At 37.1% G+C, this 116,927-nt stretch overlaps 1 protein-coding gene across 3 annotated transcripts; it reads left to right on the plus strand.

The window, feature by feature from the left end:
• Nucleotides 1-15,814: 15,814 nt before the first annotated feature.
• On the plus strand, nucleotides 15,815-116,388 carry ldlrad3 (low density lipoprotein receptor class A domain containing 3). Of its 3 annotated transcripts, XM_028003203.1 has the most exons (6): nucleotides 15,818-16,174; nucleotides 52,952-53,098; nucleotides 71,109-71,231; nucleotides 73,157-73,291; nucleotides 113,710-114,097; nucleotides 114,693-116,388. In XM_028003203.1, the coding sequence occupies exons 1-6, from the start codon at nucleotides 16,123-16,125 to the stop codon at nucleotides 114,895-114,897; spliced, it is 1,050 nt and encodes a 349-aa protein (XP_027859004.1). In that variant the 5' UTR covers nucleotides 15,818-16,122; the 3' UTR covers nucleotides 114,898-116,388. The 3 variants fall into 3 exon arrangements, with proteins under 3 accessions (XP_027859014.1, XP_027859023.1, XP_027859004.1); XM_028003213.1 differs by lacking the exon at nucleotides 71,109-71,231 and having other exon boundaries at nucleotides 15,815-16,174; XM_028003222.1 differs by lacking the exon at nucleotides 52,952-53,098 and having other exon boundaries at nucleotides 15,817-16,174.
• Nucleotides 116,389-116,927: the final 539 nt, after the last annotated feature.

Consider the following 116,927-nt stretch of genomic DNA (forward strand, 5'->3'; position numbering starts at 1 on the left):
CATCGAAGCAGCTCAGGCTAAATTATCTTGTGCATTTCCAGTTGATGCTTCATAAACACTTTGAAAAGCAAGTAACATTGCATGGAAGCATCAATGTAGTCATGAACACAATGATTTATTTTCCAGCAGTTGCATGTGTAAAACAGTTAATGTACGATGAATATTGCAATATGTTTGTCCCTGTTTACAGGGCTGTGAAAAATATTTGCTCCGCTAAGGCCAACCCACAGCACTTGCATCTGACGCTCCGATTCAATTTTTACGTGACGTACGGTTCCACCTCAATGGTCCGTACAGTAGTGAAAAAAGTGGGTATGCACTATATGTGATGCTTAGTGGTGCTGCAATAGAGAGGTCACCAAAACAATGGTGGAGAAATGAATCCTAGCTTAGAACACGCTGGGATGCTTTTTTTTATTTTTTATTGTGTTATCACAGGAAACTAAAGCTGGGACAGAAAACAAAGAGGGGCAGGGATGTGTAGGGATGAAAAACGCTTTTGAAAGTGATTGATGGACAGTAGTTAAGTCATGCCAGTCTATCAAGAGGAGGCCTGTAAATTTTGAGGTTGGCTTAAGTTACTAGTAAAATGACAGATCTCTGTGTGCTGTAGTTAATTTGTCCACATGCACCTCAGAAAATATAGAGCTGTGCCCCTGTGTCCGTCTACAGACCACCAGACTCACAGGAGTGAGTTTTTACGCAGACGTATTTACTAGAAATCCTGCAAGTATTAACACAAGCCAGCTGCTCAAACAAGCTCAGACAAGATTATGGTTTTACTCTTTAATTGTTTCTGTACCTTTGAGCCCCAATTATGGGTACACTTTTGTGAGTAAAAGATTTTTGTTTGTATTTTTCCGCAAAACCGGATGCATTTCATGTTGTCACAACGTTTCATTCAATTTTCCGTTGGGTCAGATGCCAAATCAGATCTGGTGTTTCTTCGCATTTAAAGATTTATTATTTATTGTTTTTTTTTTCTTTCCAGGCATACTTAATGGTTTTGACAATCAAATATTGTCAGGTTCCATAAACAGATAGAACAGATAGAGATTTTTCAAGTGAGTATTTAATTTCTTAAGGCTTTCTAAACCTAACTCTGCCTATGTGAAAAAGTAATTACCTTATTTTGTTGTTCCAGATTAATGCACGACTTAAAGACTTGTATAATCAAGAAATCACTTAAACAGCTGCTAAATGACATATCATATGCTAGAAGATTTTAAAAAAGCTAATTATATTATGCCCTGATCTACAATAAAAAGTTAACAGATGAGGAAAAATTACATCACAGTCAAAAGCTTCTTAAAAAGTAATATAGGCTCTACAACAACTCTTTGGATGGCATGACCTCCGATGCTCAAAAACCCTCAGATGTGGTGGAATTAAAACAATTAAGCAAAGAATAATGGTCTGAAATTTCTCCACTGTAAAAGAATGCAAACAGGCCCAAGTTTGGAAGGCGTTACATATCACTTTAGGTAATTTCCCCCACAAATCATGACAGAAATCATAATTTGAAATTTACTCAGGATATTTTTTGCTTGATATTAAAATTTGTTTTATGATCTGAAACATTTAGGTGTAAAAACACAGAAAAAATAGGGCATCTTTAAGAGGAGAAATACATTTTCACATCTCTGTATGTTTTATCAGAACTAAGTATAATAAATAAAGTATACAGTCATTTACTTGGAAACAAAACCTCTTTCTTTGTACACAGTCACAATTCAATAATTATCAAAGTATAATCCCATACAGCAGCAGCATGCAGCATTGTTAATCTGCTTTATTCAACCGTGATTCATTCTTACAAAACTCACAGCTCTGCTTAATAGTGGATTATTACACACCACAAAAGTCTTTACTCTGCTAGTATATCACCTTCTATACTGAATTGCACAACTGGTATTAAAAGTGTTAAAATAACTTCTATGCTTTTACAATAGCATGCAGTGCCTTTGAACAATTTTTGTATTCCTTCAGCTATTTTTCTCATTAAATCTACAATCTTAAATTTATTTCATTTGAATTGCATGTAATAATTCAACAAAAAAGTTGTTTGCAACTCTGTAATAGAAGTAAAAGGAATTTTCCTTTAGGAATAAATGTTATAAAATCAGGCTGGTCACTTGCCTTCGGTGAGTCTATACTCTATGGAAGCACTGCTTTCCTGCAAGTAGAGCTGCAAGTCGTTCGGGTATGCAACTACCAATTTGGCACATAGAAACTGAAATCTTGACACATTTTTCTTCACTAAACAGCTCAAGCTTAGCCAGACTGAAGTGAAAGTGTCCATGAAGATTGAATGTTAGGGGTGCCGGTGCCACTGATTATGATTTGGAGAGGGTAATGTATTTAATATTATATACAATGTGAAATGATGATGGATGGATGGATGGATGGATGGATGGATGGATGGATGGATGGATGGATGGATGGATGGAACACTGGGTTTAGTCAAATTTTGTATTTATCATACAATATAACAGTACAGATAAAAGCTCAACACTGACAGAATAATAGATCCACCCAAAACAGCAGAGTATTTATGTATTCTGATCCACAGTGCAACTCATTTACATATACAGTATAAGTAGAGCAGCTTGACAACTGACTATATTGAGTTGGCCATCATATTACCCCAGGGTCTCAGCGTTATCTGTTCAATTTATTTGTTTCTCTTTACTCTGATGCAATGAGATTAAATGCTGAATTTGTAGACCCACATGCATGCAAATAGCAGAGCTAAATGCCAGCTGCTGCAAAAATAGGTTTCTCTGAAATTGGGCCCTAGAATCAGTGCCTTCCATTCATCGCGACATCCTTGAAAAGACAGGATACTTTGCAGAGGTAATGAGCCTAGATAAATCAAGGGTAGTATTTGGTGAGGAGAAAGGAATATCTGAGGATTTATTTTTTTTTGTATGTCAAAAATGAGGCAGTTTGATTTATTGTCCAAGAAAGGATTGTTCTGTAAAATATGCAAACTTAGTCTTAATTTCAGTGCACGGATTAAATTAAATGCAGCGTATTTGTGTCTGTTTTGGTGTGGCAAAACACCTTTCACTGACTCGGTTTCAGCAAAATTTCACATCCCTTTAAAACAGGAGAAACACAGAAGAATCCTAAGAGAAAATCTGAACTGCTAGTGGAGCCAGAGAACTTTGATATGATCAAAGTTTCATCAAAAAGCTGAGAAAAGTGATTTAGTGTTAGGAAGTTTTTATTTTTTCACTATTGTTAAGAGCTTGTAAGGACTAACTAATCTTCTGAAGCATGGATTTAAAAGAGGGTTTCCCACAATTGTGGCTTTAAAAAAAAGTGTTATCGTCAGTAGGCAGTTGGCTATTGTTCGTAGAGATTTAGTGAGAAGTCACTTGTACAAAAAGGTGTAGTAATTGTCTAGGCTTTTTATGATTATGGCAGTAGAAATGCCATCTATAATCACAAAAACAAATCAGTTCCCTTGTTTGGTCAAGGCATGAAGATTTATTTATTTTTTTTCTTCAGATGGCAATGTGATTATAGACAAAGAACAACAAAAGCTTGTATTGAGACAAGAGCCCAATTGGCCCAGGATCACATGGACTTCAGGAGTATTGTGCAATAGTATCCCATGCCATTTCACTGTTCCTAATTTTTTATACTTTACGAGCACAAGCTGCTGTGTATTTTATTGGGATATGTGTGACAGACCAACACAAGATAATTATGAAGTAGAATAAAAATGAAGCATGACTTTCAGTACGTTTGTCATCTGCAGTATATTGAAATGTTTTAAATAGTATCAATTGGTCTAAAAATGCACAGAGAAATAAGTAAACAAATATCAGCATCAATAAAAATTAGCACTGTCGAAGGGATGTTTTCCATTTAGTTCTTCTGTGATAATCTGTATCATTGTCTGTCCTTGTATTTCCCTCCCTCTCAGTGTTTCTTCTGCTGACTCCCCATGGTGACTTCTTAATCAAGATGACAAGCAGCTTGAAACCACATCCTAATTGGATCCCCGAATGGTAAGATGTGAACTGAACATGCAGACATTCATGTCTGCTGAATCAGCCTCAATAAAAGATGTTACCTGAATTTCTTAATATATATTTTTTAAATGGACAGCTAAATTTGAATGGTTGTCTAGAATTGTATATATAGCGCGATCTTTAACTTCTACGTTGCACTTCTTGCATTTAAATTTGCATTTCAGTGTAGCTGCATGTGATAAAAAAAAAAACCCTAGACACTTGCAGATGCGCAGATCTGTCAATGACCTCTACATCATAGGAGGAAACACTTCTCTTTCTATTGTGTAGGTTCATGCTTGTTTTCCACTTTGTGTGCAAAAAAGTCAAAGAAAATGGAAAAAAGGTAAAGTTCACATAAATCACTTAGAAACAGAGGCTTTTATATCTATGAAAGTTGTAAAATTAGCCACATTTACAGTTTATACCACAATGGTATACATTTATTCAGATGGCTCTTCTCCAACAGTTTCATTCAGAGAATGTTCTTAAATTTTTAGAAAGTCTCAACGCTTGCCACAGAGACTGAGGCCCCTTTGTTTGGCAGTGCAGAGTGAAAATCTTGAATTTTTTTTTATTAGGCTTCTTAACTGGAGCAGCAAATTGGCAGAATATATATTTCCATCACTTGCTTTGTGGTTTTGCTTCTCTTTTATGAAGCATAGCGTATGCAGTCTCAAGGGGAGATATGTTCCTGCAGGAAGAGACAGAACTACTTTGCAGGTGGAAAGAAACATAATAAATAATGTTTCAACTGAGAAGCATTTTGAAAAAGAGAGCACAATCAGTAAACAAGCCATTTGGCAGATTCTGCACCTGCTGGTGAAAACTACTGGAGATAGGAAATATCTTTCAATGTGTACATAGAGCTCAGTATGCAACTAGCAAACATGCAACTTGGAATTATGTAAATATAACTTAAAGGGCTGGAGGCAATTTTGCGGGAGGTAAAGGGGTAGAAACATTATCTCAAACTCTAATAGTTGTACATTTTCATTTGCCGCCTAGGAATGTGAATTATGACAGAACTGACACTGTGGAGATGGAATAAAGGGAAATTAAATGTGGTACAAACTGAATTCCAGTATCTGATGCAGGGAGGCAACTTAAAAGTGAAAAAGTTGAGAAAGCTCTCAGACGATATTCAGTATTAAATTCTGCATGATACTCACAGAAGCAGAAAGGGATTAAAGGTATTTATGCTTTTGTCTCATGTCCACAAGAGCCTGAAAGCCCATCGTTCTTCGATCTCATTGTCTCTCCAAAAGTGACTAACATCCATTAGTGGCGGCAGGCCGGGTATTGAGATGAATGTGTTCCAATTTTCACCGCCCCTCTGAGTGCCCTGCTAAATCTTGCAGCATAGTGGGACTGTGAAGTGAGAGCTGTCGCTGTCCCAATCCAATGATTGCCTAAATGTCTCTCAGCCTAAATCTATACGCTGTGGGTTGAAAACTTAAAAAAGCAACCTTTGAATGTGCTAGTGCGGCTCCTTAAAAATAGGTACATTGACAAGGTTTATTCTTTTTTCTTGTTCTTTACTCCTCCTCTCACTTGTGCACAGTTACATAAGTCCATCTCCAACATGTAAGCACTTCAAATGTGTCCTCTCTCTGCCATCACAATGGGCTTTATAGCAAACAACTGTGTAAAAATATGGCAAGAGTCTTTTTTTTTTTTATCTCCAGACGCTGAGATCCCAACACAATAGCACAGAGGAAAGTGAATAACAATTTCTATTTATCAGCGATGCACTGGAGTCACAGTTCACTATATACAGAACCCTTTCCTTGTGAAAGCTTTTTGTTTATCTCAGCAGGGATACAAAAAAGCTCCTCATTTATCCTATTGGAAATTTCAAAGGAAATTATTAAAATATTTGCCTGAAGTTATGATATATTATTGTATGTCCTGCTGGAAGGTGGCAGCTTGCTGCCGCAATTTACATTTTTTTTTTTTCAGACATTCCTTTATTGACTTTCTCATATTTTCTTTCTAGGTTTTGGTGCTGTGCATCCTGAAGGACTTTTGTTGTTACTGTTTTACTTTCGTCATCTTGTTATAATTTGTAACCATAGCAATGAGACAGGTGTGTCACAAGAATGAGCAGCTGATTGACATCTCTAGAGCTCAAGTAATACTCCAAATGCGACCCTTAATCCCTGAGGAGTTAACCACGAGATGTCACAGATGTAGAGCAGGGTCAAAGCAAAGAGAGAGAAAGAGGAAGTTCAAAAATGAGATCTCCCCCTCTTGCTTTGTTTAGTTCTTTTTAACTTAAAAAAGGAGCAAAACACAATACATTATTTTACCAGTTTGTGAAAGCTGCATGCGACACATGCACTGAATGCCTTTTATATGTATTGGTTTACTGACAGTGCTTCACTCCTTTTTTGAGGATTATGAATAATCATAGTTCGTCCAACTCCACAGTCATATATCTTCCCTTCAAACACTGGTGGGAAATTCCCAACAGCCTGTACACATAGCTGTATTAGCTACAGGGCGACTTCAGGAATACTCCAAAGGGCACGGAAATGTGCAAGCAGGATTCGTTAAGGAGCTTTCTTTTAGACTGTTACTAAAATTGTTTATGCACTTTGTGGGTAAGCTCCAGGATTCAAGTCTGTACATAAGTCAAATTGCTTTTCAAGAATTTTTTACCCCTGAAAAAAATTATGTGTGAAAGTCAAGTTAAGACACCTTGGGGTTTTTTTGTTTGTTTTTTTTCTTCTCTCGATTCTCTGTTGGGTGGCATTCTGACAGAATGCTTGGAATGTTGAAGTTATTATTTTTGTTTTAGTGTAAAGGTTTCGTGTTGTTGAACCTGCAATAAGGTGGATGATTAAGGAATTCCCTCCAAGTGAAGTCATTAGTTTGTGATATGTGTGCACGCCATAAATCTTGCTTTCAAGAAGTTCAAATCGAAGTAGGAGAGGTTAGTGAACTTCAAAATGAAAGCATTACAAAGCCAAACCAAAGTAAACCTCCTGTCAGACAATGCAAGTGTTCTTCACTTACGTTGAAGAACACTTACGTATTCTTCAACGTCTCCTTTAGGTATTGTAGAGGAGATGCTCTCCAGCACCATCACTGTTTGTATTTAAATGCCACAGCAAAATTTGGATTTTGCTCAGCCCCTGCTATGAGATTCACAATGAATTAAATTCACTTTATATATATATGCTGCCTTAAAAACACTAATGAACTTTCTCACATTTTGTCACATTAAAACCTCAGACTTAATTGTATTATCTTGGAATTGTGTGTCATACACTAACACAAAATATAGAGAGCAAACAAATTTAGAAATTAGCTCATCATCATTATTATTATTATTATTATTATTATTATTTGTCAACAAGTGTGTAATTTAATCTCAGAATAAATGAACAGGTATTGCACAGCTATGAACTACCAAGACATGGCCGTACATATAAACTGACATGAGCAGAGGGAGAATTAGCAGGTAACTCTGAAGAGGAGTTGCAGAGATGAAAGGACAACTGTTAGTGATTCACTTCACAAATTTGAATCTTTATGGAACTGTGACCAAAAGGAAAGTGTGCCACAGCTGACAGGGAAAACAGCAGATGGAAAAGAAGGTGCTCTTGTTTGATGGGAGCGAAATGGAAGGTTTCAGGTTATATGCAAAGTGCTGTGTGTGATAGAAGGCTAACACTGCACAACACACTGAACACACTATGCTGACGGAGAAATACGGGTTCCGGCATCGCCTTGCAGTGGGAATATTTTTCTTCGGTAGGGAGAGAGAAGCAGGTCAGAGCTGATGGGAAACTGGATTGAACTAAACACTGGGCAGTCCTGGAGGAAAACCCAGAGGTTCCAAGGTTCTTGATACTGGTGGGAGATTCACTTTTCAACAGTAAACATACAAATAGAGATACATGTTATTGAGTCCATTTAAGATTGCAGTATGTAACTTTAATTTAAAAACAAAAAAGTTTTTTACCTTGTTAAAACTATCACTATGTTCTGACAGTATAGTATGAGACACATAATCTGTGAAAAAATTGAGCTCCTTTGCCTTCTCCCAGTGCTCCTAGTGCTGATTGAAATATGTTGTTTGCTTAGAAACAACCAGTAAAAACCAGAAGGATGGTCTTAGTACTGTCAATCATGCTGATGTACGAGCTCAAACCTTTCCCACATATTATTTGTCTTGTACTGTCACGACATTGTGACAGTTTTGACAAATGTAAAAAAAACAAAGAGAATGAATGGTTAAACATTAATACTAAGACTAAAATTTACAAAATCATCAGGTAAAACAGAAGTCTAAAAACAAAGTAGGCTACTATGTTGGGAAAATATGGACCTTACAGATCTGAAAAAAGCTGCAGCTTGGGCAACAAGATCTAAATATGGAAGAAAAAATTTGGCTTTTTTTTTGTTTTGTTTTTTGTGAAAAAAGTTAGTGTAGGCAAGTTAAAACTGGGAAATATTCCCAATAATCACTCTCACTGCAGGCCTTTTTTTTTATTATCCTGATTTGTCAAACAGAAACTAGCGCCATCTGTTGGAGGCTTCTGTCCTCTCTCAATGGATCAGCTCCGCCTTACATAGAGCGTGCTCTTGTGTGAAGAACTGCGTCGATACATTTCAACAAAGTCCCACTGCCCTGCAGCAATGACTCTAATGAGAGCACGCCCATGGCAACACAAGAGAACAAAGCGATTTGTTTGTGTCTAGTGCTGTTTGTGAGTGTATTTTGCCAATAAATTAATCAGTGTTTGGAGAAAGAAGCTGATATTTGAATGTGAACATTTCCCACAGTGCTCTTGGGCTGGGACCCCGCAGCAGGCACTGAGCTGGTAATTCTTCACCCTGTGATCAAAGGCTGAGTTCTCAGCGAGCTCCCCTACCGCCGTTGCTCGGTTCGCTTTGGCCTCCCTTCATTCCCTGCTCCTCACTGCTCCAATCACAGTCAAGAGCAACCAGGCATGAGCTATAACCCTGTGGCGATGTTGCTTATTAAGGTCTTGCTTGGTAACCCCCTCACCGTGCTGAGTTGTACCCCCTCTAACCCAATTTCCTCTTCACACGGTCAATCTGCGTGCTCTAACTGCACCCAGACAAACAACCACTGATTTAACTTGCTTTTGTTGAAAACTTTATGCAGCTGATTCAGTGTTTGCTATTTTCCTCCTTGTTTAACTCTCCGTCATTCACTCGTCCCACTATTGACAGAATCTCTTAGCAGCACTCCTAACGTTTTAGTTCGGCTATGATATTTCACACACCCTTTCCTCCCAGCTCTTTTTGAAGTTGTCTAGTTTTGCTAATTTTGTTGCTGAAAGTGATGTGAACCGATGCTTTTAGCTGCTGTCCACCATAGCCTCTCTCCTAATACACAGTTCAATAGCTCAAACTTGTCACTTTCTCGCAAGCGCTTTACATACCCATTTTTACTCCTCATATGTTTCAACAACACGCAGGACTATTCTCAAGGTTATTCTCAGCTTCACTCCTCTGCAAATCTGGGTCTTTTTTTTATCTAAAACTATCAAAGAGCCTAGAGCATTCTGATGGAAAATGCAGAACAGGGTACTGTCATGACAGGGAAGGAAGAAAAAAGTGGCCCATATTTGGCCCATAAAAAACACCCGAGACAGTTGGTGGCTGCCTAAATGATCATAGCCTGTGAGTATGAGTAGGTCTAGCCAAAATGATTGCTATAAAACAGGTCAAGCCAGCTGGGAGCGATGGTGCCTCTTTTCACCTTGGCCTGTCTCCATTACATGACCTTCCAGACCTAACACTTCCATATATCTGGTTTTCTCCACCTCTTTGCTGATTTTCTGAAATATTCCAATTCCTTATTTTTCTTTATCTTTTATTAGATTTTGTATGCATATTTTTTTCATGGCTACCATAGCTTTTGTGCTCAGGGGAGTTTGAGAGTTTTTTTTTTATTTTTTATTGAATGCAATTTTAATTTAACTGCATTCAAAATATTCATATCTGTTTAACCTTTACCACTCCTCTGCAAATCTGGGTCTTTTTTTTATATCTAAAACTATCAAAGAGCCTAGAGCATTCTGATGGAAAATGCAGAACAGGGTACTGTCATGACAGGGAAGGAAGAAAAAAGTGGTCACATAGCAACAATAAGTGTTCATGTATTTTCTTGAGCTTGTCTGTTACAAATAAACACAAAGTAGGGCAAATTGTAAAAAAGTGGAGGAAGAGGATACATGTTTGTCAAAAATGCTTATAAAGAAAAATCTGAATGGTGTGGCATGCATTTGTGTTTAGCTACCATTCACTGAACTTCCCGCTTTGCACATCTAGAGACAGAAATTATTTGAAAAGATGTTCAATTTTGACCAGATTACACTGTAAAAGCTTCAGATTATCAATTTTCTAATGGGAGCAGTTTGACTTGTGTCTCGTTCCCTCTCTCTCTCGCTCTCTCTCTCTGTCTCTCTTTCAATTGACCATTTTGCTACTTCTCACATTATTCTCTCTTTTTCCAGCAAGTCTGATTTAAGTGGATGGGCAAGTCTTGGAAGGTTTCCAAAAGGTAGTTCTCCCTTTCTCATGTGTGACTTTTCATGTGACATTGCCAAGAGGTCCAAAGAATCATCCAACAAAGCTTGTATGTTTCCTCTTTATCATTTAATCTAGCAGCTGCAAATATGTGATTCAGTGACTCAACTGGGTCAGAGTGATGCTTTGTGAAGTAGGTTTATGTTTGCGGTGGAACTTACCTCTTTACTTATTTTGCAAAGATCATATCAGGATTTTATTAAACAAAGAAAAATACTCTGGGGTCCGAAGCAATGCCTGTAAAACATTGGAAATTTGTTTGCATTCTTAGCTGTACTCGACAACCACGTTCCGTAAAGGCCATCATTGCTCCTAAATTTAAGCTCCCAGAGGACACTTAGAGTCTGACAAGCTGCCTCTGGTGTATCTTTTTTTCTCTAATCAACCATCATTTAAACTGATCTAACAATGATTGGATCATCTAAAGTGACGTGACAAGTTGCACGACAATCATTTTAGCTTATGTTTCTTTTTCTAAAGGGCAAAATTTAAAGAATGAAACCTTGATGGCGAATAAGTTAAGGCTTTTCTAATTACCCACATGCCTGACAGAAGATTGGCCATTGCTTGAGACTTTTCAAAACCTTTTCATGTTTTTGTCTGCCTGTTGTGTGGAGAACAGATGAAATCGCTGATGACTGGAGTCTGTTGAACATTAACTAACTCCAGCTTGTTCTGGATTCAAGCTACAAGATTGAAGTTTGAAGTACTGTATTGTTAAGTTTCTTGTATGCAGCAAAAGAGATGTATGCATCTTTCCATTTGAAGGATTATGTATTATTCATTCAATTGCAAGAACCATTAACTTAATGATTTTCTGCTGTATTGGTTTAATGAGCAATCAATAAAAAGCAATCGACCAACAATTTACATTTCCCTAAAAATGCCCTGGGATGGATTCACTTTGTTTAATAACTGTGTTTTAAAACTGTAATATTGTGTTAATGCTGTATCAACGATGTATCAATTTTATTAAATTAGAAAGGTACTTGTTTATGCTTGAGGCATTACTCTTCGCAATTGTCTTTCCATAAAATCCCAGATCAATATCTGATCTTTATCAAATGTTCTGCCTGAGCCTAGTAGATTGGCAGCTACATTAAGATACAGAGAAAGATAGGACAAACAACCAACTTTCTTTTTTACTTATTTATTCCCATTTTTCTAGATGAAATCCCAGAATGTATTTGTGCTGATGATTTAGTTGGAAATGTATATGGACAAGGGCAAGTTTCATGTTATTTATCCGCAGTGTTGCTCAGGAATAGCTATGAATGGACTGTTCAGACTCTTCAACATTTTAATCGGATTCTTGACGGGCAAAGCTGAGAATGTTACAGAATTCATTACAGCTTTGTAACATGACGGGTCCTGTCTCCTGTCATACTGCCATTTCAGAACCATGCACTCACTCACAAACAACAACATGCTTCACACTGGTGCACTGGTTATTAAAAATGTACAACGAATGTCAACAGGCTCTCAGCGGAGAGTGAACCTGCGTGTGCCAGTCCTCAAGGGGCCTTGGCATTTCACAACTACCTCGATTGCTGTCTGCTATGACAAGGACATGTCATCCTTAAAAGCACAAAAGCTATATCTCCCCCTTTGTCTCCCCAGCCCACATTCTGCATAGATAGTCTGATATATTGTTGTCAAATTTTTGAGTGGCAGGGATTTCAGCTTTTTTGCATTTTTTTTTTCTGAAATTTTAATATCTTTACCCTCACTCATAGTGTGAAGCATGGAGTTGGGAATTCTGGGTAAGCACCTTCCTTCTCTGACTTGTTATCTCATATCAAAGAGTGATTTTTTTTTTTCTTCAGTTTTTTCCCCTTCTTTTTCACCTTTTTTATCACACCTTTTTGCATCCTAGTATATTCATTCTTTTCCCTGCTTTTCTGAAAAAGCCCTTGTCTTTCTCTACTTCAACACATGCGCACACCCAGGAAGGCTTTCTTTTGTGTTGCTCCTGTACACATTCTTGTACCTCATGCTTAATCTGAGGCTGAATCTTTCTCTCTGCGCCGCCACTCGCCCGCAGGCAAAGCCATTCCAGGTTCCTCTGCCTTTTTTGCCAATCAGATTGTTGCACTACCTCAGAGCCATTCTTCAAATTCGGCCTCTAATTGGGTTTCTTCAGCGATTAACTCAATAACAGCCAGCATATTAGAGCTTAATGTCTCTTAATGAGTCCATTTGTTGGCCTGTAGCTAATTAGGTCCGTGCTGTTTATAGATGTCCTAAGCTATTTGATGGGCATTAGTGAAACACAATGTCAATCAGGAATGCATTCAACCACATTTCAGCTTTTAGTCCTTTTGTACAGACTCACCAGACCCCACAAAAAAAAAAAAAAAAAAAAAAATCCCAAAAGATTATACTTTTCTGGTTACTGGATCCGGCTGTGTAATTTGGGAGACAGCTCAGCATTAACATTAATGATAACTCCAGGGGAGCAGAATAAAATCCATTTAACGCTGACTGACAAATCTTCTTCCTCCTCAACAAGCATTCAGTTAGACTAGTGGATGATTGTATCCGGGATTTGTGTTAAGGAGACTTGTGTCTGCCTTTGTTAACTCTGGTAATCACTGGGAAATTAATGTCTGCCAACTGTAGACTGTAGACAGGAGTGGTTACTCTGTGTGCTTGCACTCCCTCATCTCCCATCAGCACTCACTGTAACATAATAAGAACACAATAATACATGAGACCCTGCAGGCAGCAATGGGGGGAGTGGAGGACAATGGGGCCTTTGCAGAAGCTATCAAACTGGGATCTTTGACAAAGTTTTGACAGATTAGGCTGACGTGCCAAGACCCTTCCTTCAGAGTGTGAGCCTGCACAAGACTTTGGCTTGATAGCGTAGTCTGTGAATGAATATAAAGTGAGCTTAAGGAGTTAGATATTGGGACTCATCCCAATCACATGCCTCCAGGTTAGCATGCTGTCAAAAAGAGCAGGGTTTGTTTGAAGCAAGGTTGTGTGTCTGCACACAGCTGCAGTTGTATGATAAAGAGGAGAGGGGCCTGATAGGTGAATCCTCTCGTTATTCTGTTCCTCCTCCTGACTTTCTACGATAGGGTTCAACCTAAATTACATTTAAACATAAATATAAAACTTTGAAATACTTCCTTCCCTACCTTCTATCTTGTATACACAGTGCCTTGTTAAAGTGCTCATAGTTATAGAAGATTTCCACATTTTGTCATTCTACACCCCAAACTTTATTTTACTGTTCTGGGATTTTAAGTGGGGTGATGGTGGCAGTCTCCAATGGGGGCAGGGTATTCTTCATATCTGTGTACACTCTTCTCCTCAACTCTGACCTACCTCCTCAAAATTCCAAAACAACAAAAAAAGTTGTCTCCACATCATGTGTTATTACTTAAACCCTGTTCCACAATGGAGATATTATATTCAGGGTTGAGTCTCGCACCTTGCTCAGCATGTTTTCTGTGTACTCTACATGACTTGTAGTCAAATTCAAAAAGGACGTCTTGTGCGTTATTTTATTAAATTTTTTTATAAATGACTTTCTTCCTGCCACTCTTCCATGAAGATCAAATTTGAGGAGTGAATTAAGGAATAAATTACCATGGGCCTCTTGCCTGCTTCTCTGATTTATACACACTTTCCCAAGCCTGTCAGTTTACATAGAAAGCCATGTCTTTGGACGTTTCGCAGTTATGCCATACTCTTTGGTGCAAAGATGTAACCATGGTTTCAATTTACCTCTGACCTCTTAGTCATGTTTCTCTGTATTAGTTATATTAAATAATGGTGTCTAACAAACCTTGCATTGGATTGTATTTAGGCATACCTGAGTAAAGCATATACAACAGTTTTCATAGTTTTACTTGCAAAAAAAAAAAAAAATGTACAAAACATTCAATTTAAAAAAAAGATGTAGTATAGTTAATTTTTCTCCTCTGCTTCACATTATGATTTTATACCTAGCATTTGTCTGTCATATAAAATCCAACTAAAATATATGAATGTTTATGGTTGAAACAAGAAAAATGTGAAGGTTCCATGGTTATAAAGACTTTTAAAACTCATATGCATTTCTTACACATATGCTGCTGATTGTAAATATAAATACATATATTTTTACAGCCTTAAGAGAACATATAATGCACTGCATGGGTTCTTTATAACTGTGTGTAGAAGAAAGACAATCAAGTTCAGGTCAGTTTAGAATTTTAAACTGTTAAACTGATACAATTACTGTAAAGCAGAAGTTAGAAAACATAAATCCACAAGATAAAACATAACATGTGATTCGTGAAATGACAATTTTACCTGTAAGATTATTACTTAAATTAGACACAAGTATTATATTCCTCTTAAAAGAAGAGAACTTTGGATTAAGTATCTTGTCCAAGTGACACATGGCAGGGAAGGAAGCTGATATTGAAAAAAATAATTGATGGCTCTGACATAAAGGTTTCAGAGTTATTGACAGTCAGGGTATCAGTGCTGACTGCTGACCCCTATCCACCTCCAAAAGAACTCATGTATCAAAACTGGATCATAGAGGAAGGGAAAAAAGCTTCTTTCACACAGACAGCTGGATGCATACTATTTGTCTGGAAAACACATGGTACCAGGAACAAGCCAAGGCAGCAGAGGCAGTATGTTGGACGATGTTTTGCTCAGATAGGTCCTCCCATCCATTTTTCTGTTTTTCGTTTTTTTCCAATTTTTTTTTTATGGTGTTACACATCCTACCTATCAAAGCATTGTTGCAGAGCATATACTGTAGCTACAGCTTTTCATGAAATGATCAAAAATGCCTAAAAATATTTTGATGTGCAGAACAAGTTTGAGACGATGAGTTCTCTAGAACTCAACCCAATCGAGCATCTTAGAGTGGTACTTCACAAAGTGCTAACATTTTAGTGCATTAACAAGTCGGGGCTGTTTTACCATGTAGGGAGACCAACACAATATTAGACGAGTGGCCATAATGATCGGTTTAAATGCTTTAATGGAAGCCAGATTTCAGAAAAGTGAAAGATTGTGAGCGTTTTATGTTTCCCCCATAAGCTGTCTGCAGAATAAAGTTTATTAATGAGTTTATTCATTCATTCATTCATTTTGTGGGGGTCAGCAGTCCTCAGACCTCAGTTTGAGAGCCTCTGACCCGGACAAGCCGACCTATGGTCTCCAGTACTTTGCCTCCGGCTCCGCCTCCCTCTCAGCACCGACCGACTGCAGAGCCAGCCTGCCCGCCACCCCGAAGCCCCTTCAGCTCCGACTTGTGAGCTTCTCTCCTCCCAGTCTCCACGATCCGGGCTCGGTGCCACTCTGCTAACGCGATCCGACTCCTACCGAACGAAACGCGCTCATCGTTCCGTCGGAAGCTACAAAAGTCCAACTTTAGAGGAGTTTCAGCATCGGAGAAGTTTGTTAGTTTTATTTTATTTTTTTCTTTTTTGCCCCCGGATTCTGGCCCCGTCGCGGGGCAGGACAACAAAACCAGGCCAACAACGGGTGAGAAAAGGGCGACCATACGATGTGGATCTGGTACCTTCTGCTTGGTTCGGGGTCAGGCTCGAGAACTGCCGGTAAGTTTTGTTTAAGCGCTCAGGGGAACTGAGGTTGTTATCACGACGCAGACACGCATCAGTGCGAGTGGGAAGAGGACGAATCTGCTTCAGGGATCTGCTGCTTTTGTCTTCAGAGAAGTTGGCATGAACTTAAAAGATAGCGTTTCTTTAAACTGAAACCCATAAAAATTATAGTAAAACAAGAGAAATGGAGTCTTATTATGCCTGGCAACATATTGAGAGTTTGCACAGCTTGTCCGTGTCATAGTTATATTAATGATTGTGTTGGTCTCCAATTTCCCTTTGCTCTGTTTACAAACATTAGCTTGTTGTTGACAAGACTACATATAGGCTATAGGTCTTGTAGCCAGTACAAATTCATGGCAATGTCACCATAACCACAGACATTTTAAAATGAAGTAATTTGATGTCTTTAATTTAGCTTTGAATTCTATAGTTTAAAGTTCGAAGCTTTGTAAAGTTAGAATTTCAAGTGCAAAAAGCTAAATGTAATACTAAGCCATATTTTGTGTTTATTTTTTATGTTTTGTGTTTAGATGTTCAGTTTTTTTGTGGTGTAAAGCCACAATAAATTTACCACAAAACCAATGCTAACCTAAAACTAGAAAGTAACAATTATCAAATTGTTGCTCTCAAGACATTATTACTTTTGGAAGTGCAACTGCTTCTAAACCACACAATATTTCAACGGAAAATGTTAAAACTTAAACACAGCATTTATTGATTCACATTGAACCATTTGCATAGAAATAGTTCAAACAGCAAGAGTAACAAGAGTTTCTGAGATTTTACAGAATATCATCATTTTGAGTTCATCATTTTTCTCACAGAACAAATTCTTATTCAATAAGAGAAAGGAAACAAATGCCAATACTTGTGCAGTACTAAAGAACCTCTTTTAAAGAACATGCTGCTATAGCAGAGAAATGCATTGTTACTAGTTTTCATTGATAATAGTGGTTAGCCTGATCACTGAAGTTCTTCATGCAGCAATTAGCAAAATTAGCTGGTTTTCATCCTTAGACCTGGAAGTTGGCATGAAGCCATTTCTACATCCAAATTCTGAGATCAGATGTAAATGAAACACAGCATAAAAAGGCACAAACACTTGTTACAGATTCACTGTTGTCCAGATACATTTGTACTTGAAGTTCTAGAAACATTCTCTATGCACGTCTCTTTTATGAAGTTTCCGACAAAGTGAAGATCAGTGTGCTTGAACAATTGGTCTTTTTACGTGTCACAATCTATTAGTTCTACTCCACAGTTTGTATTAATACTGCAAACAACTCTGCCAAAATAGTTTCTGGGTGCCACTAAAGACACCCAGAAACATGAAATACTGAGCTGTGGAAAATCTCTGTAAGTTTGGAACTTTCTATGATATTTTATTAAAGAACTCCCGCAATGTGAGAACCACATCACCAGATCATCTGTCTATATGAATGAATGCAAAGAGTTTATACATTTAGAATATGCAGTGCAGGACATATTTTCTCACCCCACTCTAGGAAATAACAGTTTTTAATAAAACTGTTTTTGATGGAACAGTGTGACTGCCTTTTACAATCAGGACAGGACTTTGGTCTTATTCTACAACATTTCACAAAGCCAGAGGAATATTTGGAGTTCTGGTTCATATCTAATTCTTTCCTCTCTTCAACTCACTATAGAGGTTTTGTATTGGATTTAGATCTTGGTCTTGGAAGAAGGTTGATTTTGTATCTGGTGAGCTTTTTGCCATATGCTTTGGATCACTATCCTTCTGAAAGATTCAATATACACCCATTATTGTTTTTAACAGTTAAAATGTAATTGGATTTTTATAAGTGTGTGATGTCCTGCAGTCTAACAAAGTTCACAGGGCTTTGAAGAAGAAACAGTCCCACACATCACAAATTCATTTGCAATGCATTTTATCTTGAAATTATGGTTAATGTGGAAGTTAAAAAGTACAGTTGTTCCATTCAAAATAATTTTTGTTGTGTTGATTTAAAAAAACACAAGGAAAGAATTCAAATCTTTATTTTTTTTTTCTTTTGAAAGGACTAAGCCCGCAGCTTGCTTTATTGCAGTGCAAGAGTGGTTGTTGAACGAGAATAATGGACACTCATGATGCTGAATTGTTTCCATGCCTTTCAATCATTACTAAAAAGCTTTGAACTACATTTTTGAAACACTTGGTTGCACCTCAGTTATTGAATGTCAGGCTGAACTTCTCATTTGCATAATGTCACAATCTGTTCTACTTAAAGAAAATCTCAATAAATAAATAAATACATAAATAAAAATCTCCAGAACTTAAAAAAAATGAAATGAGGAAGAACAAAAGGTGTAGAAGTTGAAGTGCACTGTAGGTCGCATGTATTTAGAAATTGTCGAACATGAGTGGGACCTGGTTCATGTCATCTCTAGTGACGTTTTCAGTTGCTTTTCAACAAACATGTGGAATCTTTCAACTTTGGCTTGGAAATCTTCTAGCAGTTTCCGATGGACCAATGTCTGTGCTCTGAATTAGGGTGGTCAGAAACAACTCATCTCTACTGGTGAAGTGTGCAGTGAAGGAGAGATTCATGCAGGGTAAATCCAGGGTGTTAGGAGGGGGTTGCATTGCATGAAGCCTTGCACCAAAAAAATCTACATGCAAAGTAATTTATATTCTTCTCCTGGGCAAATAGGGTGTGGAGACATAAGTGTACTGTTCACTAACCTCAACATGTACTCTTGCAGTTTTGAACCACTCAATTCCATTTGCCAAACGCAATTAAGATCACCTGTGAATAAGTTTGTTCAAATGAAAAGTCATTAATAAACATGCCGTGCCGCAATCCTCCAACTTATCTTCTTCTTCGTGGTTTGTGCCAGTTGAAACATCTGGTTGTTATTCGTGTGATGTGAGAATAGTGCTATCATTGCTAAATACACCAATTCTGATAAAGCCAAAGAAACCCCCTCACGTTTTAGCAAAAAACTAAAGTTTTTTTTCTAAATTGGGGTGTTTTCAATAAGCACATTTGTTTTCAAAATGCCAAATTGAGAAATTACATGGTCAATGGAAACTCAGTTAGTGGTTCATGTACATCAACATGAGAAAAAAACTTTTTATAGTCTGGAAAATGGAAATCCAGACTGTATGCTGCTTGAAAAGTGAAACGGTACGTGCTTAAGATCAAATTTTGACAGATTGGGAAACCAGCCATTTAATAAAAATGTTAATAATTTAACTTAGTTTAGTATTCATGCACCCATCAAGTGCACATGTCAGATTATTCATAAATAAACAAAAAGACGAAGGGCGTTTTAGCCTCTTGCCAGTGTATCCTGACCCACTGGGTCCTTTGCCAAATGAGCTGCATATGAACCTTAACTGACAGTTAAGCTAATAGGTACTGATGAGGGTCATATTGATGTTACTGCCTTTTAGGTCTGGAGCGGTGTCCTTGTTCAGTTAATAACACACTGACCACTTAATACATTTTTCATTTTCAAATCAAAAATTAAATCACATCAGATCAAAATTTACAATAATAAAAGATGAAAATTACAGTTCCTATGTTAAACTTCAATCATTTGAAACATACTTTTTCTTTAAAATGTATCCTTCTTGTCTTGTTAGGTTAAATACACTCTTGATTGCTTTATGTGTCAAAACCTGGCCTTGTATTTTTAGTATTGGCACACCAGCATTTTCCATAAGGATTCACTAAAATGAGAATTTCCTACTTAATGGGATTATGGTAGCATTGTCCTTCAATGCTGCTTGCTTTAGTAAGGTTGAACAGTATTTGTGGTAGTAAATCAATGGTAAGGTAAGGACATAAGCCACATATTGTGTTTGATTGCATGTGTTGCTCTGTCATTCAGGTCAATTTGGAAGATAGAAATCTGCACAGCTGTTAACAGCCAATAATATTATCTTGTGGTGCTGTTTGTTGTGGCGCTTTTCATTATAGTCATGCACCAATAACACCAGGTCTACGTCGAATAAATTTTTGCCACCCAGTGTGTTCTAGTTTAACATTTAGGTCATAAATCAAAAAAGTGACGACTGTAAATCCTAGGCGGCATTCATTAGGATGTTAAACACCATTGTGACATTTGCACAGATGGCAAACAGAACATTATTTTGGCTGTATTTATTTCTCCATCTTGACAATGACTTTTAAATTTTATAGTTATGTAGCATATGGAGTGTGTGTTTAGTTTACGTCATTACTGTTATGAACGTGTCCTACATTTTAGAAACTTTGCACACATAAGCCAGGTGATTTGAACACTTTCATATTGTCCCCGGCACAGGCTATTTGGGTCATTCAGTGAACTGGATAAAATAATTACATTCTTGCTCTGCTCATTGTTCTTTGTATTTCTGCACAGTGGCTTTGCTGAAACAAGTCACCTGACTCAATCAGTGTTGTGTGTTTGTGCTTATGTTTGCATGTCATTGGAGCAGAAAGAAGAGGTGAAGGCATGTTTTCACAGTGTCCGTCGTGGTTGTACTGGGGGTTTTTCCAGCTATAGTTAAATGGCTCTGAGATAGCCTGAGATTGAGTGTGGTTCTAGTTCCCATAGTCGTTAAACAAAGCCTCATGACTGGAGTCACGTTTCAGAGCCCAGTGACAGAGCAGCTTTGACAGCTATTAATGTCATTCTTACCTCATCATTTCATAGTCTAACAATACCCCTCTATTTGTTTAATAGGTTTTACAAATACAGTGTTGGTGTGCTATTGGACTTTATAGTGTTGGCTGTATAAGATTATATTGTATGTGTTCTGACCAGTCTCTGTGCTTGTCTGATCAATAAATCATGGTGTGAAATATTTTATGAACTCCAGTGTAAATGGATTGAAGTGGACAGCAGAAACAAGGGGGTAAAATAAAGTGGGGGAAAGGTTTTGAGCATAGCTCATTATTGATTGGTTTTGAACTTTAATATACTATGAGGAAATGGATAGGTTTTCTTGGTTCTTTATTGTTTCGTTATTCTACTGTTTATTGTCTGGTACTGGTCTGTTATGTCTTTTTAGCCTTGATCACACTTCCACTGACTTATCTAAATTCATCATATTCATCTTAAAACTTTTTTACTTTTTGTTGACCAAATAATATGCAATATCAATTACATACTTGCATGCACAATTGTTGATTTTTTTTGTTATCATATAAACAAAAAATTATAACAACCCAGGAGCGTACTCCATGCTGGCAAGATGTGGTAACTTTTGTTGCAGTCAAGCATATTCCTTGACTGCAAGGAATATTCCTTGACTGCAGCTTGTACATTAAAAGCTGTCATAGCTTTTAATGTACAATGTAGGCATTATTTATTGTTCAGTATTGTCAGGTAGAGCTATAGTCATACATTTAACTCATGAGAAACAGTGATACAAAGTATTTGGTTGTTGTGAATAAGACAATGATATTTGGACAATATAATTCGTCAAATTAGATGACCTCTCTTTTGTTTTCACAAGTTAGCAAAAGATTAACAAATCACAAAATTTGTTTTAAAGAATGACTTAGTGTAGAATAAGTCACTTCAGGGTTTAACCTTTAAATTGCACTTCTCATACATGCAGTCTCAAAGTAAGGCAGGTCTTATGCTTAACAAAACTTTGAAAAAAATATCTGTCAGTTATAGAATCATCCAGTTCCAATTTAATTAGTTTCACTATTTGAATGCAGGACGATCAAATGCATTCTATATTCATTTAAAAAAACAATGAAAATACATTTCCTTTATAATTGTAAGCTATGTATTTTAGACCAACTTCATCACCATTTTATTATTATGTTTGTGGAAATGGCAGCAGCTCCTTCAATGCTGTTGTCAGTGAGTCCAGTGAGCAGGTTTTATTTGTCAGCTGCAACAACAGAATAATACAACCTAACTACTACTTCCTTTCTTTCTTCAAAGTAAGAGTCTGAAATATGAACACAACAGGGTGTAAAGCTTGATGCACTTACTTTTGCATCCATAATTTTACCAAAATATATACTAACACACCAGTTAGATAATGCTGCTTGCGACAAACATCATGTGGATGAGATGTAGTAAAACATTTTAATATCACAAGAACCACTTGTGATATTGTGCCACGTGATCTCGAAAAAACCCCTACTTGTTACACAATGTTATTTAAGGGAATTTCAGTGTCCATAAATATTTTTCATCCTTATTTTCTTAATTACTAAAGCTGCAATATACAAATAGGTGCAGCAGGCTTGCAAATGTTGTATTTGAAAACATGACCCAAAGTGTACTTTTTGTGCAAACATAACTTTGTGACATTTCTCATAGTTCACTGGCAAAGTGCAGAGTCCGTGCAGCCCTGTCACACGAGTTTTTTTCTCGTAAAAACTTGTGTAGCCCTATAGTGAGACCACCTGATACAGACTAAGTTTAAATTTATTATAATTTTTGATGCATGCAATTAGAACTTTATCCCTTTCTTGCATGCAAAAAAGAATGGATACTACAAGCCTCCTACTGCTTGTCTCTGTGAAGAAAGCAGTATATATACTGTATATATATATATATAATTATTATACCATGCATTCTGTTCTTTCTTTTTTACTTTTTTGATTATAGCAACAACAGCTAGATGTATTAATTTGAACAAGAAAAGAAAAACAAAAACTTAGTTGGGTATAGATAATGTCTCAGAGCTTAATCCATTAAAAGAACAACCTTTCTCCCTAAAGTGATATAAAAGAAAACTAGAGCACAAATCATTAGCAGAATCTACAACAGAAGTACAGTTGCAGTATTTCACTGTTTTATTGTGGTTTTGTTTGAAACTGCAAATACATTAACCTTAATGTTATTTTTTTTTCTTATTTATTTGATCAAAAAAGAAGGCTTGTCAGCTGCCAACTCTTTCAACAAGGCCTGAACATTAAGTCAACTTCACTCTGCTGGATGACCTTCCTAACTTTATATATTCATCTAAGGTGACCCATCGGGGATGAAAGGGATCTGCTGTATGACTCCCGTGTTGCTTTGCCTGCTGTCAGAAAGGGAATGGAGGCTGGACTGGTGACAGCTGGCTCCCCTTCTGTCCCCCGTGATTAGCAGTCATTTGCTGTCCTGTGTCTCACAGCCAGCATGTCAGCCAGTGTGGACACTGGCAGGCTATTTTAGTCAGAAATTTCAGCATTCCTCTGTCAAACCAAACAAACACTACCTTAAAGGTCAACAAAAACCCATAGAGGATTAGAGATAACATCAGGGCTACTGATCCTTTGTTTGTTTGTAGACTAGAGGGAAACTATGTGTGGTATACATCTCTGAAATTTTTTCCTGACTTTAACCTTTTCCCCTTATGATTCTGAGATTGCTGTCATTAAAGATGCAAGCTACTACTGAGTTCTGATTTCTTAGTAGGTTTTTTCTAATCTCACTTTTTTCTCCAATGGGCTATAACATATAAACTAGAAAAAATGTGTTACAGTTTTTCTGATACATGTAGTAATTTTGAATCCAGTAGAAAATTTAAGTATTGCAAGATTACTCTGGCTTACATCAGAAATTTAATGGTCACTTTACTGGGTATGCCTAATTAGTGCTGGATTGGATCTCAGTTTGCCTTAAAGGTTGATTCCTTTCTTCATGGCATAGACTGATCAAGACATTGAAAATATTCTTCAGGGGTTTTGGTCCATACTGCCACACAGTTGTTACAAATTTGTCATCTGCACATCTATGATGCAGATCTTCTATTTCACCACATTCCAAAGAAACTCTGTTGGACTGAGATCTGGTGGTTATGAAGACCAATTAAGACAGAAAACAGCAAACCAGTTGAAAATGACAAGAGCTTTTTTGACATGGTACTGTTTCCTTTTGGAAGTAGCTATCAGAAGATCGGTAGCAGACATCAACAAAACTTAGGCAGGTTGTTGTATTTGATACTTATTTGGTACTGAAGGACCAATAGCATGCCAAAAATTATCTTCTACACCATCGCTCCACCACCAGCCTGGACAGATGCAATGTTGCTTATGCTAAATTCTGATCCTATATCTGTCTAATATTATAGAATTAAAATAATAACCAAATACAGATGCTATGATATTTGTTACGGCCCTGGGCCTTATGGGCTGGGTTGCAGGTGTCTTGTTGTCTGTCTTTGTGCTCCTCCCCTTTACAGGTGCTGCTGATTTTATTCATTTGGAGCACAGAGCATTTAAACCTGGCTGTCTCCACCTTCTGGGTCGCCATCGGAGTCCACTCTGCCTTGATGCTTGTGGTGTTTTGTTGCCAGGCCTCAGCTCCCCTCCTTTTTGCACATTTGAGTTTGTCTTTGTTTTTGCACTTCAACAAACTCCATATGCACTCATACACCACATCCAAGCATTTGCATTACACCACTGATGCTGACATCCTCAATCCATTGTTGTTTGTGTTAATAAACATTCCTTTTTATGCACTTTAATCCCTGCATGGTCTCCCGTTATTGTTATGACCTTGAGCCAGTCGTAACAATTGGGGGCTCGTTCAAACGGTTTTGTGAGTTCTGTTTGGTTCGGTAAGTTTGACTTTTTGTCTTACCTTTGGTCTGATTTACGTTGTTTGAGCGCTTGTTTCGCTTTGGCTGTCTGGCTCGTTAGCGTTACGCTGAGACGCCATTTCTGTGCGTTTAATTGGTGACGGGGGACTCCCGTGACGTAATTGTCCTTATTTGGACTTGTGCGCTCTTGGGGGATATGCAGGTGGTTTGGATAACGTGCTGTGTATTTTATGATTTTGGAGCGGGATGCTTGTTCCATAGCTCTGATTTTAACGAGATAGGTAAGTGTCAAGTTTTTAATGTGCACTAGTCAAGCGTTTTTGAGCAGGTGTCCCCTTGCAGGTTTTAGCGGCGTTTCCCAACAGGGGTTTCACCGCATTATTTCCTAGTGTGGAGGTACGGCGGGTAGAGCTTCCCTATCCCCTTTCCCTTCATCGGCTCGGGAGCATTCCATGGTTTCGAGGGGGTGACAGCCTGCTGGTCGCCTTTATCGTACCACTGGTTTTTAAATGCATAAAATCCCATCGCTACGCCTCCCGAAGACTAAGGATGAGTTTGTAAGCTTCTTCGCTAGGCAGTTAGCGGGGACACACTGTGGGTGGTCATTTTGGAGTTTTTATTGTGCATTGAATTGTCACTTGTCTGTCGTTATGTACTATGGATCAGGTTGAGGCTTTTAATGGTTAAATGTTTTGAAGATGTGTTAAGAGCAATTATGATGATGGCAGAGCAGTTGTGATCTTGCCTCGAGTGTCACGTGAAAATGTGATCGGCACTTTTAGAAATTTAAAATTTGTTTGAAGTTGGTGTGTTAAAGCCTTGTCTAAACTCGTCTCCATTTTTAATGGCGACGATCACTGGTTTGTCCGGTGAGCAGCAAACGGACTTGTTCTTGTTTCAGGTTCAGTGGAAGGAAAAGTGTGCTTTGAGCCAGGTTGTGAATTGACCGTTCTGGTGGAGGAGTTGGCCCACATTTTGTTTGAATCCCTTAAGAGTGTGGTAGTGGACCATGCTGGGGTTGTTGTGGGTGTGGCTCCATGTTTTGTTTATTTGATGAGGAGAATCCTGAACACTTGGTTAAGCGGTGATGTGACCTTTTGGTGTTGTGGAGATATCGGCTCACTTTTGGTTTGACACTCTTTTGGTGTTGCTGGCTGTGAGACAGCAGTAACTTTGAGTATGGTACTGGACCATGCTAAGAGTGATCATGTTGTGGGTATCGGTCTCCATATTCTCGGTCACTTTTCCTTACCTGACTTGTGTAGCAACGTTTTGTGGTATAGTGGACCACTTATTGCTGTGACTTTTTGTGTTGGGTAACACCAGTTCAGATCTGGTTGGATTGCTGGTTATTGCTTTGGGGAGTGGTAACTGGGTGAATCCATTTTGGCTTGGCTGTGAACCTGTGGTAGGTCACTTGTGTGTCAGGTCTGTGTTCATAAGTGGTTTTCTCCTCTTGGTATCTTGAACGCCTTGAAGCAGTAAGGACATGTCCTGTTTCAGCTGCTGTAACATTCTTTGCCAGTCTTCCTATCCAGTGGCCAGACATGATGGGCAAAGCAACTTATGGCTGTGGGACATGGAGGCTGACGATGTGACGGCTGTCATCCTGAACACTAAATTTTGGTAATGTAATAGCAGCCCAAACATTTTTAAATTCATATTTGTTTTGAGTTTTAAAGGTTCCCCTTTGGGGCCCTTTTCTTAAGGGTGGGGGTGTTACGGCCCTGGGCCTTATGGGCTGGGTTGCAGGTGTCTTGTTGTCTGTCTTTGTGCTCCTCCCCTTTACAGGTGCTGCTGATTTTATTCATTTGGAGCACAGAGCATTTAAACCTGGCTGTCTCCACCTTCTGGGTCGCCATCGGAGTCCACTCTGTCTTGATGCTTGTGGTGTTTTGTTGCCAGGCCTCAGCTCCCCTCCTTTTTGCACATTTGAGTTTGTCTTTGTTTTTGCACTTCAACAACTCCATATGCACTCATACACCACATCCAAGCATTTGCATTACACCACTGATGCTGACATCCTCAATCCATTGTTGTTTGTGTTAATAAACATTCCTTTTTATGCACTTTAATCCCTGCATGGTCTCCCGTTATTGTTATGACCTTGAGCCAGTCGTAACATATTGCAGTAATATGAATAATTGCTGGTTTTATGCTTTATATAAATGAATTTAGATCCAGCCATCCATTTTCTTACACCCTTATCCCATTGGGGTTGGTGCTGGTGCCTTTCTCCATCTTAAATTAATTTAGATGATTTTATGAAAAATATTTGGAATATTTATGTAAATACTGTGAAACATTTTTTTTAAATTGATGAGTTTAGATGAAAAATGGTCAGAGTTGTCCATTTTTACATAGTAAATACTGTATATTGCAGCTGATTAAGGAAATAATGTCAGATCCCTGGCTGATTAATTGATGAATCTCTAATCATGTACTTAAAATGGAATTATAAAGCCTTTATACCATAACTTAAAAATTTTCCCTATAAAAACTAAAACTAGTGACTTTGTCAGTCTGTGGATTTTCCTCTTAAGCCTCAAAAAGAATCATAGGAAAAAGTCAACACACTGCATTAATATCATGCTTGCTTTTCTGCCTTAGTATATTTTTGCAGTCTTTATTATATCCCTATATTGGAAGATTACACACATCAACTACAATCCCTGTGGAGGTAATTATGCAGAACTAAATCTTTGTGTGAATAAACCTTTAGCCTCATGCATGGTTGTTTTGTACTCCTGATATACCTAGGGCACTTTAATCACCATATTGATTGGTCCAATTTCATCCTTTGCTTAGGTTAGCATAATGAGATGCAATGCAAGTTTCTAAAACTGGTCTGTCAGTGAATGCTACCTGTGTGGATTCATTCATCGAAAGGATTAGAATAATCCATATCATTACTGCAGAACTCTTTCTGCTGTAATTCACAACCAGTAATTCTGATTGTTCATAGGTCTGGAACAGATTCTAACCCAAACACTAACAATCAAGCACTACTGGCACATGAAACAAGCCCTTTGGTGAAGTGAGCCTCACAATCATAATTGAGGAGCTGCAGAGTGTGAAATTTACAGACTGCACTGAAATTCTCTTTCCCATAAGAACATAGCATATTCGTGTGTCTCAAGGATATTAATCATAGGATTTCTTTTCAGGGTTTAAATGAGATTGTGATGTGGCATCATTCTCTCACAGACGTCTTCATATGGATTTGGTTATCACATCTGTAGGAAAATGTAGGGTTATATGTCAGTAAATTGCATTGGATAAAAAAAATTCTATACCCCATATTGGTAACTACTTTTTCTGATTGGGGGAAAAAAACATTCAAGATTATTCATTTAGACTTTTTTCAGCTTTAATGTGAAATGCAACCTGTACACAACTCAATTAAAATAACAAGCTCAAAATAATTTAGGGAGGAAATGGAAAAATACAGAAAAAATAAAGTCATGTGTTTGCATAAAAATGCACACCATTTACGTTATTGGTGCTGTGGATGTGATTAGAATTAAATACCAATCACATATAAAGTAGGAGTCGTCAGTACTACAGTTGTCAAAATATCAAATACATTTTTCAGTATAACTGATAAGTGAATACTTTTTTTCAAGATCTTCTTTACACCAAAATTTGTGTGAACCATCCTTATCTTCTGGATTTCTCACAAGAGTGTGACAGACACAGACACTAGCCCTCCCCCTCAGTTGCAGTGGCTTGCCTGATGGCATATTCCTCATTTCCACAAAGAGGTGTGGCCACATCAATCCCTGTCGTACCGCTCAGGAGGCATAGGAGTAAAGAGAGTAAGATGGTGCCTGAAGTTCAAATACTCATGTAACATGACACGTTTGCAAAAAAACCAAGGCTTTTTGAACTGTTCTTTCTTTGAATGTCTATGAGGCATGATGAGAAAATAAAAACTGAAGGCTACCAGTGAGCCCTTATGCAAGGTGTGGTTAGTGGTGGCTAGGAAGCTAATTAGCTCCACAAACCAGACAAAGCATTTGTAAGACCTACAGTCAGGCAATACAATTTGGAACATTATTCCAAATAATAAAGAAACCAGGCATGTCAAGAAACACAATGCTTATGAGACTTCCATCCAAAAGGATTTAGTGCTGTAAGACAATTCACTGCCCAAAGCAGCCATTTCACTAATTTTTGTTACCTTTGTTCCCTTCTTCAAAAGATTTTTGTTTTTCACGGGTCACATAAAACACAAAAAAATTGCGAAATCATTTCCATCACAAAAACTTTCTGTGTGCAGACATTTTATACCGGCTGTACCTCTGGGAGTATGTGAGCTTGGTCAGGCGTGATTGAGTGAGTGGAGACGACAGCTAAATCCTGGTTGCTGTGAGATCCTGTCTGTTTGCAAAAAGCACAAGAGACATGTGATCTGCACCTCCTTCTGCACCTGATTGACATTAAGTTGACAGTGCCAATTGAATTATTTTCACCTATCACTGTGTGCTCATTCACACAGACACATGTTTAATTTAGCAGCCTTTCAGGTAAAATTTCAATCTATGGGTATAAAAGCTATTATGGACCTCTGCCTCTTTTTCCTGCAGAGTTCATAGATGGACAAATAAGATCAATCTCAGTTCTTCTGACTTAATAATTGGCAATTTGTCACAATTAATTTTACTCTCCAAACCTACTTACCTGAAAACCAGTCCATGACATGGAGCTGAATCTGGAGCTTCTCTGTGATAAATGGAGGATAAAAGAGTCAATATGGTAAGAGATTATTTCTCTGTTAGAAAAAGAGGGAAAGAGAACTGGAAGTTAATGCATGGAAAAGGTGTTGCTCCACCTCAGCAGCCACACAAACAAGCCTTAACTCCCTGAGCTAACTCCCTTTTGACTGCATACTCTACTTGATTCTTTCTTTTCTGACAGCCATGATTCCTTTGAATTCACAGGGCACGTATAGTTTGTTTGTGAATGAATAAGGTATGCGGGATGGATGTGTGATATGTGTATAAGTGTGTATCATCTCTTGGGCCAGTACCATGGGAGGCGAAGTGCTCATCTTCACAGGAAATAATCTCCTGATTCTGCGTGCTGTTTGCAGAAGCAGCTCAGCCAGCCAAAATCAAATGCAAACCTCTGCTAATTGTCTTAATGCTGCTTCACTGTTAAGCATGACTTGGCAACAGCCCCCAGGACTAGGCCACAAAGCAAATTGTTTTCAATTCTTCATTGAATACTAAACACGAGGGAGATCCTGCTTTTTGTGAATGAAGAGTAACCAATAAATATCATGCTCTGATTTTTAGAATCAAACAGAGCAGAAAATAAGGTTGGAAGACAAATTTATTGTGAATGGGAAATTGGACAGAAGGTCAGGCCTAGTTATCTGGTCTGTTATCCATTAGCAGAATCTAATCTGAAAGAATTTATGCCATGATTCCTGGCTCAGTCTGATTTAGCATAGCTTCATTTTATAGAAAACTGCCAACCAAGTTCTGAATTTACAGTTAAGATCAAAATGATTCATTCCCCTGAGAGATTAAGATTTACAGTTGTTTTCATTCAAAACAGAGGTTTATTTTTTATTTTGATGTCAGCCTTCTCCCAAAACATAATAGACCAATCTACAAAGGTCAAACTCTTTGAGAGCACTCTGAAAATATGGTTTAGAACCCTCCTTACCATCATACTAATGTTTAGCTCACTCCATAGATCATCTATTTGATTCAAGTTGAGACTAGCTGTATACATACAACATAATATGCAAGCATATTTTAGGCCTAATGAAATCTGTTTTAGTGAATGTTAAAATGTTGTTTTATTTTTCTAAATTCAATGTTTTACAAGTGAAGACAATGCTGTATGTTCCTAGCTCATTACAAAGAGAGCTCAAGAACATGAAAGAGCTTAACCACATTTCTGTTTGCTAATTATGTTATTGTGAAGTATTAAACTGGTTGGTGTTTTTATAAATATGTGTCTTGTGTCCATGAAAATATCTACAAGTTATGCTATTTTGCAAAAAATATGTTTTTTGTTAAAGAAAATGATTTTCCTTTGACTAACAATGCTCCTCAACTGATGAAACAAAGCACTGGCGATAAATTTTGAGTGGATCTGCTGACACTTTCAGTAGCAGCCTGATATGAAACTGTTTCTTACCTTGTAATTTAAAGTAGTCCTAAAACATCAAAGCAAGCACAGCTGGACGTAGATCTTATCTGAACACTTGTCATAACCAGATGAAGGATAATGCATCTCTCATGTGTTGTCTGGTTTTTGCTGGATCTTGCTCTTTGATTTTCTTTATCTGATGTAGACAGTTCAGTACCCACATTTTAAAGCACACTACCAATTTCCTAACAGTGTGTTTTTATTGCTTTGATGTAATTTTAAAACACTTCAAAAATATCTCTTTAATATCTATTAAAATACATCAAAACCCAGCTCCTTCAAAGAAAAGTAAAGAAACAGAGTGATTTCACACTTTTGAACATAAAATGATCACAATGTATCATCTATAGGCGATGATAAACTGAACAGACATCCTGTTTCACCAGGTGTTTGCTTATTGCTGCTGCCGCTAGTCTGATGGAGCTGTGTGGGGGAGGTCTGGGCTGCAGTTCTCAATTGAGTTGGTTAGCAGCTTGGTTGAGGACTGAAAGGCGGAGGTTTGGGTACATAGGTAGAAGTTTGCCAAAGGAGGCGCTAAGGGAATGGCTACCGCTGGAGATTTAAGGACTCCTCAAACAGGCAAGAATGAGTAAAAGCAACACTCCACACATATGTTTTTGATGAGGTAATGACACTATAATATGATATAAAGCTAAAAAAAAAAAGATTTATGATTTTGCATAATACCTGACTTCAAAAGTTCTCAGACAGTAGTTTCTCCCTCCATTTGTATAATTTAGGCCTACAAATGCCCTAATAAAACAGCAACTTCAAAAAGGTTGGGACTTTTAAGGAGGTTTGCCAAAACAACCTCCATTTTGGAGACTGTGTGTTACAGGACAATGCAATCTTAATAAATATTTTTAAACATTTATTTATAAGCTATTATCATTACCATGACTGTGGTTTATATAAATAATTAAATGGATTTAGTAACGGAAATGCTGGTTGATTAGGAAGAGGCTAAATGACTGAGCAGCATGCATGAACACTGTTAAATAATGTAGCTGTTAAATAACTCCAGATGTTTTGAGTCAAATGTGGAGTCTTTTAAACTCTTTTAAAGCTCCTCCAAAAAATACTATAACTGCTTCAATTTTCTCAGAAATGTAAGAATTACTTCAACCTGTCTGTGAAGCTAGAAAGTTTGAACGAAATCTCACAGAGAAACCAATAAAGGTGGTGAACGTAATGATTAACCTTCATGTGATTCTCATCCACAGCATGGCAGCCATAAGTCAGGAGCTCATCTATCCTGAAAAAACCCACATGGTAGATTGTGATGGATTCTTCCCTGACTGACCTTGCAGTCACAGATTCCTTTCTGAATTTCTACACATAACGACAAATGAATGGTGGTGCTGTTTGCACCACAACTTGGTCAGCACTTCATACCAATCATCCTGACACCAACAGTAAAATGCAGTTAAAGTTTATCATGCCTACATTGATTAAAAAGGTGCAGAGTGAACCTTTGGCTAGTTTATATCTCATTTTAAAATGAACTAATTTGTAGGTTTAATTAATTCTATGCACTGATTATAGACAGAACGATCAATTACAAAAATGGATTTTGTCTGTCAAGTTACAAGTCAAGTCAATGCTTTCTTCATTTACAAAGCACTCAGAACAGTGCCACTTAATGTGCCCAACTTTGTTTCAGGTAAAACGAGCATATTATGCCAAATTCTCTGTAAGCACATTTTTGCACTTCTATTTGGTTCGTTACTACTTCCAGAAAAAGTTCAAGTTCTAAAAAAAATCAAGAAGCAAATGTGTTGGTGTATGGAAAAGGAGCAGTTTCAAAAACTTTCCCATCATTAAGTCACAATCGGCAGGCACTACCCTCACCTGAGAACTCAGGCAGAGCTCCACTCGATTATTCAAAGATGAGAACGTTTGTCAGCTGCTTTTATCGCTGTCTGTACTACACAATGGCGACTGGAATAGCAAAGTGTTTTGTTGTTAGCTGCAATGAACAAGGCCATGCAAATTCTCCTAGTCACAAAAAACATACCTGTATGACTTAATTTTATTTTAATAATGTGGTTTCCATCAAAATTTCTTCATGCCCATTTTGAAGTATCACATTAGAAAAGGTTGATGGAAATGGCAAAATTCAAAATATATAACCACAGAAGCTACTCAGGTTGCTGCAGGGAATTGATAGGTGCTCATTACTAGTATGGGCTGACCCCTGTTCAGCCATCTGGCCACTAAGTTGCGAAAGCAAATCAATGTTGAGCAAAGGCCATGAGACACAGTGGCTGAAGTGGAAGAATGTTAGTCGTTTTGGTATTTTGATTTCAGAGCACTGCTGCTCTAGACGTGAGTCTGCATGTAATTTCAGCAGTAGGAGGTCTGACATGTTGAAGAGTGAAAAGTAAATGGTTGCCCGTCATGCGAGTCCTTAGAAGCTTTTTGGAACTGTTGTGGAAACCCATTTTGCTCATTACCATGACAACATAGAGGTCTGGGTCTTTCTGTATCCGAGTTAAACTTCCAATTGTTAGAGAGGGAGTGAAGAGCTTGGTAAAAGGCATAAGCAGCAACTAGGAAAAACTGTCTGGATTGTAATCATCACGAGAAACATTTCGAACATTAGATTGTATATTTACATCTGCCTACCAATTTATTCGATAGTATAATGTAAATTGGATTTTTATTAGCTACTAGTGACAGGAATCAATGGAACAATAATATATATATTATATATATCAGCTATATATATATATATATATATATATATATATTTAAAGCAAGTTTATGATTGTTCATTTTAAATATTTTACACACACAGAGTACTATACAATCTCCTTTAGCAAACATGTTGCTATGGTATTTGAAAGTGTAAAATGCAAATACATAGTTTTTAACATTCAATTGTAAAGACAGCTATACTAGTCTTGGATCACAAGAATTAAGAAATCCCTCAGATTTTCCAACTACTAGAAAATGGAAAAGTTGCCATAGCAATGACATTTTACAAAACCGTTTCTAATGGAGCATAACATGAACGTGAACATGTATTGTTTTCCCTGTTGGTGCTTAGTAGCTCTACATCACAGTGAAATACTTCTTATTTACTTAGCAAATAGATCATACTAAAATTTCTTCAGAAGGCAAACCTAGGGCTGTCATAGGAACTTGTACCACAGTTTGAGGATAATAGATCTGGACAAAAATGTGGCAGGAATGAGAAAGCATTTATAACATATCCTTTTAGAATGTTTTGAGAAAAACTTTTTTTTTATGGTAGCAGAAATCTGCTCTGTTTAAATGTGTTTGTATATATCCACATTGAGACAACTTTGAGTGTAGTTAATCCCACAAAAGCCAAATTGTAAATAAACCAATCCCTTATTAAAAGCACAGTCATGTTGATTAATGGATATCAGAATATGTTAATTAACAGCTTGAGTTGTTCATTTTAAGTTACCGGAGACATATTTCTCTCTAGATTTCCTGACCTTCTTTCACCATAACTCATGTCTTTTCCTATCATGGCTCTTCGTCTAAGTTGACCTTTTACAGAAAGCATCTGCAAAAATCCTATTGGAATGAACTTTAGTCATATAATCATTTCCCACTGTCAGAATTCAATACCGTTTTAATCCCCTGCCCTCCGTTTAACTTTTTAACATTTTAGCTCATTACCACTGGAAAGATGATGTCTTTAAGAGACACAACAAGAGGAGACGATTATAACAAGGAGATACAGAGTACATGAAATGGCCACTGGTACTTGTTTGCCCTTATCTGCATTCTGTTGAGATACACATTTTCATTGTAATGCCCTCATCATTTCCCCTTTACCCTCTTCTCCTTAATAAGGAGGCTCTATACTTCACGTCCCTTTATTTCTTTTCTCCCTCACCTTGCGGTCTCTCTTTCAGTTCCTCTATCAATCTCTTTGCCCTCGCGCATTTGGCAGATACAGTTAATTCCCGCTGCTTTTCAACCCCTGCAGTGACTCTACGGCCTGGCTGCACAATTAGGAGCTCATTACTTGCTAATACACAGAGCGGAAGGGAGACAAAGGCAGTCTGTGCCGTTTTTGTGTTGTGTGCAGCTCACTTCTATCATTTTATCTCACTCCATCCCCAGGCACATTTTAAGCAAAAGGGTGTAATTTGTCTTTCCTCCTCCTCCTCACTCTTCTCGTCATTGTCTACAGTACGTTTTCAGCGTGGTACATAATAAACCTGTGTGTGCTGGGAACAATTAACGGTTTAATTTCAGACATCTTAGGATGGTTTTCTTCTCAAAAACATTATTATGTAATAAACTTTCACCTCCTGTGATGATTACATTTTTGCTTGTGATTCAGTTTTGTCTTTTTTTACACTCTGAAGAATTTGTGATTCATTTAGTTTTCTGACTGCAAGAAGTACATTGTGAGACGTATTTAGGGAGTCTCTATAGATGTACCGTAAGGTCAGCCCTTGCAGATTACCACAGTGGTGCTGTCTGCATCATCTCTCCCGATCTGGCTGGCTGTGCTGAAATGCCAATTTAGTCTGTGAAGGCTCTCGCAGCATGGTGATGGATGAAGGTTATGTCCTGTTTACCAGTGTGTTCTGCCACAGTTGACTGCATGATGAAAGAGACGCAGGGGAGTGTTGACATTTTGTTTTATGAATGGAATAGATGTTTCTGTGAGAGCGGAAACGTTTCCTCCAAGACTGATGAACAAAAAGCAACTCTACCTATAGTTCAGGTTCTAGATTATTTTTTAGAATTGTTTGGGTTTGGATTTGCTTGAAGCCATGATTGTATTGTTTTTGAAAAATATCTACCATTTTATCCAAGTCATAGCAATTAGGATATGTAATGTAACAATTAGGAGTTTATATTTTATCTAATAGGATTAGTCAAATCTTCTACACAGACTAATAGAGTCTAAATAGCAAAATGATAAAGCATTGGTGTCAGAGCTCTTTTATATTACAGACTGTGGCTATGTTGTGCTGGTTTACCCTTAACAAGAATTAGTTTTAAGCTTGATTCACACAGGAATTATTCACATTCAAGATTCAGAACTACAGGAACATCTAAAAAAAATTATGTCACTCATTTCAGAATGTGAAACTAGGATATTATGTGGTTTCATTACACATAGAGTGTAGTATTTCAAGCTTTCATTTCTTATAAATTTTATGATTATGGCTTATAGATAATGAAAACAAAAAAAAAAATCAGTGTAGAGTATATCATGAGATCAATAAGTATATCTTAAACATAAATATCTGACTTCAGAAATGTTGGTACATTTCTATGCACAACTTAAAGTGGACCTCAATCACACCAGGATTCTGTACCTCTCTGCTCTTGATTTGCAAACTCTACTTCCATCTTAAAATGAGCATTGGACCAGTGAGAAACCGTACCCAGGAAAAGTCTCTGGTTCAGTAGTGGCCTACATGAAGAGTATTAAATTTGTATCTAAATTTGTATCTCTAATTGCTCATGTGCTGACTCCAGGCTTATTCCACTTGTGAAGCCACTTTTTACTTTACAGTCCTCTCGACGCTGTGGTTGTCCATTTTGTTGATGCACTTTTTCCTATCACTTTTTTTCCTTCCACTCAACTATCGATAAATATGTTTGCATTATATGTGCTTGTAGTATATAGTTATATTCAACACAATCTGCGAAAAGCTTTAGATTTTACCTTAAAATTCCCAAATGTGCTTAAATTGTATTTTCTTTTGGAAAAATTTGTAACAGTGATACGATTTTTGGCTTTCAGCAACCATTTTGAAGTCCTTTCTCGAATTTGATTCTGTGGCAGGACCGTAAACAAGTCCTTCATAATCGAACACCCTTAAATGTGTAAAAATAATCTTTTCAATGATGGATGGGGGAAAAATTATTCTGCAGTCATTGTAAATGTTTGATAGGAGTTGTTGGGACCATTTGTGCGGCAGCTATAGGAGTGAAGCTCAGATTCTATTGATTCAAAGTCAGGCAGCATTTTCTGTTGTTATGCTGAGGCTCTTTGAGTGGTCAGCAGAGTTTTGACCAACTTTCTAGAAGAATTTGGTCCAAAATAAGGCTGCAGAGCATATTAAAAGCCATTTCCACGTGGATGGCAGTGTACAAAATATTAATATTGTACAAAAATTCTTGGGGTGCAAGCAAGGTGATTAAAATTAATACTTTTGAGTCAATAAAATATTTGAGAAATCATATTATTTCTTTCTGCTGCATATACCCACACCTGATTGGGAACATAGATGCTATAGTCAACAACAAGTATGTTGAGCATTATGATAGAATGGAAAGACTGAAGACAATATAGCAATATGTACCAATATTCCATATTCCATGTTTTCCCAATACTGTATTGTGCAGCCCTAATGCAAAACCAACAAACAATACCATCCTAGATTTCCAGCTGTTCACATTCTTCCTAAGCCACCTCACCTCCCCAATAGCTTTTCACTATGCTTTTAATGTGTTGACGATTGATGATGAAAGCGGACTTAAATGTTGCATTATAATGCAACATCAAAGAAAACAGGGAGTCCCAAATTATGGGGTTTTACTGGAAATGCCAATCTTTATATCTAAAGACAAATCAAGTTATACCAGTAACATGAGGCGTGATATCAGTGCAGCCTTTAATTGGTTGGATCATCTTTCCAGCACAGGCTTTTCACAGCCTTCTTTAATGGCAGACTCTGATATCTGAGCTGTATAATCATCTAGATACATGATGCGCAGCAATTAAGGGAAATGACAAGCTGCACTTGGATTGCTGATGCAATGATAGTGTAACAGCCTATATGCAAAAAAATAAATAAATTCAAGGAGCATTTTTGCAATTCATATTATAATTCATATGTACTAAAGTTACTCTGATGCAGTGCAGAATTGTAAGGGGAGGGAGTGTCCTCTTTTTCAAAATTAATAACCGTCTCTTTTTTTTTGTTTTGTGGATTCTCGCAGAGTTCAGGAACACTTTATCAAAACAAAGACCCAGCATGTCACTGAAGACAGCTGATAGTGACCACATTGCCACATGCATCTCAGTCGCTCTGATGATGATGTTACTGTAGAGTAATATTTCTTCGAAATATATTTTCCCTCTGTGTGACTGTGTCACTTCGAGGTTGTCTATTCATTTACTGCATATACACACAGCTGAAAGATATATAGATCGAGTGAAAAAGGCCTGCTGAGTAAGAAAGCTAAACAAAAACAACATGGTTTCTGCTGAAGAGTAAAATAATATTGAATCTTCCTTGATCAGCAGTCTGTGATTCATTCATCTACATTTTGTGGCATTCAATATACTAGTTTCAAGACAAAAAGACCCCATTCTGCAGACCTATTTGCCTGCAAAACTAATGATTTGAAAATGTCATGTTGGCACATGAGGAAACAAATCTTGAGTGAAATTGTGGTGTTTTGATCCTCTCACCCTTCCTGAATTTTTGGCTTAAAAGGTTCCAGGCCACATGCAATACACATACATGCAAGCAGCAGTTAAATTTAGTATTTATGAAATGAAATGTGTGATTTGAGCGGCTACGCTCAGGCTGAAGTGTAATCAGACCACCGCCACTGCAGTAGTGGGTGTGATGTGGCGTGCCACTGCGCCGAGAGGCATCGCTGCATTAGCATATGCATAAGACTTTAAATTTTTGATGAGAAACATGGAGTAGATGTGCTTTTAATCCTTTCCGTTTGTTTATTAAACATATGTTTGCGGAGAAAGAAAACATATTAGACAAAATATTATTCATTATAGACTACTTTGTGCACATCTCTCAAGAGAGAATGTTAATCATGTCAAAAAATTATCTTCTTAATATTTCATATTTATTAACTAGTACAAACAAGAATATAAAATGTTTGTTTTAACTTAAGCGTTCAGCTGTCCTTAGTGGGAGTCAAGATGCCATCTTGACTTTTAACTCTATCTTGTAAAAATTGTCCATATCAGATTGAATGGACATCTGTTGTCCACAGTGACCCAGACAACAGATGTCTAGTCCCAGATAGTTTTTCCTCAAATTTAATTCCAGATCTATATAGTCCAATTCAAACTTAATCTTTCCTCTGGTGAAGTTATTTGTTGATTTAAATGCATTCTTGGACTCATAGTGAAACTGGGAAATGAAATTCTCCTTCAGCTTTCTACTAAATACCCAAATATCCAAAGGGTTCGGATCAAAACTGACTGATATTGGAGTGTGTTTATAATTTTATTCACCTTGAAAAAAACCCCAACTTCTTCAATTTGAGGAAAACTGAGCCCAGCTCACTCACTGTGAGTATGGCGTTTCTCCCACATCTAGTCCAGTTGTTTCTGTTAAACAGCCTTTTTGGAATTGCGGCCCAGAATGTCTGGTTCTGTCACAGTAGATTTAAAACAATTTTAACTGGATGTTGATATTTCCTTTGAAAGAAAAAAAATCTGTTTTTGCAATCCTTAGACCAGACATATAGAAAATACCAGAGAGTTTCATCATGTTTTACAGCAGAATCAGCATTTGACAGAATTCCCTACAGTTCCTTTACCGTAATCTTGCTTTCAAAATCTTGATAGATTCCAACATCTTTTTTGATTCTATTTTCTCATTCATTCTAGACAAACATCCAGTTTCTCTTATGTCAACATTTTATCTAATTTTTCTAAATTATTGCTAACCGTCTTCACTGCACCATGATACTATGTGGATGTTTGAGTTTTGGTGTTTATCGGACACTCCAGACTGAAAACTTATTTTTCTCAGGGAATTTTGCAAACAAAAAAATACAATCACACATTTCTGTTGATCATGGTAATCAAACAGTGACTCAAGTAAAGTTCTTCATTCAAATTGACTGAATAAACTTTGTATCTAAGAAAACCCAACAGATTACATTAAGTCATTGACTCAGTTCACTCCTCCTTGATAAGCCTGTGCAGCAATCCTTCAACCTGATCATGCATGTCACAACAGTGGAGAGATAAATCTCCATTATTATTGTGTGTGGGGGTACAGGTGCATGGGGGTGTGTGTGTGTGATTCTGGCATTCTTTTTTTATTATTATTTAATCGTTTTCTTAGCCAGCTGAATTTACTTGACTTATAGTGTATGTGTCTGTGTCTCATTTATGACGACTGTGTGAAAGAATATATCTTATTAATTATTATCATCTATCACTTAATTGGCCTATTTTATATTGTGTAGTTTGCTAAATTAGGTAACTGGCTTTCCTGTATGTATTGATCAGATGTTCCTGTTTGTTTTAGCTTTGGCATGTGTGGATGCATATCGATAATTAGGTTTGCTTAGAAATCAAATTTTTCGTGTCCTTTTATGTTTCCTCATCAATGTGTCATAGTTGCATGGTATTCTGCTGAAATAGTTCTATAGATGTTGGATTAACAGATACGTACGCCTTCACATACGTACTTTTTCACACACAGGCAAACAAAATAGATACTGATATTCGATTAGTGTTGTGCAAGTTTGTTTTTTCCAATTTCCAAAATGATTCAATGTTTTTAAAATGTTCAAGATCAAATCATTTTAACCTTGAATTCATTTGTGTGTGAACACAACTATAGCGCAACACGTTACAAATAATTGTCCTTAACCAATATAACAATAAAAAAAGAGCCTCAAAACACATTAATTCTAAAGTGTGCCATATCACTTGTGCATTGGTTAATTTTATTTCCTTTTTTTAAATGGTCAGGATGCATGTCTCTTTAAATTTAGAATGTTTTGAATTTGTTAAATTGAATCATATTGAAGTTATGATCATACCACATCAGAATCTAGGTTATTAAAATTCATTTTGAAATTGAAGGTTGTTTTTCATTTTTCTCTACATCAAAACCCAAAATTATTTCTAATTAGATAAAGCATGCCAGAGAGTTATTCATGCGTTAGGAATCCTCCCCATTGCACCTAAATATAAACAAGAACATCTTGTAATGAATACAGTATATTCTCCACATCTTAGCAAAACATTTTTAAGCTTACACCTATTATTAACATTCCAGGGTATGAGGTTCAGGCAGCCTTGTAGAGCAAAATGTAAGATTTTTCATTAGGAGGAGACCACACAGCAACCAGCAGGGATCTACATGGGCGAGACTCACTCTAAAAGCCTTGGCCTTGTTAAAGAGGCTGGATTATTGATGGTGCATCAGTGGGCAGAAATAGAGAATCGGGTGGAGGAGGGGAGAATATCTGATGTTGGAGAGAAAAGGGTCATTTAGAGGGAAAAGAACAGTTCTTTAAAGGCACAGCGGTTTTAGAAAACAACAGAACAGCTTGTTATATTGACTACAGCTACAACGAGGTTTTTTCTCTTTTTTTTAGCATTTGTAAAATGTTAAAACTTCAAATGATCTACTGATCACTGGGGTTACTTCGAAGATCTCTTAGAAAATCCCAAATGTGGACTCTATGTGTACAGTTTGGAGAAACACTTTGTAGTTTCAGTAAAAGTGTAAACTCCAGCAGAGTAAAGTAAAAGCTGAGTCAGAAAAGAAAATATTGATTTTGTTTTCCCCCTGTAAGCAAATCCTTACAGTACTGGTTGTCAGGTTTGGGGAAATATATGAACATTTTAATATCAATTGAGTATTTTAGTGTGTTTGCATGATATATCTGCCATCTATGAAGTCATAATAATGTTTTTGAAGACTATAGATGCCCTTAGCATTTTAAGGAAAGCAGGCAAAATAGAGGCTACTCACAGCTTCTTTGAAAGTATCTTTCTTTATTAGAATATCTATAAAAATATATATTGAAATGCTCCAGTTGCACCTTTTAGAAAAAAAACCAAAACATTAAATTATTCTAATAAGTGCATGAGATTAGCTCCAAACTATTGTCATAAAAAAGTAGATCATGTGACTGCTCAAATCTCCAAAACTTACGATCTGGATAAATAGCAAGAATATTAAAAATAGCTCCATTTCACTTTAGTATTATTATTTTTTTTATATATGCAAAATCATGCCCACCTGTACCAAGTATTTGTATTAATATTTAAACCTAACTGTGTTTAATCCCTAACCTACATTACTTATTACACAGCTCTAACCAAGCTGTTACATAGATGGTCATGTATGTTGACCTATCTAAAAATGTGTTTTAGGTGGATCTTAACATGTATAAAATATGTTAACTTTGTTAAACATCAAATATTGTAATATTGCAATACAATAAAGTATGTGTTGCTGATGATGCAAACTAGTGCATGTGTTTTGAAATAGAGGGAACTGATTTGTTTTTCTTCAACTATTGGCTAACCAGGTGGAAATCAAAGCACAAGATTATCAGCTAAATTTAGCAGAAAATAGCTTAGTCTGTCCTTCAACTGGTGCCATTTCAATCATTCAGGATGCAGAGGTGAGTGAATCATCTTAGAAACCACATCTGCATAGCATGATAATAAGTACATTTACTATTTGGTCACATCATAACCTTTATAGACATAATTTGTAGGCACAGCCATGATGTCTCCAGTTCTGTTGGTTTCATCAGATCATAGTATTCAGATTTTTCTGGAGCAGTTTTCATCTAAGAGTGAAGTGGCTAGGATGAAAATCAACACCTCCAAATCCAAGACCATGGTCTTGAGCTGGAAAAGGGTACAATGCCCTCATTTGTTTTTTGTTTGTGTAATTAGTTATGAAGACATTACTATTTCTCTAAACTTGCACCTACAGCTATCTGGCAGCATTGATAGAGTATATTGCCTGGACTGTGCGTTATTATTATGTATTATTTAGAGCAGGGGTGGGCAACTCCAGGCCTCGAGGGCCGGTCTCCTGCAACTTTTAGATGCATCTCTACTTCAACACACCTGAGTCAAATAATGAGGTCATTAGCAGGACTCTGGAGAACTTGACTGCACTTAGGAGGTGATTGAGTTATTGGATTCAAGTGTGTTGGACCAGGGAGACATCTAAGATTTGCAGGACACCGGCCCTCGAGGACCAGGATTGCCCACCCCTGATTTAGAGGTAACTTCTTTATCAAGCAGGCCTTGCTCTTGCTTTAGTGTATTATTTGAATCTTTGGAGCAATTACCGGCTAAATTAGTCTCACTGGTGAAATTGCGCTCCATTAATCATAGGCTGTCCTCCCATTAAATGTGGGATCACGGATCATAGTGAGCCTATAATACATTACCAACAGTTTATACTTGCTGTTTATGAGTCCATCTTAACCGAGATGCAAAATAAGGATTAGAACACAAATGCAGTACAACACAGTCTCAGTGCTAAAGTCTCAAATTTATATTAGTCACTCTCACAATGGCAGCAAAAGGAACTTTCAGACATCTAGTTTTGTTGCATTCCTCTTTTAACCACTTGGGTATCAGACGGGCAATTGTCCATCTAATCCTCTAAGAGATGAGAGTGGCTACATAAACACAGCCTCAGCCTATTAGTGTCAGCTCAGGATTAACATCACAGAGGATGTAGGCAAAGACGAATGTGGAGGGGAATAGGGACTGAAGTGAGATATAGCTTTGTGGCAAAGCTATTCACTGATCAAATGTGAAGGAAAAAAAACAAGGATCAAATGTAACCAATAAGGTTTTGTACAATAACAAAAACAGTCAAAAATCAACCTTGAGCTCATTTTCCAAAAAGACAAAATACTTAAAATAAAGTTTCAGCAAATGAGAGCATTTCAAGGTACATTAACAAGGTTTTCAAGTTTCTTATCTCTGTGACACAACAGTTTAAAGCAGTTAACCTTAATCACCAAAACGTTATACCTAGTGCAACTGTGTACCTTAAGACCATATCTATGTATCCTAACCTGCCCTTCAACAGTTATTGTTTGCCAGAGACAAAAATAACTTGATTTGATTTTTAAAAAATATGTTACAAATATGTAGCACAATGTGTATATGGTCTGTACTAATGAAATATTTTTGTCAGAGAGTCTTGTACGTCTCTCTGGAGGAATTTTGGCCCATTTATGTTTGTTTTAAATCAGCCATATTGAAGGTTTCTAGCATCATGAAGCAGCAATTTGATTGGATTTAAATTTTAAAATATGATTTTATTGATTTGAGTCATTCAGACTCAATTATGTTTTTCGGTTCTTTATCCTACTGCTTAATCCAAGTTCACTTCAGGTCACAAACTAATGACTTCAACCCTGAGCATCATAGTTTCATTAACATCAGGAAGTTGTCACTAGTTCAACAGAAGAAACCAAACCATCACACTATCACCAACATATTCTTAATTTTTTTTAGGCTGAGGAATGATTTGCTGCTTAAAAAAATAATTGTGTTTAAATATGACTTAATAAGGAAAATGTTTTTTTTTTTATTTTTATTTGGATGAGCATAGTTTGAATAAGCTTTTCACCCTAATAAGTGGACTTTGTATTTACTCAGATTATCTTTGTCTGATATTAAAATTTGTTGTCAATAAGTGTGAAAAATACGCAAAGTTAAAAAAAATTTTGTTAGGGGAACAATACTTTTGTTCTGGATGCTGGATGTGCTTTTCCCCACTGAAGTATTCGTTTGAAGACTGGCTGCTTGTGAGAGTATTCATGTTGCTCATCTTATTGGTTGCTCACCTTGTTGTTTAGCTGGAGCAAGCATAAAAGAAAGCAACGTCAAGTTTCGTTTGTGAACTTTGCCTTGGATATGAAAACACATACCAGAGGAATTTAAGTCAAAACACAAAACGTGTTGAAATGTTCGTGTCCTAACCTCTTTGATGTTCATCTACTTGGGAACAAAAAATGCTGTTCCCAAGTGAGTTACTCACGTCAATGTGACTATTGTTTTTGTTTTCATGAAGTTTATTTTTGGAATCATGCTTCTTGATGAAGGAGAAAATAAATGAAATGACCTACATACTGAAATAACCACTATCATAACAAAGTCAACACACAGACCAAGGTTGACAATATTAAATGTCAACCTTCCCATAAATGGGAAATGGAGTAGAGCAAGGGTATACAACTTTAAACTCTTGCCACAATTTTAGCCATAAAAAGTATGCTGGGTGGCCTTTTCCATTGGAAATTAAATTAATACAAACAGATAAAATAATACTCTTATAATAAATTGCAGACAGTGGTACAGTTGGTAGCACCACTGTCCAGGTGTCTCTTGCCATTGGAGATAGACATTTTAAATGCTGTGAATGACCATGTGGACGATATATAACCATCCAAATCTTGGCTTGACATTTTTTATTCCTGAATTTGGCCATAACATGAAATAGTTTTTCATTAATGATTTTTTTTTTGTGTGTGTCCTAGAATATAAATCCATAAAACAATTTTTTATGTATATTTTGTCGGGTCGCTGGTCAATTTCCTACTTTGCCATTTTATAATTTTATCTTTCTAGTAATTTGTGCACAATTTTTAGAGGTATAAATTTCATCTGTCTGCCACAGATCGCTTCATGTCTGCATTGACAATGAATGATTTAAGCTTTTCACTTTATTTTATTAACATGTGGTTCAACTGCGGGGGTTATTAGAATTATTTTGGTTTGATTATTATAATATTTCATTACAATCAACTGGCTCAGACAAGGATCAGAACCTAAATAAATGACAATACAGTATAAAAATCTTCTTAAAAAACGGATACAATATTAGAAATATGAAATATTTGAGAAATTTCAGGATTATTTCCAAATTTTAAACTGTAGTAATCCGTTTTCATAGCTCTTCATCAAACATCCTCTGACTGACTGGAGTGAGTTTAACAAGCATAGGTTTACATGAACATTTTTCCAACTTGCACTTTGTTCTTCTCACAGTAAAATTAAATTAGCTCAAATTTATTGTGGGCCTTGCTCAATTTAACTTTATTGTGAATTGCTCATTTAGCTTTTATTGCCAAATGACACTACCTACTTAACAGTTCATGGAGCCAGCAATACCTCCCTGTAAACAAATGGATCCAGAGAAGAGATTTGCCCTTTGACACTGAAAGAAAATAAAATGAAACAAGCTTAACAGCAGCTCAGTAAGACAGAAGCTGGTTTCATACTTTTCCGGCTTGTTGTTTATTTCCATGGATGACTGATTTCTCTCTATCTATGGCCATTAAGGCCTTGCTTGCTCTGATGCTCACTGCCTGCATCATGCTTCCTGTAAGTCTGTCCTTGAGGTGGCTCTAATTGATGCAGACCAGTTTGTTTACACTTGTGCCTATTTTTATTGAACGCTTCAGTGAGCTGAAGGAACAGAACAGAATATCCCTTTTTCTTTAGAAAGTTCTCTCTCTTTTTTTCTGTCTCTCTGTCTAGCTCTCTCTCTCTCTCACTCTCTAACCAACACACAAGAATATATTGTGTGTCTTGTATTGTGAAGGGAAGCGCCAAATCACCTCCACACCCCTGCTGCGCCTCAAAGCCTCGAGCTTGTATAGCCAACCCATTAAAAATCATGTGTAATTGAAAAATACTTTTTTTATCCGTGAACCTGAAAGTGCTAGTTTTTATTCAGGGCTATGCTGTATTGATTCAGCCCTTCTCTATCCTCCATGGTAGCAGACCTTGCTGCCCATGTGTGAATTGATATCATCAGGCTGGAATTTAATTCGGCATGCTTTTTCATGCGCACGTATATCCACCTGATTCGGTTGAGATATTTCTGATACAGACTGGTGCATTACTGGAGATGCTTACATTCATGGTCCACAAATAAGAAGATGAGATTTATTTTTTAGGACAGAACTGGTTGATTTTTTTTGTCTTTTATTGCATTCCTTCCCTTGGTATTACTTTCATTTTCACTCCGTCCTGCAAACTGAACAATGCCAGCCCAATCAATTCTCCGGCGCTGTTTCAGTCTGAGTTAGAACCTTTATCCGAGGCTAATCAATGCGGGTCAGATGTCCAGGCCTTCTGAGAAACAGGGGGTGAAAGCCGTAACAGCCCAGTCAACAGTCTTCTCAGATTTAGATTTATATCACTGACCTTTCTTCTGCAGAGCACACGGAATGAGAGTTGCTTAGGGTAGCTATTGCTTGGGATCCAGGGGCGGAAAATGGGACCCTTCATTTTTATTAGCCTACTTCTCAACCATTTTCTTGCTTAATTGCTTAGTATGCCCATGTCAAGTTTTTTTTTTTCTTTCTTGGTTTCTATTCATTCACTTAGCTTCTCTTTCACCATCTTTTTCTAGCACGGTGACGCCATTCAAAGAATCAAACACTATAGTCAGATTATTTGTGCATCACAATACAGATGTACTGATTACACTTTTGTGGTCCATTTCCAATCTCTTGGAGCATTTTGTGACGCTTTTACCTTCTAATATTGATTGATATAGCTGATATTAGGGGCAGAGGAAATGTCACAGTGGGTAAAAGCAGGGTTTTTCTATTACTTTATAACAAACAGAAAATTATTAAGGTGTTCATAATTTAAACTGTATTTAGCTTTTAACACTAGTTAACATATCTGTCATTACTAACATTGCAGGTTTTTTGTATTTTTTCTAGAGAATGAACGTCACTCTGAAATTTCAAACAGATCTGCAGCATTTCTAAATCTATTATTTTCCATGAGAAACTGAGGTTGAAAGCTCCAAAGCATAGAATAGATCACCTTTTCTGTACAGGAAGTCTTGTTCTCTCTCCGTCTTACGCAGCCTTCTTCTCACATACTACATATACGCCTCAACATTTTGCTGAAGATACATTTTGAAATAAATTCTGACGTCCCTCTGAGTTTCTTTCTCAACACCTTACTAATAATGAGTAAACTATTATCTTTTTCCCTTCATAATAACTTCTACACTGAAGAGTGATGTTGGCATGACCTTGTAGGGCTTAAGTTTTGTGTTTTTACTATTTGGCAAAAGTTCAGAATTTTGAGTCATAACTGGTTGGTCTTTGATCAGGGCTGATTAAGATGCCTTTGTCTCAATAACTGTCCCTGATTACAAGGGATATATTTTCCTCCAACAGTAAAGTGCTTTATGGTCTAAATATCTAACCTTCAAACATAAAAAAGCAGATAAATAGTGTAATTTCAGGGCACTACCTGTAGGTATGACTGAAAGTCACACCAGAAAGTGCTGGATTGACTCATAAAAATGAGCTACAAGCAAGATGTCTATTAAGCAGCTGAATGGAGGCAAGTTCCACCAGGAAGCCTGACTGCAAAACTAATATCAGATTATACTTATGCTCCTCTTGAAAACAGCAACCCTTCACTCTCTACTCTCTCACTGTCTAACTCTCTACTTCCTTTTCTGAGAGGGGTGATGTGCTACCAGCTCTCCCTGTTTCATGACTCTCTCTGTCTGACTATGATTTCTTATGATTAGATAGAAAAAAGAAGTAGAATTAAAGCAAAGTTTGCAGGAGATAAAAACATCACATTTATTGACGTTTAAGTCTACTGTTGGGTCCAGATGTCACTTGTGTGATTACTTTTAAAGGTAACTTCTTTTATTGTTACTGTTAAACTAAAATCTCCAGCATGGGGAAGTGGGATGATCTCAGGTTTTCTGTTACTGCAGCAATATTCAAGCATTAGCTGAAAAAAATTATTCTGCATGAACTAATTCTATATTTTCAGAATCCAGCAGTGGACTTAATATTGCATACCATTTGTCACCCAACGTGTACCTATTGTTCCACCGTATCTGCTGAAATTTCAACAAATATATGCAGCAGGTAATTTAATAATCAGTTGGAGTTTTATTCAAAACCACTGGGAAATTAGACCTGAGTTTAGGCTGAAGGTACTTTTTCCTTTTAAATTAGAATTAATGTGTTCTCCTGAAGATCACCAGCAACAACAGCTGAACTGAAAAATTAGCAGGGAAGAAATTTCCCCTTAGTGATTCGCTCAGGCTTTATTTAAAACAAGGAGAAATTTAAATGCTAATTAAAAAGTATCTAGCCTGCGTCTCGAGCATCTATGATTTAACAGTCTAAATGTAACCTGAGAAGACGCGCAGAGATAGAAGGGGTCTGACTGTGTGGAGAGGCTAAGATAGTACAGTCAATATTTACTCTGAGTAATTGGTCTACACTTCCTTCAGCAAGATACACAGCTGTCCAGAACCATCCGTGCCTTATCTCCTTCTCTTTTCCCTCATACACACGCACTGTGTGACCATGGTTTAAACAACAGTAAAGTTTTGCTGCTGTTCACAATGCTTCTAGCTACCCACAACATAGTAAGGTATATAGATTTCTTATTTTACGGAGTGTGCATGGATACAGCCGCTATAACTGTCAGATGGGAATGTTGCAAACAACATAATTTCTGCTTTGAAGTTCTATGTAATGAGTTTGGTACACTTACTTTCCTAATGAGTTAAAATTTCTTGTTACCCCAGTGGTAAACAGCAGAAGCATTCAGGCTTGTTACTGTACCACATCAACAATTTAAGGTTTGGAATGAGATGCACTCAGCTTGCCAGAAAATAGGGCTCCCAACCTGCCTACAAAAGATTTTCTGTTGGCATTATCAAAGAAACATTGGAACAGATTAGCTGTCTATCAAGCATTCTTTCTCCTCTGCACTTTTTGGCCACACACAGTCCCTTTGCCATTCTGCCATGCCCTGAAAGCAACTTTCCAATTAACCCGCTGCCTCCCTGCAACAGTCCTTTGAAGTTATTTCCGGATGGTTCTCTCTTACATTTGTTCTGCGTTCCTCTGAGTGGACATTTTTGGCATGTTTTTCCCTGGAGTGCTGTCAACACTGAGAGGCCTTTAACATATTTTTGCATAAGCTTGTTTACCTGGGTATGATCATCAGTTTTATACTTGATTTGAAGTATAAAATGTGTAGGCTAGCAGCACCATATATTCAAAGAAATCAAGAACGGAACAAGTAATCTTTATTCTATGCACATTTTTGGTAAACTGTCTTTTGAAACAGAGTAAAATGTTTCAACTTTATGTTATAAATAACTATTGATTTTGTTTGACCTATTAATGGAGAGACAATATTAGAATTGTGATAAGATATTTACCTAGGGAGATACGACAAGAAAAATCAGGGTTTAATGAGATTTTAGCTACATTTTGGGAATAACTAAGAATACATTTAGAGTTTACAAATGGGTTTAAAGATTCTGTAATCGTTGTAAAAGAGTTAGATTCATATTTGACTAGTCCCTAGATTGTGTTTAGCTTAGCCCTTTAGCTCAGCAGATATTTCAGCATCATTAGTAATTAAGTATTCTTTGTTTCCAGGCTAGAGGTTGGCCATTCACAGTAATTTCAAAGAGCTTAGAAAACATTCACATCATGTATGTCACCCTCTCTTTTGCCCACCAAGCACTCAGAAGCTGCCACTACAATAATTTACAAATGATGAGGACGTCATCCATGCTTATGCAACGTCATATGTCAGCCAACTTAACAGGCAATTTTTGTTTGTCTGCCCTGGTGACTCTATCACCCAACTCAAAAACTACTTCCTGTGTTGCTTTAAAATGAGAGTCACAAACATACAGATTATCAAGCTAAAAATATTTGCCTTGACACCTGGGCACAACAATTTATACCAAAACAAATAACACTTTGGGATTTAGAATTTCACTTTGACGAGAAATATTCAGTTCAGTTTTTAAAATGACAAGATGTCGTTTCACATCTAATGGACATTGATTAGTAACGTGTTAGGTAGTGCTGTAAATCAAGGGCGTAGGTTTGGCCTAAGTTTTGGTGGGACCTTACAACTTACTCACCAACTCACCAGCATTTAAAATGAATTCTACCACTGCGTAGTACATTGAAATATTAAACTAATCAATGTAGATTTTCGTTTATTTATTTTGTTTTTGTTAAAAAATACATATGTTTTTTTTTTTTTATTTATATGGCAAAAATTGGTCGGGACTATTTTATATCCCTTGAATATTGGTCGTGACATGTCATGACCGTCCATACCCAAACATACGCCCATGCTGTAAATCCTTTTTCTGGTGATGCTGAGCAAATAACAACAAAATATAAAAAAGACAGCAGGGACCGTAGCATTTCTGGTAGAAATTATAATCTGAAATTTGGGCGTTTTTGTTTGTCAATTTCTTCTCAAATGTGAGTGTGTAATCTTTTGCTTCATGTGAATAACTACCTAAATTTGCATCTCTGTAAGGTGACCTTTAATTTGAGCGATATTCATTTTGCAGTCGTGCTTCTCTCATAGTGCAGACTAACTGCTGGCCACTCAGTGCTTACAAAACATTCATATCTCGTCTGTCACCCTGACACAGCCCTCAAAAGGCTGCCACCATAATAATTTTAATGTGGTGAGGGCTCTTATTTTAGCTGATGTATTGTGCCCCTAAACTTAACGGAGCTTTTCTATTTTTTTTTCTATAGGAAGGCTTCCTTCACTATTAGTTTTTGCAGTGATACTACGCATTGAGATTAAAGGTTTAAATGGTAAGCTTCATTACTTTACTTTACTTTACAATATATCCAAAATGAATAAATAAATAAAGAACACCATTTGGAAAGGTGTAAAAATGTGTAGAAAAAGATGGGAAGGCTGTATCTGTGCAATGCAAATCTAAACAGCTTACTAAATAATATTTTTAACCACAGAGTGTCTTAAAAAATGACATTTTTTTCTTTCCTTTATTGTGTTTACCTTCAGAAATGAAAATATGTTTTTAAGTCACTTTTTAAGCTATTTCTTGGCTTTGCATGTCAGCAGGAAATATCTTATTGACAGCCATGAATTTACTTGTGAACCAAAAGAAGTCTGGATTCATACATAATAAATTTTTTTCCAACCACCCTTTTCACAAGTAAGGTGTTGTTTACATGAAATAGTCTGCAACATTTCTTGTGACTGATGCAATTTTGTTATCTCCAAACAAGTATAACAGATTAAACTGCCACAGAGAAATATTGCTCTGTGGCAGTGCTCTGTTATTATGGGGGTTATTTAACCCCCATAATAACACATTTTGTGAAAACAACAATTGCATTTTTTTAAAGGTAGACATAATAGAAATTATAACACTATTTTCAAATTATTATTATTTTTTTTGGTCAATTTTCAGATGGAAATCCCATTTCTAAATGGCAAAAGCCAAAACAGAACTTTACATCATCTCAACAGATTATCAGAAAGGTGGTGTCATTTAAATGACACAGTCATGTTCATGACTGTGGGGCGCTCACGCTTCCTGTCAGTAGTTAGTTGGTCAGAGGCGCAGTACAGGACAGGTCTCCTGTTCAATTATTATTTTTTATTGCTCTAAAATATTGAAATATTAAACTATAGAATGCAATATTTTGTTAACAATTTACACAAAATAATGAAGCTGCTAAATACAGTTTTGAGGTTAACTAATCAGAAAAGTGACAAATTTTGCACTTTTTTTTTTTTCATTTATTCATCTCTTGCCCTGACACTTAATTGCAGTTACTGTAGGAAGTTCAACTTTGTTCTGGTTTCCTTCACCACCATTAATATAAAAAGTGATCAAGATTTTTAACGGCAGGTTCACCTTTTGCATCTCATTCTGAATTTATATGAAGTGGCCCTTCAGTGGACCATAGTTTTGGCGCTGCAGGATAAGTGTTCTCCGTTCTGTCCAGAACTCCTCATTACTGTCACATAGCTTTGTTTACGAGTGAAACCGCTCGCCGCACAGTGTCAACTCTCAGCCAAAAGGTCATGTTTCACATTCCAGCCTATTATGCTGCAGCTGCACTGCGTCAACTAGATCGGGCCCAACCTCGATTAGCGTGCATTCTTTGTGTGAAAGTGTCTATTTCTGGTATGTATGAGAATCAGTGCATCTATGTTGAATGTGTAAAGTATGTGCTCTGTGTATGTGAGTGTTTACCAGTGTTTGGGTTATTATCTTTTTTCCATTAAGAAATTGCCTCGCTTTAAAGGAATAGTTTTGCCAACCGTACTGTTATTCCTGAAAGACCTTCTCAGTTTTAGTATTCATTTTTATGGCTTTTTTTTCCCTTCTGCTTTTTAAACAATAGCTTTCCCTATCATGTTTATGCCTTTAAGGGAGTCAGACCATAAAGGTTATGCGTTTTCACTGTGCTGCTGATGCATCCTTAATTGATTTATTTATGGAGTGAAGAAATTGTAAAATACTCTGTTTTTTTTTCCAAATCAGAGAGCCAAAAGCTTCCTGGGAATAACTTCACCACTGAGTGTAACAGTCCTGGGAACTTCATGTGTGGAGATGGAATGTGTGTCCCAAGTGACTGGCAGTGTAACAAAGTGCCCAACTGCGTTGACGGGAGCGACGAGAGAGGCTGTCGTAAGTTCAAGCTTAAACCCCATTATCAAAACCTGTTTTAGAGCTTTCTAGCTGTGCCTGAAAGTGCTAAAGCCAGATTGCCTACTTAGAGCCATGTAGTGGTCTTTCAACTCTTGAACCACAAAGCGTTACAGTCTTCACTGCTCTTCCCACCCGGTCCACAGAGCCACAAGGGCCAGTAAAACCTAATTCTCTGCCGACATAAATTAACTTCCCTCTTCAGCGCTCACATTGCCCTCCCCCACTGCAAGCATCCTACTCCCTTTTCCTCCATTCCTTTAGCCTCAGTTCAGTACCATGGCAAAACATAATACCATCAAAGACAAGACCAATTACTTCTGTATGCGGAAATAGGAACACATAATTTTACTCTAAGGCAACTGTAGTGGCTCATTTTTGATCTTTGCATTTAGCTGGCTCTCCTCCCTCTGGTCTGCTGCTCCTCCTTTTTCTCCCTCCCAACGTACTTTGAGCTCCACACAAAGATGGGATTGCTCATGAAGATTGACTTTGAGTTTCTAAGACGAACTGAAATCCCTATCATCCTGTTCATTTATTTCTCTGTGTGTCAGCGTCTTCCTAATTTATCTTATTTGAGGGTTTTGGTTTCTAATTTGCTTTGTAGAAGCTGTTCTATTAAAAACATTAAGGCCACTTCTTAAAGGAGTTTTACTCTTTTTACCTGACTAAATTTGTTTCGTAAGAAAAGCAAAATTACAAATGGCTTATCCTCTCTTCTGTCACTTCTCTTCATTTTCTGTTCTCCCTCCCTCTAGCTGTCTTTCATCCCTCAGTTGTCTTGTGGGCAGTTTAGGGAACAGGAAGACAACTCTTGACAGTGTCCCATAGCGCATCAGTACACAGAAACATGCGAACGGCTTAGTGTCATCAGCCATTTAAGTCTGCAGTGACTTTTTTTCTACAGATTGCAGATTTTCATCTCACTTTTAGAGCTGTACTATAATGCTATAACCCCAGCATGTTTTGCCTTCCAGCCTTGGATAGTCATTAATTATTGATAACCAACAGCAACATCACACAGTGACTGTAAGAGAGCAGTCGCTTTTAAACAGCTTTACAGAAATCATTAAAACAAAGACAAAATTATTTGGGAGTTTATACTTTATATTTGATGGATTGATTGATTTTCTAAATAGACTTGCAGACCCTTCAATATTAATGGTTCATAACAATATTTTCATGTTTTTTTTCTTTCTGTAGCTTAGTAATGACAAGATATTTTGTTATTCCCTCATGGCTAATAAGCAGTAAGAGCAAATATAGGTGAAAATTGTTTGATTTTGGTAATTAGCCTAATAAAATATTTTTATCAACTAACCACCCATCCAATATACCTGAACTTGTGACTTTAAAGTTGTGAAAAATAAAACTTGCCCATCTGGTGCGGATTCTGTACACCAGATACAGTATCTGTATGACCTTATATTCCCACAATTGTGCAGATTGGCAAAAAAACAAAAAAACATACCCAAATCTTAAGTTTGTCCTATGTCTGACTCAGTTTACTTGAAGATGTTTTTATTAAGAATAAGAGCAGCCCAGTTTCTTTTTTTTTTTTTTTTTTGCTGATATTTTGTGAAGCGCCTATGCCAAAAGATCTTCAGCCATCACACTCGGCTGGCCTCTGCTGTCAGGGGACTATTTGCACTTGTTGTAGACAACTGCATTATCTCTTCTGGCGTAAGTAGGCCCTATTATCCCTAAATAGATGGCTAGTTGTCAGGCGGCTGCCTCATGAAAATGCTCTTGCTCCAAACGGGTCTCTGCAGACACAGACAGACAGATAAATGGAAGAATGGGGAAAGGGAAAGTAAAGGAAGGAGAAGAGGTGCAGGAAGGACTTATTATGATAGCTTCAGCAGTAGTTCTGTCAGGAAGGGTATTATCTAAGGAGGACACAATGCCTGGAATCCTTAGGGCTTCAGTACTTTGCTCTGCAAGCATAATCATAATTATCTGTCTCCTGCTAAGATGAAACACACACACACAAACTCATGTTTCAATATTTATTCAACAGAAGGGCATGACAGGTGGCTGTCAAAACTGACAGTTTGCTGTCAATTTGTCCGTAAGCAATGTTAATGTTGTGTTACAGTACATATTAATATTTTTTAAAAATCACCTTAGTTATTGTAAAATATTTAAAAGTTGTTAGCTAGAGGTGTATCTATGTTTATTAATATCTGCAACGCATAAACATTTTTGCAAATTACTTATAGATTTACTCTGCAGAATTTCACCCAGGTACCAAGTTTTTGAAAAAGTAAGAAATTTAATTTAAATGGAATTTCAGGTTTGCATCATATTTAAGATGGCTCAACATTACATGATGTAACAAGACTCAACATTAATCAATGAGGATCGGCAGTAGGCAGTAAGGTTTCCGGTTATCAGCTTGCGTTAGTAAACACTGCAATGGATAAGGAAGCTTTATCAGCTTCTGATGTAGCGTCTAAAGATAAACAAAATGAAAAAAAAATTAATTATCTAAAAGCTGGAAAGAAAAGTAGGTATAGTTAAAGAAGGCAAGGTGTAAGTGAGTAAAAGAAGATGAAAGGATGATTTGAAAATTAGAATGATAATTGTGTTTAAGGTTCATAGCAATTTGAAAGAACTTAATGATTGAAAATAGAAAATAGATCTTAGAGAGAAACAGCTAAAAATGCTTTGCATGATCCTAAGGATGTTTATAAAATTCAAGTCATAATTATATAGAATTGAGAACTAAAATATTAGATAAGAATGTTAATTATTCCTCCTAGGCTGAGAAGGTTGTAGAAAAATAGAATAAATTACAAATGAGTTACAGTGGGAGCATTTTATTGAAATGAGAATAAAGATAAAACAGAGAAGATCTTTAGAGAAACAGGCCCTAACTGTAAGAGCAATTGCCCAGATAACAACAAACTACAGCATGAAGCTGATTCTAGATATTTTCACAAACCGTCTTTTTAATAATGACCAAAATTTTGTTAAAATAGAGCAATATTATTAAATTTATAGGATTTATTGATTACTGATTCAGTGAAACTAGATGAAACTCTCTTGGTAAATAGAAATTGATCAAACAAGGGAAGTTTTGGTAAATTTATGAGATTTGTGGTAAAAGGATACTTTAGCTCAATTTGAAACATTTAGCTGAAGAAGGCCACAAAGTTAGCAAGAACAAACTCCAAATGTGCAAAGAAGAGGTGAAATATTTGGGACACGGATGATTGAAAGGTCATTGTATGACCTCAGTGTTCAACAGCATGGAGATACAATGAAAAGAAATAGGAGAGAATGTTGCAAATAAAAATAAGAAAATAAAAATAAGCAGAAAAAAGCAACAGGTTTGTTAAGATCAGACAACAAAGTGCAATTAAGACATATTCCATGATAAGAATGTTAAGATCAAAAGAACAATGAGACTCCAGCAAAGGAGCTGGAACCGTAGAAACCCAGACAACAGCTCAGCAGGAAAGAACAGGCAGCTGTAATGCAAATCATTCTTTCACCCATCATTTAAAGTACCTCCTGACAAAATATCAGAATATAAGTTACAATTTTAGTAGTGGAACAACAAAAGGTACAAAAATTAAAATTAGATGAAACTAAAACATATCTCATGATACAAGTGCCAAATCCTAATAAAGCAGTAGAAGAATCAGGAGTTTCTCCTGAAATCCTCATCATCTCTCTTTCCTGCCATAAGATCATCCCCCTCCAAGAGGTGAGAGGAAGTTCATGAAAGGAGGGAGTGAGGATTGTTTTGTGGTCTATCTGACAGTAGAGAAGTCATTATCATCGCATAAGGCAAGATTTTGATGTAGTTTTAGTTTTCTAAATTCAGAGAACAGTTTTCTCTTTAGAGTGAGTTGTTTAAGTAAGCAAATGATTTATGAGTAATGAAATAATATGGGAAGTTTTAAATGTTTCACAACTGCAAAGAAAATAATAATTTGGTATTGTGATGCCTTGAGTGGACATCCAGAGAGGTGGACAAGCAAGTGTTAAGGTGCCAACCTGAACATTATCCAGCTGAATACCTCAATTTAGGCTTTGATGAGAAAAGAGCAGCTCTCTTCTCATCAAAGCCTAAATTGAGGTACTCAGCTGGATATTAGAGAAGATCTCTGAGGTTGTTATGGTTACCTCTGAATCCTGGGAAGAAGCTAAAGATTAGGAAACCGTGAAGTGAATCTGTAAACATTTAAGTTATGCAATGAGCTAACACATTATGCTATGGAATTCCACCAACTATAAATCATTAAAGATTAGAAACGAATGATGGGGTTTTAGAGATATAATATGGACTGTTTTGGGAAAATAGAGTCATCTTGACAGTTAAAGCCTTTTCATCTCCTCTGTCAGACTTTTACCCCCAAGGAATACAACTTAGATAACTAAAAATATGAGCTTTAGATAAAGTAAGGGTCTGAGATCCAAAGGGTTCCACTTTGCATGTTTTAACCACAGTTTGATTGGTACTGGAACTATGATGCCTACATGCATGGATGTCAAAGCTAAAGCAAACATTGATTGTCTTCCTGATTGAATGTTTTCCATTTGATTGGTTTCTGTCTGTTTACCTCTCATAAGTCACATTTTTCTTTTAATACTTGTTCTATAGATACATGTCATGCAGGACATAGAGTTATGGGGCACATACAAACACAAAGTGATGCACACAACTAAAGAAATCATTTGCCTGAACAAAATGTCTTTTTCTGGCTGCAGGGACTCAGTCCGTCCCTATGGTGTATTGATGTTTACAGCATAGGCTGTACTTCAAGTACAGGGATGGCAGGGCTAACTGGACAGATTGTTCTCATTATAGGTTTTCTGCCTTACTACCATCATAGCTGTAGTTATAGGGTATTCAGGTCTTGTCAGGATATAATATTTGGACTTGGAAATCATTTCTGAGTTCTAACTCCTCATCAAAAAGGCCCTTGGGTCTTTATAGCAGCTTGACTCAATATGATCTCTGCAGATCAGATGAAATCTTGCCATTTCCCTCCTCCCTGAGCCACTTCCATGTGGTTCATTGTTAAATTATTCTGAAATACAGTATTATTATCTGAAATGTGGCTCAGAGGTTTTGCCACACCTGGTGATTACATAAAAGTTGAATGTTTACGAGACATTTCTAATTAAAAACATACAAATAAATAAAAAATAAATAAATAAAGATCACACTTAAAGAACTCTTTGACTTTTGACTTGACTTGCTTTGAAGCTTGTTTTTGAAAAGTATATTTTACTGTGACACAATAACAATTTACAATCTAAGAGGCGAATAAAACTAGCTATAGTGATATAATGTTTTCATAGTAAGTCAAGATTTAAAGTGACATTGATCATACTTTACAGAAAAGGCCTGACTTTAAGTTATGTGTGTGTTGTGATTTGCATTCTCAGATGTTAGGAAAGCTTTGCACATATTAAAATCTTAAATTTTTTCCCTATGTAACATGTGATGGGGGCTTCCATCTGAATATTTCCAATACCCATTATTTTATTGTATATTAGTATAAATGAATCCTTAGTTGTTGACGTCCTTGTAATAATGACATACTTGTAAGAAAAATTCAATCGTGGAGCTGTAGAGTTGAACATGTTGGTTGCACCATAAAAAACTTGCCAAATCCATCTCAATCCAGCAATACAGCTTATGCTTAAATTGATTATTGTTTAATGTTGCTTATTTAACTTGGTTGATCAAAGTTTAAAGAAGCAAACCATCTTGGGAGTTTTAGCATTGCATTCACATCATATAAGGGCAAAGAGAGCTGGATGCAAAGGAGCAGGCCGGCAGGTGAATAAAAATGGGTTGCTTACAAAAGAAGTTTCAAACACGTACAAGATCTAAAGTCCAGGAGAATATGTCATAGTCCACCACAAGAGCAACACAGAGCGACAAGAGTGTGCTTTTTGTGCATGAACATATATATTTCATATACAAAGTTTTCTCCAAATCAGTGTCTAATTTTACTGCAAGCATTTGAACCAGAAGACAGCTGTAGTGGATCCCCTTTAAGCCCATTAGGCAGCAGATTGTGCTGATGTGGCTGTCTCAGATCCAAGGAATACTACGTTGCCTCAAGTAAAGGTCAAATGTGATTACATTTTGCTGTCTCATTAACTAAATGTCGGTTTAAAATCAAGCATTTTGCATATTAAGCAAAATATGACTTTCAAATGGTTTTGACACTTGAAAATAACACCACTGGTAGTTTTGTCAGTATTGCTATTTAATTTGAATAAGCTTTGAAGCTTTCACTCACAGGGATGAATGAGCCCAATAAGCTGTACAAGGCTTTCGAGATAGATCAACCCACACAGGAACCTCAGCAGATACTCGGTGAAGGATTTCATACATTTTTATCACGAACAGTCACTTTACCTCAAAAGTAAAGTTTGTCCATGCCTTCCTGTTGACCTGAATGCATTATATGCTGATGCTAACGCCTGTGCTGAGGTTTTTAAGTGAATCATAAAAAACTTCCACTGAGTTTTCTTCCTTCGATATATTATTCATCGCAAATGTTCCACTCTGATAAGCCCAATGCGCCAAGCTGCGAGAATTGTGTCTTCAATAGTCAAGAATGTTTATTGACCAACATAAGACAAACTTCTTTCTTATTTCGCAACCCAGGACTCCTCCTTTTGTTAGTGTGTCCTTCAGATTCCTTCTTGGAAAAAGGTCAGCTTGAGTCATGCAAATAAAGTTTTTCAATACATACTTTGGGAAGAAGCGTTCATCATGTAATGTTAAAGGATGCAATACACTGTATCTTGCTGAGAAAGACTAGAATTCTAGGTTTTTTTCTCAAAGGTTTAACAAAATTTCAGACAAAAGCCTATCTGTAGACTTTGTAGTATGTTCACAGTTGATTACCCTTTCTCTCTTCATAGTCCTTGTGTTGCTAATTCACAGTAACAGTGCCTTGCAACAGCATTCAAACCTAGTAATCCTTTTCACATATTGTCACATTACAACCGTATAATTTAATTTATTTTATTTTATCAGGATTTTGTTACATAGATTAACATAAAGTTGGAGGATCCAGTATATATCCAGCTGTTCTGTGAATAGATCAGAGGTATGTTAGAGAACATGCATGAACAAATAGCAACATGAAGACCAAGAAACACACCAGACAGTTTAAAGAGAAAAATTTATGTGGGTCAGTTTATAAAACTATATCCCAAGCTTTAAACATCTTAGGAGGTGCTTTTAATCTTTCGTAAGAAAATGGAAAGGATCTGATGCAACTTCAATACATGGCTGTCCACCTTACCTGACAGGCTGGGCAAAGAAACATTAATCAGAGAAGCAGCTAACATGGGTTCACAGCTCCAGTGAGAATCTGTTGACAAGAAACTTATTAGTTGTGTGCTACAAATATCTTGCTTTTGTGGAAGAGGGAAGAAAATCAAACAATTGAAAGCTCTATTTAAAGTCAGTCATGTAGGAGTTGGTCAACATGTGGAAGAAGGTGCTTTTGTTAGATCAGATGAAATTACTTTTTGTGAGGCTGCTCTTCCTTAAGAAAGACAGACAACTTGGTAAAAGTTAATGAATAGAGGTGCATACAAATTCAGTCCAATTGAGAATCTGAAAATTGCTATGCACATATGTTCTCCGTTCACTTCCAAAGAAGAATTTGCCTGAAGGAAATTGAACGAAATCCATCAAAAGATGTTATTGTAGCGAGAGGTGATTCTGTCAAATGTTGACCGAGGGGGTGACCGCAACTGGGTGACACAGTTTTCAGATTTGTATTCATATAAATAGTCATCTGTGGTCTATAATCCTAAATCTCTGAAGGTGGTGGTGGTAACTAGACAAAAAGTATAACAGTTCAGGGAGAACGAATCCTTTTGGAAGGCACTTCATCTGCGTGGAATCAGCTGTGTATCACTCCATGTGATGCTTCAGTGACTCAGAATGGAAAACAATACATTTTGTGTTTGTGTTTGTGTGTGTTTAAAGTGACCATAACTGGTTGAATCTGTACCTGGAGCTTTTAGAACTTTGTGCGTCATTGTGTACTATGGAGCTCACCTCCTGACAACAGAGGGAAAAAAACAAGTCATGAATAAATTGGTTTAATAAACTGCTCTGGTAGTTGGAGTTCCTGCTTGTGGATATGCTATCCAGGCACGTCAGATGTTGTCAGTCTGAGCTCAGAGATTTTTTTTTAAACTGTGTGCATATTTTTTAGACATGACTTCTTTCTTCGGATGGAAAATAGGAAAGTAGGTTTGTGAATGACAAAAGTGTTGTGATAGAGGTATAGTTATGTAAGCCTGAAGGTGAGCTTCTTTCAGACCATTTAATAGGCTGCAGAGTTTTTCACCTCACAGAGTAGATTCAACTCAGAGTGCTTTGAACTACTGAGGTAGTAATAAAAAAGCCAGTGTGGCACAATATACTACCTTCAGTGGAAAACACCAACACAAGCATTTAGCTGCATTATTTGCTGGAACAGATTCATTAATATATTTGTTGGCATGATCAAGGGAACCTGAGGCAGAGATTAAGAGGGCATGGTCCTGAATAATTCCTCACAAAGAGGTCAAAAGTACTATCCTGCTCCCTGGTGTCCATAACACCGGCCTAGGAGGGTGTCAGATGAAATGTTTGCTGACAGAAGAGAGAAGGGAGAGAGCTGACTGAGCTTACTGGGCCTCAGAGCCAGGATTAGCCTCTTTGCCCTTGTCTGAGCAAGGCATGAGCAAGCAAGACAGCAGAAACATTGCAGGGCCGAAAGTGGGAGTGGACGTGACGCATACAGCAAGAAGTGGGGAGTCAAAGACATAGACCCTTGTAAAAATGGGTCTTGGACAGAGAGAGAGAGGGAAAGAAAGACTGAGAGGCACTTTTCAAAGCAGTGATTGTTCAGAAGTAGCAGACCTGCAGGCCATGGTCATGCCCTCTTTGTGTGGGAGAATTCATGTGTTCAGAACGCACCATGTACATCCATCTGTAAAAGTTCAGCTTTTTCTTCTCTGACCATCAGCGGGATCAGTAGTGCTCAGAGACAAAAGATAAGAACGCCATGACATTAACAAATGGCTGCTCACTGGCTGCTAAGTTTCTACAAAGGCGAAACAGTGTTCAGTGACTGGAATCATGACTTTAAAATGTAGATCACATTTCTAAGATTTGTAAACTGGATCTTAATAAAGGGAAATTACTTTAATGTCTCACCAGTTATAAACAGTGTTGTGCAAACACATTTATACCCCTTCAAGTTTTAAAAAATATATTTATGTCACAACATTTAGTGTATTTAAATAGAATATATATCTATACCAACACACCAGTGCATAACTGTGAAGCAGGAGAGGAAAAGGGTATGGTTTTCAAAGCTTATTTTGAAATAAAATCATGAAACTGTGGCATATAAAGATATTAAACCCCTTTTTTGATCTCTCTAATTAAAATTCAGAGCATACAACATACCCATGGTTACGGTTAAGGACCTGCAGAGATTCATAACTCAGGCAGGGGGAACTCACATCATGACAACTCTTAGTCATGCTCTCTGCAAACCTGAACAGGGAACAGGGAAAGAAAACGCCACTGTTGAATGGAAGCCATGACGAATCCTACTTACAGTTTGCTACAAGCAGTGTATGCAACAAAGATAATATGGAAGCGAGTCAGATAAACTCAAATTCAACTTTTTTTAACCTACATGCAAAACAGGTGAAGGACAGCAAATGTCCTAAACAAATCAACCTTTTCTTTTGAACGTGGTACTAACATCATCATTTTATGGGATACTTTTCACCAGCAGAGGTGGAGTAGTATACCAGAGTTGTTGGGAAGATGGATGATGTTAAACACAGGGCAGTACAGGAAGAAAACATGAGACTTGAGACTGGGGTGAAAGTTCACCATCCAAAATTACGACAGTATTTAACATGCAAGAAAAGAATCAATGAAGTTTCTTTGAGGTAAAGGGTCTGTGGCAAACTTGAAAATTCATGTTCTCAAAAATCTTCCATCCAGTCTGATTGAGCTCCCTTTATTTTACAGAGAATAGGTAAAGATGTAATTTTCTACATGTGTAATGTTGATAGAAACTGAACTAAAGGGCGTGGCGATTTGTATCTGAAAAAACTGCAGGCATTCCGTTCAAAGATGTGGCGTCCTTTTATTGTCGCTCAACTTACAATTCTTGATGCAACAAAACAAAAATAATCAGCAAATATCACACATAACTCCCTTTTGATAGTACAGTTGCTAAAACTATTGAACTACTGCAAGCTACTACAAAAAAACACCTGTTCTGCCACACTCTAGAAAGTTCCAACACATTAAGGCTCTGATAGGTTGTCGTTGATCATGACTGACAGGCAGACCATCCAATCACAGTCCAGACAAGTCTACAAGGTGAAGTCCAGCGAGCTTGTGGTATTTTCCACAGAAACAAATTTCATAAGACTTGTGATTGTTGTAAAATTACTGATTCAGAAGGCCTGAGTATATATGCCACATTTTTAGATTTATGTAAATAAATAAATACAATAAAGGTTAACAACATATAGGGCAGTTGCCAAGAGATAACTCCTGTGGGTTAGGTTTCTGAAAAAAATTCAAATGTGTTTGCATTGCAATATGTTGGCAATATGAGCTGATGACATGGGTAGATTTATCCAAATATCATCCAACTTTGTGTCATTTAGTTTACTTAAATATCATCTTTATTGAAAATTATGTGATTATTTATTTTGTATTTATTTATTTTTAGATTTTGTATGTTGTTTATTTAAATTATTTCACTCAGTAGGAGACACTGAGTTCCCACAAAGACACAAAGACAGTATTATTTGTTTCAAAGTATGTGCTTCCTATCATTGAGGGTTATAATTATTGGGAGTTTTGATTTCCCGCTTCCCTGTTTATTGATATAATTATATTGACGTAAGATATAGGAACTAAGTAAATTCCTCTGTTTGATATTATCCTTGATTATATTAAAGATTATTTCTGCATTATCACTTTGAGGATTAAAAACAAGCCTGAGCCTGGAGCCAAAGCAATTGGACTACTTTTTTCCTTGTGTACTGACCTCCACTGGATTCCTTTGAGATATTGACTTGAAAAGAGCCTCTAAATGCTTATCAACAGCAACAAGTTCTGCTTAACAGCAGGGGTGGAACATGCTCAAGAATGCTGAGGTGTTTTTTTCTTAAATTAAGATATCAAAGCTTAGATGCTGCAGTCTTTTAGCAGTCTCATCATGTAAAGGGAAAGGGTTGTCAAGATTAGCAGGGTGTGTTCATGTGATAAGAAAAGTGAAATTTTAACACAAAGAGAAGATTGGTGTTTTAGTCTCTTAATCTGTGGAAACCTGGCTAGCTTGCTAAATGGAATTTTTTCAGTATTCAGATATTTGCCTTTTGAGTAGCTATTTGTTTTTTCAGGTGAGCCAAATGACACACACACTCATGGATAAATCTAGTAATCAGTCAGCATTGATGTGCAGTAGCAAGAGGTTTTGTTTTTTTCTTTGTTTCTTTTTTGGTTTCACTCTGTTTTTTGGGAGATAACAGTGGGCAACAGTTTTCATAAGAAAGACACAGTGTTGTTTTTGTGCTCTGTTAACTGATTGAGATAGGGAACCTTGGGAAAAAATGAAATCACATCCTTTGGACTAAGAATGAAAGGCTGATAGAGGGTGTGTACGTACGTATAAGCTCAACCTACCAACTAATGAGCCAGCTGTGGGACCCAAGAGAGTAAAAAATGTTTGAAATTGAAAGTGGTAACTGATTTGTTCAAGCAACACACTGCCTTTACAAGCTCATTACCAAGCTTTTTAACTCTCACCACCAGAATGCTGAGCTTAGCCTACTCAAGCTATGCTCCACTCTTAAGTGAGCATTTCCAAACTGTAAGAGTGATAAATCATTAGGAACACTCACTGAAGTTATTATTTGGAAAATTGTTGATTTCTCAACAATCCCCAATTAGGGGAGTGACACTACATTCAGCTCCAAAGGCAAGAATATCCCCAATATTTCCACAAGAAATGAGATTAGAACAAGTTCAAGTGATTTTTTTTTCAAATTGATTTCTGAATTGCAAATTATTTCTTATAAAATCTGTAATCATTGTAGAATAACGCAGTTCAGAGGAAACATTATACCTGCTATGGTTTTCATTCTTGTTTCTTTTTTCAAATCTTGGGTTTGAGTCCCTACCTGTTGACCTTTGCCAAATGCCTCTCTCACAAGCAACTTTCCTGTTGCTTCATTATCAAATAAAGGCCACTATAGGTAAAAATAGACCATAAAAAATATTAATGTTTTTACAAATATAAAGACTATTCTTTATTCTTTAGACTACATCTAAAGCAGGGCTTTACAGAATGTGTTTGTAGAATGGATTTATAGCATGTCTCCTTGGAGCCTCTTTGGCTCCTTGGAGGGTTTCTTTTCCACTGGGATAACAACCCTGAGACAGACACAGAACTTATATCCTCCTATATCTCTTCTGGCCTTTGAACACCTCGACATCCACTGGAATGTGCTGCAGAAAGCGGATAAGCAGGAGGCAAAGGAAAGATGTTTGCTCAGTATAGAACAATCAAGTATAGATTTGATCAGTCTACATAATTATTTGAACAAGTGATGGTCAAACCAAGTATAATTTTCTGAAAAGGAAAAACTGGTATGTCCTACTAATTAAGTGTCAATATAGACAGCTGCAAAGGAAATGTTAATATATAATAAAAGTTGATTAATACAAACCCTTTAACTCATTAAGGAAAAGGGGAGTTTAACTTTGGAAATTGTGATTCTGAAACCTGTTCAAGTATCGGTTTGAACTAAGAGAGAAAAAATCCAAACTGAGACAAAGGTATGATAGATAAATAAAATATAAAACATTAATATAAGAGAAAGCCTGGAAATCAAATAAAGGTTTTATGAGATGCCTGGTAGATTGTATTCCCTTAATGTGTTTCTGATCAATGACCGACTGTAATTAATATGAAGGAACAGGGATGAAATATTTATTAGACTTCCAGTATCATGTTTTCATTTTTTTTATCTTGCTTTGTCTCAGTCTTTTTTCTCTTCTTGCTAATTTGTCACATCAGTAGTCACAAATTAAGAAAATTAATTGCTTTGAATTCTTTAAACCGTTGAAAAAAAGTGTCTTTCTTCTTGTACGAAAACTATTGTTTAATAGGAATAACCAAAATTAGTCTGTTTAACTGTGTCGCCATTTTCTGTGTATGATGGATATCGCATTGGTTCGCGGATCTGATAAATTACACTCTGCTTTTTTTAGGTTTGCCCTTCCTTTACTCCACTTTTTTTTTCTTTTTTTCTTTTACCAGAAGCTGGTAAATTATGACAGCATTCTTCTTTATGCTGTTGCTGTATGGCATACAAACTAGAATTGCTGTATCATTTACCATGAAGCTTGATAGATTTGCAGAATCCCAGATGCTTTCCCCTGGAATTGAAGGAAGCTCTACAGTGTAATGCCTCCTACAAAAGTCTACTCTGCTTTACAGTACATTTATAAGGCATAGATAGTAAAATGTACAGAGTGATTATTTTGATAGCAGGGCCTATTTGAGTGAAACTGCCCGTTCTTGCTTACACTGCGACTCCTTTACCTATTGATTTTTTCCCCCTCAGAAATGCCCAGCAAGGTCAGAGAATCCTTTGATGTCCTCAGATGTCTCCACTCCTTCTCGCTTTCTATTATCTCGTTCCTCTGCTCTCTGTGCCTTCTTTCTTGTTAGTCTCTTCTCCGAGGCCTTCTCCACACTCTGTCAATCATGCACCATGACTGAGCTTACCTGTACTGAAAGTTATTCTGTTCTTGGAGGAACCAAGGAGGAAAAGAAAAGGGGGCGTGTGCACGTGTGTGTGCGGGCGTGGGTGTGTGTGTGTGGGTGTGTGTGTGTGTGTGTGTGTGTGTGTGTGTGCGCCTCGGGCCAAGTCTGTGGGAGTTGGAGGGTAAAGAGGTGGATAAGTGAACGTAGCAGAGCACAGGATCCTGAATAGAAACCAGATATTAATCCTGAAGCCACAGGGGGAATGAAAACAAACAACGATATTCTGTTTTTACTTTGACCAAGATTATGTAAAGAATAATTTTCATTTCCAACATAGAACACCCTGGACTTTGTTTTACCTTTCAGAGTGTGGAAATTGTAAAATTATCTCATGGCTTTTCAAGAAAGTTGAGTTTTTCTGAAAAGAACATTTTCTGTAATCCAAATCTAAAAATGAAACTAAAACAGAATTACAAACTTTTTCAGTTAATTTTGATGATTATGGCTTAGAGCTGACAAAATGGCAAAACTGTTTTCTCAGAACTTAAAAATATTATATACAAAACAGTAAATTAAAGAATTTGGAATTCAAAAATGTTATATTTTGACCTATACAATCATCTAGATGACTGCTGATTTCACAGGTGTCCAGCAGACACTCCTCACACCCTCTTTAATGGGCATGAGTCACAAAAGTTTATTTAGAAGGAAGCTGTCCGCTCCCATTGCTGTATCTAAGCCCATTACTGGAAGGTTTAGGGGAAGGAAAGTGTTTGGTATACAATGCTGTACAAGCAACTGGGGTTACTGCTGTCTTCAGAGTATTGAGATTAATGTCCCAGGGTCTGCAAGTAGAGCACCAAGGCACAGAATCTAAGTTGGTCCATTGTTAAGTTTCCACAGTCTGTGATTATTTGGGGAGCCTTGCTATCCATTGATATTGCTCTGTATTTTATCAAGTCCAAAGTCAGCTGCATTTGCTCCCATCTTCTGACAAGTTTTACAAAGATAGTGATTTTATTTCCTGCAGAACTTGGTACCTACCCAAACTGCCCAAAGTACCAGTATCTGGTTTAATGACCATAGTGTTACTATCCTTAAATTACTAGCAAAGTGATTGGACAAAGTCCAATGGACAATCTATGGAATTTTGACAAGAGGAATGAGTAACACCAGGTCGAACAATGCAGATTAGCTAAAATCAACTATTAAAGAGGTAGATATATTTTCTGGCACATAGTGACATTTTATAGTATAATGAAGTAACAGTGTTACCTTCAGTTGTTATAAAAAATGCAACAGATATATCAAACATGACTTAAAAGAAAATTGACTTCGCAATTTAACACCTTGTAATTCGGCCTCTGTTTCTTTAAGAACCTCCTGCTCTTTCCGACACTCTGCCTTAAATATGTCATCACAACAACCCGTATTCTTCATTAACCCTTTAACATTACAAGTAGTTGCTATTTTAATTTGAATGGCATAATAAACTGCCTTCTTGATGATATTCTAATGCCTCGATAAACACCTGTACAGTGTAGTGTTTTTATTTATGTGGGATTTAGACATAAATAACAAACAAAAGCTGTGGATTTTGACTTAAAGTTGTTTCAGTTGAAGAAGCTTAAAGGTATTTTCAGTAGCAAGTAGTAAAACAGAGAGACAATGGACTGGCTTATCTGTTTGTTTCTCTGCCTCTATGTTTGCATGCATGCTTGTGGGGGTGTGTGTGTGAGGGTGTGTGTCCACCAGCTGTGTGTTTTATTCTGAAACTGCCATGTTTTTTCTGCTAGTGATAGTCTTTCCTCAAGAAATGAGCTCAACTGCTAATCTCATTCGTTTTCATTTGTGCTGCTTAGCTGAACATTGGAGCAAAGTTTGGAAGCAGTCCAACACTCTGCCTGATTTTTGTAAACAACTTCTAAAAAAAAAAAGTTGAACGGAATGGAGGAATATTTGGCATCAGTAAAGCAGAAACTGCACAAAGGTTTATGAGCAAAGTAGAACAGAACTGATTGTCGGTAATATCAGAATAGACATCAGTGTTTACATCCAAAGTTCAGGACTATTGAACCAGTAAACTTTCATAGAATAAAAGTCAAAAGCTAATAAGTTTTTATCTTCGGCATGTCTTATACCCTCTGCTTTCTCCATGTAATTAATTTTTCAACTTCCTGCTCTCAAAACTACTTGGCTCAGGCTATAAATGGCTAAAAAGCCACAAAATACAGCTAAGCACATTAAGTTTATCCTTCCGATGGGCTCTGCGTCTCCCACCCACAGCTTTCCACTCATGAGTTTGCCCTTCGTTTGACTTTTGAGCTAATTTGAAGCACAAACATTGACTGAGATGAATCGTAGCCAGCAGTTAAAGCGGTAATGAGGATTCAGATGAGGAAGGAAGTGACTGACGAAGCTTGTTGCAGAAAACACTTCTTTTAGCAAAGCTCGCAGAGCACCAAAAATAGAGAGAGACAAACTTGTGTGAAAGCAGAGTAGAAACTTTCAATCATAGCTGACAAGTACATAATTAAATTCCCAGGAAAAAGCATTGAAATACAGCAAATGTTAAGTAAATGCAGATAGAGAATAAAAAATGATGTTTCTTTTTTTGCTAAATTAATTATAACCTCACTCTTTTGCAGCGGCGTGTATTTTTATTATCATTATTTTATTTTGGCTTCTTCCACAGCCCTGAAGCTTGTCTATTTTTCTTCCTTTGGCTCTAATGAATGTGATACAGCATGCTAAATGTGATTTGGCTGAGCAGAGCTTCCGCCATCCAGGTAAACAAAGACTCCCTAGATAACATACACATAGATTGGTTGCTATCCGGTCTTCCTCCTGCATCCAGCGGATTATGTTTCATCCCAGAGATGCACGCTCCAAACCAGTGTGGTTGCTATGCATCCTCTCCCCTCACCCTGATATACCCGGCTTGAAAGGGCTCATAAATCAGTCTGCCAAAGTATATTGTGCAGGGAAAAATGTGTGCCCCTGGCATTTGAGACAACCCTTTGCCAGCCTATGAGAAGGCCAGTTCCACCCTTTGTGTTCAGTACAGAAAACAAAGAGAATATACAATACACACAATACTTTGTGAGTTGTTTTCAGATTTATTGGAGGCCAATTAACTTTTTCTCTGTTTCAACTGTTTTTTTCTATTTTGTAGACATCAGAGTACTTTTAATGCTTTCATGTGTTTTTTTGGTATTATTTCAGCTCATAAATGATGATCTATATGAGCTTGATCTATACAAAATAGTGCAAAGTAGTAGAATATATGTGTAATTCTTACAAATATAATATAAAATGTTTAGTTGTAGAGTTTTACTGTGCCTTTCCTAATTTAATACTCTTTTCCTACACCTGCAAGACTTCCAATGTCTCTACCAGCTTCTAGAGACTGAAATCTTGCCCTCTCTTTGCAAAATAACTCACCCTAAAAATGTACAGTGTTTGCATACAATCGGTTTTTAGATCTTGCCAAATGTTCTGGGATGAATTTAGGTCTGAATCATGTTGATTTTCACACATTTAGCAATTTTCACTTTTTTTTTTCTTGCTCCCAGGGAAGATCAAGATGAGCTAAAAGCTAGTGGGGATTTGTGTTAAACTGAGTCCAGTGAGCATTGATGTTCTACAGGCTTGTCACTCAAGTCTCAGGCCTGTCCTTGGAGATAAGACCCATGGCCTACTTAGGCTGATCGATGATGAGATCTATACAAACACTCTCCCACGCAACTTGCTCTCTTTGTCTTTGCTGTTAACTTTGTTTCAGCTATTGGTTCTTGGTGTGAAGAACTATCCTTTTGTGTCATATTTGCCATATTCAAAAGTGAAGGTAAACCTTATGAGAAAATATATGCTGGACAGTAATGTGCCTCTGTAACAACACATTTGTTCTAAAGTTTGGACCTTGAATATTATTTATGTGTGGTTCAGAGTTTTCAGTTGGAAATACTGTTCCACAGAGTATTTGTGCAAATTGCTTTATAAAACCTTGATGAAAACCCAGTTGACGTCTTTGGATAGTTCCTCCCTTTCCTTATGCATCCTATTTAAAGCCACTATTGTTTCAAAATATGATGTATTATTGAAAACTGCAGTTGCATCTGCTTATTATGCACAGACTAATCTTTTGTCCCTCTTTGTAACATGTCTCCTGACTCCTTGTGTCCTGACAGCTAAGGTCAAGTCTAAGTGTGCTTCCACATTCTTCGCCTGTGCTAATGGTTACTGCATCATCGGAAGGTTCCGCTGTAATGGCTTCAGTGACTGTCCTGATGGGAGCGACGAGGAGAACTGCAGTGAGTCTCTCACACCATGGTGTCCAGATTCAGCAACACTCATATGCTTCCAGGCCACAGTCACAAAAAGTTATAGTCTGTTCCAAGATGTACCAACCTCGGGTCATTACACTTTATGGATGAAAGAGGGCCAAAAATGTGGCTTCCTGGCATGAAATATTTAAATAGTGCTCCTACAAAAACTGAGCAGAGTGTTAAGGTGGTGATACACACTAGTAATTTTCCAGGAAGGTTTAATTTCACTTTATGAAGGGAGTTCTGGACTAGATGGCAAGATTGAGTGACAAAGTTCATTTATAATTCCATGTCAGAGATCATATGGATTTTGTGTAAATGTGGAAAATTTATAGTGTATTGGACAGTAACATTTATAGGGTTTATGTATTGGATCAGGTCAATGTTTACCAAAATGCTACATCACCATTTTGATGTTTTTAATTCATAGCTTCTGACTGTCGACAATGAAGGAATGGTTCATTAATTTATTAAACAAGTTTGGTTAACCACCAACTGTTTTGCTGGTGTGACATACTATTTGCCTGGCAGCACAATTGAAGAAGCAGATCTCTCTTTTGAAGGACTTTCTGCTTAACCAAAACTTACTAAGTAGTAAAATGTTAGTCCACTAACATTTTACTACTGCGTATTGTAATAAACAAAAATATGGCAAGAATTTTATACACTCTACTGTACATTGGCTTTTAAATTAATCAAAATGAACAAGTCGGACTCACTTGTTTTCCAGAAGGTCACAAAGTGTCCTCACAGTTGAACATATCGTGGGGATGATGGAATGCTATGTGAGCTGAGCACAAAATACATTTTCAGGCAGAAACTGTTCTTTTTAGGTTACAGACTTAAATCCAGAGTTGAATCTTTTGAACTGTCAGGTGAAACTTCTGCAGCAGAACAAAGATAAAGTCTTCAGCTAAGAACATTTGAATTTGTAATACTTGTAGTTTCTTGAGGCACTTCCCAGAGGATCACCTTTTCACTTGTCACTTTCATGTCAAATTAAAACAGGCAAAAAGGAATCTGACATTTTGTCATATTAGGGTGTGCATCTCCTAGTCCTCTATTGTTTTTCTCATTTTCAATATATTAGTAGCATCTTTGATTGTAAAATCTATCCTGGTGTATGTAGAACTGTTAACACTTCCAATTCTGTTACCTTTATTGAAAAAAGTCAAGTCATCTCCACTCGTTTGAATTGCATGACTTCCAGTAAAGTTTCTTCTCACAGAACCACTTCACTACTTTCCCACTGAGAATCACTTCTATCACTTGCCATTGTCAAAGACAATGTTCTTTGCCTGCAGGGCTCACATGCAACTATCTAATCGTTCCATTTAAAGGAGCTTTGCTCCATGCTTGCAGCAAATACTGCATCACCACTGTGTAATTGTATGAAAATTCTCAGAAGATGATTATGCCTCCTTTTAAGAAGAAGAATGAAGACAAAAGGGCTGAGCATGAGTTAAAAAGGAGTTGTGTTTCATGTTTTTATTATTTTCTCTGGATTTAGGTTTTTATCAGAATTTACCAATCAAATCATGAACAAGTTTTCATTTTTCTTTTCATTTCCAAAAAGAAAATGCCCATCAAATGATAATATCATCTTCCATCCATTATCTTTCAAAGTCCCGAGGGGGACGGGGGGTTGGAGCCCAGCTCCAGTGGTCATCTGGCGAGAGGCTCAGTTTTATTTTATTTTAATAGAATACAATTTTGCAGGTTAGGAAGAAGATGAAAATAAAACAACTGCAGTTCTGCCTGTAGATTATTTGTTTATATTTAACGTGATTGAGGTCTCTCATAAATTATCTCCTGTTTTTCAGTTATAGCCAGTTTGAATAGAAACTTTGCTCTAAGACCTTCTTTGAACAAACTGCTGACCTTTGACACCTGTCCTTTCTCAACCACAGCAGGCAACCCCCTCGTGTGCTCAGAGACTCGCTTCAAGTGTCGAAACGGCCGTTGTGTAGACCGAAGCTTTCTCTGCAATGGCCAGAACAACTGTATGGACAACAGTGATGAAGAGCTCTGCTTGACCACAGCAGGTGGGTCTTCAAATATCTAAAGAAAACATGCACTCATAGAAAAAAATGACTGCAGATCTTTGTTTTTTTCTCTTTGTTTCTTTTTTACAAAACTCAAAATGGAAACTCTATTGTGGCAAAGATTGATGGTAGATTAATAATAAAGAACTCTGAACTGCAGCAGGAAGAATGATTAAACTATTTTCAAGCAATCTGACTTGCATTTTTATTCAAACGCACTGGTTATGCCTGATTAGGAACATACTGTACCTTACAAAGCTATATATAATCCTTAAACCTTTTTTACATTTTGTCATCTTACAACTACAGACGTAATGGCATTTTGTGTAGAAGCAGAGTTAAACTATATGTGGTTTTCAATATTCCTGACTAACATCTGGAATGGTGCCATACATATGCATTCATGCCCTGGTACTATGATATCCTTGAAAAAAATTTGTACACAGAAATATGTACAGTGTAATCCCTGTGAATATGACTATTCTCTAAGGATCCCAGAGATTTGCTAGAAACCATTAGTAAAAACAAAAGTACCATGAGGACAAATGAGCACTGTGGACAGATCAAAAATAAATCCAAGAAGAAGCAATACACCAAGCTTTTATCATCCACTATCTAAATATAAAAAGTGAAAAACAACTGCAAATTTCCCAAGGACAAACACAGAACATTTATTAGAAAACAGCCAGTAGGCTAGGTTGCCTTTGGGGGAGCTGTTGAGATCTACAGCTCGGGTTGGAAAATCTGTTTACAGGATAAGTCATATTTATGGAACACACAAGTTTGAGCTTCATAGAAAAGTGGGAAAAGGAAGGCTACTGAAACACCTGTCTGTACACAAGTCATATAATGCAAGGCAACGGCAAACATATGAAGGGGCTCTGGTCAGGTAAGACCAATATCTGCATTAGTTTCTGTTTCATAGTTAATCTATAGTCATCTTTCATAATTCATGTGTGACAACACTCCAAATGGAAATTGTGATAGTAGGTAGTAGATTGTTAAGTAGATTGCAGTAAAAACTCTGTATAAACTATAGATAAAATGATTAAATTTAGGAGGCACTGTTCACTAATATCTAATGTTCCCATCATTTGGATCCCCGTTACATCTTATAGGAAATGTATTATATGGTCTGCGTTTCCAAGTAATTACCATTACCTCAATGCAAGGAAAGATATATGTTGCTTTCATTTTACCCTTTTGTCCATGAAGAACTTTCTTCAATTTCCTGGCTCAACTCAAACACACACATATGGTAGTATACACTGATGGGTAAGATACCTGCTGCTATAGGTATTCATCCAATTGGCAGGGATCTCCATTTTCTTCTGGCATTAAAAAGCCCAGCTGTCGACTACTGTCAACACTTCAGCTGTACTTTCTGCCAGTAGTATAACCTTGACATACATATATCCACAAGCAGCCAAACGTGGAACTAAAAATCTTCCTCCTGCTCCGTCACGGTGAGGCTGTCAGGCTGATTACTGGTAGCTTGTAAATATGTTTTCAAAAAGAACAAAACAGAACATGTCTATAAGGTATCAGCAATCACAGCTAAAAATTTTACATTGTTAGTATTCAACTAGAGTGTGATAAAAATGCAAAAAAAAAAAATAATAATAATAGTTTCTGATAGATAAGATAGATATTGTGGCAATAATTGAACAAACAGTAATATTATGAAGCTTATAAGATATATAACAATGCATCCAGCACCATTTAAATTAGGTTTTACTTGCCCTAGCTAATAACTTTAAGAAATTCTTTTCTCCCTAATATTGGAGTTGTTCGGTTTCCTCTGCCTTTGAGGGAGAGAGACAACCAAAGTGAGTCAATGCCTCATTACTAGCCGATGCTTTTCACACTCCACAACTCAATACAGAGACGCAAAATGCTGAATGGAGCTTTATTGTGATGAAGGAGTATTGATCAGTATCTGTGTCCACTGCACTCCATTTCCTTATTTATAAGTGAAGAATGAAAACTGCAGCGTATTCTTCAGCTGCAAATCTTCGTACTGTAGCATCCAAAGGAACTGTTAGAAGCATTCCTTTCAGCAAACACTAAAGCTGTCCAGCTTTCTTCACAGCTACAAAGCTTTGAAGAAACCTTTATGTTACACAGGCAAAACAAAGCAAATAATCACACTATTGTCAATGCTTTACTATGCTCTGTAATAATGTGTTTTATTATTTCTTTGAAAAATTTACTCAAGTAGTTACTAAATTCTGCCGAGTTGATCAGACATTTTCAATTTTTGAAACATAATTTCTTTAGATGGCTGCGGTTCATACATGACGCACATTGCAGGTTCTGAATACAGTTATGTCACCCACATTTCAAAACATATCTAGCCACACAGAAACTTCTCTGCCTTCGAGCAGCTTTATTTCAAAATGTGCGCTAAGATGAGCCTTTGCCAGAATACGTAGTGTCATCTCCAAGGTGTTTTTTTTTTCACGTCATGCTGCAGCCACAAATGTTTTTGATTAGATTTTGCATGGCAGACAAACGCAAAGTAGCACATAATTTTAACCTAGAATAGGAAATGCTTAAGTGGAGGTTTGGGGTTTTGGAAGTGTGGTGTGCATTTTTGTTCAGCCCCTCCACTTCGACGTCCCAAAATAAAATTGAGTGCAACGTATTGGATTAATTAGTTACTACAGTTCACTTATGTATGATTTACTTCTCAAAGTATATACAACAATGCTATAAAGCTAAATGTGAAAAACTTAAAGGTGAATTTGTAGCATAGATGCCTAAATCTTTACATAACCAACAGAGTATTTTTCACGTGGTCTGTCATATTTATTTCATTGTATCAGATTTGTACTAGTGCAGATATGGGTGCTCTATTGTTACTGCAGTCCCTATCACCATGGATCTTAATATAGTCCTTGCGTGTGTCTGTGGAGCACAGGTGACCTAAATGTACTCCTGCATATTTTTGCAGCTGCCTTTGCAGACGGTGTTGAAAGGTTGTGAGTTTCATATTTTCATGGCCTTTAGAACACATCAGAGGAGCCCAATGTTTATTTCTCCTTATATAATTTGTTTCATCCACCACACTCTGTACTGTGGAGGAAGCGAGGGCATCGCTACAGTTTGCATTCAAACACTTGCCTCACATTCTGCTCTGACTTTGCCTCTTTCTATAATAAGCACAGACCTGCAGGTGACAGATAAGGCGTACAATATCCGCTCTAAGCCACCTGAGCATACCATCGCCCTAATTTTCGCCTCTGCCTCTCCTCCTCAGTCCAACCCTCCCTTTTCTTACTCATAATTACTTACTTCAGTGTCTGTAGCTTTGTTTCCACTGTTTGCAGCCTTTTTGTAGCTTGTAGCATGCTGATGGACACATTGCAGCTTTTCTTTATATTTGCTTATACGAATGGTGAAATGGTAAAATCTACATAAGCAGAATCTTATCTCCATCAGAACGGTTTGATTAATGCTGCAAGAAGAACCAGAGCTGCTGGCACTGGTTGTTCAATCTGAGAGCCAGCTGTTGATTTTTGAAATTTAACACAAACAATGGAAGTGCAAAGAGCACTATGCAGCTATTCAGATTTTTCTGTAAATGTGTTTGTGCAATCATCTCAAAGTGAGACGGAGGATGCGGGATGGGGCAACTGAAATGGATACGTGAGATAAAGAAATGGAAAGAGCGCCACAGGAACATAGCACAGTGAACCTGAGATGGAGTCACAAGGAAGCAATGAATAACAATGTGCAGGAAGATGGAGGTAAGCAAAAAGAGACAGGTGATTTGGCAGCAAAAAGCAGGGATTTGGATAGAAGTCTGTAAGGTATACCGATAAGCTGGAGAGGATGAGCGCTGCATCCATCGAGAGCCGAGCCTGAGGCCGGGTGGTTGTAGCTCCGGAAACAGACATGACATTAAAGCTAGTTTTGCAAAGCTGAGCTTCTCTTTGCTCCTCCCCATCCTTCCAGTCTGTTTACAGAAAAAGAACAAGACAGCCAATCTACACACCTTATAGAAGCAACTTGTGCTGGCGCTTGAGTGCATGAACTCATGCTGATGCAATCAGACAGACAGAGAATTCAGGTTTCTGTCAGTGATGTCTGCATATTTACTTGCAAAAAAACTATCTGAAGGTCATTCCACTGACAACTTTAAAGAACAAAAGTGATGAGCAGGGCTGCAGTGTACTTTAAAGAAGTCCCTTTAGACTGTTTTCAGCATCATAATTGATTTGAAATGCTCACATCAGCACCTCTCATTATGCATTAATTAAGTTGAAGAGACAAACAGAGCCTAATGTGGCGATGAGACTGTGATGGTAATTATGATCACATCTCCTTTTAGTTAAAGAAGCGGCAGTTTCATCCTGTTTTTGTTGACTGAAGCTTTGAAGAGAGAAACTATAGCAGTAATGGGAACTTTAAATGATGTGAGACTAAAAACAGAAAAGAAGGCCAAAGGATGATGTGAGGGCTTCAAAAGCTCCTTGGTGGTTTAAGGGGATTTTGATTTTGAAGACTTGGCATGCTTTCTATAGTTATAAACATCAAAAGGTTGTTTTGTTTTTATGTTTATTCATATCAAAAGTTTGTGAAGTTTATTTTTTTTAATGATGGACTGCTCCTTCCTGAATATCAGCAAGATTAATGCCATCATTTCTGCATACTTTGTGAAATCTCGACATTATATTTGCAAAAGTAGCTACAAAGCAAACAGGTTTTTTAGGAGACTCATATTTGTGTAGTTCAACATTAATTTAGCAAGCCAACAAGGTTTTCAAAAATTTTTCATGAAAGAGCCCGTCTTCAAATCTGCTAAAGACTCTTACGTCAGTCTAAAGAACCTTGCATCAGAACTGCTAGACTCCAAGTGTCTTAAATAGGAAAGAGCCTCTATTGGGTTCAGACAGTGTAATACCTTTTATTAAACAGTGGGGTAGCAGAGCGTTTAAAGATGTCAGATGATTATGTCAAGTACGTTTTCAACACCCACAACTCAGTCATTTTCAAGTGCATAATTTTGTTGCATTTATGGTCCCCTAAACTGCCCCTAACCTGAACCATTTCCCCCAACTCTACATAAAAGCTATGTTGATGAGATGATAAAATATTTCATGTTTATTTTTGTACTCACTGCCAAAACCTGGCAGAGAACCTGGAGAATTTTTCCTTTGCACATGCAGTAACTGAAACCAAAGTTGGAGATTAACCAGAAAAGGTTTCAGAACCTTACAGTGGTGTTTGGTCTTAAAGTGGTGTGGAAACTTTCAAGTATATAGAATGGGAGGTCATTCTTGACATGGTGGAAAAGAAACCTAACTAGAATCTAAGGCAAAAGTAAAGAACCAATTCACAGCAGGCCAAACCATGGATGATCCTTCCATAATAACTTTATGGATGTTGGCTTCTTTAAAAATAGTGGTCTGGATTAGATATTATTACACTCTGTGTCTGTTAGACTGTTGGCTACCTACCTGACATCTAACAGTAATTGGAGTATGATTAAAAACATTAACAAATGATAATAATACCCCAACTGTGATGAATTTCAGAAATATTAACCCAGTATCTAAACTTTAATGTCTACTATATATAATATCAAAATGTATCAAGCTTTTTTCCCCAAAGAACATGACTGCTGATAATTAAACCTGCCAGTTTCTTTTGTACATTTTGACGAGCCTCCGAGCTTGAATTATTTCTTTTCACAGTCCCTGTTTGGGGAATGCAGTCTATTCTAACAGTAACTAAAACACAGCATGGTAATTAACTTTCTTTTTGCTTGCCATAGGCCCAACCACCTCCTTATCCCTGCCAATAGCACAATACGCAGTTCTAACCTCTCATTTGTGTGGCAAGCATGCAGTCTGAGATGTCAAATCCCTCATTTTGAACTCCAAGGATACTCCCCTCCCACTGAGTAATCTCCAGCTTTCTGTTTGTTTTATCCTCCTTAGGCCATGTAAGAACTCTGCAATAGATTCTCCAGCAATCCATCTGCTGTTTTGCATAAGTACTGTGCATTTGACAACCTGTCTTCATGGCATTGCCATTTATGGGGTCAATAAACGACAGTAATTCAGAAAGGGACGTATACACAGTGGCATTCTGCTGACACCTAGCAGTAATTTTTGCCTCACCATTACACAGCTTGTAAACTAGACATTAATGTATAGTGTCAGTCTGATATATAAAGAACAAAGAATGTCACAGTGATTAAAAGTCCCTTCACCAGTATCCATTGCTGGTATCATTTTAGCTTGCTAATAGCTGCTCACACAACCACGTCCCCCCAATTGATTGTTGCTGTGGAAATAATGTAGGTGCTGCAGATTTAAATGACAAATTAATCCACGTGCAAGTGTTTGTGACGGAGATGTGTGTGACGCCTCGATGCTGATCTCCTCAAGCCCTTTGTCAGCAGCGCTCACAGAGAGCTGGCAGCAAGAGAACAGTGTAGGAGGAAGCGTGAAATAGTGTAGAGGAATATAATGGCAGGAGACTGAGGTGTGGGAGTGGAATGTAATAGTGCCAGTTTATCAGCGCCAACATACACTTGACAGGCACAAATAGAGGGGTGCTGGTGGTGAGGGGCTAGAGTTCTCATGTCACAGAGCTATGAACTTGAACTATGGAAAAGTTTGAGGTTTTTGCTTTAGGTGGTGTTATTTATTTCAGAAGGAAGAGCTGAGAGACTCTTGGTCTGAAAGTGAGGAAGGTCAAGCAGTTGGGAAAAATGTTTTTAGCTGCTGGTGGTGATGTTGGACTGTTGTTTCTGTGCAGATTTCTGTCTATTTGAATTCATACTGCGGAAGATATTGATTTTGCTTGTAGCTCAGCGTGAGTTTTTGTTAAGATGGCAGTAAATGCTGCAAGTTTAAAGATCCAGCACTATGAAAAAAGGGAGTGGTCTCTGCGCTTTGACTGGGGTTTTTATGTGCTTTTGTTTTATCTTCAGCTGTCTCTTCCCTCATCGCCTCAGCCACCAAGGCTAAGTGCTGGTCTTTTCAGAGTGGCTGTTTTTTTAAGGGCCTTGCAGCCATTGGCTGTGCCTGCTTGAGGGTCACTCTGGGGACCAGAGCCTGTGTGATTCATCCCTGTCCTTGAATCTGGACCAGTCAACCATACTTAAGGCTCCCTTTAAATTAACAACATTTTCCTCAAAACCTATCCTCCTCATATTGTCTCCATGGTGATCCTGGTCAAGTAGCGCCCAGTGCCCACTGACTAGCAGAGGAATTTCACTCTGAACAGTTGCAAGAATCTAAGTTGCAAAAGGGTTTATTTGTTCTGTTTAAAAGTTGGTTCAGTTTAAACACACAAAACAATAGTTTTCTAATAGTGCAACAAAATACAAGAATAAAATTATGAATAATTCTTACCACCAGCTTATGTAGATTGTAGATACACCTGATGAATGACCCAGACCAGCTATTATTATTACTATTATTGTTATTATTATTGGTTTGTTTACCTTCGAGTACCTTCAGAAAGAAGAAGGATGATGGGATCATCCAAAGAGTGGAGATAGACCAGAAGTGTTGCTCAGGAGTGCAGTGTGATGAAGTGTGGAAGTGGGCGTTAAGGATGATATGTATGCAGCAGAGCAGCTTACTAAACCTTCTCCGTGGCAGAACAGGTTATTTTTGAAAAATCTGGAACCCAAGGAGGATTATCAAAATTATTTTATTTTATACTCAGCTTACTGGGAATATGAGATTTAACTTTTGGAACAATAAGAAAAAAAATATTGCAAAGAAAAAAGTGTAGCTTATTCCATGAAAATGTTGAAATATATAGTGACAGCATCTTGTGAATTCTCCACCTACCAGATCTGCCGCTACAGAACTCAATTTGAAACAATCATCTCTGACAATGCAGTTGAAGGGAGCTGAGGTTCTTTCCCTGTATCCACGAGCTGTTTTATTCCTTTAAATACTACTGCATTTAAGTGCAAGGTTTTTGGTTTATACATATATGAGAAAATGTCCCTTTATTTTCCTTATAACATAGGTGTAGATTTGCTCTATAATGCTACACAGAGAGTATAATAAAAGTATTAATTGTCTATCTTTTTGCCACATTGCAGCCACAAATGCCAATGCAGTTTAATATTTTACTTTAGTGCTTTAGGTAGGCAAAAACATACTAGTGTGTTATTATGAAGCAAATATTCATCTACCTTTTCCCAGTTAGCCATAAAGAAAATCCAGCATAACCTCCACTCTTCAGAAGTAGCTTTGTGAGTAAGTACTCTCCAACTTTGTGTAATTTAAGATTTTATTATGTACTCGGCAGCCAAACGAAGGCCAGACCAGGTGTAGCTTCTATGAAGAGAAAAATAACTGAGAGAAAATAGAAACATTTTAACAGTTGAAATATTAAGCAAATAATTCATTATCTGCTTCCCTTTTTAGAAGAGAATGAAGAAAAATATAAAAAGAAAACATTGGAAGAAAGTCCTAAGAATTGCATTTTGCAACAAACCATGATACTTTAAACATTTGGAGGAAGGTGCTGTGGTCAGATGAGACTAAAATGAAAATCCTGGTCTACATGCAAAATGTTACGTGTGGGAAAAATCAACCATTTCTCATCCTTTCAAATTGAATAGAAGTTGGATGTTACTAAACAGAAGTTTGAAAGAGAACTTGTCAAATTGTTGAAGTGTAAGGTTAATGTACAGTCTCAGATATTATTGAAAGGCAAACAAATAAATAAAAAAAAATTTAACAATTTAATCTGTGAGAAATGATCTACTCATAGACCAGACCCAAATCAAACTTAATGTTTGGCCAGAACCCTTAATCACAGTTGATGTTGAGCTTTCTTGCAGAGAAATGCCTGTCTACATGTCAAAAGCAGGCAAAGACATTGTGTAATTGACTTGAAGATGACTGAAATTATTTAATACTTATCTGTCTCTGAACTGTGAGATGTGCATGTTAAAGCAAATGACCACATTTTGTTCTGAAGGATTTGTCTTGTGTGTTTAAAATGAGGGTCTGTTGCAATTCAAGTGGTAAAAACAATTGCTGTTTGTAAAGTGTAAAGTGAATAATTTCAAGGAAATGTTGAAACATATACTGACAGTACCTTGTGAATTTTCCTCCTGCCTGTCAGAGATGCTGCTGTAGCACAGAGTTTGAAACAATTATCTTTGACAATTTGGGTGCAGGAATCTGAAGCTTCTACTCTGTATCCATGAGTTGTTTCACTGATTATTAAAGATTAATTCAATAATATACTGCTTAAAATCATTAAGATTTTCCCCCGGATGTTCAGTTTAATTGTCTCAGGTGAAAACATTTTGATATCAAAAATCCACAGCTTGGATATGTTACTGTAATTGCTTTCTAACTTGATGGCCATTAAGAAACTAACAGGCTTTTTTAGAGACGTTGGCCACTTTTTTTTAGGTACACCTGTTCAATTGCTTGTTAGCACAGACAGCAAATCGACCAATCACATGGTACCAATTCACAGAGGTCCCTCTGTGAATTTATATAAATGGTTTAAAGATGACTTAGTATCATTTTACTATTGCAGAGTGTATCTAATCCTAATAAAGTGGCCTGTGACTTTAGTTCAAGTCTCATCTACTGACTGAGCCTGTATGGTATGTGATTATGAAGAAACAAAATACTTAATAGATTAAAAAATAAAAAAAACATGAGCGCAAAACACAAGCTCATTAGCTTAATGATCTGCAAAAAAGTATCAAATCAAACATGACCTCAGGTGATGCATTTCTCTCCTCCAACCACACTTTGCCTGATGGATTTGCACCTTGCTGACTCTGAAGATGTCTGACAGCAGAAGGTAACATATCACCATTTAAAATGTTTATCGCTTGAGTGAAGCCCCGTCCACATCTCCATCGGAATTATTTTAAGCATTCATAGCACATTTCACAGTGCACTTTAAATTTAGAAAATGTTGCTGTCTAGTTGGTCTTGGGCAGACTCCAGATGGCTCACGAAAGCATTATCTTCTTTATAAAATGTCCTATTAGAAAAAATAAAGAGCAAGTTGTGTTTTTGGCCACACCGACCCTTAGATTTGACAGTCCATTAGTCATTTTGTTAAAATCCCTAAAAGCTCAAAACTAATGGAAGACATATCTTCTTTGCAACAGTGCTTCTTTGCAAAAGTTCAAAGATGATTAATGAAGACCCTAATAAGTTCAGTGTGCTACAGAAGAAACATAAAAGTGAAATTTAATCACTCCTTATTTGTGCGTTTCCCCTTGAAATATTTTCATTAGGTTCCACATTATTTTTTCAATTCAACTGTTCCTTTTCAAAAGAGGAAGAAAATGCTGTTTCCACATTTTTAGTCTGCGTACGTTCTAGTTAAGTTCAGAGAAAAGTATGAAACCATAGCAAAAACGTTTTATGAATAGGACTTAATTGTGTTGCATGACTTTGATGGATGTTTTTTTGAAATTTGGACATAGTAATTTTCAAAGATAGTTAGGGGGTCCAGTTCTCAATTTAATTCCTGCCACGCTATTTTTACGACCGCATTATCTTTTTTTCCCAAGCATGTCTAATGCACCCATCCATATATTTTGTATGAAAGTCATTCAGCTGTTTTATGGCTCTTGCCTGCTGCAGTTACAGATGGGAAATCAGGATCTTATCTTGAGGGAGTTATATTGGAGAAAAGAATAGGATCCCTATGCAGCCTGGGAATAAGTGCAAAAAAAGTATGAAATTTGATGTGATTATTTTGATAAGTATGGAAAAAGAAAATGTTTGTATAAGTTCATCCATTCATTCATCCAACCAAAGTCAACGTTTTTATCTGTCTTTTAGAACTTCAAGAATATAAGCCTCAAAAAGTTTGGACATTTCCTGACAAAAATCTGAATGATATCAAAGACTAAAGAAGTGGAGATACCCTACTGGACACAAACAATTTAGTGTCTATATGTATAAAAAAGATAGAGTTACACTAAAAGACTGACATTTTAAATGCAACAGATGGTGGTTCTATGTGAAAAGTTGGTTCTTTAAAGCTTTGACAGAAGAGGTGTTCAAGGGGTATTAATACTTTTGAAAAACAATTGTGTTCTCACTGCAACAAATCAGCTGTCATGGTGCAAGGCCGTGTAGTTAAATTAGACTTTTTTCAATGTCTTGTATGAGCACTAGAGTTACTGGCATGTTAAAATAAGGGATAATAAATCTGCTTACTTTGTATTTTTAAAAATGCACCGATCTTGCTTGTTCTGCAAAGTGCTGCTTGTAGGAAATAAACATTGGTGGTCCTATAAGGCAAATGTGTCAAATCTGCAAATACTTTAAGCACATGTTTATCCCCATTTACTAAAGAAATCACATTGGACTGCCTTGCTGCACAGTCCCAAATCTTTTCATCTAAACTTGCCATATTTAGTATTTTGGTTGATAGCCTAGAGGGTTATGTTTTCAAAAACAGAGGATATTTTGAAAACTGGAAAACAGAAAGAGAGACAGAACAGAAGCATCTCAAAAGGAGTAGCCAGCAGCTAGTCTTATATCAGGAGACATCATCATATGAGTCAGCCTTCTGGTCTGACTCATGGGGTTAGAGATTTGGATTTAGATCACCTAAAATCTCCAAGAACTGAATATCACCCCATAATACTGCATTTATTTAATAGTCACTCTGACAGTAAACAATTCTGTGTTAATTACTAAGAGCCAGCATTATCTATTTGCAGCTATCAAGAGTGAATGGCGTGTCAGCTGGCGATGAGCTTTTCCTGCCAATAGTTTTAGTGGGCATTTTCATATTAGGCTATTGCCACAAAGGCATAGCTCCAAAAACTAAAAATCTCCAGCAATTACAAAAGGTGTCCTGTGATGTAATGGCATGAGTGTGGTTTAACAGGGTTAAACATTTATGTATGTGTCTGCCTTGAATGTATCCACCAAGGAGCTGCCAAATGAAGGGTAACTTAAATGGAACGAGAAAAGTGTAAGAGTGCCCTAGAGTGAGAAAAGAGAGATTGCATGCCAGAGAATGTGAGAAATTGATGTGTGAGAAGACAACATTGGAGGCAAGGAGGTAAAATATGAGCTAACAAAAAACGTAGTGTTAGTGTGAAGACAATGGAGCGGAAGGGGAAAGCAAAGCACGAGGGACATGGTGGTAAAAAATGAGAAAGCTGATTGAGATGAGAGATTAGGAAGGGAGGCAAAGCTAGATAGAAAAAGGCATTAAAGCTTCTGGGGGCACTGTATGTAGAGTCAGGGAATTAGAAGATAGACAAAGAAGTAAAGAAAAAAACAGCCATGTGAATAGAGTAAATGAGGACTGGGTCATAGAAGCTGGCAGAGGTAGAAACAAAGCACCAAGCTGAGCAGGGAGAGGAGCGGTAGGAAAATGATGAGAAAGTTAGCAGGAAACAAGGTACGCACGGAAACAGGAATAAGTAGACAGCAACCTGAGAGACAGGTGCAAAAGAAAAAATATGGGTAGAAGAGGGAGAAAAAGCATTTGGGGAAACAGGGAAGAACAAAGGAAAAGGATCCGGATCAGTGGTTTGAAGATGAGCCAGAGTGGAGAAGTGGGAATGAAACAAAGCAGGTTAGACAAAAGTGGTGTGAAGACACAGATGAAAACAACAAGCAACATAGAAGGTGAGGTATTTGAGTGATGACAGGATAATGCAATAGTAAAAAGCAAAAACATAAGTGTTGTGAAAAGACTTTTTTAAAAGGGTTCGTAGCTAAACACCAGACTGAAAAGAAGGCTAGATTAGACCCATTATCTAAGAGTGGTTCTATTTCTGCACTTCTGAGACTCTCTTATTTTCTTGTCAATCTCTTTTCTTTTTCGTCGTTGCTCATGTTCCATCAGCCTTCCATCTGTTTTTGTTAGCTTTGACATTTGTCTCTAATCTCAGGTCCTTTTCATGCTATTTCTTATTTTAAATTTTACCTCAACTGCCCCACTGTCTTAACTCCCCTCATCGTGGACGTTCTTGTCTTGCTGTGTTTACAGCTCATCCCCCAGTGGTTGGCTGCATACCCTGTGTTCAGATCAATTATTATAAACAGAAGGTGCTACACAATAATTTGCCATCCCTTCTAACACCTTTGCTTCCCCCATCACCCTTCTCACTTCCCCATTCAACTCTTTTATTATGTTTTAATTGTTAGAGGCGACCACACCTGTCATATACTCATTGAAACTATGCAGGGTTTTGATGAAGCTTGGGGACAGGAAGACAAAAGCTGAAATGGATTTAAGGAACAATATAGAAAGAGATTATTTTTTTTTGTTAGTTTATGTTTGCTGTCTCTTCTAAGCTGGTTTGTTTGATCGAGAGTGTGCAGAAAGCGAGGCCAAATTTGGCTTCAGGACAAATGTGTGTGCAAATTTGTGCATGCACACTTTGCATCTGGGGGAGTACAATCAGATTATGTGGTTGCAACCTAGATATACAGCCTTTAAAGCACAACAAGCCATAAATATTCTGGTATTGACATACACCTACATTCCACTCTATTAGTCATTGCCTCTGGTAGCAAGGAGTTTCTGCCGTTTTTTCTCCAAATCTTTCCAAATCCAGTGTCTCCATACTGATTGCTACATCCCTGTTTCTATGTGTCAGTGGATTTGGGATGGACATACTAATTATTAGGAGTGTTTGGTACAGTAATTATAAAGTAGGCCGTGGTGGTTAAATGACACCCCGTTAGTATTTAAGGGTTTAAGGTGTACCAAATAGAAACCCCACAAATCATTACCTCACTATCAGAAGCCTAAAGTGTTTATACAAGGCAAAATGGATCAGTGTTTTCATGGCGTTTACTCCTTCCTCTACCATCTGAATGCCACAGATTTATCACACTAGCCATAAGCCATGTTACCATCAACAGTTGGTGTATGTGCATTTTATTTTGAAGCATTGCATTAGAAAAGGTTGATAGAAATTTAGAAAATTCAAAAGAACTTCCTCAAATTTGCAAAAATGTTTTTATGCTTGTTTGAGGTAGTTTTTGGCTTTTCCAAAACAGAGTTAAATGGGAGATGAGAACACATTTGCAGGATAAGTTCTGACATAGCAAACATCCACCGGCCACTAGCAGCTTTAATATTTTAGTTATTATTTTTTGTAGATAAGAGAGAAGAAGACAGCTGCTTTTTATTGTTTACTTTCTCCTCTACAACTATTTGGTATTTAACTACAATAACTTTCAATGTTTTTACTTGTATTTCTTATTCAGTGTGTTCTCTGTTACTTGGGTAAGACTGTGCTGAATCTTTCAAGTATTTTCCACTCTTCTTGACATCACTAGTATTTTCTGATTTAAAACTGAGTATATTAAATGAGTTCTGAGTTCAAACTTGCAGCAGTGCACTATTATTCAAGTCTTATTCTTATACATAAGAAATTGATTTTGACTTCTGAGACAAACTCTCTCTTCTACAAATGTGCAACAAAAAACATGTTTTACATGTTTTTTGTTCTGTTCTATGCCATTCTATTCTCTACCATTATATTGTAGCTCAACTCATAAATTTCACCAGTTTTTCTTTGTGTCAGTTGTGTGTGTAAATATAGACAGAAAGACAGATATGTTTATCTAAAACTTTGCCTTTAGAAATATCAAACAACTTCAGAAACACCAGAAAAGTTTGGCAGTATGAGAATTTTATGGTTATATCACCCTTGAACTAGCCAATTTAATAATTTAATACTGATCATATTAAAATACTGCAATGTATTGCCCAACCGTCCAGCAGTTTTTCATGAACACTATATGTATTGGGAAACCTTCATTCCTTCACTATCTTTAAAAAACAAGCACCCCTGCTGTTTTTCTTCTTGCCTTCTTTTCATGGTCCATTCCACGGTTGTTGTTTCTTTCTTGCTAGTTTTTAACAGGAGCTATGGCATTGAACACTTCACACAGTCCTGTTTCCATGCAGATCTCTTATTAAATTGGACTGTAGATGTCAAACATTTTCAGACAGTGTGGGCCAATTCACCCTAATAAGGTTCAGATATTCTGCAAAACTGACATATGGTACTGCATTTCTCCTTCTGTCCTCAGGCAAATAGATAGATAGATAGATAGATAGATAGATAGATAGATAGATAGATAGATAGATAGATAGATAGATAGATAGATAGATAGATAGATAGATAGATAGATAGATAGATAGATAGATAGATAGATAGATAGCATTTATTGTCATTGAACAGAATTCAACGAAATTTCCATTGCAGCTCCCGTGCAAAAGGTCAAATATATACAGTATAAATAAGCAAACACACAATAATAATAATAACAATATATACAACTAAATTAACTAAAGGCACTCAACCACACCAAAGAAGTAGCAGCAGGTCCAATTATGGCAAAGTACAGATGATGTGACAGTGCAAAGTGCAGAACAATATGGCTGTGTGGGGGTGGGGGATATGTATGTGTGACTGCGAGGTTATGATATGTGTGGGAGGGGGGGGCGGCAGGGAGTAATGGCTCTAACGGCTGTGGGGAAGAAACTGTTTCTCAGTCTATTTGTTGTAGTCCGTATATTCCTGTACCGCTTGCCTGATGGCAGCGGCACAAACAGTCTGTGGCCCGGGTGGCTGGAATCCATCGCTATGGATCCAGCTCTCTTCTTGACCCGGTCTGTGTAAATGGAGTCCAGGTCTGGGAGGGGGCATCCCACAATGCCTTGTGCTGTTCTCACCACCCGTGTCAGTTGTTTCCTCTCCAGTGCTGTGCAGCTACCATACCACACAGTCATGTTGAGGCAGAGGATGCTCTCGATCATCGCCCTGTAAAAGTTCACGAGCAGCCGTGAGGAAAGTCCAGCCCGTCTCAGTTTCCTGAGGAAGAAGAGCCTTTGTTGTGCTTTCTTCACCAGGTGGGAGGTGTTTGTGTTCCAGGAAAAGTCAGATGTGATGTGGAGGCCCAGGAACTTGATGTTGTCCACACGTTCCACCACTTCTCCATCTATGAGAAGGGGAGTGTGAGCCGACCTCCTGGACCTTCTGTAATCCACAATGACCTCCTTGGTCTTCCCTGTGTTCAGCACCAAGTTGTTGGCTGAACACCACTGAGTGAGCTGCAGAATCTCCTCTCTGTAGTGGGTCTCGTTGTTGTCTGAAATGAGACCCACTACTGTTGTGTCGTCCGCGTACTTCACGACTGTGTTGGTGGGGTGGATGGCCACGCAGTCGTGTGTAAACAGGGTGAAGAGAGCTGGGCTGAGCACACAGCCCTGCAGCGTGCCTGTGTTGAGGACCAGTAGGGACGATGTTGAGCCACTTATTCTCACCACCTGAGGCCTGTTGGTGAGGAAGTCTCTGATCCAGTGGCACAGTGAAGCGGGCAGCCCCACCTCGAGTAGCTTCAGCACCAGCTTGTCTGGGATGACGGTATTAAATGCTGAGCTGAAGTCTACAAATAGCATCCTGACGTAGGTTGTTTGTGGTTGTTTGTAAGAACGGCATAGTCAAACAAAAGATAAAATCAAAACAAAAAAAATGTTTTGGCCACTTGCTGTTGTGCTAATGTTCTGCTGAAAAATTGATTTCAGTGACTGTTTTTCTCTTCAGTTTTTGAATTACTGTCAATAGGTGAATGATATGCTCCTTTGTGGTTTCTGCTTAGTGTTGTCAGACATGTTCATTTAAAGGCATTGCTTGATTGTAAAGGTTTTTTTTATAGTAATAATGCTTGAGAGTGTCAGTACATTCATGCTTTATCAATGCAGAAATGGCTTTTTCACATAAAAGGTTGATTTTATATAATACCAAACTTTCAAAGAAGTAATATATTCTATCCTTTTGCAGTGTTGATGTTGGGCAATTGATATGTTTGGCTCTTATCAGAGTAATTTATTTTGCTAATATAGTCAAAGATGGAAGAAATAGTTTTTCTGAAAAGGAAAACCATTTCCTTTTCAGATATTCCTTTTCAGCTTACACATAAATTGGGTAGAAAAAAAGAAGTGTACTATGTGGGTTTTTTAAAGTGAATCAGTTTGTGGGGGAACTTGGGAGTCAAAGATAAATTACAAATAGTTTCCGACAAGACATCACCATTAGTTACTCAAAGACACCAACTGATGCCTGCCAGCAACCAGTCATAATTTGTAGTGTCATTTAACTTCCTCAGTGTATAGATGGTGAGAAGCTGGAAGCTGAAATATTAATTAGACTGGCACCTGCTCTCTGCACCACAATCATATGTGTGGTCTGTCCCAGCTGTGGCTACTTGGTTGAGAGATTGTGTTTCTGTGTGTTATCTAATAAGGCCAAGCATGCCTGAGACTAGTCCTGATGGATGGCATCTTCGGCAAATGTGTGTTATTTCAAAAGCCCTAATTACAGAGATGAAACAAAAGTACGTGAGTGCAAGGATGAGGATTGATAACACTGATGCAGCTGTGTTTCGACAAATAAATCAGCTGTGTGTTATTTATATAGAGTAATCCATTAATGTGGAGGAAAAAAATCACTAGTGGTTCTTACTGTAAGAAAAATCCGCTGGTCTAAGAAAGTGAGGTAAATTGTTTGATATCTCTATGAAAAAATACATTCAATTTAGAGAAAAACAAGATTCCACTCATCAATTATTCGTCACATACAAAAATATTCCTGCTTAAGAGGGGGAGGAAATCCTTCCAATGGTAGATGGAGTCAGTTGCCTATGTGACAATTTCAGAAATAACTAATTTAGGGTTAATTAGTTAGTTAGTTCTGATCAGCATTGTTTGCAGCCCATCAGCAATCTGGATCATTTGAGAATAGATACTTGCTGACATTGAGTTCCATTCCAGTACTTCATTAAAATCAATGTCATGTCTATGACATGCTCTATATTAGGAAATTGGTTGTGCTACACTTTACTCATGCATTAATGCTGCTGAAGATGCTATCTCTCTTAAACAGTGACTCATTTTTTTCCAGGTTTCTGCTTATCGGCCTCAATTTGCTGCTCCAATGTGGGTTAACTGTCATTTGTTTCCAAATATGTATCTGATTCAACACAAACAATTGCAGACCTCAACAAACTTGTGTCATGTACCTACAGACAATGTTTTCATCTGAAGCAATTCAATTATAAGGTCCAGGTATTTGTATAACTCACTGATAATTTGGCTCAGGACATATTTAGGTGTGGTTATTCATTTTCATTTTCTGCAGTCAGATATGTAAACACAGCACCTTGTTTGTTGTTTCACTCAGGGTGTGCTGGAGATCTTTTAAGTCACGTAACACAGACAAGTACCTTAAGCAGCCAATGCAAACTCTCTTTCTCTGTCGAGGAATACTTTGAGTTTCAGAAAAAACCTCAATTTAATAGAACAGCAAAAATATTATATGTAACTGTTATGCAATCAGTCTACACCAAATGCATAGTTATTTTTATAACTGATGGCTTGACAACCCATAATTTACACAAACAAAAGCTCCTCTAAGAGGAAAGCAATCATTTTTAAACATGAGGCAAACTTGCTGGTTAACATTGACAAAGATTGTTCATGAGGCTCATTTTCCTACTCTTAAATCTTGTTTTTTATAACTTGAGTGCGTGTCCTTCTCTCTTGGGTGCACTTGGCAATATCGTACAGAAAGAAGTATTGGATTTGAGTTTTGTTAGAGATTCAATTACCAATCATGTAAATAAGGGCAATATAAGATTGGTACACCCCAAGTGACTCTAATGCTGGATTTTGATGATAGAGACATTATCAGAAGAAGAGGGAAAAGGAGAATTTGAACAATTGAGATATGACAACTATAAGGAAAAGAAGTGCAATCTGACTTAAAAAGCTTATAGAACAAAAATGGGACCTCCTTATGGACTAAAAGTTGAGGAGATGAACATCCAAATCTCTAAAAAGAACTGAAAACAAGATAATTTTAACTGGCAACTTGCTGTAAATGTGATTTGTAGCAGCAATAATCAACACATAAATGTTACTTGTCTAAATTAGAGCTTTGTGCAGCTCTCAGTGTTTGTAGGGTACTACTATGCTGTCCAGTCTGTCAATATAGAATGGAGTGTGCATGTGTTGGTATGCCTTTTGTGTAGCAGTGTCTGCGCTTTTCTCAGAGCCTTATTCTTTTCATCACTTCAACATGAAGGGGATGCAGAGTTGGAGAGAAAAGTACTACAAACACACATCCATTCAGTGGGTTTCAAAAAAGGGATTGAAAATAGCACAAAACTTCAAAGGAAGCAGGGAACCTTAAGTCACTGAATTCATGTCCATAAATCATATTCCCATCTATGTGCACAGAAATATAGACTCAGGTAAATCTTTAAATATTTTTTGACAAGAAGTTTTGTATCCTTCAGGTAATCATGGTAGCCATCATGCTAACATACATATGACAGAGTATGTTAGGAAGAAGTCATATGCCTACATACGTATGTCTTCTTCCTACATATTAATACACCTAAGTCAATATTTAAGATTATTGAATTCTGTAGATTGACACATTCATGTAAACTGAGATTCCCAAAGTCTACTCTGAAACTAGAAACACCATAATACAGCACTTCCCTCAGATAAAGCCCTCTATTTCCAGACATCTGATCTGTAAACTAACAGAGGTGCAGAAACCTTCATATCTAACACACTACAGTAAAGAAGTGGCTCACAGGAGATGTACTGACATTGTATTTGAATGAATATAAAAAAACTGCTGATACTTTAAAGAGAGTGAAAAAGGAGATGACTGAACAGGAAAGGAACCTTTATATTAAAAATGTGGGAATTACATAAAATGGTGCAATATAAAAATATATACATAACACATGTCTAATGAGTCTAGCCACAATCTTCAGTCTCAGTTAAAATATATACATCCTTAATGACAGATCCTCTGCAGCAATGTCAAAGTTGTATTTTTTGTTTTGTTGTTTTTTCTTATCACAGTGACCTTGCATTCCAGAAACCTAAACATTGGAATAATGAACACAATTAAATTCTTCATGATACAAGACTAAAACTGCTGTCATGCTAACTCATCTCTTTGTATCTAAAGACAGATTTCACATTAATGCACTTAATGTGAAGAAATTAAGTGCATTTTAAGAAATATGAAATAATGTGGGTTGCTTCTGATACAATCTCTTTATTGCATGTCTATTCAGATGAAGGGTGTCAAAAGTTCAGTTTTACTACTTTGTCAGGCAAAAGGGGTTATTTTTTGTCATGACATTGTTATTCCATTTTTGGAAGATTGTTTGTTTTGAGTATTTAAAAAATATATCTATCTAGCTAAAAGAAATGTAACAAACTTTAAGAGTATATTGTGTTACTGTTAATAATCCATTAAGACTGTGTTGGCTCTCACTGCTACAACCAGTTTTACCATGAGTTCTTTTAAATTGCTGAGGTCAGCTAAAACAGCCAATACTCTTAACTAACTTGGTAACTTATATGATTAATTCCCTTTTCCAACAATCAGAGTGATTAAACCATTTTCTGCTACACAAACTCTTGTGAAGCTATCTCATAGCTTCACAGATATAAGATTTTTTTTTTTTAAATCAAAACTAACCCGTTAGTGTTTGCTTTATGATCTGGGGATGAAAGTTAAATTCTCCAGACGCCATCTTTGAGTGCATGTTGAGTTCTGAGAGTTTTGATCACCACAAAGATTTGCTAAGCTTAGATATAGATGAACTAACATTATCAAGTCATTTGTCATTTTCAACATTTGTACTTTGCATATTGTATATGTTTTCACACTCACGCTACAGAACTGTTCACTATGTCCAAATATCTGTGTAAACCAGTAGCTGATCAAAATCATTTGGTTCCATATTAGGTGTATGAGAAGGCGAAGTTGAAATGTTTTGTTTAGGGCCCTGTATCTAATTGAAATGGAGATATGCTGGTGTTAATGGGGTATGGAAGATTCCTGAGACAGTAGCAAACTGCTTGTCTGCTACCAGAAAACCTGAGCCTGCACACTTTGACACTAGAATGTTTTAAATTTCAAAAAATGTTCCTCTTTAACATAAACCTTCAGTTGATGCTCTTGGAAGGACATCACCTCCTTATTTGTGTCGCATCAAATTTTTGTCAGATTAGTCTCATAGATTCCAGTGTTAACACATCAGTCTGGAAATTAGCAAAGTTTCATCAAACGGTTAATTGTTGACTCAAAAATACAAATATTTTTTCTTATTTACAAAACCTTGGATAACTAGAAAAGGTAGCCAGATATGTGAAATTGCATATAAATTCTAAGCAATAAATATGCATTTCTAAAGCATGTAAAATGCTTTTCTGCAAGTCATGCACCCTCTATAATGAAATATTACCAATTTGTGTTACAAACTAAATTTATCAGCATTTGTTGTAACTGAAGCTTTAGTTGTGATAAGGAATGCAAGACACTAGACAGGCAGATCAGTTTGTTTACTTAATTCATGCAGAAGTCAAGCTTTTACGTAAGTTGGACTCATCTTTCTCCAACAAATGGAAAAATAGGAATGTTTTCTCTGACATATTGTGGAACTCTGTTGCCATTTCTACTTAAAATTCCTGCCATTAAAAGGCTTTCTGGAAGCTTTTCAATGGCTTTCTGCTTTCTGCTGAGGAAGAAAAGCACTGGCAGGGGGCTAATGAGAGCTTCAACACAGCGCCTCATAAAAGAAAAAAGTGCTCCCACTCACGTCACTGTTGACAACGCGACTCACAAGAAGCTTGCAAGTCATACAGTCATAAAAGCACAACACTCTATTCCAGTCAGCATCAGTGCAATCCGTTCCAACTAACAGGCTTTTTTCCCTGTGTTGTGATAATATCTGTCTGACAAATCATACAAGTTTATTTTAGGATAGATTAGGACTGTATGTCTTTTCTTTTCTTTGTTGACAAGAGGAGACTTTCAGGCCATCTAGCTGATTGCCTCACCCAGTCATATGGCTGCATAACACTGGAGCCCCTCTAAGAAGAGATTATCAACTTCAAATGAAGATGGGTACCCTTACATCCTTGTTCCCAATTATAAAGGTTAAATTTACCCTGAACTTCTGGCTTCAATTTATCCAAGAAGCCCCAGGGTTTACAGTCATTTAATATACTTTATGTTATTAAGCAAAATTGATTTTTGCTTTAATCCTAACAAGATGTGTTAGTAAAGCATTTCCCTTCTGCGATATGCAGGATTTACTTTACTCTCTTAATGAAGTAGTGTTTGGAGGGATGTTTTGATGAAGTCTGTCACAGCCCGTGTCCTCAGCTCCCTCTGACCGGCATATTTGAGATGATTCTCTGCCTCAACACACCTAATATTAATTTATAGATAATTAGCAGGCTGAGGAGGTAATTCAGTTATTTGATGGGGTCCAAAAGTGGGTCCAAAAGAGCACAACTGAGAAATACTTTGAGTGACAGTGTTGTGGAGCAGTTTTTCACTAGTATTTTTGTCTTAAAATAACATTTTTTATTGTGTGCTTACAAGTTCAGGTATGTAAAAGGAAACTAAGATGAAATGTGATAATAACTGGATATTATGACAAATCTCTTGGGAGATGAGATTAAGCAAAAACAAATAACAGGTAATTAGTTTTAGATTATTGTTATTTTTTTATAACTATCACACTGTTCATTCTTGATACCAATTGCACAGAATGCTTAACTTCCCAACACATTTTGGCTCCACACTGGTTCCCACACTTCAAAGGTCAGTGACTTATCTTTGAGAATGCTCTGGATACTTCCTTATCTCTGGCCTCCAAGTACCAGCCTCCCCTTGAGTCCATTATTCTGTACGCCTCCTCAAGCTGAACTGTCTAACTTGGGTACAACTGACCATCTTGCTTCTTATCACTCGGACAGAGGCCATTGATTCCTCTTTAGCTGAGCGTAGATATGAGCGGGAACTGCAAACCTTCAGTCACGGACTGTGTTGCTCCATTGTTTGACTTTGATAAACTTCGCAGGGCCTCCTCATACCTCCACTTGCCTGACCAGGCCTATTGTTAAATGAGAGATTAAAAGATGGAATGAGCCCAAGTGTCTTGTTCTGTTACTTTACAAAGTGAAGAATAAAACACAACTGAGGACTTGCACTCTGTGGGCCTGCACACTGTAGTTCTTGCTGGCCAGAATTAGTATTGGTGTATGTCTAATACTTTGTCAGTACAAACAGTATGAATAGGTGTGACTGAATACATTTTATCCCACTTTATTTAAACCCAGGGCTTGGCTTGACACCCTATACTATTTTTTTTTTTTCCCCCTCTGAGATCAGATTTTATGTAGCATGACTCCCAGGATAAATCGAGCCAGTGCAGTAGGTGGATGGTGACCAGTTTTTTGGGGGGCGAGATTTCAAATCAGCAAGCAACACTGTAAAAATTTTATATTTATGGGGTTTCCAAGTCTTGTTTGAAAATTCAATTAAATCCTGAGCACTCTGCCTGTATTTATGTCTGGCCTCCAATGACATGTATATATCAGGATTAGCCGAGTAATAATCACTTATTCTACACATGGCATTTGAAAAAATACTCGTTTTGCACGAGGATAGTATTTACTTTATGTAGGTTTTACACAACAGCATGATGAAATGACTAATAAAAACAGATGTTTATCGGTTTCTATCATCACATGTAGTACACTAATCTCGTCTAAAACATTTGGTAACATTTTGAATATGCATATCATGGGTACATATACAGAAGTTTCCAAACATACTTACTTTGTGCCAACTTTACTTAAACCTGGTGTACTGCAATTAACATTTTTAGTTAAAGGTAGTTAGATTTTATTTTAGAGTTTAGCCGATACATCATCTAGTATTTTGCATTTATTTGCGTTTTATTTCTCTACTATTAACATTGCAATCTGCAACAGCTTGAAGGCATCAGAGTTTTATAATTTAACACCAGGCAAATTAACAACCTTAGCAACTGATCAGAACAGCTCACTAAGACATAACTGAACTTTTGTAAAGTTAGTTTCTCCAGCGATAATTGTTATAATTTAACTATTATTAGTTTTCTGCTACAGCTGTATAAATAGTGAAACTATTTTGGGAACTTTCTGATTCTTTGCATCCCATTTAAGGGACTTTTAAATGGTCAGTCTCAGAGTCCCTGAAAAATGCAACTCCATTTCTGCTGTCGGTGTACTGTCTGTAATCTAATGTCAGCTACAGACTCAGCGAGGTGTGTGGTCATGTGTTCAGCATCCAGTTTTTTTGATTCATGGCCTGTGAAAGGCTTGCAAAGATGTGTTTTATGCTGTGTTCATTACTTTGTTGATGCAATGGTCCTGATCAGCTACTAGAGCTCTTTGGAACAAAGTCATCAGATGAGATTGTACTGTGGCAGCCCGGAGAGGACTGACAGCTTAACTGCCTCTTATGTGATCAGTAAAAGAGGCATTTACACAGGGGACTCGCTCCACTTAAAACAAGTTGCAATAACCATCCAGTGGTTTGGTCACTGTGGAGTGTGAACATGGGGGCAGCACCCATCAGAGTTGATGGTGTACTGCTGTACCATGCGTGATGATATTTTGACATGTCAAAGCCATATTTATGCAATTTTATATTAATTGAATAATATTTTAGTTTTTTTGGTAGATATGACCATTTTTACAGTGTTTAAACATGTACTGCACCACAACACATTAGTAGATCTAATTTAGCTAAAAGGCTAAACTGAGTATTTCATGATTCAGTTTAACCCGTGGGCCTTCATGTCAACTTTTGTTTTGTCTCGCGCTTCGTCTACATCCTAGAATTTTCAAAATAAATTTTGCTTTTGCATTTTTCTGTGTCATATTATGTGTCAATCACATCCATATTATGTGATTGACACATAATATGACTGTTGTGCTGCTTGTGACAATACACGTGTAATTTTGTGCAACTTCTCTTTTAACAAGAATCAGTTCATGCAATAGAACTCAATTAATTATAATAAATAATTTTATTGATAAAATATAAGTTCAGCTAATTGTTAATTGGGGCAAGGATCGGATCCGCTTCCTAGAGGGACTTTGGCAGAGTCACTCCAGGTGACTTCACAGGCCAAGCCTGGAGAAGGAAAACCACCGGGATTAGAAACGTCGACCCAGTGAAATGTTTCCTACCTCTTTTTTTTTTTTTTTTTCTAAAAGACAAACTCTGGTGAATCACTTGGCCCACAATGTTATTCTTTTTTGGAATCTAATGTATTTGAGCGCATAACTGCGGACTTTTCATTGGATGATTTTTTTGTTTTATTTATTGAGGGACATCTCTTTCAACATGAAATAGATAAAATTAATGTATTTCAGAGGCTTTTTTCTTTTTCCCACGCCAAATAATACCTGTGAGATGTTTCAGTTTTTATTGGTGGGAATGAGTTAATGAGTGGTTGATTATTTTGAAATTTCCCTTTGAAACAGCAGGCGATTTTTTTTTTTTTTTAATGAAATATAGCAAGCCCCACACACCTGCAGTTAGTCTTATTTTCAGGAACAGATCTTAGTGTCCCCAATGTTCTCTGTCTTATGTTTATCTTTTCACTTCCATTGAATCTCTCTATTACTGACAGCTCATTTTCCTCTCATTTCCTCTCCAAATGCCTGGAAACTGCCTGCCAGTAGCAAATCAACTCCTGACCTTTTGTCATTTTCATTTTTATCTGCAACATCTAACTGAAAAGTACAACGTGTTTGTGAGAAAACAAGGTATTGAAGTCCTATTGCATGAATTTGACTAAGGAAAACTTTCCAAAATTTACATGTAAATTGCCCCAGTCGCAAGAATTGGAGTGGAACATATTTGCAGTCAATGGCTTGGTTCTCTTTAGAGGACATGAAAACCATTTCGAGCACACTTATCAAGCTGAAAATCATTTTATCTGAGACAATTGATGATAAAGATGATTCTGCTTCTAAGAGCTGAGCAAATAATTTTTGGCTCTTAGTGAGCCTTATGTGGATAGGAAAAAAAGCAAAAAGAAATCTCTGTTAAAGCAGTCAGTAAGAGAATAGAGAAAAAATCCAGTGGAAAATCCTGGCCACAATGTGGGTGAGAAATGTGAGACACTAGCAGTAGAAAGCTGTAAAGCCTGGTGTAATATCTAGTTATTAGAAAATTTGTCCTGCTGCAGAACAAACACACTGCTGGTGCCTCACTGTTGGTAATTGGGCTTTGTCATAAAAGGTCTTTCCTCTGTTTTGCACTTCAAAGATGTTTTTTTTCCCTTTAAATATCCGTGGAATAACCTCATCCTTCCATAGTAAGAACAACAATTTCTCTTATTTTCCTGCTTGGTATCAAATTTTGTTCCCTTATCTTTGACTAAAGCCTAATAAAAGCACAGTGAAACTGATGATAGAGCTTTTATTTATTTATTTTTTTTCACCATAAACTAATTAGGCATGTTGCAGTTTGAGGTATTAAGGTCTAGTAAGCGTTACACTTTCAAAACTGCAACATTATCATGCTATTGAAAGATCTTGGGACTGTCAATTGTGTTTGGGTACACAATGCTCAATGTGCTAATGGCGGAGAAACAACTTACATTTACAGGAAAACTGTTTATATGCTGTCATTGGCAGCCATGCTAACTAGCCTGAGCATTCATTGCAAGCTCTGCTATTGGGAAGAAGCTCTAGCGAAGCTTATAGCAAGGGAGTTAGGGGGGTGTGAGCAGCACATGCACAGGAGTGATTGACAGTGCTAAGACCTTCCTCTTTGCTCTGATTGGTGGATTCTGTCACAGAAAGGTGCATTTCTGAGTAACCCTAACCCAGGGGGAAGGCAGAGGAGCTCAGTCTTTTTCACAGATTATAGTGACAGTTTTAACAAATATGTAAAAAAAACCGCTTTGTATATAAAAGTTACATACTGCAACTTTTTTATTTCCCCTCCAGGGGGTCTTTTGTGGGCTCTAGTGTCCCTTATATGAAAGTAGGCTGACAGGAAAGGGGGAAAGAGATGCAGCAAATATCGCCGGGTCTGGGAATCAAACCCACGACGGACACGTCGAGGACTTAAAGCCTCCAAACGTGGGTCGCGCTACCCCCTACGCCACCACAGCACGCCCCTACTGCAACTTTAATATTAATCAAAAAGTAGCTCCAATTGTTGGTATATTTTAATTAAAACTTTGAAAATTGGTTCCCTTACTTTGTAAAGCTATATATTTTTTGGATGCTAAGTAAAATTAATGGACTGAACATGCCAGATTTCCTCTCATATAAGCATTCAATAACAAGAGGATTTTACTGGCACATTTCCATGACTATAGTGTTAAAAACTATGGATACTTTATTGCCCTAATTCATTTTCCCAGCTCTTGTTAACATTCTTCGTCTTAAAGGCACTTATTAATCAGATTGTTGTCAACAAGTATGACAGACAGGTTCTCTACACCTATATGTCCTTCCTGCAGGCTGTTCTGTCCGTGAAGCCTGCAGGCGGCAATTTATAGCTTCCATTTACCAGAGCTAGATTAAAACTCCCGAGTAAACATTGCTGCACAGTTCGCAATGCCTCCAAACAGGAATATTTGAAGCCTTAACACTCATCTGCACCACATCATGACTTTATGTCCTTGCCTTCTGTTGTTGAGTTCTGTTTGTGTCCACATTCAGGCTACCCGATGCCCTTCCACTCATTCTTAGCTCACCTTTTGGTGCCAAAGAACAGTTGCCATGGAGATTTTACCCATGAGGTTTAGTGGGACAGGCTTATATTCAAAAGCCCTCAACAATTCCGTGCAACCTCTCGCCCTCCCCATCCTTCCTTTTATTCCAGACAAAACAGAGCAAACCCTTTTTACATCCACACTGCTCTACTAAAAGGTTTCGAAAAATAAAAAAAAGTGTTTTATTCTGTTCACATCTCAAAGCCTTTCTCCACTTAATTACATCAGCCACCCCTCTGTGTCATTTCTCACTTCTCTACACGTTCCCTTATGAAAAAGCAACATAAAGTGCATTTGAGTTCTTGTATTTACACAGATGTATTTGTTCTTTTCGCATCTTGCCTTTTCCGTTGCAACATAAATGTTCTAAACTTTGAGCTAAATAATGAAATAAATCTCCTAGCTCCAGTTTTTGGACTTTCTTGTACAACGTAACGATCAATGATCACATTGTTGGTTCTTTATGCTATTGCAGTACCTGACAAAAGTAGTAATACTCCTTGAACTTTTTGGCACTTTCAGTCACAATCTTCAGTGTATTTTGCAAAAGTTTGAAAATAATAGACCTACAGTGAACAATTGTAAAGAGGAAGGATGATTTTTCAAAAATTAAAAGTACAAATAAAAGTCTGCAAATTAGTAGGCATTTTATTCTGCCTAATTTATTCTAATACCACCGAATATGTAATACCATAATCCAGTGTTTGCCTGCATAGTGAAGGCAGTATAAAGTTGTGGGGATGAGATGGGACCAATCTTATGGAACAAGGATGCATCTTAACCCATGCATATCCATATGTTCCAAAAGCCCATGGTATTAATATTTGTGCAAGCTGCTATAATTTTTTGGAATCAAAAACTATGACTTCTGCTTCCAAGAAATTAAGATTTCAGGATCCTCCAAGGGCAACTTTCTTGCATTTGAGAAGCAGGTCTTCATTAAAAATCCCTCACACGTTTCTGTTCAAATCATAACAATAGAGCTAAAATTAGGAGGAACATTTCTTGGTGAGAGTTTTTATTCCACAGGTGCAAAAACACCATTGTCTAGTGGTAGCTGTCATAATGCAGGTGTGAGCATTGTCCTGTAGTTAAAAAGTCAATGACCACATTAATAAGCTCATTAGAGTATTTTTAACGACACCAACATCTGGCTCTACAATTTTGCCTGTGTTCAGCCTTCATATGTTTTTTTTCTCTTATCTATGTAGTGCTGATTTGTAAACTAGAACATCTCCCTCAGGAATGATTCACTTTAGTGGGAACTCTTTGTCCAGAGTATAACATGTACAGAGTTTTTTCAGTATTGTATTTATTTCTTTCATCGTCTTTTGCCAGTCTCTACCAATTTTGCCCTGATTTACTAAAGTTTAGTTTTTACTTTTGTTTTTTTGAATATTTCTTTTGGTTTTATTGCTGCATTTTTAACTCAATAGAGTCACTCAGGTGTTTTCCTAAAGTCTCCCTTTAACTAATCAACTTCTATTCCACTTTTCCCTCAGTAACAACATTGAGTGTTATGATGAGATCCTACAGTGGTAGTCAATAGAGCAAACAAGCTATTACAAGACAGCAAATAGAGACCAATAAAGCATGAACCTCTTCCTTCCCCTAAATAACCACTTCTGCACAAAACTCCTATGCTGCTCAATATAAAGGAAGACATATTAAAACATGAGCATCTATGCTGTCTTAAGAAACTACTAAAATGTAAACAAGGTCATAGAAAATAATGTACAGTCTTCTTGTGTATTAAAACCTTCTTCAATGCCAGCTATGGAGAAAATAAACACGTGAAGTCGACATGTAGTACAGGACAGGCCAAAAGTGAAGGAGCTGGGTGACAGCACTGAGTATAAATATTAATTGTGGGCTGCCAAAGAGAATCTGGAAAAGTGCTGCGGTTACAGCCTTTTGCTTTATACTGTGCTTTGGCAGAGCAGCTTTCACTCAATCAGCGTTTTATGTTCCAGGAAAGAGAACTTTGTTGGCAGAAAGGTTGGCAAAAAACCCTCTAATGCATACCAGAAGATGGTATGGGTGATTAGTCACTTGAGTAAAGACTGCATGCGCCTAAGATCTTAGGAGAGCAGGGCTTTCAAACATTTCAGTGTAGTTTTACAACCAAGTGATCATATTATGAGAATTGACAAGCTATTTCTATTAAATCTAAAATAAAAATATGATTTTTATTTTTGGCTCAATGTATGCATTATGCAAAAAACTTTAATTCTGGGACTTGGCCTGAGAAAACCTTGTGCCCATCATCTACCTTATTTAAAATCCAATATCCTGTTCTGAAAGATGTGATTGGTCTTAAGGTCATACAAGATAAAAAAAATTCCAGTATCTCCTAAATGAAATATACTTTAGTATTTCCCATTTTCTTGGTGATAACTCCTATATCTACAGCCATTTATCAGCTCTGCCTGAGTGGACATGTTTCATCTGTGCGATACAGCAACACAAGAAAACACCATACATCTTGAGCTGATTGGTCCAAATCTGTGAACTATATGAAGGTGAGGGGTTTATGTAAATAATTATAGACTTTAATCTAGATGTCTTATCTAGATGGATAATGTAATAAGCTGCACTTACACATTGTTTTCATAATTCATGTATTATGAATTAATAGGCCACTTTTAAAGATGGCCCAGATTGCAGAATAATTGATTTTATTAGACAGCCAAAAAACCAAAGATTTTGAAGATATAACTGATCAGAGTTATGCAGCATGATATTCAGTTTTAAATTAATGTGTTTACTGCGTCAGACACACAGGAGAAGACCGAACAGTTTCAGTTTTATTGTCCTTTTTATGTTTATTGGATCGCTTTAAGAGTTTGTTTTTTATCCTCTCAACCTCAAAACTATATTGTTGCTGGAGTCAGAAGAGAGCAAAGTCATTACTGCAACCCAAGTTTCTTTTAGTGGTTTCCACCCTGTTTTTTATCAGCTTTCACAACATGGAACGGTTGAACTGAGCTCACTTTGGTTCTTGTTGAAAGAGGCGTTGGTATTTGTTTGTTCTGCTGTTTTTAGCCATGTGACGATCTAAAAATGGCATGTCTGTGAATGTCAAGGTGTGTGTGTGAGAGTGTATTTTTGAGACTTCCTTTCTAATCATCTTTATGAATGAATATTTATGCATGGCAATGGATGTACAGTATCTTACATGTGATGTACATAAACTATCCTGAAATCATGTGGATCTTTTTGTGGGTATTTTTCACACCATATAGAATCTTGCTTTTCTCACACTCTTCCACCTACTGCACACACTAAGCTCACTTTAGTGTCTACCAAATTCTTAGCATAAAAATATGAGATTCCTGCCCCCTAGTGGCACCCTCTCTTCCCTTATCCTGACGAAGAGCTACATCTTTAAAGATTCCAGATCTCAAATTAGTCAACTGCTTCTCATCTGCATTTATCATCAGATAGGAAATGACCATCTCCAGCACCAACAAAAATAGCAAAACCTGGACTGCCAAAGTTGAATGTTTGAAATTGGATGCTTTTCCAGATGTGGATAAGTATAGAAAATGAAAATAGATTTTGAAAAACAATTGCATTTCCAGACTTTAATCCCACTACCAGTACATATCTATTAATCCATCCATCCATCTGACCTGAGCCCTTTGCTCCATGTTTTCTCTTTCTACCCATTTTCCTGTCCTGTAAAGCTGAATATTACCACTAGCAAAAAGAGCAAAAGAAAAATGTGGTTATAAAAAGAACAGGGAGCTCTGGAAATCAGGGTCTGGAAAACTATGGTAATTTGACATAAAAAATTCAAAGGAAACTATCCACCACCAACCCATCTACTCTGGTCTCCTTTAAAGAATGGATTTTGTGAATATGTGAATTTTACACTGCACCTTTTAAGCCCCCTACTTTTTTCCTCAAATGGCTGAAGACACATCTCTCTTTTTTTCTAGTCAGAAGTGTGTTAAGTGTGGCATTTATCAAATGGCTCTTTCTTTCAGCCCATTTTCTTTTCATCTTATTTTGCCTGTTCACCTTCAGATGGGCCTAATTTGACAGCAGTTGATTAGAATTTTCTATGGCAGGTAGCCAAACGAGACAAAGGAGCTTGTTCCAACAACATAAAGGGTCTTGTATCTCAGCAACCCAACGGCTAGTCTGCTCTTCATCTGCATCATTATTTGATTAACAGACAAAAGAAAGCTTCGTTCTTGTATTAATCACTGCATGCTCAATCGCCCATTGTGCGTCTGCAAAGGCCTTAGCTTTGCTTCAGTGGAAGTAGGTTGTTCTCTGATCTTGTGTGTGGCCTCTCTCAGCAGATTTCTGCTTTCCTTAAACTCCTGCTAGTGCATATTTTTGCTGATTTTGATATGAAAGCTTTCCATCTTATTGCTGTGGGTTGTTTCAGATTATAATGTAACTCCCTTTGGCCTTTCGAGGATGTTTTTTGAAAGAGCGTGGAGGATTTTAACACGCAGCCACACAAATCGGTATTGTTGGATATCTATGAGTGCATCCTCAATCGACTCCTTTCAACTGGATTCTATTCTAATTTTACTCATATTCCCTTTATCATTATAATAGTGGGTGTTTATGTATACAAAAAGCAGTGATCCCTCATGGCCGTTCTCAGTCTTCAGTATTAGTCTGCATGGCAGGCAAAGGAACTGCTGGGGTTTTGGGAAAAAGTCTGAGTCATTACAAAGACTCAGATGGTTACTTTCATTTCCCCTTTTAAAGAAAAAGACACGTCTGTAGGGTCTGGGAAGGATGGCACACAGACGTTCATGCAGAAACGAGTGTGTTCCTGTTACTGAGCAAAGCACACAGTGGGGGTCTGTATTACTCAGCCTCTTGTAGCAGGTTTTTGGAGCAGAAACTGTGAAGTTAAGTTTCAGGAAGCTGTGTGTAAGATATTTCAACTGGCACTATTCATGTGTAAATTTTTTTTCTCCTGGTCTCTGTTTTGTTAGTTTTTTTTTTCTTCTGTATGTTTTTACTGTGTTGCTGGGACTGTAGCATGTTAATATATATAGTATTTCGCTCTTGTGAACTTGTTCTAATTTTGTCAAGTTTCACCTTTAAAGGCTTGCTAGTGTCTTGTTTCTTTTGATCCAATATTGGACAAAAGAAGCTGGTACTAGTACAATATTTACTGCTAGTAAATTGTACATGCAATTTAATATCAATACAACTTTATTTTATGCATTCTCCCTTGGTTTCTGTGTTGTATGTGCTGTTGGCTAATGAAACGTGCCACAGAGGATCGACCAGGGCCTGTCCATCGAGCAAATTTTGGCGCAACCCGGCTCCAGTTTCGAGTTGGGATCTGGTCAGCCCGGGGTTTTAAATCTAAACTCTAACATGCAACAATTTGCATACAGTTTGCCATTCATTATTTGAAGCATCATTAAAAGCAGACATTAAAAATGTTTTTAAGGGTCTCTTCAGTCTATGTTTTTTATTGAAAAATTTGAAAACAAAAAGTTCCTTAAACATTCTTGAAAGATAAGAAAAAAAACCTCCACATGCACATTTATAACTATAACGTTGATAAAATTGTAACATAAGGTTAATTTTACAATCAAGCTAAATCAAAATAAGCTAACGTCATCATCTAAAAGTAGTGAAAACAACACATTTTTAACAAGATAAGAACAAACAACAACTGCAAACACAAATGTTTTCTTCAAATATGCCATTTGACAGCTATCTGGCGCCTGCTCAGCCTGACTCACCAAGAGCCCAGCGCTGAGCCTTCTTTCTAATAAAGTGATTGATCATGTCCTCAAAGTCTAGCCAACTGACTTTCAATGGACAATATGGCAAGACTGTAAATCCTGTCTTGAGACATAGTGGACCTCAGATTCTGATTTTCAATTTTACTGAAAGCCCTCTCCCCACCAGCACCAGTCACAGGCAATGTACAAAATATATGTAAAGCAATGCAGACTTCTCCAAAACAGTTTTCCTGTTGCAATTTGCTAATTGCATTTTTCAAACCAGATCATGTCTGCACGTTTGCAGATTACAATAGTCACCCAACTAAGCAACTTTCTTGCTATATTTAGCGACATTTCAGATACAAAAATTTAAAAAATTGGTTTTGGATAAAATCTTTTTAAAGATCGGCGATCAGCCACAAACAGCAATTGGTACACGTCTATTTACAAGGCATTGTATTGGTGAAATCACAAGGTAAAAGACAAAATCCATAAACTACTGGAAAGACTATTTCTGTTCACAGATAGTTAATTCCCCATCCATATATTTGTTGTGTTTTAAAACGACAAGGCTCATGTCATCTCCAGGACAACTGAACACAATGAAGAGGTGAATGCTGTGAAACAGAGTGAAGAGTAGAGAAGAGAGCGATAGAGCTGAGAAGAGGGTGTGGGAAACAAGAGAGGAGAAACAAGAGAGGGACAAAATGCACTGGGAGCAGTGGAGTGGAGGCAAAAGAGGGCAGATGAGGGATGTGGGGAGATGGCACTCTGATGTAATTAAAGTGGCCTGTTTGAAAGGCTGCACCTCTCCCACAAGCCTCCACATATGAAAGGTTTGGGAGTTTATGAATACAGTATGGATGCAGTGGGAGAGGTGGCAGTGTCACAGGGAGAAATGCAGCGTGAGGTCGTTAATAAGGAACCTAAGTGCATCTGTGCTGCCCCAATTACATGAAATGACTAGCTGGCAGATCAGAGGCACATGTATGCTTAAACTAGGATTTTCCCTTATAGCAAGTCCTTTAAGATTAGGCACCTGCTAATGTTTATTCCTCATCAGTCAAAAACAAAGCAATGTACAAATACAGTATATAGTCTTCAAATCTTAGTTTAGCATTACCTCTAGGCCTCTATTTTTTTAAGAATAATGTTTTTAATAAAACTTATTAAACATTTGCAGTACCAGCAGGTGGTGATAACATAATTAACAACATTAGAATTCGAAAGAAGAATATCCTACACAAAGCTAAGCATTGTTAGACTGAAGATTCTCTCATACCGACACAGTCTTAAGCAGGTAAAGATGTGACTTAGGTGACAAAACAGCAACATATAATTTGTTTTTTTAACATGTATATCATGCTCTACATGTAAAACCATAATATTTATTAATATAATGATTTTTTTAAATTAAATTTCCTGAAGGGTTAAGCTAATGTTGGTAAGCTTTTCTCTGCTTTGACATGCCTCATTGACAGTTCGTCTAGTAGTTTGATTCGGTTCCAGTAAATCATGTGATGGTGCCCTGTATCAGAAGCTTAACTTTTTGTTTTGAAGATTGTACATTTTTGTTATGTTCTTTTATTTGTTCTCTCCCACACACACAGCTGTCTGGGAAAGATGTGCAGAGCAGGTCAGTGTTTTAAAAACACTCAGAGAGGAAGGTGGAGTTGTAAACACAATCTTTCTGTCACTCTTAACCTCATTTTAAAGAGCACAACATTTCAGATTTGTTAGTTTAACAAAATAACAGGCACAACCTGCAATATAACTTTATAAGCAATGTAATTGAAAACGCTGAGTTTGCAGTGAACTGCCAACTGCACAACAACAAGCAGAAGGCTGAGTTATCCAATGAACTATAATGATCAACTAAAACACAATACTATTGATCGGATCAGGACATCACCAGTTTAAATTTCCTATCTACTAGTTTTCCCTATTTTGCCTGTTACTTTCAGGTATGTATTTCAACAAATATTTATGTGAAGTTTGCTGCTTCGTGACTAAATAGTTATCATTTGCTTACATCAGAAGTACTTTGTGGATTTTATACTTTCAGCTGGAAAAAGGTCAACATGGAGGCTTATTTCTTCCAAACAGCTGGGCTTTGTAAAATATTAGTTTTTTATGTTGCAACACAGAGTTTGTGTTAAGAGAATGAGGAATGTGTTTATCTTTGACTGATCAACAGTATCCTTGCAGATAGTTTAAAACTAACTAACTGGATGTTCATAGGATTTTTAGGAGCTAAAGGCCAAAGCTGGATGTTGAACTTCCCCTAAATGAGTTATGTCATATAGTACTAAAAACAGTTCCTAAAATCTACAAAGCAAAACATATAAGGAAAAAAAAAAGATTTAAAATATAATGTTATGCATTTACATGACCATGTCAGTTTTCTTTCCGTTTGGGTTTTAGCAGAATTTTAAAAGGATTTTGTATGTAAATCTTGCAAATAAAATCCAGAAATTCCTGTATAGTCTTTCATTGTAGCAGCTACATATCTGATCATCAATAGCGATGGAATATTAGTTTCCCCAGATGAATATTGCACTCGAGTTATGTGCATTTTTTTCTTTTTTTTTATCCCTGCTCATATTCTTTCATGTGCCCTCTTCTCAGCATCTTTGATCAGTTCAGCCTTCCGAGACTTTGATATGTGAAGTCATTCATTACTGTAATTCAATTTGGAGGCACCCGACAGCAAGGGTTTACAATTCGAATTGTTAAATACCAGGTTTGAGTGTGAGCTTTTAACACATTCCTGAACAGTCCTGGCTAGGGATTTGGTGTAATTTAAGCTTAGAGTTCAAAGCAAAAAGATTGAACAGGACATCCAAAGAACTGTAGGTATAAGGAACAAAAAATATCCAAATATATTGAAACAAAATCTCTGAGCAAGTACATGAACTATAAATTGAGGGTTAAAGATTGTGATTGGTGCAGAGGGAGAGAGAAAAAGTGAAACATGTTCAAACCATAAAAGCTGAAGGTACACCGTTTCAGGCAAAAGAAAGACAAAAACAGGTCATGTTAAAGAACAAGGTCACACAAACATGTAGATTGTAGAGATTTTCAGCAAAAAATGAACAAAAGAATAGTACACGTCTGGAAAAAGGAAAATACATGAGGTTTTTTAGCAGCACATATTTTGAAAAACAAAATGTTATTCTCTCCCGCCCCCAAACTAACTAGAGACACCGTTGCCGTTTTTAAAATCCTTCACTTTTCTTTTTCTTTTTTTTGCATATAATACTTACAGCTTTTCTTTTTCTGTTGCTAGAACTAAAATGGTAAAAGACAGATTCCAAAACTCAATCATAGACATAGCAGGGCGCCAGAGACTCCTGGGACCCCCCTCTCCTCTGACAGAAAAGCGGGGCCTGTGCCTGTCTCCACCCTTTTTCTTTTGCCGCCTGCCTTTTCAGGCAGTGTGTCATTTGCGGCAGGCTTTCAGGGCTCCATCACAAATCTTTTCGAAGATGCTCCCATTGTTCGCGTTACAGCATTATGAGATTCCTTTGTGTGTGTTTTTCTTTGCTCCCCGAGGACTTCACTGAATCTTAAAAGCAGCATAGGTTGGCAGTGGTGGGATCTCTTTATTTTAGCTTTTTGTTTTTTGTTTTTTTTTCTTTTGCTAGGTAATTATGTGAATAATTTCTCTTTGTTTTGGCCTATCTCTGCTGAGAGTTCGGCGTGTGATTAATTGGTAGCGTGAAGGACCGACCAATTTTAAATCACAAGGGAGGGACCTGTGGGGCTTGTTTTATTGGCTGTTTTTTCTTCCTTTGGTTGGGACAGCATGCGGGTGGAGCATCTGAATTAGATTAAATTTAATTAAGGCATGGGCCCCCTGACTACAGTGGTACATTACAAAGGCTGTATGCCAGGATAGTTGTTGGTAGGTATTCAACAATGTGTGCGAACACAGTTACTCACACACTGAAGAAGCTCCCTGAGGCCCTCAAGGTCAGATAGACAGAGGAAATAAGCACTGTGGTGTCTAAAAGGAAAGGAAAACACAGAGAATCAAAATGTATCATTTGTAAGCGTGCTTGTTTTCCCACATTATACTCTCGGTGTGACAAAGTGGTTCAGTTTGTGTTCACCACTTGTCCCTTATTCTTATTTCTGATACATTTACTATTGGTTGAACTTGTTTATTTTGTTTCAGAATATATTCATGGTATTTGTGTTTTTACTTACCATTGTTTGTCCCTTGTAGATCTGCAGCAGGGCAGGAGTATGGGAGGGGCCGGCCCAGTATTTCCTGCTTAAATGGCTAGATGATGTCACTGATTGCCTTGCTGGGTTCTACCAATTAGAGGGTTTTCTTTGAATATTGATCTGTTTGTTTTTCTTTAAAGTAACGTTTTGAGTCATCTTACAGGGTTTATTTTGCAGACTATTTCATTATGTAGATGAGTTTGTAAATTAGATTAATAATTGTATTTTTGTTTCTGTTTAGACTTTTTTTTTTGTTTTGTTTTTCTGTACCTGTTTAATTGCGGCTTGGTCCACTCATGTGCAGGTGTGTTGCCAATTGGCTATAAAAAGAGTGTTTTGGGAAGCTCAAGAAAAAAGGTGGTTGTCAGAGAGTTAAGAAGCAAATAAAAGTTAATTGGAAGACTCTGGAAACTGGTGGCTGGTGCTGTTGTTCTTGTTCACCTTGTGGCTCCTTGACCACACTATTTTACACTCGGAAAAAAAAAAGTGTACATATCCTTTATTTACCAAGGTAAAAGAAATATCTCATTGAAATAGAATATTTCTTTCAAGACAAATCTCAGCAATTGCATCATGCTTTTAGTGACAGTTTAATAGCATTGTACATATTTACAAACAAATCGCTGGTGATCTATTGAAATGACAAAAAATATGACACCTTTATTTTCTACTTTTCCATTTAGCGACCTTTATTACATGTCAGCGTAAGAAATATATCTGTGTATGACCCACAATTAGATTTTATTTAATCAGCAAGAATTAGTAACTAAGATTAAGAAGCAGCTTTATTTATTACCAGTAAAACTAATACATATTTTGTAATGATTGACAAACCAAAATAACATTAACATAATAATATGATTGCAATTTCAGTACAGGAATATGCTGTTGCCCAGCTCAGAAGGGTGGTGTCTTAGCCAAGACACCACCTTTATGGTGGTCACTATATCTCTCAGCAAAGTAAGAGATATTTAAATCAGTGACAGGAACTCAATCATTTGGGTTCCTAAAGTGATTAATCTAGTTTGCTCAGTCAAATGGAAGAACCGTTTAAAAATGTGAAATGCTTTCACGAGTTGTAACAGTAAAATATAAAATTATTAAAAGCTGATTCAATATTTGACCTCAGTGTGGTTTACTTAAAATGATCTGCTAGATTACATTTTATCAATGAACACTAATAAACTTTATGTATTTTATTTTTAAAATGTTCAGCTCATTTTACCTGGGTGCCAACAATTTGCTTTGGAAAATTAAAGATTGGGTAAGAAAAAAAAATTTTATACATGTCCATTTCGATAAATCATGTGGATCGGTGTCTTCAGTTGTCCATGTGGAATGAAATGCATAAAGCGAATAGCAGCTCGGTTTTGTATATATTTGCATTACATTCCAGGTCTTTTGGAAACTCCATGTGCATGATTTGAGCCCCAGTGCGTAAACAAACAGTATACTGCCTTCAAAAGCCTTCAAAGTGACAAAGTGGATCAGAATGAGTCACATTGGTCTTCTTTGTTTTGTTTTCCCTGTTCTCACTGCTCTTTAAATGTGGAACTGGTTCAAACACCATTTTATTTATAAGCCCAAAAGTGTATCCATGCATGGGATGATTCAAAAAGCTGCAAGATGGCTTCCTTCTTGCAGTTTCTTGCTATCAAATCCCTCCAGAAGGAAGTGTTTTTCAGAACACTGATTTAAACTTGAGATTTTCTGCAATGGTCATTTCCTGGCAAGCATTCTGGGTAATATCCTCAACTGCTTGATGGCTGGTAGACAGAGACTGGTTTACGTTTCAGGCAATGCACATGAACTTTTAAGTACCACCACAGAAGCCTGGAAGACGAAGCTTAGAAAGCCTCCCTTTGAGTGTTTTTAAGCTTTTTTATGTGGCGTACAGACGTTTGATGTTCGCAGTCCCCTAAGGCAGAAGTTTAATTTGAAGTGAAACGGCAACTGTAAAATACTTTTATGTAGCTCTTTCCTCATTAGCACATGCTTTCTGCAGCTCTGTAATAAATAAAATTCCTTCCCTTCGCTCTTCTTCTCTGCTTAATACAACAGTGGTGTCGGCTGATAAGCTGAAACACCATTTACACGAGCCCCATTCCAAGTGCCTGATTGAAATTCTCTCACTGTAATATCAGTCAGTGGAAATGTTTAAGTGCTAGTCCCTCATCCTATCCAGGATAATAAGCTGCAGTGCTCTCTGGCTTTATAGTTGTCCCTCTCCTCCTTTAAGCTAGTAGTTTGGCTCGCTATGAGTTTGTTCCTCCTAGCCCTAGCTTTCATTGTGGCCAATAAGTTCCCTGCACTTCCAAGTGTTTTGCAGAGTCCTTATGTGACTGTGACAAACATGGTGATGTGTGACAGCTGCTGGTGTTCTGCAGGCCTTCTCTCATCATTGATGCGGAGCAAACAGCATTTGATATCGGAGTGCTAAGGATGGTTTTGTCCTCACAAAGACTCATTTTCTTTCTGTCTCTGTTCTGGTTCCTTCATATTAGCCTTCAACAAGTCTCAGCAGTGATCCATGACTTGTCCTTTATGTCTCATAGAGCTCATTGGGCCTCACCTCTCATCTCCAAGAGGGGCTTTTGTTATTGAATCACACGGAATATATTTCAAAACGATTGTGAAAACAATTTACTGATTTGTATTCACGACTGTCTCCTTCACTACTGTCTCTGTTCCCCCCGGCTCTTCATCTCCACGGCTCATCTTCCTGTTTCCTCAGCCTCTGCATCTAAATCCTTCCTTCCTACCCCTCAGCATCCCTATTTATATCAAGCAACACACCCTATCATCTGTTTTCTCTTCTCCTTTTTCTTCCACACAGAAGCTCCTGGCTTTGTGACACTGGACCATAGTCTGCGCTATTACCCCAGCATCACATACGGTGTCATCGGCAGCGCCATCATCTTCGTCCTGGTGGTGGCTCTGTTGGCCTTGGTTCTTCATCACCAGAGGAAACGGAGCGTCCTGTTGCCCAGGAGTGTAAGGGGAAGCACGCATCACCACCAGCCCCTTCTGCTGTCCCGACTAGTCATCCTGGACCGAGGTCACGCTAATGCCAGAGGTCTGGGTCTCAGCCCCGGCTCCAGCAATGCTGCGGGCCACTACACTGCAACTCCTCAAGCTTTGCATCTGCTGTCCGGGGCCATGTATCCCTCCTCAGTGTCCTTAGACTCGCCTCCCTCATACTCTGAATCAGTTCTGGATGTCAGGTAAATGAACGTTCTTAGCATTTTGCATTTTAAAATCTGCTTAAGTAAAATACAACAGACAACTCGCCTGTTGTAAAGTACAACAATTAGCCTATTATGTAGTTCATTCGACTACATAAACCAAATAAACAGGCTTATATATATGATGTGTACCTTATATGTAGCAAAATGCAAACAATAATTCTTACAGCTATTTTCAACAATCACTTTCTTCTTGCCATTCTCTCACAAAGACCAGATTTATGGAGTTCATAACTATGAGTCCGGAGCCACAATGGACCTTGACTCCTTCTCTGATTAACGCTCACTGTTCAGTTCGATTAGATGTTGTTTACAGGTATCAGAGTAAAGGGAGGTAAATACATATACACACCACTTTTTTCATTTAGGTAATTGAAATAGATTTTGAAAACCATGTGTCACTTTTCTTTCACTTCCCATTCATATGGTACTTTTTATTTGTTATGTAAAACTTAATTGCAGTCTGAGGTTATAATGTGAGACAATATGAAGAAGTTGATGCCGTATAAAAACTTTTCCCAGGCAGTCTATGTAATTGCTCTGTAAAGTGTCAATGTGCTTTGTTTTTCCCTAGTCGACCTCCTTGGTTTGATCTTCCCCCTCCACCTTACGTCAAAGACAGCGAACTTTCTTCAGATGGAAATCTTCCTCATTACGACAATCTGCAGGATGGTCTGAGCCATTGCGCATCGCCTGACTCTGCATCCCCACCTCCCACGATGCTTCCCCCGGACTCGCAGACGGGTCCCAGTCCTACGGAGGAGTCAGACCAGCTGTAGCCCCTGTCATGTAGGCTGATCAGACTTTGGACAGTCAAACAGCTGGACTCACTATCCCAGCCATATAGAGCTATCAAAGACTAAAGGACAGCCCTAAATAAAGGCCCTTTGGAAAAGATTCAGGGGAGTTAATCAACTTCAAAAGGGTCCCAAACTGGCTGCCTTCACTTCAGCCAGCTGAAGCTCCAGCATTTCTCCTGTAGACTGAACCTGTGTGCTGGTTCCCTCTGCTGGTATGATAGATTAATTACATTTCAAAGTGCTCAGCTGGTGTTAATTCAGTTCCTTGAAGACATTTTATCTATTATACTTACCAGTGAAAATACTGAAGACTACAAAGAAGAAATCAACTGCTCATCTTTATTGTGGTACACTTCTGATTAGCATAGGATGCGTTTTGCTAGATTTTAAAATACTCCACAATGTGCCTATTTACATTTAAAATATAATTAAATTAGATTTAGCTTAACTTGTTTATTTCCCAGTTCATCAAATGAACCATCATATGAGACATACAGACACAAACTAATACTTTGCTGCTTGTTTGAAACAATTTTAAACAGATCGGCTTAGGCTTTTTTTTCTTTTTACTCATTAAATGTTTTCCTTTGTGTCTCATCTTGCCATTTAGTTAAATACCAATAACAATATGTAATAGGACCACCTATGTTTTAGGAGACAATGTTTGTACTTGATGTTCTAAAATCATTCCTCTACGCAGAAGAACCGAGACGTTTCGAACCTGTAAGACCAACAGGGTTCATACGCAATCTGCTTTATATTCCATAAGAATTCAGAGCGGGAAATGCGGTTTGACAAAACATGTTATTGCTTATTTGGTTTTCTAAAAGAAAAATGTATGAACTTTTAAAATAGAAAAAAGTTCTGTATTTTTTTAATTTAGATACAAATTAAATTGTCACATCCCAGCTTGAGTTGAACATTTTAGCCAGCGGTACAGTATTTTTTTTTTTCCTTCCATTTCAAGGATGGAACAAGCATTAGATTCTATACTACCTTTTTCTCTTCTTTCAAATTTTTAATCCATGTCCATAACAACAGCTGGGTATAAGGTAGAAAATACATTAGACTGAAATGCACATGTAAAGAAATTGTGCACAAAAGACAAAACAAATCAATCTATTTAAAGCAGAACACTTAGAATGTGAAGTAAAATATTCCTTTCCTTTTAGATAATGTAATTAATTCTGGTACAAAACTAAATTAAACCAAAGATACGAATACTAAAAGTTTACCAATAAAAGATACAACTATGTGTTTGTAATTTTATCACCAAAACAACTGCAAATGTTTGATTGGGTGAAACGGTTTTGATTTGAGATTTTGTTGCGATCAAGACCTTCTTTATTTCTGATTTTTAGTCCTAACTTTATCTATCCACACAAATCCCAGATCTGTGAAGTTTTCTTTCATGATTTCTTTGTTCTATGTAGTGTGTACATTTGAAGTAAAACAAATATCCAATTCATATCCTGAGTGGATATTTCTTTTTTTCTACTGTCAAAATAGATTTCTTATTGGTTGTTGGTCAGGCTTTTCTATACCAATAGCTTAGGAGCATGTACATAAGATACTAAATAATCCATAAACAGTGTGATAAAGCTCTAGTAACAAATAGAGACTGATTAGAAAAAGGGTTGTCAAAGTTTAGACTCTGAAGTCCAATACCGCTTTCGCTTATTTGAACTCACACCAGTATCCAGATAAAAAGAACGAGAAAGAGATGGATAGAAAATCTGAACACAGCTGCTAGAACTGACTACTGGAGATCTTGGAAATACTGGATGGCAAAAGTGACGTCAGCAGTAACATAATTTGACTATATGTTTTGGTGGGGGGTTGCAAGTATTCATAATAATATTGATTATATTAGTAGCAGATATATAACACAGCTGGTGGAAAAAAAACAACTATTTCAACAACTTTAAAAGCGGGTGTAGGCATTTTGTCACAACGTTTTCAGACATACTGTAAGGATGCCAACATCTGCCTTGTTTCAATAGGAGGCT

Source organism: Xiphophorus couchianus, chromosome 2 (assembly GCF_001444195.1).
Source record: "Xiphophorus couchianus chromosome 2, X_couchianus-1.0, whole genome shotgun sequence".
NCBI lineage: Eukaryota > Metazoa > Chordata > Actinopteri > Cyprinodontiformes > Poeciliidae > Xiphophorus > Xiphophorus couchianus.

Coding starts and splice junctions, on each gene's coding strand:
- ldlrad3 (XM_028003203.1), top strand. CDS start 16,123: ATGTGGATCTGGTACCTTCTGCTTGGTTCGGGGTCAGGCTCGAGAACT. Junction 16,175..52,951: donor GTCAGGCTCGAGAACTGCCG/GTAAGTTTTGTT, acceptor TTTCCAAATCAG/AGAGCCAAAAGCTTCCTGGG. Junction 53,099..71,108: donor GAGCGACGAGAGAGGCTGTC/GTAAGTTCAAGC, acceptor GTGTCCTGACAG/CTAAGGTCAAGTCTAAGTGT.